General features: G+C 33.1%; 9 protein-coding genes across 27 annotated transcripts in view; 8 read left to right on the forward strand and 1 right to left on the reverse strand.

Annotated features, from left to right (window-relative positions):
* Positions 1 to 9,867, forward strand: part of msk (importin-7 msk) — a 31,055-nt gene extending 21,188 nt beyond the window's left edge. Inside the window, exon 14 of the mRNA XM_077446208.1 lies at positions 8,950 to 9,867. Within this exon, the coding sequence (XP_077302334.1) occupies positions 8,950 to 8,968 (19 nt within the window). The 3' untranslated portion in view covers positions 8,969 to 9,867. The remainder of the gene's footprint in view (positions 1 to 8,949) is intronic.
* LOC143922853 (deformed epidermal autoregulatory factor 1-like) lies at positions 4,971 to 11,235 on the reverse strand. Of its 2 annotated transcripts, none has more exons than XM_077446209.1 (4): positions 10,532 to 11,235; positions 6,526 to 6,765; positions 6,227 to 6,453; positions 4,971 to 6,049 (listed from the first exon to the last, which is right to left on the reverse strand). In XM_077446209.1, the coding sequence occupies exons 1-4, from the start codon at positions 11,154 to 11,156 to the stop codon at positions 5,867 to 5,869; spliced, it is 1,275 nt and encodes a 424-aa protein (XP_077302335.1). In that variant the 5' UTR covers positions 11,157 to 11,235; the 3' UTR covers positions 4,971 to 5,866. The 2 variants fall into 2 exon arrangements, with proteins under 2 accessions (XP_077302335.1, XP_077302336.1); XM_077446210.1 differs by having other exon boundaries at positions 4,977 to 6,049; positions 6,526 to 6,759; positions 10,532 to 11,191.
* A 3,147-nt stretch (positions 11,236 to 14,382) lies between these two features.
* LOC143922854 (asparagine synthetase [glutamine-hydrolyzing]-like) lies at positions 14,383 to 20,650 on the forward strand. Of its 4 annotated transcripts, none has more exons than XM_077446213.1 (12): positions 14,383 to 14,544; positions 15,228 to 15,361; positions 15,439 to 15,564; positions 15,636 to 15,876; positions 16,869 to 17,045; positions 17,130 to 17,302; positions 17,439 to 17,616; positions 17,702 to 17,846; positions 17,924 to 17,986; positions 18,638 to 18,811; positions 19,735 to 19,878; positions 19,961 to 20,649. In XM_077446213.1, exons 2-12 carry the CDS (start codon positions 15,248 to 15,250, stop codon positions 20,082 to 20,084), a joined length of 1,659 nt encoding a protein of 552 aa, XP_077302339.1. In that variant the 5' UTR covers positions 14,383 to 14,544; positions 15,228 to 15,247; the 3' UTR covers positions 20,085 to 20,649. The 4 variants fall into 4 exon arrangements, with proteins under 4 accessions (XP_077302339.1, XP_077302338.1, XP_077302337.1 ...); XM_077446212.1 differs by having other exon boundaries at positions 14,392 to 14,541; positions 15,228 to 15,367; XM_077446211.1 differs by having other exon boundaries at positions 14,404 to 14,544; positions 15,228 to 15,367; positions 19,961 to 20,650.
* Positions 20,651 to 29,611: 8,961 nt separating this feature from the next.
* On the forward strand, positions 29,612 to 37,308 carry LOC143922855 (asparagine synthetase [glutamine-hydrolyzing]-like). 6 transcript variants are annotated; one of them, XM_077446218.1, is made up of 12 exons: positions 29,612 to 29,742; positions 30,981 to 31,114; positions 31,186 to 31,317; positions 31,389 to 31,629; positions 32,784 to 32,960; positions 33,045 to 33,217; positions 33,352 to 33,529; positions 33,613 to 33,757; positions 33,835 to 33,897; positions 35,457 to 35,630; positions 36,539 to 36,682; positions 36,765 to 37,308. In XM_077446218.1, the coding sequence occupies exons 2-12, from the start codon at positions 31,001 to 31,003 to the stop codon at positions 36,886 to 36,888; spliced, it is 1,665 nt and encodes a 554-aa protein (XP_077302344.1). In that variant the 5' UTR covers positions 29,612 to 29,742; positions 30,981 to 31,000; the 3' UTR covers positions 36,889 to 37,308. The 6 variants fall into 6 exon arrangements, with proteins under 6 accessions (XP_077302344.1, XP_077302345.1, XP_077302342.1 ...); XM_077446219.1 differs by having other exon boundaries at positions 29,612 to 29,739; XM_077446216.1 differs by having other exon boundaries at positions 29,613 to 29,742; positions 30,981 to 31,120.
* Positions 37,309 to 46,360: 9,052 nt separating this feature from the next.
* Positions 46,361 to 57,613, forward strand: LOC143922856 (asparagine synthetase [glutamine-hydrolyzing]-like). Of its 2 annotated transcripts, none has more exons than XM_077446222.1 (12): positions 46,361 to 46,604; positions 47,394 to 47,527; positions 47,605 to 47,730; positions 47,802 to 48,042; positions 49,195 to 49,371; positions 49,456 to 49,628; positions 53,534 to 53,711; positions 53,795 to 53,939; positions 54,017 to 54,079; positions 55,534 to 55,707; positions 56,668 to 56,811; positions 56,894 to 57,613. In XM_077446222.1, exons 2-12 carry the CDS (start codon positions 47,414 to 47,416, stop codon positions 57,015 to 57,017), a joined length of 1,659 nt encoding a protein of 552 aa, XP_077302348.1. In that variant the 5' UTR covers positions 46,361 to 46,604; positions 47,394 to 47,413; the 3' UTR covers positions 57,018 to 57,613. The 2 variants fall into 2 exon arrangements, with proteins under 2 accessions (XP_077302348.1, XP_077302349.1); XM_077446223.1 differs by having other exon boundaries at positions 46,396 to 46,604; positions 47,394 to 47,508.
* Positions 57,614 to 62,931: 5,318 nt separating this feature from the next.
* On the forward strand, positions 62,932 to 69,400 carry LOC143922857 (asparagine synthetase [glutamine-hydrolyzing]-like). Of its 4 annotated transcripts, none has more exons than XM_077446225.1 (12): positions 62,932 to 63,058; positions 64,005 to 64,138; positions 64,210 to 64,341; positions 64,413 to 64,653; positions 65,887 to 66,063; positions 66,148 to 66,320; positions 66,457 to 66,634; positions 66,718 to 66,862; positions 66,940 to 67,002; positions 67,653 to 67,826; positions 68,534 to 68,677; positions 68,759 to 69,400. In XM_077446225.1, exons 2-12 carry the CDS (start codon positions 64,025 to 64,027, stop codon positions 68,880 to 68,882), a joined length of 1,665 nt encoding a protein of 554 aa, XP_077302351.1. In that variant the 5' UTR covers positions 62,932 to 63,058; positions 64,005 to 64,024; the 3' UTR covers positions 68,883 to 69,400. The 4 variants fall into 4 exon arrangements, with proteins under 4 accessions (XP_077302351.1, XP_077302352.1, XP_077302354.1 ...); XM_077446226.1 differs by having other exon boundaries at positions 62,932 to 63,055; XM_077446228.1 differs by having other exon boundaries at positions 62,939 to 63,055; positions 64,005 to 64,119.
* A 9,127-nt stretch (positions 69,401 to 78,527) lies between these two features.
* LOC143922727 (asparagine synthetase [glutamine-hydrolyzing]-like) lies at positions 78,528 to 86,339 on the forward strand. 2 transcript variants are annotated; one of them, XM_077446058.1, is made up of 12 exons: positions 78,528 to 78,668; positions 79,998 to 80,131; positions 80,203 to 80,334; positions 80,406 to 80,646; positions 81,805 to 81,981; positions 82,066 to 82,238; positions 82,375 to 82,552; positions 82,636 to 82,780; positions 82,858 to 82,920; positions 84,480 to 84,653; positions 85,562 to 85,705; positions 85,788 to 86,339. In XM_077446058.1, exons 2-12 carry the CDS (start codon positions 80,018 to 80,020, stop codon positions 85,909 to 85,911), a joined length of 1,665 nt encoding a protein of 554 aa, XP_077302184.1. In that variant the 5' UTR covers positions 78,528 to 78,668; positions 79,998 to 80,017; the 3' UTR covers positions 85,912 to 86,339. The 2 variants fall into 2 exon arrangements, with proteins under 2 accessions (XP_077302184.1, XP_077302185.1); XM_077446059.1 differs by having other exon boundaries at positions 78,569 to 78,665; positions 85,788 to 86,332.
* An 11,021-nt stretch (positions 86,340 to 97,360) lies between these two features.
* On the forward strand, positions 97,361 to 108,618 carry LOC143922728 (asparagine synthetase [glutamine-hydrolyzing]-like). 2 transcript variants are annotated; one of them, XM_077446061.1, is made up of 12 exons: positions 97,361 to 97,604; positions 98,394 to 98,527; positions 98,605 to 98,730; positions 98,802 to 99,042; positions 100,201 to 100,377; positions 100,462 to 100,634; positions 104,539 to 104,716; positions 104,800 to 104,944; positions 105,022 to 105,084; positions 106,539 to 106,712; positions 107,673 to 107,816; positions 107,899 to 108,618. In XM_077446061.1, the coding sequence occupies exons 2-12, from the start codon at positions 98,414 to 98,416 to the stop codon at positions 108,020 to 108,022; spliced, it is 1,659 nt and encodes a 552-aa protein (XP_077302187.1). In that variant the 5' UTR covers positions 97,361 to 97,604; positions 98,394 to 98,413; the 3' UTR covers positions 108,023 to 108,618. The 2 variants fall into 2 exon arrangements, with proteins under 2 accessions (XP_077302187.1, XP_077302188.1); XM_077446062.1 differs by having other exon boundaries at positions 97,396 to 97,604; positions 98,394 to 98,508.
* A 5,322-nt stretch (positions 108,619 to 113,940) lies between these two features.
* On the forward strand, positions 113,941 to 120,399 carry LOC143922729 (asparagine synthetase [glutamine-hydrolyzing]-like). 4 transcript variants are annotated; one of them, XM_077446063.1, is made up of 12 exons: positions 113,941 to 114,067; positions 115,014 to 115,147; positions 115,219 to 115,350; positions 115,422 to 115,662; positions 116,886 to 117,062; positions 117,147 to 117,319; positions 117,456 to 117,633; positions 117,717 to 117,861; positions 117,939 to 118,001; positions 118,652 to 118,825; positions 119,533 to 119,676; positions 119,758 to 120,399. In XM_077446063.1, exons 2-12 carry the CDS (start codon positions 115,034 to 115,036, stop codon positions 119,879 to 119,881), a joined length of 1,665 nt encoding a protein of 554 aa, XP_077302189.1. In that variant the 5' UTR covers positions 113,941 to 114,067; positions 115,014 to 115,033; the 3' UTR covers positions 119,882 to 120,399. The 4 variants fall into 4 exon arrangements, with proteins under 4 accessions (XP_077302189.1, XP_077302190.1, XP_077302192.1 ...); XM_077446064.1 differs by having other exon boundaries at positions 113,941 to 114,064; XM_077446066.1 differs by having other exon boundaries at positions 113,948 to 114,064; positions 115,014 to 115,128.
* The last annotated feature ends 1,811 nt before the right edge of the window (positions 120,400 to 122,210 follow it).

Raw genomic sequence — 122,210 nt, forward strand, 5'->3', positions numbered from 1 at the left:
CTCGTATCAATTATGTTTAGATAAAAGCAAAAAAAATCTGCCAACAAACCAACAAAAATCATTGTCATATTCGAATTCAATGGGTCAAAATGCTCAGTGTTATTAGTATATAAATTAAGGTGATCATTCGTATTGGCTTTACCAGTACAGTACTGGTTTGATATCTGTCCTTGGAATGTGCCTGTTAAGCAACATTGAAATCGATTTTTTTTTATTTTCATAAATGTGCATACATGATTTTCTAATATTAATACATTTACGTTCTTAATAATTCACATATTTAGAAAAATGTCCTGGATTTGTCACATAACCTAAATGTAAAATAGTCACCTTAATTTATAGGTAAATTTAAGTTTGATAAACAAATATTTATTATTTCATGAATGAGGCTGGGTGTCCAAATGTGGGCTTATACTTCAGCCCACTGGCAGTAAAGGGTTAAATTAAAATAGGGCTAAATAGAAATAAAGCACACTTCGAACGTAGTCCATTGCTTCCTCGTCATAAACTGAATTTTTTTAATTTAATTGAGGGATATGTATCATTTCGAAGACTAACCCAGCCTCGACACTTGAATATAAGATGGATGCTCACCTACCTCATACTATCCAGAAGTTGATCTGATCGGCCATTCCAACGAATTCTAAAGATTTTACAACATTGATAGTGCTAATGATCCTTAACAAAGTGATACAGTATTTATAGTGCATACCTGAATGATATTACATACAAACATATATATATATATATATATATATACACAAAAAGTGTTTCTGTAGCGTAATGCTATCCCTACACATGTAGTTGCTTTTATTTAGCTAATATGTAAATATTAAAGTGTTCATACTCGAGATATTAATAGTATGGTCATTTCCATCTCACTCTATATAACATATGATACATGTATTATTAATTTGACATTATAACTAGAATACAAATATTTCAAATCACTCTCAATACATATATGTACAGGGGCGGCTCGTGACTTCAAAAACAGGTGGGGTACAAGGAGGGTAGAACACCCCCTACATATTTTTTTTCCAAAAAAAATGAACTTGATATTATTTATAGTAACATTTTATGCAAGGAAAATTACTTTTTTTTTCTTCAAAAAATACATATATCGACTTTTTTCATTGTGTTGTGAAAAATCAAAAATGTTTAATGATAAAATTGACACATTGTGATTGACAATTTAACCCTTTGAATGCTGACCAACGTTGATCGGCGTTTTGTAAACAAGTCCATGAACCTGAAATACGCCGATAGGCGTTGTATTTTGAGTATGTAAAAAATAAACAAGAATACTACCCGCTAAGCCTTTACAGGCAGCATTGAAAAAAAATGCATTGAACATGGGTCGTGTAATCCATGTCAATGTTTATAAAGACCGGTTTACACTGCCATTTCTGAATTTATAACCATAGCAGAATTTCTCGATGGAAATCTCTAACTGCCGAGTATTTTAGATTGTGGCTTGTCATTTAGATTGTGAGCATTACATTTTAACAACAATGAAGAAGATGGAACTAGTTTTGGAAAAATACATTCATTAATAGACTTCTTTTGTTTATTTTATATTGTTGCAAGATATATTAGAGAGTCTAAACACACCTTTACAAATCTCGAAATCTTCGGCGGTAGTTATCTAGAGTTTGTTTGGAATGGCTACAATTTTTATACCGGCTTTCTAAATAATTCTAGTTGGAAATGTCGGCGAAATTTTCAGCGTGGCGGGCTTTCAACAGAAAAGACGTCAGCACTCAAAGGGTTAAGCATACATATATAGTTAAAATATCGAAAAACGTTGACAGTGTCGACTATTTTAAAAATCGTATAGATAATGTAGACGACCATGGCCGACCTATTCTGCCCCAAATAGACCTTTTCGCAGCCAACTAAAAGCGACATTCTGTAAACAGTAAATACGGATTTTTTTTCTCTGCTTTGATTGATTGTCTACACTCTGACATACAGTACCACTCGCAAGTACCAGAGTAGCAGATTATTTGAAGCTGGCGACCACGGGACCACGGCAGATAAACAACCGCCTACGAACCGATTCCGCTGACCGGAAATACTTGAGACACCAACAATATACAAAAATTATTTCCTTGTTTGACTAGAAGAAATGTGTGCAGTGCCCCGGTTGCCGTTAAAGACGAGCCACCACTGCATATGTAGTACATATTAATTACTATTTTTATTCACATTTATACAATAATATTCAGTGCAACGTCGAAACATTTACGTGCTTAAAATTAAATTTAAAAAAAAAACCTCATTATAAAACAAAAGAAAATTATTTTTTGTTGGAAAAAACAAAAATTGTTTTATCTTATGTCAATTGACACGTTCATTCAATCTTACATAATGAAAAACATTACACAACTATTAATAAATAAACTATACAATTTAAATAACATTAATATATATATATATATAAAAAAAATGTATTTACATACAATTTTAAATAATCAGTATTAATGACTATATATATTCCACAAAATACATATTTGAAAAGTATAATTTTAGGAAATAAACTACCCATTACACTCTCAGCCAATCGGAAACAAAATTTTCTCATAATGTATTTATATAAATATATAATTGATAATTCCATTGTCATTTATATTGAATTGCCATAAATAAAATAAATATAATCGGGGCTAGGAGTTCGTTCGAACACATAATCACTGAACGGGTACTTAATGTAAATATAATAAGATATGATAATACACGGTCTATGGACAATATTTGAAATAGTTCACAAAAATTCCAAGTAAACATAGAATCTGCAATCATTGCAGAGACAAAAACGTAAATTACCACGATGACCAATACTGACAATTGAGGGCATCCAACACAGTCTAAGATTAAGTCTTCAATTAGATATATTAATAATAAGCTTGTTAAATACTGAATAAATAATAATAATGTAAATATATCATGGATTATGGAAAATGTAAATAAAAATCATGCTTACTAATCAAATAAATTTCATCAATATTTTGACATTGTGTATTTATTAAACCAGGGCTGTGGAGTCAGTCAGTGCAAAATTTACCGACTCCGACTCTTTATCTTATGATTCGACTTCAACTCCAACTCGAACGATTTCAGTAAGATCGACTTTTCTTGCCAAAATATGAAAATAATGGCTATTTTCAAAAGATAAAAAATTAAAGGAATTAAAAAAAATCACTAAAAATTGACATGTAACCCAATTTATTGATTAATTGGTAATTAAATAATTATAAATAAAAATAATATTCGGTCGCACGGGGCGTCAGCTTTAGAAGGGGCGCCAAAAATCAAAATTTGTCAAAGTATTCTTTGTTCCACAAATTTCAGTACATTGGCCAAAAAATAAATAGTATAATTGATATTATCTGATGGCAAAATTTATATAAAAATAATCTTTTAATCTTCCAAAAAACATCACAGAAACAGGTGTTTTTATTTATGTTTAAAATTGCAACATATTGTATTTACTTCTATTTTTAACACATTTTTAAAATATAATATATGAAGATAATAATTTTACATTTACTAAAAAAGGGATTGCGCTGAAATTTATTGGTATATCTTTATACGAAGCGAAAGATTAAAAAAAAAAAAAATATATATATATATATGGGGGCGCAAATTTAGGTTTTTGCTTGGGGTATAATTAAATAATCTAGGGCCGGCCCTGTTCATAGTGTAGTGTAATTTCATAAACAAACCAATCAATTAAATTTTAAAAAAGTATGCGACAGAAAAAACAATGTTTTGGCCACAAAAACATCAAAATACTTGCAGTTCAATTATTAAATTTCAATTTAATGGTGGATTTACTTAAATAAAATTGGAGACTAGTTGACACATACCGCAATAAAGAAATAAATAGTAAAAAAGAGTTGTTGTCAGTTGATTTTTTACGACTCAGACTCCACAGCTTTAAAAAACAATTTCTATCTATGTATGTAAATACTAAAAAAAACATTTTGTATGTAAATATTAATGATCGATTGATTAAAACATAACAAGTAAAAATCTATCATGTCCCTTATTAAAAATTGCATTCAGCTTTCTTTAAAATATTATTCCTTAGTCTTTTACTTAAAATTATAACAATAAATCTGAAAAGTACTCATTTTTTATGCGGAAAAGGTAACTAAATTGTAAGTACAATACAATAGTAAAATAAATAAACATAATTAAATACTTCGCTCGATTACTTCATATTATATGTACATGTATTTGATGTTTTCATATTAAAATCGTAATAATTTAATTAATCAATAAAACAATTATGCAATATGCTGCAGTCAGTTGACAAATAAAAAACAACAACATTATTTTCCAGTTGTTTGGATGCCCTAGTTGAACTGTACCGAGACTAAGTACACAAATTAAAGCGTGTTCCTATTCATGTTAGAAAGAACCAAGTGGGTTTTAATGGCCACATATCAGTAACTTAAGCCCTCTATAATAATTATCCAAGTGATTATCAAACCTAACATAATCTTAAATTTATCAAAATATACAAATAACAACATCTAAACATCAGAAATAAACACAAATTATACAACACAATTCTCAATCCCGGCAAATGTACACCGACGGACAGCTTCATCTTATGAAATACGTCATAATAATACTCCTTTCCTATGCGTACGAACTAAAACTAATATCTGTCTAAGATTATTGATCTTCTTAATATATATTTAGCAGTATATACTGCTGATTATGCATAATCTTTTCACCCAACTGTTTTCCTTTGTCCTTTCCAGTATAATTAACATATTAATATAATCACAGTGACGTATTATGCTTACCTTTAAGGCGTAATTTAAACAATTAACTATAATAAATTATACACATGATGTAAACAAACCATATGTAGTTACAAGGAATCCTCGACTTTCATATACACATGTATTCTACTCGAATACATTTCGCTGCTTTATGCAAATACTGTTTTTATCGATATTCTAAAATATTACCATCATCAGGTACAAACTAATTGCTGCTATAATCTAAGATGTAAATAATAAAGGGGTCAATTTAAAATGAAGAAGATTTAATTTGAAATGAAAAACGGTCAATTTGACATGAATTAGTGAAGTAAAAATATATATGAGAAATAATGAGAGCCTATAATGCAAATTTTATAAGATATAATGTGAAAAAGATAAAGTTATAGGCGTTTAAACAAATAAAATCTGACAAAACGAGAGGGTGTCGAAAAGTCTAACATATAAGGATACTGACCGCTAAACGTCAAGATGACGAAAACGTTTGCATTTTTAAACGTGTCTATTATTACGATTATTTTTCACCATCGCACTATCAGAATCGATTTAAATTTCAATCGTTGACCAAATCGCGCACAATGGCAAAGTTTCAAAACCGTTAGCGAAGTGAAACATAGAAAAGTCTAGTAATTAATAAAAAAGGGTCAATTTAGAATGAAAAACCTATATACAAAAAATGTAAGAGAATGGAAATCTGTTGATAAACTCATTGTTGAAATAAAAAAAATGAACAAAGTTTTCATGGGATTTGAAAATAAAAGATTAAAAAGACAGTATTCTATAGAAATATATATAAACGTTTTCAAATGGATTTTTTTTTTAAGATTGCTTCACATACTTTGCTACATCATTTCAGGAACCAATTCAATTTGAAAGTCGAGAATTCACTTTGTATCGATTGCGGCATGCACCTGGTTCTTTCTAATATATTCTTAATCATACTGAAACATAATGTAAAAAATTATTGCAGTAAATGTGTATATAGAAAAAAAAAACAAAAAAACACTAAATTTGAGTTAGTTTGAATTTCACGGTTCGACAGAGAATATCTCAAAAATTTCGTTTCACTGCGAACTCTCGACGATCAGCATAATGGACTGATGATTGGAATGATCAGTGACCGCCACTCGTCGTGAGCATTCCATCTGATGGGCTGTCCAATCCTTCTTCTGACAGTACGTCGAGCAGTACGGCGTCTGTCGGCACAAAGAACACTCGGCTGAAGCTTCGCGGTTGCAATTCGCACACTGAAACGCACATACCAATTGTTAAACACTCGAATTCCGACAAAAAAAAATAGCCGATTGTTATACACTACACACCACAAAAGTAAAACTTGCTAAATCTACAGTATATCAGGTAAGAAGCCAGTTAGATATGTGAGATGAAATCAAAAAAATTCAACATTCACATCGATAATGTACCTTTTTGAAGGTGGACATTTCGATGTTTTGAAGATGGTTCGAATCTGAAGTTTCGGCTTGCACTTCGACGCTCCCGGCCAAAATGGCATTGGTCTGTTCGCTCTCCTGCAGTTTGACGACGATGTTGCGCAGTTTGTTCAGGCTCCTCTTGAATTCGCTGTAGAATTTAGTCACATGGTCGTTGAGGTCGTCGAACGACTTCAGCAACGCGTTTGAGTCGGCAAGTACTGCAATTTTGAAACGTCGTTAATACAATGCATTAGAAACATTCGTACCCGTAGACTTTCTAGTGTTTATACCTTGTATGCAAGAGTTGCCTTCACCACCCTCCAGCAGCGGGTATTCGCCGGCTACTTCCAGTCCAGCTGCGATATTTGGCCATGAGTCGTCTTTCATCGATTGATTGGAGGCCGGGTTGTTCAGATTCGAGTCACTGCCTTCGCTGCTGTCATCTTGTCGGGATTTCTTTTTGCTATCGGAATCGTACATGCATTTTCTGTTCCTTTTGTATGGTACAAAGAGACGAACGGGTCCTGTGGCTTTAAGAAATTAAATTTTTGTGAAGATTATAATTTGTAACAATCAACGGAGACAGAGTCCAATAAAATTTCAATGTCGCATTGACGCATATAAATTTATTAAAAAAAAAAATCAACCCACATGATGAACATTCATTCGATTTTGTACAATTTATATACATATATATATACAGAAATTTTGCTCTAGACTGCGATTGTATTTAGTAAGTAATATTGTCCATATACATGAATGATTTTAATTTGATTTAATATTATGAAAAAAATATTCACATGGGTTGGTTTAAGTTTAACCCTTTGATGCTAAGATTTTTTTCAAAATCTTAGCGAGAAATGATATTTAAACATTTATAATTTTTTTTTAACATACAGTAGAACCTCAATTTTCCGGATTGTTAAAAACAAAAACACAAATTTTACGATTTTGCTGCTTTGGAATGCATAACGTAAAATTTCGAAAATAAGATGGAGAAATGAGTCAGTTGTCTTCAAAATTCAATGCTCAAAGGACGTTTGTTTCTTGAAAATTTGATCGCAATTTAAATATTAATCTTTAATATTACCAATATGGAAAAGAAAACGTGTTGTATTATCATTAAAAGACAAATCAGATATAATCAATCCTTTAAAAAGCGGTGTCTTAAGACGTTTTTTGTCAAATAAATATGGTGTTGGAACGTCAACGGTCTCGGATATAAAAAACAAAGTGAAAAAATTATGACTTTACTGATTCTTTAATGTCAGAAGATCACACGACAACTCAGAGCGTAAGGTTATGAAAAAATCAGAAAATGAAGTAGTCGAAGAGTGTATTTTTTTATGTGGTTCGTTCAAATACGATCGTCTGGACAGCTAATATCTGGTCTATTATTGTATGAAAAGTATTCGCGATTAGGCAGCTTCAAAAAGAATATCTAACTTTAAGCAAAAATCCATAATTGTTTTTTTCAATAAAGAATCCTTTAATATTGATCTTCATGATATTATACAGTCCCAAGACAGAATATTACGCCACCCCGATCAAACCGCGTTTGTGCCCATTTGTAACGGTTATCAATAATTCACACTAAGATTTTTTGGGCTAGTTTTTTTTGTAAGCTCATCCTTATTTGATACTCTATTCATCAACAAAAAATAATACAACATTATCTTTCAAAATGTCTTCAAAAATAAATCTGAAATGATAGAAATGAGTTTGTTCCTCAATTACGTAAAGCATATATACGACCGTTTCTGCGAAGATTTTTTATTATTTCGTTAACAACACCGTGATTTTTTTTTTTTGATCTATTTAAGACGCACAAGAAATTTAAAGCATAAATAAAAGTATTTTTTTTTACAAATTAATCACCAACTTACCCTAAAAATATAATAAAGCTGCAACAAAAGAAGAAAACACGGTGTTGTTAACGAAATGCTTTATATATAATGCTTTATGTATATGCTTTACGTAACTCAGGAGCAAACTCATTTCACTTTTATTTTTGAAGACATTTTAAAGGATAATGTTGTATTATTTTTTGTTGGTGAATAGAGTAGCAAATATGGATGAGCTTACAGAACTAGCCCAAAAGATCTTATTGTAATTATTTATAACCGTTACAAATGGGCGCGAAAGCGGTTTGATCGGGGTGGCGTAATATTCTGTATTGGGACTGTATATATAAATATAGACTTTAATTGTGATTTTTTCGATTATTCGGATTTTTTATTATCCGGACCACCTTCATTCCCAATTATTCCGGATAATCGAGGTTCTACTGTACTTCATTGACCGAGCGCGCCATTCTTTACTGTGCATTATATTAATATTTGAAACAATACATTTGAAGCGAGTGTTTGGTGGCTCTCTCTCTCTCTCTCTCTTTCGTGGTTGTAAATGCGAACGGGTGAGTGAGATGCACTAGGGGGTGACAATTTATGATTTTGATATTGTAAAAATTTTGCGTGTATTTAAGTTGCATTTAATTTCACGGTGGCTCTTGACCTCTATAATAGAAAACGATTTTTTATTATTCTTATTATTATATATATATATATATATATATATATATATATATATATATATATATATATATATTTATTATTTTTATTATTATATATTTTATTATATTATTTTTATTATTATATATATATATATATATATATATATATATATATATATATGAAAATTCTATATTATTATAGATACAACATATTGGAATAAAGGTCTAAAGGCACTAGGCGACAGTGCGCTACACCGTTGCAGCGCAGCACATCAGAGTTTGTGCAAAAGCCAACTTGAACGTGCCATTGTACTGGCTCCCAAGTAAGTATTCAAATACGACCATTATGACGTCAAAAACGATCGTTGTTAGCAATTCTCGCCGTTTTTATAAACAAAGATATATAGTTTTTAAGCATTCGAAGGGTTAAAATACACATTATAATCGTTTAGTAGAGTTGTGGAGTCATTAAAAACCTTGTAAAAATGGAAAATTCTTTCCCATTTCGAATATCTCAGTACAATATATAATATAGAGTACTGCATAATGAAGTGATGTAAATCATCAACTTTTAATTATTAATTTTCTGTCATTTTGTAGTAATCATGAACAAAATAGGGTCCTTTGAAATTTGGTATTATAAGCATGATATCTCCTGGAAGGAACATATCAAACTGTCCTCCAACTGCTTCATAGAAAATAGAGAGCTTCTCGGTACCGTACAGCGCTGAAAACTAAAATATGGTGTGAGCCTTCTCTATACATTCCTCTATCGCATGAACTAGAACTATGACAAAATTCCAATTTTTACTATTTTTTAAAAATTCGGAAGTCAAAAAAACTGGTAAAAAAAAGACTTTATTTCAGACAACCGCTATTTTGCGAAAAAAAAATTGTTTGACTTTTCCGTAGTTCATGCCATATCAGCATATGTTTGGATTAAGAATTAATTTGCTTTTTTGATTTTAGATTACTAGGAGGGTTGGAATCGTATCAACCAGGGCGCACCATTTTTTTGAGACCCCTCACATCATCAGCCTGTAACTTTTTGAATTTTGAATTTTTTTTTTTTCTATGTATTCTTCAAACATTAGTAAATATTTGGTAAAGTAATGGTTAGAAAAAATGTTTTTTGTTTTTTTTTTATTGCACCTGAAAAAATACCTAAAATTCATGCCTTTAGACTAGAATACCTTCTTAATAAAAAAACAAATGAATATTTAAATATGATAAAACTATTCAAATAAATTTAATAAAACTGAGCGAAGCCGATTATTATTAGATTGTTTTGCTATGTTTAAGCTGTTTATATTACAAATACTGAGTGAAGCTGGATTTTTAACCACTAATAAGCTATAAATATGTGACTATCGTCACATATTGAAATTAGGTATTAGTGAGTGGATTTTTAGTGGCTTTTGAACCATGAGCAATTATGCTTAGGTCATAAGTCGTCCGATGTGCAATATTGCAATATTGAGGATTATTGCTAGTAAATCCTAAACAACACATCATGTCATGCATATGATACTTATATTCACGGTAGATAAATCTAATATGAAGAAACAATTGAAAATACAATAAAATACGAAACAATAGAACGGTACAAATATAAACAAAAAATCGCAATTTTGTACAAAGTAAGTTTTGTACATTCAGTAATACCAATTGAAAAATCACACGTGACGCTTTCGCGCAAAATTGAATCTGATAACAGTGCAATGAGTAGAAAGATACGCAGATATGATTTTCGCACGCGCAAGTGAAATAGACAAATATATTACCAGTATCGTCATCACAGCACGCGCTACAAGTGCAGCTGGTCGCGTGCGGAGTCAAGATACCGTCGTTGATCAGCGTTTGGATGCTCTGGCCACCGAAGCGTATGGATCTCTTCCAATCCTTGCTGGAGGCACGACCGCAAGCAGCTTCAAACTCGCTGGGCGTGTACCAGTCGAGCCCCATCTTGATGCAGCGGCCTCGCCCCCCGGAGCCGAGTCGTGACTTGTAGAGTTCTGCAGATGTGTTCTTGCATCGAACTGGTAGCACGGCCATCTGAGCAGTCTCGGCCCACGCGCTGGCAGCAGCCGCAGCTGCAGCACTTCCGGTTGCGGGGACTGTGGCCCCCGTTTGACTCTCCGGGGGCGGAGCTTCTGCTGGTTGAAAGACTATCTGAGCTGATTTGATATCGGGAGAGCCGGTCAGGTATCCGTTGTCGACGCACAGCAAGGGTTTAAAATGGGACATATGATCGGCGGTGATCACGTTAAAAGCTGTGGCTGTAGTTGTGCCGGTGACCAAGGAGCCTACGCTCACCGGAAGCGTCAACACGGAGTCACCGGGACGCCGGCGCTCTGCCCCCGCCTCGGTCCCTGCCTCAGCAGCTTCTGAGCCCGCTCTACCCTTCATGGCGCGACGCCCTACACCGAAACAACAGGCGATCGCGACACAACTAATATATATATGACCGCTATTATAACGCGCAGCTCTCCATGCTCAACCTTGCCGATGACAGTCGCAATCTAAATACTTCAAGGCAGCAAACTAAAGGTGGCGTTTTATAACAATGAGCATAGATTGCCATATTAAAAATATATTTCAAAAGAATATTCGAGATTTCAGTCTCATTTTCCAAGTTTTAATAGTTGTCCCACTTATGAGTAAATACATAGGAAACAGTGCAGTAATTGGTTATGTAGAAATCGTTGGCTCTTTGATTTTAAAGCTAAATAAACAAACGCTGGATAAACGTCAAGCACTTTTTCGTGGGAGCGTTTTCAAACGCGTCTTACACGATATTTTTGCACCATCGTAATGGCGGAAGATCCATTTACTTATATTGCGGTCTCCGTGACGAGCCAGAGACCGTATTAATGTGCGCGCGCAGAATACAGGAGCAAAAGCCTGTTCCTTTTGTTCCTGTTGTACCCTGCTCGCGCAAATTAAGTGAGTATGTACCGTTTACCATGCACCCTTTTTTTATCTTTTGACTTAGGATCTTTCGATTTTCGATCTTTGCCTAGACCCTTATATTGATGACCAAAATGAGCAATGTGGCAAAGTATGAAAACAATCGGATAAAAGGCAATTTTTTTCCTGAATTGTAAACGTAAAGGAGATTTGTAAAAACATAAACTAGGTAAATTAGTTACATCCCAAAAGTGAATCGCTACCAGGATAACCGCCGCTACGAATATTGCTCGCGCAGGTTTCCTGTCGCACGAAAATTCGTCGCACAGGAAATTTGCTATACAAAAAACTGCCCAAATCTCGTATAAAAAAGCATTTGTTGTGCAATATTGTGCGACAGGAGATCCGAACGAGCGATTTTCGTAGCAGCGGTTATCCTAGTAGCGATTCACATTTGAAATATAATCACCGAACCCGTTACTGAATAGGGTTGCCAACAGGTCTCTTTTTACTAGTCTCTTTTTACTAGCCTCTTCTTATTTGACACAGTTCTTTTGTTCTCCATCTTTTTTATATTTATACCCATGTTGTCCTCTTTTTCAATTTTGACAATAATTTAAAACAGTCTGTACTGAGGCTTTTGCAATATCTAGCCAAAATGCCAATGTAGAAAGAATATTTTCCATGATCAGCGGACAGTGGGCTAAAGAAAGAAATAAGCTGAAAATTTCCACTGTCTGGGATATTTTAAGCGTAGTATATAATTACAATAATATTTCATGGTTAGAATTTTATAAGGAAATAAAAGTAAATTAGAAACGTTTGAAGTGCTTAATTAGCGAAGTGAAATATATAATAGATGAGGCTTGTAAAAAATAAACATTTTTTTGTTATGCGTTCATTTTTTATTTTGTCCATGACACTTGGCAACTCTATTACTAAGTAAAGTCAAGGAGTAGCGATAAGGAAGCCATTTCAGCTTTTTCCAGGGGGGGTATAATCGATGATTCAGTGATAATTCCACACAAGGAAATTTCACACATGTCACTAAAATCTCGATCACGGAACATCCGAAAATTTCATCCATTGAGAGCTGCATTACAGCAACACAGAGTGGCCAAATATTTTTTACATAAAATTGTATGAGATAGAACGTACTATGAGTAGCGCGGTTCGGTGATTATTGGTCACAAAGCGCTCGGCCAAAAGTCACTAAAATCTCTATAACGGAATATCTGGCGGGCGAAAAGTCCATCATACTAACGAGAACTCGATTGCCAAATATTCCGTATTCGCGATTTTCATGACAAAAATTGTCTTTTGGGCGATCGTGATGTAACTAATAATCCAATTACCGAATAGCGCAACAATGCGCGTCAAATTTGCTTTTAGTACCAACTCTAATGTCGCCTAGTGCGGTTAGACCTAAACTTATTATTTTTTTTATTTAAATGATATTGATGTAAGGATTCTATTATAATTTTATTGTAAAGACTGCAAACATTTTGAAAACCGAAAAAAATAGTGGATGTAAATGAGAAAAATAAATATTTTAGTTTGATATACTGTATATTTTCAGAGGAAAACATGAAATATTTGAAAGAAAGAATGTTACTGGCTGAGTTGAGTGTGTATGTACTAAAAATATTTAAAAAAAATCATATTAAACAATTAAATATAAATATTAAATTAAATATATTTAAAAGGTATTTGAAAAAAAATGACCGCGTGGGAATCGAACACATAACCGACGACACATTTCTTTTAATTATTTTTTATTTAATAACTTAATATGCCTACATACATAAGGCCTAGGCAAACTTTTCGAATGAAGGGCCGCACTAGGAATTAAAAATGGGCGTCGGGCCGCAAGTAAAATAGTATTTATAGATTTACATTATTTACTGTCATAAAAAAAATTTCAACATAAAAATTAAGTGATCCTCTAATGGTGCCGTCGACACCTATAATATTACTTACAATATTTTCCATAACCAGTTCCTAAATAGCAACCACAAGTTGGAATATGGGAACTGGATATGGAAAATATTGTAAGTAATAATGTTGGTGTCGACGGCCCCAAAAACCAACAATTTGGCGGGCGGCAGATTGCCCAAACCTGATATATGTATGTATGGTTCGGTGATTACTGGTCACAAATCACTGGTCATAAAGTCACTAAAATCGGTCGCGAGAAAACTAGTTGACCGATTTTAGGGTGTGACCAGTTATCTCGTGACCAGTTTTAGGGTGTGACCAGTTATCTCGTGACCAGTTTTAGGGTGTAACCAGTTTTCTCGTGACCAGTTTTAGTGTGACGGGTGATCACGTGTGATCGATCTAGAGCGACCGGTTGTCCTGTGACCGGTTCACATTTGACTAGTAATCACCGAATCCACTAAAATCTCTATAACGGAACATCTGGCAGCCGAAAAGTCATTCATAATAACGATAACTATCATACTAACGAGAACTTGAGTGCCAAATATTGCGTATTCGCGATTTTAATGGCAAAAATTGTCTTTGTGGCCACCGCAATGTGACTAATAATTCAATTACCGTATGTATATGACACGAATCGTTCCGTTCGCAACGTTGAATTTCACGAGTACCAACCCCACCGGATCTTGATATGTATAAAGATACAAATGGGAATTATTTTAATGATGATCGTTTTACAGAAAATGGTTTTATGGTAAATAATTGTTATCTAAGGTTGGTCAGCGAATTTGCCAATTTATCGAGCGTGTGCAAACAGTTCACGGATTGCGTCAGCCTTGCGCAGTTCAATAAAAACGTTTGCGCACCACATACAGTCAGTTTGCTGGCGGCTGGTGGCGTTCGGTCTACTCGCCTTTTGGAAACACGTGCCCTCTTCTGCAACGTGGTAATCAATTATTCAAATGTTATGTTATAATTTATAAAAATTGATCAAGTGGTGCAATACGCGTGGATTTATAACTTATAAATCCACGCGTATTGCACCATTCGATCAATTTTATGGGATTTTTGCTACACGCTACAAATACGCATGCTCGAATTTAAACAGGGAACATCCATATGCAATCAATGAATAAGAATAATTCATTATTTTAAATCTGCCTATTATATATGTATGTATATATATAAATAATTGTATGCGATTTTTGCCTTTATTCATTTGATATATTATTATTATAAATCAACAAATGTATGGATAAGTATTAGTACATATGTATTCAGATAGCGATGATAGATTTTGAGAATTTTAATTAAACTAGACTTAAGTCTAGTCTAGACTAAACATGCCTATACATATGTAATAACAAGCTTCGCATAATATAATTGATATATATTATTGTTTTGTGTTGCTGTGCAAATTTACATACATTGTACAATATATATATACTTTATCGTGAAATGAATTTGCGTTTGCGATTAATATTTACTTATGAAATAATCTCTTTGTTGCAATAGCGATTACATTTTTTAAAATGACTGCAATTTTATTTACATATGTTTACATAATCATTTCTAATCAATCCTTACTTACTTTGCAATCGTTTTATGCGACTTGTTGTTTCTTTCCAGATACATAATATCGAATCGGGATGTGTGGAATTTGGGCTTTATTCGGAATGGCTTGTCCGTCCTGCTACATCGCCGATTTTAATAACATTGAGCACAGAGGTCCCGACGCTTCGAGGTTGGAAACCGACAAGCGTGTAAAGGTCAAGCGTTTTAAACAGAATATCTGCTATAATGAATCCAAATAACTATCAATTTCTTGTTTCATTTACAGAACGGATGCTTGGGATTTCACCGATTGGCAATCGTCGATGATTTGCATGGCATGCAACCAATGAAAATTCACCAAAATCCGAAGATGACGGTCATCTGCAACGGTGAAATTTATAACTATAAAACGGTAAATATAAATATAAATACTTGTCATGAGATTGAAAATATTAATACGTAATAGTCGTAATAAATTTGCAGTTGGGACAACATTTCGGCTTCAAATACGAGACCGAGTGCGATGTAGAATGTATTCTTCATCTTTATGTGAAATTTGGCTTTGAAAAGGCTATTCAATTTTTGGATGGCGTTTATGCAGTCTGTCTAGTAGACATGGAAAAGAAAAAGATAATGATAGCGAGAGATCCTTACGGCATTCGACCGCTTTTCAGATTTTACAGTGACGTGGATAAAATAATGGGAATTTGTTCTGAAGCGAAAGGTTTGTCAGATTGAATTCAAATATATGGTCCACAAACAACGGTACAGTTTACATATTTCATAGAACCACCGAGTTAAAATTAAAACCCAACTACACTGTATAATATGCCATTAAGTAATTTTGTGACTTAATATTATGATATGTGTAGTAGGTTCAGGTTTTCTTGATATCTACTAGATTTCACTTGAGTAATATTATCTTCAAAAAATGACTGATACATAATAATGTTGATTTTGAAATGCTTTTTATTGTTACTAAATTATGTTCACAATCTTATATCTATTTTAATAGCTACTGATCTACAGATCATTTTCTATTTTACAATTTTATTTTATTTTTGTTAGAAATTAAAGTATTATATAGGTATTATTCAAATGTTAATGTACAGCATAATAGGAAAAAGAGCTCAAAAACCTATTTACAATTCATATAAATGCTCATCATACATCTTATACATACATAATGTTAACTAAAGACTCTCTAAAGTCGACGATCGAAAGCAGATTGTATTTAGGTACTCTGTGTTTATACCTGAAGGGTATAGATCAGGGACGTTATTTGAGGGGCTGGGGTGGGCAGTCGCCCCCCCTAGATTTGAACGGGACTATCCACGTTGCTTAATGTATTATTATGAATTTTAATTAAAATACTGAACCAAAAAAAATAGAAATTTAAATTGTTTAGAACACTGTCAGAAATAAACATGTCGATTATTCCCAGAAAAAAATGGGGTCATGCTTTGAAAGATATTTTTAAACTCGTTTATCATTTAAAATTATTTTACTATTAATTTTATTGATAAAAGTATATAGTAAATAAAAAAATGATTAAAAGAAAGATTTAAAATTCATATATGTACTTTTTTTTTTTTTCAAGATATCAGTTTTTTAGTTGTTTCTGTACAAATATAGGATTTTTTGTTCGATCCAACAGTTATTGATGAAATTTATTGATTTTAGTTGTATTGAAATATATATAATTGTTTCTTTTAGGAATTACAAATATTGCTAAAAAGGTGAACGTGGCTGAAAAATTGGATCAATTTAAACCTGGTACTTATGAAGAATATTCATTCTCCGACGATGGGTCTATTGAGTTTATCAAAAAATCGGAATATTTCTCGACCAGAGAAGACGTCAAATTTTGGAAAATGGTGCCCCATTCACAAGGTTATATTTGACTGGAAGTCGATTGTGTTTATTTTATATCGTTTTAAATATTCAACAGTCACCCAAGATGCTTTAACTCAACAGATTTTAAGGGTCCGGCTGATGGGATTGTCTCTCTATTAACGGAAGCATGTCGTAAAAGGCTGATGTCGGATCGTCGTATTGGTTGTCTGTTGTCTGGTGGGTTGGACTCTTCTTTGGTAGCCGCTCTCATCGTAAAACTAGCCAAGGAGGCAGGCATACCATACAAGATACAAGTACGACGACAGTCACATTTTATTTTGTATTTTTCTATTGAATTGAAACTGCTATACATTATGCGAAGTGTATAAAAAATTGCTTATCTTTTAAAAGTGTGTGGTGCCAAATTAAAATAAGATTTTTTGGTTTTAGACATTCTCAATCGGCATGATAGGATCGCCCGATTTGGTCGCTGCTAAGAAAGTAGCTAAACACATTGGCTCCGAGCATCACGAGGTACTGCTCACAGAAGGCGCTATTGCTTTAGCTCTCACTCGGGTGATATATCATTTGGAGTCATTCGATATCACAACGGTACGAGCTGGCGTTGGTTTGTTACTTGCATTTTTTTTTCTTTTAAATGTAAAATTTTAAGATTGACATTTTTTTTATTAGTTTTTTCTTTATCTCTGCAGGTATGTTTTTGTTGTGTGAGTATATCAAAGATAATACAAACACAGCGGTAATATTCAGTGGAGAAGGTGCCGATGAATTGGCCCAAGGCTACATTTATTTCCGAGACGCTCCTGACACTGATGCAGCACATGCCGAGAGTGAAAGGTTTCTTTCTTTTATATTCCTTTGATTTTATATTTTCCATCATTTAATTTTATATTTGAATTGTTGTACATTTTTAGGTTGCTGTCCGACATATATCTTTATGATGGCTTAAGAGCAGATCGTATGACGGCTGCATTTGGGTAAAATCTTATTTATTATTATAATCTACTAGTGGTTTTACGCCGGCTTGGTTTGTTGTTTGTAATAAAACCAGAGAAATGTTATAATGATAGAAGCGCCCTTTGGAATACATTTATTGTTTCAATACACTCGTACCGTTTCCATAACTACGCAATATTGTATTGCTAGCTGTCACCGAGACCCTTTCATGAAAAGAGACCTTTTCATATAGGATATTAATTGAATAATATGTTACTTAAATGATCAATTTACTTATAAAAATGTATCCCATGTTGTTTATTGTGTGTTTTTGAATGCATTGTGCAATTTTTAACGATGCACTTGCCCATTTCCCTTGCCTAGAGAAGTTTTTATCGGACATACGTCGACCACCAAGCATCAAATATTCGATGATCCCAACAAATCTTTAAAGCTTACATACATAGGTAAAAAGTCTCTTTCGAAATTGCGATAGCATGTAAATTTTACGTAAGTCTCATGCTAGATTGTTTCGAATATAATACATATTATTGAGAAATGATACATGATTTAGTAATAATATTTTAAATCAAATCCAGCTGATAAACTGACGCTACTTGTGTACAGTATAGTTATTACATATGTATACTGATCATGAATAAACCACATAATAATGAGATTTATTGTTACAGCTTGGAAGTACGTTGTCCATTCCTCGATATTGACTTTACTCGTTACTATCTGAGCTTGGATAAAGATTCCAGGAGGCCAAAAGGTGATGTAGAAAAGTATTTACTTAGAGATGCCTTTGAGGGACAAAATCTTCTACCAGCCAGCATTTTATGGAGACCCAAAGAAGCGTTTAGGTAATTCATAAATTTATCCAAACATCCCAACACAATCAGTTCGGCGTTACTTTAGTATGCGGTCTCACTGTCTCAGTTCTCGCGTGACACTGAGATTGAATAATATCGACCCTAACAACCCAATCTTAAATGTATAGGGCCAACTTTAACTATCCTGACCCTTAAATATTGGCTGCTAATATATGTATATATTTTTTTAAGTTTTATTTCATTAATATTTTCATTAAAAAAACATATCTTAGCAGCCAACACCTATTTATTTAAGGGTCAGGATAGGTTAGGTTAAGTTAAGGTTGGCCCTATTCATTTAAGATTTGGTTAAGAGATTTGTATCTACTGACGATATTTTGATAGAAATAATTCGACAACATTATGGGGCGGCAGGAAAAAACAAATATTGTAATAAACATTTCGTTGCTACGATACAAATAAAAAAAAATAGTGGAAGAAAAATCGAACGAGAGTAAACGGCCACTTCCGGTTGACGGATGCTTATCAAATTATATACATAACTTGGTATTATGCTTAAACTTCTAGATATGAAATTTCAGTTGAATAAACCCAACGGTTTCTGAGAAAAACATAAAAAACCTCGATTCTCTACACTAAAAGTACTACTTCCGGTTCAGATAAAAATATTTAAAAAATATAAAGTTATAAAAATTATTATTTCTATCACATGTAAATAAATTTCAGTCCGATTTAGTTAACGGTTTGGGAGATAATTGAATTCAAAAACTTAAAAAAAAGAGGACACCTATAAGAGGAGGTACCATTTCCAGTCAACTTAAAAATTTGAAAAAAATTTACGTCATGTCGATAAGAATTTCAGTAACTGATACTAAGTTTCAGTTCGATAGGACTAACGGTGTTCAAAAAATCCCAGGTTGCACCATCAATTCTATGTCACATTATATTTTCAGCGACGGAGTTGCAAACAAAGAGAGATCACTTTTCAAAGTCATCCAAGATTTGACTGAGGGTAGAGTTTCAGACGAGGAGTTCAATTCCTGCGCACCGAAATTTACACACTGTAAACCACTGTCAAAGGAGTCTTACTTTTATAGGTATATTTAAAAAAAAAATTGAAATAATGTTTATAATTTTTTTTTTATTTTTTAGCGATTTATTTATTCTCTTTAATTTTAGAAAATGTTTTGAAAAATATTATTCCGCGTTCGAGCATCTCATACCTTATTTTTGGATGCCAAAATGGAACGATGATGTGACAGATCCATCAGCAAGATACATCAAACATTACAAAAGTCATTAGACATCAACCATTTAACCATTTTACATTGAAATTATTATATTCACTATGTGTTGTAATCATTATATTAAAAAAAAGAAGTGTTTTCATAAGATGAAATATAATACATATTTACATTGAAATTATTATATTCAATGTGTTGTAATCATTATATTAAAAAAAAAATATGTTTTCATAAGATGAAATATTATACATATTTACATTGAAATTATTATATTATAACAGGTAAACCCCAATGCGCGTTCCTGGCCAATTACAAACAATGCAGCATTTTTATTACATAAGTCACTGAATTACGAGACACTGAAAACTGGAAATTAACGAGACATCTATGAATTTTAACTTTTACATTAATCATACTCAAATAGTAGTGACATATGTATTAGGTAGGAAGGTTTTTAGCCAATTTTTAATTACACCGTTTCAACAATGAAATCAGAAAAATTGGCAAAACAATTTTCAGAGGAAAACATGAAATATTTGAAAGAAAGAGTGTTACTGGCTGAGTTGAGTGTGTACGTACTAAAAATATTTAAAAAAATCATATTGAATAAATAAATCTAAATATTAAATTAAATTTATTTAAAAGGTATTTGAAAAAAAATTGACCGGGTTCGATTCGGTCAAAAATTGACAGAATCGAACACAACCGACGACACATTTCTTTTAATTATTTTTTATTTAATAACTTAATATGCCTACATACATAAGGCCTAGGCAAACTTTTCGAATGAAAGGCCGCACTAGTAATTAAAAATGTGCGTCGGGCCGCAAGTAAAACAATTTTATTAGATTTACATTATTTACTGTCATAAAAAAAATTTCAACATAAAAATTAAGTGATCCTCTAATGGGCCTAAATAGCAACCACAAGTTGGAATATGGGAACTGGATATGGAAAATATTGTAAGTAATATTGTTGGTGTCGACAGCCCCAACAACCAACAATTTGGCGGGCGGCAGTTTGCCCAAACCTGATATATGTATGTATGTATGGGGACTAGTCTAGTTGTGAAGGTTTTCTTCACCACCAGTCCGCCATGTATTATAGACAGGTTCGTCTGTGTTCGGTATTAATACAGCTATATGTTGAATATGGTATTTATTTGGTAGTAAAACGTATACACAAGTATGATTAATTGTTGGCAAAAGTATGTCGTTCAGCGGTCTCTGGATATGGTAGAGTGTCGCTGGCTCGGCATTCGTTTATGTTCAGAAGGTCTCTGGATGCGGCAGTGTGTTGTTGGCTCGTTGTTCGGCTATGTTCGGAAGGTCTCTGGATACGGCAGTGTGTTGCTGGCTCGTTCGGCTGGTTGATCTTCCAAGTCCGCGTGGTGTAGTGGTGGCTGGTCAGGAGCTGTATGTCGACTGGTCTGCTGTTGTGTGTCGACGCTTGCTGCTGTGGGTCGACTGGCGTTGTTTGGGTTGTACCTCCTTTTATAGTGTTTCTGGAGTCACCTGACCGATGGTGGTGGTTTGTTGATGCGTAAGCGAGGAATTTGCTTTTGTCGAGGGGTAGAATTTTCTGGAATGATTGGCGCCGTTCCGCTCGATGTAGTTTAATGGTGGTGTCGTGTTTCGACCGTTTTGGTTCCACTCGACTGGTATGTATGGGGACTAATCTAGTTGTGAAGGTCTTCTTCACCACCAGTCCGCCATGTGTTATAGACAGGTTCGTCTGTGTTCGGTATTAAATACAGCTATATGTTGGATATGGTATTTATTTGGTAGTAACAAGGTATACACAAGTATGATTAATTGTTGGCAAAAGTATGGCGTTCAGCGGTCTCTGGATATGGTAGAGTGTCGCTGGCTCGGCATTCGTTTACGACGTGATCTGAACTACGCAGCCTTCACAGCAGCCCACAGCGCTGTCAACACACACATGTACCCCGCCTACATTGGTGACCCCATCTTTGAACTACGCAGCCTTCACAGCAGTCAACAGCGCAGTCAACACGGCAGCCCACAGCGCAGCCTACACAACAACCAACAGCCGCCACGAAAGCAGCCCACATCGCAGCCTACATAGCAGCCCACATTGCAGCCTACATAGCAGCCCACAGCGCAGCCTACATAGCAGCCCACAGCGCAGCCTACATAGCAGCCTACATAGCAGCCCACAGCGCAGCCTACATAGCAGCCCACATCGCAGCCAGTCGACCCACAGCAGCAAGCGTCGACACACAGCAGCAGACCAGTCGACATCCAGCTCCTGACCTGCCACCACTACACTACGCGGACTTGGAAGATCAACCAGCCGAACGAGCCAGCAACACACTGCCGTATCCAGAGACCTTCCGAACATAGCCGAACAACGAGCCAGCAACACACTGCCGCATCCAGAGACCTTCTGCACATAGCCGAACAACGAGCCAGCAACACACTGCCGCATCCAGAGACCTTCTGAACATAGCTGAATGCCGAGCCAGCGACACTCTACCATATCCAGAGACCGCTGAACGACATACTTTTGCTCAAATATAATACCTTTGTACAACCATAGGCAAACAATAAAACTTTATAAAACAAGCACAACAGTGTTTCGTTAGGCTGGGATACGGTCAACACATACCTACCCCGCCTACAAGGGTGTGACCAGTTTTCTCGTGACTAGTTTTAGTGTGATGGGTAATCACGTGTGACCGAATCTAGAGCGACCGGTTGTCCTGTGACCGGTTCACATTTGACTAGTAATCACCGAACCCACTAAAATCTCTATAACGGAACATCTGGCAGCCGAAAAGTCCATCATAATAACGATAACTATCATACTAACGAGAACTTGAGTGCCAAATATTGCGTATTCGCGATTTTAATGGCAAAAATTGTCTTTGTGACCACCGCAATGTGACTAATAATTCAATACCATAGCTCGTGCAGCGAAAGCTGGCACGTACCAATACAAACACGTATATTGTGTCCGTGAATATATGAATAAGATTTTTTGTATCTGTTTTCTAGGACAATCAGTTGGTCCCTTTCATACGCACCCACTTTCCGAGCATGACAGATACAACAATTAGTTTTGTATTGCTCTAAAGTGTGCACTACAGGATGATTTTTTCCAGTTTCACTGGTCAGTCACCGGTCAACCCCCACAAACTGACGTAACGCGTTCTTATATTGTTTGCTAATTGGTTAATTGGAGTTAGTTCATTCGAATTAGTGGATATATGATAATAAAATGCTTTGTAATAAAATTGGATCTGGGAAAACACTATAGGGGATGAACGAATGAGACGACTGGCATGTTAATGCACGTGTTTATTATATGACAGCTGAAGACAGAGTGAGTAGTAGCTCTCCGAACCCAGCCGGGTTGGTCCCCACTCGCAGGAAGGCAACCAAACTCGACCATGTCGTATAAGCGAGCCGCCACATCACTCCCCCCCCAGCATCAGCGATACCAAAATTACAAAGAAACAAATTTTACAAAAGAAAAAAAATTGTTGTTACACAAAGAGAAAAAATTATTACGTGGGGAGAAAAAAAAATGTTGACGTGGGTCGCGCATGACTCCACATCCAGCTGTCAAGATCGTCGTCTCATTCGCTCCCCCATTTTTTAAAAGCACCTGTCGTCGACGTTGTGGCTGGACGTCGGTAGGTAGGTAGGTAGGTAGCCGTGTCTGCTCGTTTATTGTCACCCGCGGCCCGCGACGCGCTCTGTTGATGGCGATGGGGGCGCGGCGGGTAGCTTCTCCCGCCTGACTCGGCGAGGCAGGGATGAGCGGCATGTTGAAATTGATCGAGGCTGCGTGGCTCGATGTCGGGGGTCACCAGTATGGAGGATGAACGAATGAGACGACTGGCATGTTAATGCACGTGTTTATTATATGACAGCTGAAGACAGAGTGAGTAGTAGCTCTCCGAACCCAGCCGGGTTGGTCCCCACTCGCAGGAAGGCAACCAAACTCGACCATGTCGTATAAGCGAGCCGCCACAACACTAACGGGACAATCTCGCGAAATTATGTATAATGTTTTCAACTATTTCATGCATCGTATAGTGAATAGTGAATGTGACGAAAGAAATAGTTTTATGAAAAATTTATATGCTTCAACTGCGGAAGCAACTGGTGTTTCTAAAAGAAATGTTCAGCGAATTGTTTGTGAAGTACGAAATCAATTTGTGGTGGCTAATAAACCGCCAACATCGCAACCTTCAATATCGGAGCCATCAACGACACAACCTATATCTTCAGAGTCATCAGTTGAGGTAGGATAGTCACAGTGCTTTCCATTGTTCCATTGTTGTAAATCCTTTGTAAAAAAGGTTCGGCAAACCTTTAACAATGCATTTACAACCTTTGAACAATACGCGGCACCTTCTGGGTCCGGTGACTAGTCATCAGATCCAGCAGCATCCACATCTTCATCGACTGTGCGAGTTGTTTTAAGGACACCGGCAAAAATCGTGTAAGGTTATCAAAAATAACTACAGTGGATAGTTTTGATCAAGAGGTCATCAAGCGAACTATCTACGATTTTCATCTAGTTCATAAGACATTTCCGACCCTACAAAAGTTATTAGAAGTTTTGAAAGATAGTTTAAAATATAAAGGTGCAATTTCTTCGTTAAAAGTTATCGTTCGTAGGCTAGGTTTCAAATGGAGAAAGATGAAAAATAATAAACAAATACTTATTGAAAAAAGTGTAATTCGACTGAAGAGATCCATATATCTTTCAAAATTAGAAGAGTATAGATTGCAAGACCGCCTTATAGCAAATAAACAACAAAGTGTAGCGCTTTCTTTGCGAATTTATTTTATTATCTTTGTAACGGTCGGGACTTAAGAGGGCTGAACACCAGCGCCTTGTCCATACAAACGTATTAGACTTCTCCCTTCCTCAATTATAGCACTAGAGAAATTATTTTTTAATGTGCTATGGATATCCACCATTGGAATGCATCTATCGTTTTATTATTTTGAATAGTTATTTTTTATAGGAGCTAGGAGCCGCCAAACATCTATAAAATCGCCTCTTTTTTACACCCACGAAAAGAGTCCAGCGTGCTTATTTAACGGTCGATTTAAAAAAAAATACGCGCATAGTTGCACAGAAAATATCTTTTTCATACCGATGATGATTTTTTTTTTAAATTGGTCCAGTTTTGGAGGAGAAAATAGGAGAATACGAAACCTCGATTTTGTCGATTTAAAATACGTATTATCTGGTCGAAGCGAAACTGTCGCATTCACTCAATATATATATATTGATATATATATATATATATATATATATATATATATATATATATATATATATATATATATATATATTTAGTCGCATTCACTCAATATATACATCGAAGAAAGGAACGGCAACAAAATTAAGGTTTCGGGTGTACAGCCCTCTTAATACTAGCCCTCTTAATAAAATCCGTGTTAAAGTATTTTATAAATTTGATGATACTCTGAAAATATATATGTCGGTTTTTATTTATAAGTTAGATAAGAAAATGTTACCTAGGTATTTCGATAGATATTTTATTAGAGGTATGGGGGAAGGCGAGTGCAACAGTGACGGTGTTGTTTATTCTGACGAAGAGAATGCTTCCCGCAAAACGGTGACTGACCGTGCATCGCATTGGTACTGCCAGAACCCCGGCGGTCACCACAGAGGGTTACATTTACATAAATATAGCATTAGAGGTAGCAATAAATCACAGAATTTAAAATTAAATAAGAGTAGGAAAAACGTGTATGTATGGAAGTGTTGTTACTTATAATAAGCTGCCAGATGAAATTACAAATAAACTTGTAATATTGATAAACTTATGGTAGCTGTAAGGTAACACCTCAAACAGTGTGTATGTATCTATGTACATATGTGAATGTATGTGTATATATTAAAACATTATTATTTGTGTGGCTTGGCTATATCTTAAATAAAAAAATAAAACCTTTATTGTTTCAACACTGTACAATCACACATCCTATTCAAGTCTAAACTGTCAAATATCATTCTGATTGTATAGATACTCCTTTCAAAACTTGTCTACCTAAATCTTGTTTACACAAAACTGCTATTTGGAAAATATAATATAAGCATTTGAGAATAATGGTTATAATTTTTATCATCTCTTCCTCGTCCCTGTAACAAGCTATTCACTCCACAAAATAATTTTATTTCTGAAAAGCTCACCAGCCGCTACACACATATGAATTGTCATCGTAGTATATTCTGCTTACAATCTACTATTTCTGCTTTTTAATTTACATGTTATATTTAAGAAAGAAAATAACTGTATCATAATGCAATTTTATAGAGTTATAATTACTTAAGTATGTTTCGAAATCTTAATTCACTGAAATAAATCCCAATTTATGATTGATCGTGTAAATATAATATGACTCGGAATTCCCAAACATTGGCTATTTTTTTTTTTTTTTTTTGATGCTTGACCATTTCTCGTCCACCTTGATTTTTCGGTTTTAAATTGAAATAAGAGTCAGGTAATTGGGTTTATATATGGGCCACTCAAGCAACAGAATAGCATTTATTCATATAAAAGCATTAAAATATAATTTTAATAACATTTAAAACAATCGTAACAAAAAATATATATTCATTAATGTAAAACACAAAAAAGACACATGAAATAAGTGATTTCAACATTGAATCATTGAAGAATCACCAAATAAAAAAAAATCAGATGTCTCCGTTATTCGGTGAATTCTTTTCATGAGTTTTAAGACACAATATCGATAATGGACTTTTCGCAAGAGAATAGGTAAAAGACAATGATTAGAACTATTAAATTATTTGAATTAAAAGAGATAAACTTTAAATGGTGAGTGATTAGCTGATTAATATTTAAGTCATATATGTAATTATGAGAATAACAGAATTACACATCTTAAGAAAAATTGCTTTTAACAATATAAATAAGTAATAAAGGTAAAACATTATAAACAAACAATATATGTAAAACATTAATTATTTAGAAAAGTTAAAAACATATATACATAATTTAAAAAACATGAAGATACATACATATATACAAAAAAATTTATGTATCAATTTTAAGTTCTGGTAGAACAATGTGAAAACAAGGTTATAATCTAATCGTGATATTTTAGTCAGTTTGGAACTATAAATAAACAATATTTTTATGGAAAACAAAAGTTTAAACCAGTCTAGGTATTTTCTGCATACGTCTGAACTATTAAATATAATAAAGTTTATTTCAGCTTCATGAGATGGGATGAGTTGGAAATAATTATATTTTTAAATAATCTATATAATATCTGTCTATCCACTATTAAAACTCCAATCATAGATCCATCTCCAAATCCTTAACAACATTAGTGAGAGCTAAGCGTTCGGCATGAGAATCGGCAGTCACTATATATTTTGGATTTATGTTCCCCAGAAATCTTTCAAAAGAGCAAATGCTGAAAAATTCTCAAAAGTTGTTAGACTTTAGTAGTGATAACTGCTAATGGAACAGCGCTGGCTATACTTTCTGTCAGAACAAAAGTTATAGTGTGTTGTTGCAAATCACAGGATGACGTTGAGTCAATATATATAATGTTATTATGGTTTGGTCTCTCTTCATAAGCGGAGTTGTGATTATTACAGTAAAGGGATTTTCTATAAATTTAATTTTGGCGCCTCCTATTCTCCCTATACATTGAATGTATATTTTCTGTAAGAAAAGAATTTTAAATTTATTATGTACATATGTAGCTTTATAAAATGTTCATTGTCATAATATTCATTACCTTGATCATACTAGTCATTTTTCCACCTCTTTCATATAAAAATGCAGCATGCTGTTGAACTGCCTCCACCACATCCACTATACTATGAAAATAGCATTGAAATCAGTGGAACCCAATCACGGGAATGTTTATCGACTTGGAAACGATCCACCTTGAATTTGTTAGACCAGCATACAATGAAATCCATCCCGGCAAAAAGCTTTATGGATAAACCGTCATCTGATGTGGAACCCATGGGGTTATTTTTGTATTCTTTAGAAAAGATGGACATGATAGAGGAGGGGCAGTAGATGTTAGATATGCGTTCAGCTATATCAGCGGCTTCGAATAAAGGGGCTGACTGACTGACTGATTAATGGATTATATATGTCGCGGTATCAATGCACACACGTCAAATGTCAAATGTAAAAACGTAAACAAATGTCTGTTAGTTTGTGTGTGAGATATCGACGCGACACCGGTGGCGAGTACTAGTAATAACGTCAATTCGGATGGGAAACTTAGATATGCATTCGGATGGGAAACTTAGATATGCATTCGGATGGGAAACTTAGATATGCATTCGGATGGGAAACTTAGATATGCCACCGGATCTTGATATATATATAGATCAGTGGCGGCTCGTGCCAATTTTTAGTGGAGGGGCTGCACTGAAAAAATTTCATGATTCATGTCATAACAGGACAAGATAAGCATAGTTTTTGGCGTACGACCACTTACATGTGGATTTAAGTATTATTGTAAAAAACTAGCAAAATTCACCACCCATTAAAGGGGTGGTGAAAAATTGAAAAAAGCTGCTATTTAAAATTACATTCCATTATTCGGTCCGGTATTTCCCCAACCATTTCTTTTTCTATGCTAATCATAGAATTTATACACTCTATGCAACTTTTTCGGTATGTTCTAGTCGCGAAAAGTGTACATTTTGTAAATATTTTACTGAATTATTTTGTTCTTCCATTTTTAAAAGAAAAAAATCTTAATATATTTAAATAAAAATTTCGAGAAAATGTTAAACAGGAGTAAACAAATAGGCTTTCAGAAGAATACAAAAGTTTGTTGTTATCAAAATGAAAACGACTCACTGGAGATTTGATGAGGGCTCGTACACAAACAATTAAGAGTAACGAAAACGTATAAAAGAAACGAATAAAGCTGTAATTGTGCGAGCCAACGAATCAACTGAAAGAATAAACGCACAACATCTTAAACAAAGTGACAGTTGAATCGCGACAGTGCTACCGATATGGCTTTTTCCGTGGCCAGGTCTGAAATAAACTCAGCCCAGAGGAAACGAACTGGCAGAATGAGTGAAAGAGAAAGAGCTATCTGCGGTTGCAAATAGCTCTTTCTCTTTCTCGTTCCGAAACTCCGGGCTGCGCGGCGTTCAGGGCGGCGCTGTAACACTTCACAGCCAGTACAGCAACATTTTAATTCATCTGTCACCATACAAGTTAGTGGGGTCTTCGAAACAGTCAACATTACTTACAATATCACCCTTTTGGATACGGGTGATATTGTAAGTAATATTTACTCTGTCGAAGGCCCCCAATAGTTCGTCCATCCAACTAATAAAAAGAATATCATTAATAAATAAAATATTAAATGTATTATTATACATATATTTAAGAATTTTATAAGAGGGCTGCAGCCCGGCAGATACGCAATCTTTATTAAAGATACAAATGGGAATTATTTTGATGATGATCGTTTTACAGAAAATGCATTTATGGTAAATAATTGTTATCTAAGGTTGGTCAGCGAATTTGCCAATTTATCGAGCGTGTGCAAACAGTTCACGGATTGCGTCAGCCTTGCGCATATCAATAAAAACGTTTGCGCACCACATACAGTCAGTTTGCTGGCGGCTGGTGGCGTTCGGTCTACTCGCCTTTTGGAAACACGTGCCCTCTTCTGCAACGTGGTAATCAATTATTCAAATGCTATGTTATAATTTATAAAAATTGTTCAAATGGTGCAATACGCGTGGATTTATAACTTATAAATCAATTTTATGGGATTTTTGCTACACGCTACAAATACGCATGCTCGAATTTAAACAGGGAACATCCATATGCAATCGATGAATAAGAATAATTCATTATTTTAAATCTGCCTATTATATATGTATATATATATATAAATAATTGTATGCGATTTTTGCCTTTATTCATTTGAAATATTAACATTAATACATTTAAATTGAAAAAAGACTGTATACATATTATGTACTATTTGGCGTTGTTTGAGCGTGTATTGTAATAAAAAATCTCTTCCGAGAGCTGAAACACTGAATTTGTGACATTCTTTTTACATATGCATGTCAATGGGATTTTTAATTAAACATGATACCCGACATGACATGAATTCCTTTATATGTAAATAGATGTAGTTTTTTAAATTTGTGTTTGTTCATGATGTACATATGATTTACATTATGAAAGATGTATTTCTGTTACAGTTATGTTTCGTAATAAAAAAATTGTAATGTATAATTATCAATTCACAATATTGGCATCTAATATTTACTGAATAGTAAAGTTGAAAGGAATTTTCAAAAGTTGGCAGCATATATATGTACATTTAAAAATAAACACCATTTTAATTTATGACAGCAATTTCTTATAGATTTTTAAGAATTGATTTAAATTAAATTTTTTTTTGTTTTTTTCTAATTTTGAACATGTTTTGAAATATGTCGTTTTTTGTTTAATTTGTAGTTTTTCAATAGTAAAATGATTTTTTTACATAAAATAGTAATGGGATTTTTTTCTACATAGTATTATATGTACGTATGTAGTTTCAAATAAAAAATGCAATTTAAATTGAATAAGATCCAGACTACAATCGGAATCATTGAATGCTATGCCTATACATATGTAATAACAAGTTTCGCATAATATAATTGATATATATTATTATTGTTTTGTGTTGCTGTGCATTTTTACATACATTGTACAATATATATATACTTTATCGTGAAATGAATTTGCGTTTGCGATTGATATTTACTTATGAAATAATCTCTTTGTTGCTTTGTTGCAATAGCGATTATATTTTTTAAAATTACTGCAATTTTATTTACATATGTTTACATAATCATTTCTAATCAATTCTCACTTACTTTGCAATCGTTTTATGCGACTTGTTGTTTCTTTCCAGATACATAATATCGAATCGGGATGTGTGGAATTTGGGCTTTATTCGGAATGGCTTGTCCAGACTGCTACGTCGCCGATTTTAAAAACATTGAGCACAGAGGTCCCGACGCTTCGAGATTGGATACCGACAAGCGTGTAAAGGTCAAGCGTTTTAAACAGAATATCTGCTATAATGAATCCAAATTACTATCAATTTCTTGTTTCAGTTACAGAACGGATGCTTGGGATTTCACCGATTGGCAATCGTCGATGATTTGCATGGCATGCAACCAATGAAAATTCACCAACATCCGAAGATAACGGTCGTCTGCAACGGTGAAATTTATAACTACAAAACGGTAAATATAAATATAAATACTTGTCATGAGATTGAAAATATTAATACGTAATAGTCGTAATAAATTTGTAGTTGGGACAACAATTCGACTTCAAATACGAGACCAAGTGCGATGTAGAATGTATTATTCATCTTTATGTGAAATTTGGCTTTGAAAAGGCTATTCAATTTTTGGATGGCGTTTATGCAGTCTGTCTAGTAGACATGGAAAAGAAAAAGATAATGATAGCGAGAGATCCTTACGGCATTCGACCGCTTTTCAGATTTTACAGTGACGTGGATAAAATAATGGGAATTTGTTCTGAAGCGAAAGGTTTGTCAGATTGAATTCAAATATATAGTCCACAAACAACGGTACAGTTTACATATTTCATAGAACCACCGAGTTAAAATTAAAACCCAACTACACTGTATAATATGCCACTAAGTAATTTTGTGACTTAATATTATGATATGTGTAGTAGGTTCAGGTTTTCTTGATATCTACTAGATTTTACTTGAGTAATATTATCTTCAAAAAATGACTGATACATAATAATGTTGATTTTGAAATGCTTTTTATTGTTACTAAATTATGTTCACAATCTTATATCTATTTTAATAGCTACTGATCTACAGATCATTTTCTATTTTACAATTTTATTTTATTTTTGTTATAAATTAAAGTATTATATAGGTATTATTCAAATGTTAATGTACAGCATAATAGGAAAAAGAGCTCAAAAACCTATTTAAAATTCATATAAATGCTCATCATACATCTTATACATACATAATGTTAACTAAAGACTCTCTAAAGTCGACGATCTAAAGCAGATTGTGCTTAGGTACTCTGTGTTTATACCTGAAGGGTATAGATCAGGGACGTTATTTGAGGGGGCTGGGGTGGGCAGTTGCCCCCGCTAGATTTGAACGGGACTATCCACGTTGCTTAATGTATTATTATGAATTTTAATTAAAATACTGAACCAAAAAAAATAGAAATTGAAATTGTTTAGAACGCTGTCAGAAATAAACATGTCGATTATTCCCAGAAAAAAATGGGGTCATGCTTTGAAAGATATTTTTAAACTCGTTTATCATTTAAAATTATTTTACTATTAATTTTATTGATAAAAGTATATAGTAAATAAAAAAATGACTAAAAGAAAGAGTTAAAATTCATATATGTACTCATTTTTTAATATAATACATCCCCCCTTAAAAAGGTACTCCTTACTGGTCAAAATTTTTGCCCCCCCCCTGGGAAAAGCTGAAATGACGTCCCTGGTATAGACATAATAATGCGTAGTTTGTATTTGCATAATATTACTTTAATACTTTTTTTTTTTCAAGATATCAGTTTTTTAGTTGTTTCTGTACAAATATAGGATTTTTTGTTCGATCCAACAGTTATTGATGAAATTTATTGATTTTAGTTGTATTGAAATATTATATGATTGAAATATATATAATTGTTTCTTTTAGGAATTACAAATATTGCTAAAAGGGTGAACGTGGCTGAAAAATTGGATCAATTTAAACCTGGTACTTATGAAGAATATTCATTCTCCGACGATGGGTCTATTGAGTTTATCAAAAAATCGGAATATTTCTCGACCAGAGAAGACGTCAAATTTTGGAAAATGGTGCCCCATTCACAAGGTTATATTTGACTGGAAGTCGATTGTGTTTATTTTATATCGTTTTAAATATTCAACAGTCACCCAAGATGCTTTAACTCAACAGATTTTAAGAGTCCGGCTGATGGGATTGTCTCTCTATTAACGGAAGCATGTCGTAAAAGGCTGATGTCGGATCGTCGTATTGGATGTCTGTTGTCTGGTGGGTTGGACTCTTCTTTGGTAGCCGCTCTCATCGTAAAACTAGCCAAGGAGGAAAGCATAACATACCCGATACAAGTACGACGACAGTCACATTTTATTTTGTATTTTTCTATTGAATTGAAACTGCTATACATTATGCGAAGTGTATAAAAAATTGCTTATCTTTTTAGAGTGTGTGGTGCCAAATTAAAATAAGATTTTGGTTTTAGACATTCTCAATCGGCATGATAGGATCGCCCGATTTGGTCGCTGCTAAGAAAGTAGCTAAACACATTGGCTCCGAGCATCACGAGGTACTGCTCACAGAAGACGATATTGCTTTAGCTCTCACTCGAGTGATATATCATTTGGAGTCATTCGATATCACAACGGTACGAGCTGGCGTTGGTTTGTTACTTGCATTTTTTTCTTTTAAATGTAAAATTTTAAGATTGACATTTTTTTTATTAGTTTTTTCTTTATCTCTGCAGGTATGTTTTTGTTGAGTGAGTATATCCAAGATAATACAAACACAGCGGTAATATTCAGTGGAGAAGGTGCCGATGAATTGGCCCAAGGCTACATTTATTTCAGAGACGCTCCTGACACTGATGCAGCACATGCCGAGAGTGAAAGGTTTCTTTCTTTTATATTCCTTTGATTTTATATTTTCCATCATTTAATTTTATATTTGAATTGTTGTACATTTTTAGGTTGCTGTCCGACATATATCTTTATGATGGCTTAAGAGCAGATCGTATGACGGCTGCATTTGGGTAAAATCTTATTTATTATTATTATCTACTAGTGGTTTTACGCCGGCTTGGTTTGTTGTTTGTAATAAAACCAGAGAAATGTTATAATGATAGAAGTGCCCTTTGGAATACATTTATTGTTTCAATACACTCGTACCGTTTCCATAACTACGCAATATTGTATTGCTAGCTGTCACCGAGACCCTTTCATGAAAAGAGACCTTTTCATATAGGATGTTAATTGAATAATATGTTACTTAAATGATCAATTTACTTATAAAAATGTATCCCATTTTGTTTATTGTGTGTTTTTGAATGCATTGTGCAATTTTTAACGATGCACTTGCCCATTTCCCTTGCCTAGAGAAGTTTTTATCTGACATACGTCGACCACCAAGCATCAAATATTCGATGATCCCAACAAATCTTTAAAGCTTACATTCATAGATAAAAAGTCTCTTTCGAAATTATATATTAGATGACTAGTCGATTCGATGTACCGTGAGACTTACGAGAACCAAACATGCTGTCGCATTCGTGCAATGTGTAGTGACATTGAAAGGACGTAAAATAATTTATTTTGAATTATTTCTTATTTAACTATATAATATTATTACAATATAATTCAATGCAAGGTCTTTAATAATACTACTGTAAGCTTTGCAGTCCATAACATGACGTTGACAATTACTTTTATCGTTTAAAAAATATAAATTTCCATTAATATAAAATATATACGTATTCCATTAATAAATTAATCATATCAACAACTTGTGTATTTTATATTAAAATTTATTAATGTAAATATTTCAAAATTCGAAACGCGTACTCAAAACTAACAAAAAATAAAAGTCAAATTCTACCGACCACTATTCGCATGAACGATGTTGTAACCAGCAGAATAGACTATTGGTTAGCATATAATGCTTTGAACAATATAGTCACGGGTTCAAATCCCACTGGTTTTTGTTGGCCAGATCTTGGATTTGTGAATCTAGGTCGATCGTTTCCAATCAGAGTTTGTCAATTTATCTGAATTTCATTGAAGCTGTTCCAACAAATTGGCAACGTTACCCGTTTTCTCACAAATATCGAGTTTTCAGCATTCTAGAATATACAGTGAATTGTATAAAACGCCGCAAATTAACAAATTTGACCGTAGATGTCTCTGTGGATGTTAATTGATATGTATTCACTTTGTATAATAATACTTGTATCTAAATGTACAATGTTTCTGGCCAGGAAGGCGCATTGGGGTTACCTGTTAGGCATTCCCGGTATAAATTAAAAATAATAATAATAATAATCTTGACCAAAATGCAATGCGAAACTGAAACGAAATGTAATTGGCCGTCGCGGGTCGAGTGGGGGGTGAATGCGATAGCATGTAAATTTTACGTAAGTCTCATGCTAGATTGTTTCGAATATAATACATATTATTGAGAAATGATACATGATTTAGTAATAATATTTTAAATCAAATCCAGCTGATAAACTCACGCTAGTTGTGTACAGTATAGTTATTACATATGTATACTGATCATGAATAAACCACATAATAATGAGATTTATTGTTACAGCTTGGAAGTACGTTGTCCATTCCTCGATATTGACTTTACTCGTTACTATCTGAGCTTGGATAAAGATTCCAGGAGGCCAAAAGGTGATGTAGAAAAGTATTTACTTAGAGATGCCTTTGAGGGACAAAATCTTCTACCAGCCAGCATTTTATGGAGACCCAAAGAAGCGTTTAGGTAATTCTTAAATTTATCCAAACATCCCAACACAATCAGTTCGGTGTTACTTTAGTATGCGGTCTCACTGTCTCAGTTCTCGCGTGACACTGAGATTGAATAATGTCGACCCTAACAACCCAATCTTAAATTTATAGGGCCAACTTTAACTATCCTGACCCTTAAATATAGGCTGCTAATATATGTATATATTTTTTTAAGTTTTATTTCATCAATATTTTCATTAAAATAACATATCTTAGCAGCCAACACCTATTTATTTAAGGGTCAGGATAGGTTAGGTTAAGTTAAGGTTGGCCCTATTCATTTAAGATTTGGTTAAGAGATTTGTATCTACTGACGATATTCGACAACATTATGGGGCGGCAGGAAAAAACAAATATTGTAATAAACATTTCGTTGCTACGATACAAATAAAAAAAAATAGTGGAAGAAAAATCGAACGAGAGTAAACGGCCACTTCCGGTTGACGGATGCTTACCAAATTATATACATAACTTGGTATTATGCTTAAACTTCTAGATATGAAATTTCAGTTGAATAAACCCAACGGTTTCTGAGAAAAACATAAAAAACCTCGATTCTCTACACTAAAAGTACTACTTCCGGTTCAGATAAAAATATTTAAAAAATATAAAGTTATAAAAATTATTATTTCTATCACATGTAAATAAATTTCAGTCCGATTTAGTTAACGGTTTGGGAGATAATTGAATTCAAAAACTTAAAAAAAAGAGGACACCTATAAGAGGAGGTACCATTTCCAGTCAACTTAAAAATTTGAAAAAAATTTACGTCATGTCGATAAGAATTTCAGTAACTGATACTAAGTTTCAGTTCGATAGGACTAACGGTGTTCAAAAAATCCCAGGTTGCACCATCAATTCTATGTCACATTATATTTTCAGCGACGGAGTTGCAAACAAAGAGAGATCACTTTTCAAAGTCATCCAAGATTTGACTGAGGGTAGAGTTTCAGACGAGGAGTTCAATTCCTGCGCACCGAAATTTACACACTGTAAACCACTGTCAAAGGAGTCTTACTTTTATAGGTATATTTAAAAAAAAATTTGAAATAATGTTTATAATTTTATTTTTATTTTTTAGCGATTTATTTATTCTTTTTAATTTTAGAAAATGTTTTGAAAAATATTATTCCGCGTTCGAGCATCTCATACCTTACTTTTGGATGCCAAAATGGAACGATGATGTGACAGATCCATCAGCAAGATACATCAAACATTACAAAAGTCATTAGACATCAACCATTTAACCATTTTACATTGAAATTATTATATTCACTATATGTTGTAATCATTATATTAAAAAAAAAAAATGTTTTCATAAGATGAAAAATAATACATATTTACATTGAAATTATTATATTCAATATGTGTTGTAATCATTATATTCAAAAAAAAATATGTTTTCATAAGATGAAATATTATACATATTTACATTGAAATTATTATATTCACTATGTGTTGTAATCATTATATTAAAAAAAAAAAATGTTTTCATAAGATGAAATATAATACATATTTACATCGAAATTATTATATTCAATATGTGTTGTAATCATTATATTAAAAAAAAAAATGTTTTCATAAGATGAAATACATATATAATACATATTATAGCATTTAAGAAATTGACATTAAAGGGAAATATTGTGCATAAAATGATTTTTATTTTCTTATTTATAAAATATCGTCCTATCATACTTTTTTACTTTATCTATGTACGTAGTAACAATGGATGAAGTTTTTTTATTTATTTATTATATACATATATACCAGGAAGGCCTAACAGGTAAACCCCAATGCGCCTTCCTGGGCAATTACATCAAACATTACAAAAGTCATTAGACATCAACCATTTAACCATTTTACATTGAAATTATTATATTCACTATGTGTTGTAATCATTATATTCATAAAAAGAAATGTTTTCATAAGATGAAATATAATACATATTTACATTGAAATTATTATATTCAATATGTGTTGTAATCATTAAATTTAAAAAAAAATATGTTTTCATAAGATGAAATACATATATAATACATATTATAGCATTTAAGAAATTGACATTAAAGGGAAATATTGTGCATAAAATGATTTTTATTTTCTTATTTATAAAATATCGTCCTATCATACTTTTTTACTTTATCTATGTACGTAGTAACAATGGATGAAGTTTTTTTATTTATTTATTATATACATATATACCAGGAAGGCCTAACAGGTAAACCCCAATGCGCCTTCCTGGGCAATTACATCAAACATTACAAAAGTCATTAGACATCAACCATTTAACCATTTTACATTGAAATTATTATATTCACTATGTGTTGTAATCATTATATTCATAAAAAGAAATGTTTTCATAAGATGAAATATAATACATATTTACATTGAAATTATTATATTCAATATGTGTTGTAATCATTAAATTTAAAAAAAAATATGTTTTCATAAGATGAAATATTATACATATTTACATTGAAATTATTATATTCACTATGTGTTGTAATCATTATATTAAAAAAAATATGTTTTCATAAGATGAAATATAATACATATTTACATTGAAATTATTATATTTAATATGTGTTGTAATCATTATATTAAAAAAAATATGTTTTCATAAGATGAAAAATAATACATATTTACATTGAAATTATTGTATTCACTCTGTGTTGTAATCATTATATTAAAAAAAAAAAAAATGTTTTCATAAGATGAAATACATCTATAATACATATTATAGCGTTTAAGAAATTGACATTAAAGGGAAACATTGTGCATAAAATGATTTTTATTTTCTTATTTGAAATATAATACATATTTACATTGAAATTATTATATTCAATATGTGTTGTAATCATTATATTAAAAAAAATATGTTTTCATAAGATGAAAAATAATACATATTTACATTGAAACTATTATATTTACTCTGTGTTGTAATCATTATATTAAAAAAAAAAAAATGTTTTCATAAGATGAAATACATATATAATACATATTATAGCATTTAAGAAATTGACATTAAAGGGAAACATTGTGCATAAAATGTTTTTTATTTTCTTATTTATAAAATATCGTCCTATTATACTTTTTTACTTTATCTATGTACGTAGTAACAATAGATCAAGTTTTTTATTTATTTATTATATACATATATACCAGGAAGGCCTAACAGGTAAACCCCAATGCGCGTTCCTGGCCAATTACAAACAATGCAGCATTTTTATTACATAAGTCACTGAATTACGAGACACTGAAAACTGGAAATTAGCGAGACATCTATGAATTTTAACTTTTACATTAATCATACTCAAATAGTGGTGACATATGTATTAGGTAGGAAGGTTTTTAGCCAATTTTTAACTACGCCGTTTCAACAATGAAATCAGAAAAATTGGCAAAACAATTTTCAGAGGAAAACATGAAATATTTGAAAGAAAGAGTGTTACTGGCTGAGTTGAGTGTGTACGTACTAAAAATATAAAAAAAAATCATATTGAATAAATAAATCTAAATACTAAATTAAATTTATTTAAAAGGTATTTGAAAAAAAATTGACCGCGTTCGATTCGGTCAAAAATTGACCGAATCGAACACATAACCGACGACACATTTCTTTTAATTATTTTTTATTTAATAACTTAATATGCCTACATACATAAGGCCTAAGCCAACTTTTCGAATGAAGGGCCGCACTAGGAATTAAAAATGTGCGTCGGGCCGCAAGTAAAATAATATTTATAGATTTACATTATTTACTGTCATAAAAAAATTTTATGTTGAAATAAAATTTCAACATAAAAATTAAGTGATCCTCTAATGGGTAATTATGTATGCATGTATGGTTCGGTGATTACTGGTCACAAATCACTGGTCATAAAGTCACTCAAATCGGTCACGAGAAAACTGGTTGACCGATTTTAGGGTGTGACCAGTTATCTCGTGACCAGTTTTAGGGTGTGACCAGTTTTCTCGTGACTAGTTTTAGTGTGACGGGTGATCACGTGTGACCGGTCTAGAGCGACCGGTTGTCCTGTGACCGGTTCACATTTGACTAGTAATCACCGAACCCACTAAAATCTCTATAACGGAACATCTGGCAGCCGAAAAGTCCATCATAATAACGATAACTATCATACTAACGAGAACTTGAGTGCCAAATATTGCGTATTCGCGATTTTAATGGCAAAAATTGTCTTTGTGACCACCGCAATGTGACTAATAATCCAATGGTTACACGACAATTGGTGCAAGTCCAAAAGGTTCAACGACAAAATGTACCCGAAAATTAGTGCACTGACAAAATGTACCCGCGACAAAATGTAAACGGAAAAAATGTTCAAGCGACAAAATGTTCAAAAATCCTAAATTATCCTATTTTAATGGCAAAAGTAACTTTTTATTGTATTATATTTATCGATGTATATGGTACTTTTTATCGTATAGATCGCGGATGTTATTAAATTATTATAAATTAAAGGTGTTCTCAACCGTACCAACATATTCTTATTTAAATTGAACAATTACATTTTAAGCGAATGTCATTGTGACTCATTGAATATCATTTTAAGATGTCATTGAATTAGTATAAATGTCAGGGGTTCTCAACCGTATCCAATTTTTTCTTATTTAAATTGAAAAAAAAAGAAGTTTTTATGCGTATTGCAGATGTCAATGAATTAGTTTAAATGTCAGGGGTTCTAAACCGTATCCAATGTTTACTTATTTAAATTGAAAAAATTACTTTTTAAGCGTATGTCATTGAATTAGTTTAACACCCTCACAGAGGTGCGAAGACCTCTGTGAGGGACAGTACATACAAGATAATTATAAATTTTAGAGTTAAGTAATTAAGATGTATTTTTAAAATTAGCTTTATAGCTAAGATAATATATAAATAAATAAACGTTGAACGCCACGTTTTATTTTGATAAAACAGTTCCCAGCCAGCGGTCACGTGTACTTCGAGTTTTAACATTGAATGTGACCTTTACGGCGTCTCTAAATCAAATTCACATAATTTTTTTCCAAAATTTTGTTTAAAAATGCAATTATTTTATTTCTTCTGCAAATAAGTCTTCTAGTGTACATTCGCAAGCTATATGTATAATGAAAATTTTTTTTAAACTTAATATTTCATTATACAATTATAAGGCAAGAATATCAAATATTAATTTAGATAAATTTAATGTATTATTTTACAGTCAAGTCTCGAATTACGACTATTCGGATTTACGATGGAGAGATTTTACTTAGTGTTTAGCAAAAAACAAATGTATGAATCGGACATTGTATTGTAGAAAAAAGGAGGTATGTAAAAAAGGCAGACATTAGAAATTTACAGCTAAAATTATTTTTACATACCTCTTTTATGTTTCACATTAATATTGCATCATTTACAACTAACTATTATGCGTAAGGGTTGCATACAAAATTTAATTTTGACATGTAAAAGACAATTAAAATGTAAATGTAAAAAAAATCACGCGCGTTGAATAGAGATGGCAAAACAATAATATATTTTGAAATTAGTTCTATGATTGACAGATGAATTGTCTACACAAATGGACGAAAATATGTAAAAAGACAAATGGGTTATAAAATTTTACTACCCTCATGTTAGAGGCTATTGAATGCATTTTTTTCATTGCGTAAAACCCTAGGACAATAGGCAAATGGTGGGTTCGAAATCTCTTCAATGTCCTCTTCAACGTCGGTTTGTAGCAATGGAATAATAATTTTTAGCTATTCACAGTTGATAAGCTCGATCACATTTATTATAGAAAAATATACATATATGTATGTAATTAATTTATAATTACTCTGGTATTATAAAGTTCTAATAAGGTTATCAAGTTAACAATCCTTGTTCACCATCCCACCGCAAAATGCCTATGTTGAACGTGTGTTCTCATTAATTACATAAACCTCAGTGGACAGATGAGCGCAATTCGCATTCTATTGACACAGTGAAAAGCGTGTTATAAAAAAGTGTATGTATTATAAAATGTCGTGCATTGAACTATATATAAGAGTCAAGTTTTATTGTTATTGTTAAGAAATATTTTGTTGTTATTGTTTTATTGTTATGGCTAGAAAGTTTAATAATATAACTTTTAAATCAAATCGCCACCCTGGCACTTTGATTGATATAAACATTGTTTTTCGAGTACAATTAAAAAATATTTTGACTAAAATTTCACATAAAATTTTGTATTCCAAATATTGTGAGCAGAATCTCGTTCTAACACTCGAATAGTAATCTGAGCACATTCAAAACTTAAAAGACGTTTAGTGAAATTTATTGGCTTTTTCATCTAAAACCACCCAAAACTTCGAAAGAAAACATTCTTTGAACTATTGACCATACACACTTGAGGATACATAAAATGAGGGAACTCAGCTTAAATGAATAGTGATCTCTAAATTCACATGTTAAAATTTGATAGTTTTTTGACATACATGGATTTAGAATTGCTAAAAGGAAATGTTACTGTTGACACACAAACACGGGTTTTGCAAAATCAAAGATGTTGAAGAGGATTAGGCAAAATCAAAGATGTTGAAGAGATTAGTTCAAGTGAGAATATTTATTATTATTTGATTTTTTTTATAAATATTTGAACTACCAATATTAGGATACAACTTATTACTTTATCTATGTACGTAGTAACAATAGATGAAGTTTTGTGATCATACGAAAATTCGAACTCGAGATTTTGACTGATTCGAACTCAGAATCGATCGCTGATCACGTATTCATGATCTAGAAAAAATGTGTGTGTGTATTTTGGGGATATTTTTAGCACCGTTAGTCCTATCGAAATCAAACTTAGTATCGGTTAATGAAATTCTTATCGACACGTCGTAATTTTTTTTCAAATTTTTAAATTGACCGGAAATGGTACCTCCCCTTATAGGTATCCTCTTTTTTTTAAGTTTTTGAATTCAATTATCTCCCAAACCACTAACTGAATCAGACTGAATTTTTTTTGAATAAGATAGAAATAATAATTTTTATAACCTTATATTTTTTAAATATTTCTATCTGAACCGGAAGTAGTACTTTTACTCTAGAGAATCGAGGTTTTTTATGTTTTTCTCAGAAACCTTTTGGTTTATTGAACTGAAATTTCATATCTAAAAGTTTAAGCTTAATACCAAGTTATATATAAAATTAAGTAAGTATCTGTCAACCAGAAGTGGCAGTTTACTCTTGTTCGATTTTTCTTCCACAATTTTTTTCGACCTCTTAAACGTGTGTTTTCGTCACAAAAAAATTCAAGTATAATTCTTGTAGCAATGTGATGAAAATAAAAAAAAATTATTGAATTTTATAAACCGGAAGTGGGTTTTTTTCTCAGAGAAAGGTTGAAAATGTTGTGCCCACTACTCTGTCCACACCCCTGAACGTATTAAGCTGAAAATTTATATTTCTATCTTTTATGTACTAACTTAGAGCTGGTAGGGTTTTGGTCAGAATTTGTAAACCGGAAGTAGTATTTTTTTTAAAACAATATTTCATTATTTTATTTTGACCCTTAAAATTATTTTTATTTTCTTGATATTTAATGAGTATAATACTGATAGTGATTTTTATTAATAAAAAAAATTTGAACAAAATCTGACAACCGGAAGTAGAACTTATTTTGTTTTGTGCAAGTTTCCATACATTTGCGCTCAATTTGTTGTTTCTAAAAGAAGTGTTCAGCGAATTGTTTGTGAAGTACGAAATCAATTTGTGGTGGCTAATAAACCGCCAACATCGCAACCTTCAATATCGGAGCCATCAACGACACAACCTATATCTTCAGAGTCGTCAGTTGAGGTAGGATAGTCACAGTGCATTCCATTGTTCCATTGTTGTAAATCCTTTGTACAAAAGGTTCGGCAAACCTTTAACAATGCATTTACAACCTTTGAACAATCATCGGTGACTAATCATCAGATCCAGCAGCATCCACATCTTCATCGACTGTGCGAGTTGTTTTAAGGACACCGGACAAAAATCGTGTTAGGTTATCAAAAATAACTACAGTGGATAGTTTTGATCAAGAAGTCATCAGGCGAACTATCTACGATTTTCATCTAGTTCATAAGACATTTCCGACCCTACAAAAACTTATTGAAAAAACTTAGTTCATTCGAATTAGTGGATATATAATAATAAAATGCTTTGTGATAAAATTGGATCTGGGAAAACACTAACGGGACAATCTCGCAAAATTATATATAATGTTTTCAACTATTTCATGCATCGTATAGTGAATAGTGAATGTGACGAAAGAAATAGTTTTATGAAAAATTTATATGCTTCGGTCGGAAAAATGTAACGGTCGGGACTTAAGAGGGCTGGACACCAGCGCCTTGTCCATACAAACGTATTAGACTTCTCCCTTCCTCAATTATGGCACTAGAGAAATTATTTTTTAATGTGCTATGGATATCCACCATTGGAATGCATCTATCGTTTTATTATTTTGAATAGTTATTTTTTATAGGAGCTAGGAGCCGTCAAACATCTATAAAATCGCCTCTTTTTTACACCCACGAAAAGAGTCCAGCGTGCTTATTTAACGGTCGATTTAAAAAAAAATACGCACAGAAAATATCTTTTTCATACCGATGATGATTTTTTTTTTAAATTGGTCCAGTTTTGGAGGAGAAAATAGGAGAATACGAAACCTCGATTTTGTCGATTTAAAATACGTATTATCTGGTCGAAGCGAAACTGTCGCATTCACTCAATATATATATATTGATATTTATAGTCGCATTCACTCAATATATACATCGAAGAAAGGAACGGCAACAAAATTAAGGTTTCGGGTGTACAGCCCTCTTAATACTAGACGACAAAGAAGAATGTCTATACATACTAATGAAAAGGACTGCATTATTATCAAAATTCGAACACTTTAAAAATCACTTATTTCCTGTTTAATATAATTTATATCCTATCTATTTTTCTCATTTTTTAATTCGTATTAATTTTTGCATACGTACGTTTGTTTAACTTGAAATTTAAAAAAAATGCTATTTATCATTTTATTCGTGGCACGTATTCAAATATTAAATAAATATGCCATCCAAATTACCGGATCTTGATATTGTTGCGTAGGGGTGGGTGGAGGATCCAAGTAAAAGGCCAACAGTCGTTTCACAGCATTTATTGATGATTCAGGAGTTACACGCACTGTCACTGCTCCGTCCAGAATGAATTATATCGCCTACGTACCGCCTTATAAAGGGTAGATCTCTCAGGACGCCTAATCTGTAATCTAATTCTGTTGTATAGTCACGTATTCGGATATGTATTTTCAAGACATTGGGTCTTCCCGTATCGATTCTGAGAACTAACTAATAACGGTCATTGTTTAGCCTAAATTGTTGAGTCCAGATATAATCTTTGGAAGTAAGTGCATGCATTTAGTTAACCGATAACAGATATCCGTTGGTCTAAGTACAACTCGCTCAATCCACGGCGTACGTAACATTATGTATAAAGATCAGTGGCGGTTCGTGCCAATTTTTAGTGGAGGGGCTGCACTGAAAAAATTTCATGATTCATGTCATAACAGGACAAGATAAGCATAGTTTTTGGCTTACGACCACTTACATGTGGATTTAAGTATTATTGAAAAAAAACTAGCAAAATTCACCACCCATTAAAGGGGTGGTGAAAATTTGAAAAAAAAGCTTCTATTTAAAATTACATTCCATTATTCGGTCCGGTATTTCCCCAACCATTTCTTTTTCTATGCTAATCATAGAATTTATACACTCTATGCAACTTTTTCGGTAAGTTCTAGTCGCGAAAAGTGTACATTTTGTAAATATTTTACTGAGTTATTTTGTTCTTCCATTTTTAAAAGAAAAAAATCTTAATATATTTAAATAAAAATTACGAGAAAAAGTTAAACAGGAGTAAACAAATAGGCTTTCAGAAGAATACAAAAGTTTGTTGTTATCAAAATGAAAACCACTCACTAAAGATTTGATGAGGGCTCGTACACAAACGATTAAGAGTAACGAAAACGTATAAAAGAAACGAATAAAGCTGTGATTGTGTGAGCCAACGAATCAACTGAAAGAATAAACGCGCAACATCTTAAACAAAGTGATAGTTGAATCGCGACAGTGCTGCCGATATGGCTTTTTCCGTGACCAGGTCTGAAATAAACTCAGCCCAGAGGCAACGAACTGGCAGTGTGAGTGAAAGAGAAAGAGCTATCTGCAGTAGCAAATAGCTCTTTCTCTTTCTAGTTCCGAAACTCCGGGCTGCGCGGCGTTCAGGGCGGCGCTGTAACACTTCACAGCCAGTACAGCAACATTTTAATTCATCTGTCACCATACAAGTTAGTGGGGTCTTCGAAACAGTCAACATTACTTACAATATCACCCTTTTGGATACGGGTGATATTGTAAGTAATATTTACTCTGTCGAAGGCCCTCAATAGTTCGTCCATCCAACTAATAAAAAGAATATCATTAATAAATAAAATATTAAATGTATTATTATAAATATATTTTAGAATTTTATAGGAGGGGCTGCAGCCCGGCAGCCCATTAGGACGAGCCGCCACTGATAAAGATACAAATGGGAATTATTTTGATGATGATCGTTTTACAGAAAATGGTTTTATGGTAAATAATTGTTATGTAAGGTTGGTCAGCGAATTTGCCAATTTATCGAGTGTGTGCAAACAGTTCACGGATTGCGTCAACCTTGCGCAAATCAATAAAAACATTTGCGCATTAGATACAGTCTGCTGGCGGCTGGTGGCGTTCGGTCTACTCGCCTTTTGGAAACACGTGCCCTCTTCTGCAACGTAGTAATCAATTATTCGAATGTTATGTTATAATTTGTAAAAATTGATCAAATGGTGTGCAAATACGCATGCTCGAATTTAAACAGGGAACATCCATATGCAATCAATGAGTAAGAATAATTCATTATTTTAAATCTGCCTATTATATATGTATATATATATATATAAATAATTCTATGCGAGTTTTGCCTTTATTCATTTGATATATTAACATTAATACATTTAAATTGATAAAAGACTGTATACATATTATGTACTATTTGGCGTTGTTTGAGCGTGTATTGTAATAAAAAATCTCTTCCGAGAGCTGAAACACTGAATTTGTGACATTCTTTTTACATATGCATGTCAATGGGATTTTTAATTAAACATGATACCCGACATGACATGAATCCCTTTATATGTAAATAGATGTAGTTTTTTAAATTTGTGTTTTGTTAATGATGTACATATGATTTACATTATGAAAGATGTATTTCTGTTACAGTTAAAATTTGGTATAAAAAAAAATTGTAATGTATAATTATCAATTCACAATATTGGCATCTAATATTTACTGAATAGTAAATAGCGGAATCATTGAATGCCATGCCTATACATTTGTAATAACAAGCTTCGCATAATATAATTGATATATATATATTATTATTGTTTTGTGTTGCTGTGCAAATTTACATACATTGTACAATATATATATATATATATATACTTTATCGTGAAATGAATTTGCGTTTGCGATTGATATTTACTTATGAAATAATCTCTTTGTTGCTTTGTTGCAATAGCGATTACATTTTTTAAAATTACTGCAATTTCATTTACATATGTTTACATAATCATTTCTAATCAATTCTCACTTACTTTGCAATCGTTTTATGCGACTTGTTGTTTCTTTCCAGATACATAATATCGAATCGGGATGTGTGGAATTTGGGCTTTATTCGGAATTGCTTGTCCAGACTGCTACATCGCCGATTTTAAAAGAATTGAGCACAGAGGTCCCGACGCTTCGAGGTTCGAAACCGACAAGCGTGTAATGGTCAAGCGTTTTAAACAGAATATCTGCTATAATGAATCCAAATTACTATCAATTTCTTGTTTCAATTACAGAACGGATGCTTGGGATTTCACCGATTGGCAATCGTCGATGATTTGCATGGCATGCAACCAATGAAAATTCACCAACATCCGAAGATAACGGTCGTCTGCAACGGTGAAATTTATAACTACAAAACGGTAAATATAAATATAAATACTTGTCATGAGATTGAAAATATTAATACGTAATAGTCGTAATAAATTTGTAGTTGGGACAACATTTCGGCTTCAAATACGAGACCGAGTGCGATGTAGAATGTATTATTCATCTTTATGTGAAATTTGGCTTTGAAAAGGCTATTCAATTTTTGGATGGCGTTTATGCAGTCTGTCTAGTAGACATGGAAAAGAAAAAGATAATGATAGCGAGAGATCCTTACGGCATTCGACCGCTTTTCAGATTTTACAGTGACGTGGATAAAATAATGGGAATTTGTTCTGAAGCGAAAGGTTTGTCAGATTGAATTCAAATATATGGTCCACAAACAACGGTACAGTTTACATATTTCATAGAACCACCGAGTTAAAATTAAAACCCAACTACACTGTATAATATGCCACTAAGTAATTTTGTGACTTAATATTATGATATGTGTAGTAGGTTCAGGTTTTCTTGATATCTACTAGATTTCACTTGAGTAATATTATCTTCAAAAAATGACTGATACATAATAATGTTGATTTTGAAATGCTTTTTATTGTTACTAAATTATGTTCGCAATCTTATATCTATTTTAATAGCTACTGATCTACAGATAATTTTCTATTTTACAATTTTATTTTATTTTTGTTAGAAATTAAAGTATTATATAGGTATTATTCAAATGTTAATGTACAGCATAATAGGAAAAAGAGCTCAAAAACCTTTTTACAATTCATATAAATGCTCATCATACATCTTATACATACATAATGTTAACTAAAGACTCTAAAGTCGACGATCTAAAGCAGATTGTGTTTAGGTACTCTGTGTTTATACCTGAAGGGTATAGATCAGGGACGTTATTTGAGGGGGCTGGGGTGGGCAGTTGCCCCCCCTAGATTTGAACGGGACTATCCACGTTGCTTAATGTATTATTATGAATTTTAATTAAAATACTGAACCAAAAAAAATAGAAATTGAAATTGTTTAGAACACTGTCAGATATAAACATGTCGATTTTTCCCAGAAAAAAATGGGGTCTTGCTTTGAAAGATATTTTTAAACTCGTTTATCATTTAAAATTATTTTACTATTAATTTTATTGGTAAAAGTATATAGTAAACAAAAAAATGATTAAAAGAAAGAGTTAAAATTCATATATGTACTCATTTTTTAATATAATACATCCCCCCTTAAAAAGGTACTCCTTACTGGTCAAAATTTTTGCCCCCCCCCTGGGAAAAGCTGAAATGACGTCCCTGGTATAGACATAATAATGCGTAGTTTGTATTTTTATAATATTACTTTAATACTTTTTTTTTTTCAAGATATCAGTTTTTTAGTTGTTTTTGTACAAATATAGGATTTTTTGTTCGATCCAACAGTTATTGATGAAATTTATTGATTTTAGTTGTATTGAAATATTATATGATTGAAATTTATATAATTGTTTTTTTTAGGAATTACAAATATTGCTAAAAAGTTGAACGTGGCTGAAAAATTGGATCAATTTAAACCTGGTACTTATGAAGAATATTCAGTCTCCGACGATGGGTCTATTGAGTTTATCAAAAAATCGGAATATTTCTCGACCAGCGAAGGCGTCAAATTTTGGAAAATGGTGCCCCATTCACAAGGTTATATTTGACTGGAAGTCGATTGTGTTTATTTTATATCGTTTTAAATATTCAACAGTCACCCAAGATGCTTTAACTCAACAGATTTTAAGAGTCCGGCTGATGGGATTGTCTCTCTATTAACGGAAGCATGTCGTAAAAGGCTGATGTCGGATCGTCGTATTGGATGTCTGTTGTCTGGTGGGTTGGACTCTTCTTTGGTAGCCGCTCTCATCGTAAAACTAGCCAAGGAGGAAAGCATAACATACCCGATACAAGTACGACGACAGTCACATTTTATTTTGTATTTTTCTATTGAATTGAAACTGCTATACATTATGCGAAGTGTATAAAAAATTGCTTATCTTTTAACCCTTTGGCTGCTACGAGGTTTTTCAATGTCCAAGCGAAAAATGCTAACATTTGTAATTATGTTGAAAAAAAAAAAAAAATTTTTTTTTACATACTTACTTCGCCGAACGCGCGTAATTTTTGTAATACTTTATGTACATTTTTAAGAAGCAGTTGTGGACTTGCGTTCTCTCTTTCTGTCTTGCTTTTACATGGGTGCGTACGAAAGAGATACCTACATATATACACTAAATAAGTTTTGAAGATTGTTTTCCCGACGCATTATTTTTTTCAATAATCTATTTTTAGACATCGATGTATCTTTACAACATGCGATACATTTGAAACAGGTAGCGGTCTTTTTCTCTTTCTTTCTTGGTTTTAATTGTTTACGTGTGAGCGAGACACACAAGGATGCGAAGTTTCAAATAATCAAATAATTTTTCAACATGTATCATAAACATTTTGTATGCATTTCAGTTGCTTTTGATTGATTGCACGAATTCGTGACGTCTCGTGACCTATATAATTAAAAGCGGATTTCTATTGTTTTTTGTTACTATTCCATTTATTTTAACTCTGCAAAATGATAACGGACAGTGAAAGTGACGAAAGCGAAATAATAGCTCCTCGCCGAGGAACTCGACAAATCAGCAGCTCTACTGATTCTGAAAATGAATTTATCGACAATAATCAATTCCCAAGTAATAACTCCTTATATGACAACGAACCCGAAATTGACATTGATTATGAACCCGAAATTGACTCTGATGATGAACCCGAAATTGAAGAAGCATTTACCGAAGTATTTTTGGATCAAGATTTATCCGATAATCCTCAACTACCACCATTTGTAGAAATCCCGGGCCCGAAATATCCACCACCAACTGATGCGTTGCCAATTTCGTACTTCTAACACTTTGTCTCTTCATTCAAGAGTGAAAAAATGTCATCCGACAACAGTGGGAGAAATGAAAGCTTTTTTTGCTATAATCATGGAAATGGGTCTTACTGTAAGACCAAATATATTATCATACTGGTCCACAAATTCTAGATGCATTCCGTGGTTCGGAAAAATGATGGCAAGGGACAGATTTATACTTTTGCTAAAATTTTTACATTTTACGAATAATGCAAATTTGTATCCTTCAAATAATCAAGAATATGCCCCATGTAGCAAATTTCAGCCTCTATTTGATCATGCGAATACTTTATTTCCCCATCAATATATTTCTATCGATGAATCACTAGTTGGAACGAAAAATCATACACAACTTTTACAATACATGCCAAATAAAAAAACACCATAAATGGGGTATCAAGTTTTGGATGCTCTCTGATTCAGTTTCAAATTATTGTATGGCATTCTTCTGCTATAGGGGAGCAAAAAGTGCTGAAGATCGACAAGCCATAAAAAAGTTGAGACTTGCGCATGTTGCAGTAAAAAAATTACTCGAAATGTGTGGTTGTATCCGAAAAAGCTACCATCTAATCACCGACAATTTTTACTTTATCTATGTACGTAGTAACAATAGATGAAGTTTTGTGATCATGCGAAAATTCGAACTCGAGATTTTGACTGATTCGAACTCGGAATCGATTACTGATCACGTTTTCATGATCTAGAAAAAATGTGTGTGTGTGTCTGTGTGTCTGTGTGTTTTGGGGATTTTTTGAACACCGTTAGTTCTATCGAACCAAAACTTGGTATCGGGTACTAAAATTCTTAGACATGATGAAAATTTTTTTCAAATTTTTAAGTTGACCGGAAATGGCACCTCCTCTTATAGGTATCCTCTTTTTTTAAGTTTTTGAATTCAATTATCTCCCAAGCCGCTGACTGAATCGGATTAAATTTTTTTTACTTGCAATAGAAATAATAATGTCTATAACCTTATATTTTTTAAATATTTTTATCTGAACCGGAAGTAGTAGTTTTACTCTAGAGAATCGAGGTTTTTTATGTTTTTCTCAGAAACCTTTTGGTTAATTGAACTGAAATTTTATATCTAGAAGTTTAAGCGTAATAGAAAGTTATGGATAAAATTTGGTAAGCATATCTCAACCGGAAGTGGCAGTTTACTTTTGTTCGATTTATCATCCACTATTTTTTTCGACCCCTTAAACATGTGTGATCTTCACTAAAAAATTCAAGTATAATTTTTGTATTAATGTGATGAAAATAAAAAAAAATCATTAAATTTGATAAACCGGAAGTGGGTTTTTCTCCTCTTAGAAATGTCAAAAATGTTGTCGCCTGGATCCTGTCCGCCCCCCTGAACGTATTAAGCTGAAAAATTATATTTGTATTCTTTATGTACTAACTTAGATTTGGTAACGTTTTGGTCAGAATTTGTAAACCGGAAGTAGTTTTTTTTTTTAAACAATATTTAATTATTTTTTCACTATTTTATTTTGACCTTTTAAATTATTTTAAGCGTCGTGATATTAATTGTGTATAATAAAGATAGTGATTTTAAGTAAAAATAAAAAATAAAATCACAAAATTTAATGAACCGGAAGTAGAACTTTTGTCTTGTGCAAGGATTTGCATATATTTGCGCTCAATTTGTATCGCTATCATAGTTATTAGTTCAATATCTAATTTTGTTTGGTAACCTTCTTATATTCCTCAAATACATAGATAAAGTCATGGGTTGGTCACACCAGAATTTTTTTACTAGCATTTCACTGGCGCGATATCTTTTCAAATTCGGAACTTACATAACGGGAACATTAAGAAAGAATAGATTGGGGATCCCAGTCGAAGTTAAAAGATTCATGCCTGTGAAGACTGCTAAACATTACAGAAGTAATGAAATTTTAATAACGGGGTATCGTGATAAACCATCTCATAGAAAACCTGTATTATTATTGTCGACATATGAAAAGGCACAAAATACCACAATAACGAAATCCATCCACGGTCAAGTCCAGACTATAACGAAGCCATCTTCAATAATTACTTACAATAAATACATGGGTGGTGTAGACACGTCAGACATGATGAATTGCGTATATATGGATGAGAGAAGGACAGTTAAATTCTAGAATGATTGTAAATTCATATATAATATATAAAAATAATAAAAATGAACCAATTCTGTCAAGATATCTATTCATATCTCAAATCATAGAGACCATTGAAAAAAATTGGATGATTGAAAAACAAAATTCATCTTATACACCTGAGATAAATAGTGGTGGAATTAGAAAACTACCTGAGCGCAAAGAAAAAGTTTGTGTTGTTTGCAGTAGAAAGAATGGTGGTCCCGTTAACAGATCACGCACTATATGTATTATATGTCAAAAAGGACTTCACGGTAGTTGCTTATCAGAACATTAAAAATATTGCAAATGATTATTTTTACTAATTTTATTTTACTTATTACTAAATTTTGGGGCAATTTTGTAAGGCTGGTCGTTATTTACATTTTTGTGGGCTGGCCACCCCTTAAAGTCATCCCCTACCCAACATCGACAGAGAACTCTGCCTCTATTCTGGATCGAACGTGAAGATGTACATGTCATACTTGTTTTTTAATTGTAATTTATTTTAAGTTTTTTATTATTGAGCAGAATTTATAAACCTGTAGACATTTTTATATAATAATTAATTAAAATAAATATAAATACGTATATAAAAAAAATGTTTCGTGCCACTGATGCGCTGGCGGCTCACAGAAAGTATTGAAATACGACAATTAATGACGACAACAACGATCGTCGTCGCAATCTTCGCCGATTTCAAAACAACGATTTATCGTTGTTGTAGCAGTCAAAGGGCTAAGAGTGTGTGGTGCCAAATTAAAATAAGATTTTTTGGTTTTAGACATTCTCAATCGGCATGATAGGATCGCCCGATTTGGTCGCTGCTAAGAAAGTAGCTAAACACATTGGCTCCGAGCATCACGAGGTACTGCTCACAGAAGACGATATTGCTATAGCTCTCACTCGGGTGATATATCATTTGGAGTCATACGATATCACAACGGTACGAGCTGGCGTTGGTTTGTTACTTGCATTTTTTTCTTTTAAATGTAAAATTTTAAGATTGACATTTTTTTTATTAGTTTTTTCTTTATCTCTGCAGGTATGTTTTTGTTGAGTGAGTATATCCAAGATAATACAAACACAGCGGTAATATTCAGTGGAGAAGGTGCCGATGAATTGGCCCAAGGCTACATTTATTTCAGAGACGCTCCTGACACTGATGCAGCACATGCCGAGAGTGAAAGGTTTCTTTCATTTATATTCCTTTGATTTTATATTTTCCATCATTTAATTTTATATATGAATTGTTGTACATTTTTAGGTTGCTGTCCGACATATATCTTTATGATGGCTTAAGAGCAGATCGTATGACGAGTGCATTTGGGTAAAATCTTATTTATTATTATAATCTACTAGTGGTTTTACGCCGGCTTGGTTTGTTGTTTGTAATAAAACCAGAGAAATGTTATAATGATAGAAGCGCCCTTTGGAGTACATTTCTTGTTTCAACACACTCGTACCGTTTCCATAACTACGCAATATTGTATTGCTAGCTGTCACCGAGACCCTTTCATGAAAAGAGACCTTTTCATATAGGATGTTAATTGAATAATATGTTACTTAAATGATCAATTTACTTATAAAAATGTATCCCATGTTGTTTATTGTGTGTTTTTGAATGCATTGTGCAATTTTTAACGAAGCACTTGCTCATTTCCCTTGCCTAGAGAAGTTTTTATCGGACATACGTTGACCACCAAGCATCAAATATGACTGATGCTAAAATTATTTAGGAACGTCTGTGGACAATCGTCACTTGACAACAATATAACGCCTAAAGCCACTTCTATTATCAAAACATTTCTCTGGCTTAAACATGGCAAAACAATCTAATAGTAAACATTCATCTATTTTTTATAAAATTTATTTGAATCGAAAAAATAATTTGACGATATTGATGTCGTCGTCGTCAATACTTTGCTTTGTTTTCGATGATCCCAACAAATCTTTAAAGCTTACATACATAGATAAAAAGTCTCTTTCGAAATTATATATTAGATGACTAGTCGATTCGATTTACCGTGAGACTTACGAGAACCAAACATGCTGTCGCATTCGTGCAATGTGTAGTGACATTGAAAGGACGTAAAATAATTTATTTATTTATTTTAAATTATTTCTTATTTAACTATATAATATTATTACAATATAATTCAATGCAAGGTCTTTAATAATACTACTGTAAGCTTTGCAGTCCATAACATGACGTTGACAATTACTTTTATCGTCTAAAAAATATAAATTTCCATAAATATAAAATATATACGTATTCCATTAATAAATTAATAATATCAACAACTTGTGTATTTTATATTAAAATTTATTAATGTAAATATTTCAAAATTCGAAACGCGTATTCAAAACTAACAAAAAATTAAAGTCAAATTCTACCGACCACTATAATACTTGTATCTAAATGTACAATGTTTCTGGCCAGGAAGGCGCATTGGGGTTACCTGTTAGGCATTCCTGGTATAAATTAAAAATAATAATAATAATAATAATCTTGACCAAAATGCAATGCGAAACTGAAACGAAATGTAATTGGCCGTCGCGGGTCGAGTGGGGGGTGAATGCGATAGCATGTAAATTTTACGTAAGTCTCATGCTAGATTGTTTCGAATATAATACATATTATTGAGAAATGATACATGATTTAGTAATAATATTTTAAATCAAATCCAGCTGATAAACTGACGCTACTTGTGTACAGTATAGTTATTACATATGTATACTGATCATGAATAAACCACATAATAATGAGATTTATTGTTACAGCTTGGAAGTACGTTGTCCATTCCTCGATATTGACTTTACTCGTTACTATCTGAGCTTGGATAAAGATTCCAGGAGGCCAAAAGGTGATGTAGAAAAGTATTTACTTAGAAATGCCTTTGAGGGACAAAATCTTCTACCAGCCAGCATTTTATGGAGACCCAAAGAAGCGTTTAGGTAATTCATAAATTTATCCAAACATCCCAACACAATCAGTTCGGTGTTACTTTAGTATGCGGTCTCACTGTCTCAGTTCTCGCGTGACACTGAGATTGAATAATATCGACCCTAACAACCCAATCTTAAATTTATAGGGCCAACTTTAACTATCCTGACCCTTAAATATTGGCTGCTAATATATGTATATATTTCTTTAAGTTTTATTTCATCAATATTTTCATTAAAAAACATATCTTAGCAGCCAACACCTATTTATTTACTATTTACGAACGAGAGTAAACAGCTACTTCCGGTTGACGGATGCTTACCAAATATACATAACTTGGTATTATACTTAAACTTCTAGATATGAAATTTCAGTTGAATAAACCCAACGGTTTCTGAGAAAAACATAAAAAACCTCGATTCTCTACACTAAAAGTACTACTTCCGGTTCAGATAAAAATATAAAGATATAAAAATTATTATTTCTATCACATGTCAAAAAATTTCAGTCCGATTTAGTTAACGGTTTGGGAGATAATTGAATTCAAAAACTTAAAAAAAAGAGGACACCTATAAGAGGAGGTACCATTTCCAGTCAACTTAAAAATTTGAAAAAAATTTACGTCATGTCGATAAGAATTTCAGTAACTGATACTAAGTTTCAGTTCGATAGGACTAGCGGTGTTCAAAAAATCCCCAAAATACACAGACACACACACACACACACACACACACACACACACACACACATTTTTTCTAGATCATGAAAACGTGATCAGTAATCGATTCTGAGTTCGAATCAGTCAAAATCTCGAGTTCGAATTTTCGCATGATCACAAAACTTCATCTATTGTTACTACGTACATAGATAAAGTAAAAAATAGTCGACTGCGATTCAAAGGTAGATCGCATGCTAAGGTAGACCGCATACTAAAGTAGCACCATCAATTCTATGTCACATTATAATTTCAGCGACGGAGTTGCAAACAAAGAGAGATCACTTTTCAAAGTCATCCAAGATTTGACTGAGGGTAGAGTTTCAGACGAGGAGTTCAATTCCTGCGCACCGAAATTTACACACTGTAAACCACTGTCAAAGGAGTCTTACTTTTATAGGTATATTTTATAAATTTTTGATTTTATATGTTTATGTTTTTTTTTTATTTTTTAGCGATTTATTTATTCTTTTTAATTTTAGAAAATGTTTTGAAAAATATTATTCCGCGTTCGAGCATCTCATACCTTACTTTTGGATGCCAAAATGGAACGATGATGTGACAGATCCATCAGCAAGATACATCAAACATTACAAAAGTCATTAGACATCAACCATTTAACCATTTTACATTGAAATTATTATATTCACTCTGTGTTGTAATCATTATATTAAAAAAAAAATGTTTTCATAAGATGAAAAATAATACATATTTACATTGAAATTATTGTATTCACTCTGTGTTGTAATCATTATATTAAAAAAAAAAAAAATGTTTTCATAAGATGAAATACATCTATAATACATATTATAGCGTTTAAGAAATTGACATTAAAGGGAAACATTGTCCATAAAATGATTTTTATTTTCTTATTTGAAATATAATACATATTTACATTGAAATTATTATATTCAATATGTGTTGTAATCATTATATTAAAAAAAAAAAAATGTTTTCATAAGATGAAATATAATACATATTTACATTGAAATTATTATATTCAATATGTGTTGTAATCATTATATTAAAAAAAATATGTTTTCATAAGATGAAAAATAATACATATTTACATTGAAATTATTATATTCACTCTGTGTTGTAATCATTAAATTAAAAAAAAAAATGTTTTCATAAGATGAAATACATATATAATACATATTATAGCATTTAAGAAATTGACATTAAAGGGAAACATTGTGCATAAAATGATTTTTATTTTCTTATTTATAAAATATCGGCCTATCATACTTTTTTACTTTATCTATGTACGTAGTAACAATAGATGAAGTTTTTTATTTATTTATTATATACATATATACCAGGAAGGCCTAACAGGTAAACCCCAATGCGCCTTCCTGGGCAATTACATCAAACATTACAAAAGTCATTAGACATCAACCATTTAACCATTTTACATTGAAATTATTATATTCACTCTGTGTTGTAATCATTATATTAAAAAAAAAAAATGTTTTCATAAGATGAAATATAATACATATTTACATTGATATTATTATATTCACTATGTGTTGTTATCATTATATTAAAAAAAAATATGTTTTCATAAGATGAAATATATCTATAATACATATTATAGCATTTAAGAAATTGACATTTAAGGGAAACATTGTGCATAAAATTATTTTTATTTTCTTATTTGAAATATAATACATATTTACATTGAAATTATTATATTCAATACGTGTTGTAATCAGTATATTAAAAAACAAAATGTTTTCATAAGATGAAATATAATACATATTTACATTGAAATTATTATATTCAATATGTGTTGTAATCATTATATTAAAAAAAATATGTTTTCATAAGATGAAAAATAATACATATTTACATTGAAATTATTATATTCACTCTGTGTTGTAATCATTATATTAAAAAAAAAAAATGTTTTCATAAGATGAAATACATATATAATACATATTATAGCATTTAAGAAATTGACATTAAAGGGAAACATTGTGCATAAAATGATTTTTATTTTCTTATTTATAAAATATCGTCCTATCATACTTTTTTACTTTATCTATGTATGTAGTAACAATAGATCAAGTTTTTTATTTATTAATTATATACATATATACCAGGAAGGCCTAACAGGTAAACCCCAATGCACGTTCCTGGCCAATTACAAACAATGCAGCATTTTTATTACATAAGTCACTGAATTACGAGACACTGAAAACTGGAAATTAACGAGACATCTATGAATTTTAACTTTTACATTAATCATACTCAAATAGTGGTGACATATGTATTAGGTAGGAAGGTTTTTATTCATTTTTTAATTACACCGTTTCAACAATGAAATCAGAAAAATTGGCAAAACAATTTTCAGAGGAAAACATGAAATATTTAAAAGAAAGGGTGTTACTGGCTGAGTTGAGTGTGTACGTACTAAAAATATTTAAAAAAATCATATTAAATAATTAAATATAAAAATTGACCGCGTGGGAATCGAACACATAACCGACGACACATTTCTTTTAATTATTTTTTATTTAATAACTTAATATGCCTACATACATAAGACCTAGGCAAACTTTTCGAATGAAGGACCGCACTAGGAATTAAAAATGAGCGTCGGGCCGCAAGTAAAATAATATTTATAGATTTAAATTATTTACTGTCATAAAAAAAATTTCAACAGTTATGGGGGATGAACAAATGAGACGACTGGCATGTTGAATGCACGTGTTTTATTTATGACAGCTGAAGGCAGAGTGAGTAGCGGCTCTCCGAAGGCAACCAAACTCGACCATGTCGTATAAGCGAGCCGCCAGATCACTCCCCCCCAGCATCAGCGATACAAAAATTACAAAGAAACAAATTTTACAAGAGAAAAAAAATTATTGTTACACAAAGAAAGAGAAAAAAATTATTGAGTGGGGAGAAAAAAAATTGTTGACGTGGGTCATCCGCCGTGTAGGTGTACCGCCCTGAATGGTCGGTACATTTGAGGGCGGTGACGTCGCGAGCAGGACGGTGGGTCGTCCGATGGTCGCGCCAATGCGATGCTGCGCCGGCGCCGCTCTTCCGAGGCTGATGTCGGTTTGTGGGGCGGCGGGGGCGGCAGGGGCATCGATGTGGTTGATGATACTCCGAGCTGGACCGTGAGTCGTTGTGGCTCGTGGAGGTGTTGTAGCGCTGCCGCCCGTCTCTGCGTGACGACGCTCGTGGGGACGGACGGGGCCTTGATGATGATGATGGTGCTGAGGTGGTGTATATCTTGTGGTGCTGGATGACCGTTCTATGTGTTCTGGATCGCGCATGACTCCACATCCAGCTGTCAAGATCGTCGTCTCATTCGCTCCCACATTTTTTTAAGCACCTGTCATCGACGTTGTGGCTGGACTCCAGTCGGTAGGTAGGTAGGTAGGTAGCCGTGTCTGCTCGTTTATTGTCACTCGCGGGCCGCGATGTGCCGTGTCAATGTCGATGGCGGCGTGGCGGGTAGCTTTTCCGCCTGGTTCGGCGAGGCAGGGATGAGCAGCGGCATGCTGAATTAATCGAGGCTGCGTGGCTCGATGTCGGGGGTCACCAGTTATGGGGGATGAACGAATGAGACGACTGGCATGTTAATGCACGTGTTTTATTTATGACAGCTGAAGGCAGAGTGAGTAGCGGCTCTCCGAACCCAGCCGAGTTGGTCCCCACTCGCAGGAAGGCAACCAAACTCGACCATGTTGTCCGAGCCAAAAACCCTCATGGCCGTTGGTTGTCCTCTTACGGCTTCGGCTTTTGTTTTCTCTCTTTTACACTGACCTTCTGTCAGTAGCTCTAGATTCTCCCGTGGGTCCGACGCCCGGTGATCCCGGCGCGGACCCACAGGATCGCCAGATGCAGCGTCCCTCGTAAAAGCCAGCCTAGAACTAAGGCAGGCTGGCCCCGTGATCCGCCCAAGCGATCACGGCGAGCGCTCATTGGCATCATAGAAGCCCTCCGAGTAGTATGGCTTCTTCCATAGTCGTGCCTCACCGACTATGTCTCCCGACTATGCTCGATCACGTGATCGAACCAAGCTTCGAACACGGCGAGCTCTCAGACGCCCGCCATCCGCTGGCCGAGACGGTCTTGGCGTGGCTGGTCTACCTTGCCTGACCAGCCAGCGTACTTATCCACAGCCCCCGCCATAAAGGGGCACAGGCGAGAGGCGCCGAGAAACTCCCCGGCTCGCCATCTACTCCTTAATAAACGAGGATGTAACCGACTGTAATCACATGTGACCGATGATGTAATCACATGTGACCGATCTAGAGCGACCGGTTGTCCTGTGTCCGGTTCACATTTGACTAGTAATCACCGAACCCACTAAAATCTCTATAACGGAATATCTGGCAGCCGAAAAGTCCATCATAATAACGATAACTATCATACTAACGAGAACTTGAGTGCCAAATATTGCGTATTCGCGATTTTAATGGCAAAAATTGTCTTTGTGACCACCGCAATGTGACTAATAATCCAATACCATAGCTCGTGCAGCGAAAGCTGGCACGTACCAATACAAACACGTATATTGTGTCCGTGAATATATGAATAAGATTTTTTGTATCTGTTTTCTAGGACAATCAGTTGGTCCCTTTCATACGCACCCACTTTCCGAGCATGACAGATACAACAGTTAGTTTTGTATTGCTCTAAAGTGTGCACTACAGGATGATTTTTTCCAGTTTCACTGGTCAGTCACCGATCAACCCCCACAAACTGACGTAACGCGTTCTTATATTGTTTGCTAATTGGTTAATTGGAGTTAGTTCTGTAGGAATCTCGTCGTCGTCATCGTCATCGAAACCTTCGAGAATATTCCGCAACAACAAAATACATCGAGCGGAACAGCGCCAAGCATTCCAGAAAATACTACGCCTCGACGAAAGCAAATTCCCCTTGTACGCATCAACAACTAAATGCTCGTACGACCACTTCCATCAAGCATTCCAGAAAATACTACGCCTTGACGAAAGCAAATTCCCCTTGTACGCATCAACAACTAAATGCTCGTACGACCACTTCCATCAAGCATTCCAGAAAATTCTACGCCTCGACAAAAGTGCATTCCTCTTGTACGCATCAACAACTAAATGCTCGTACGCATCAATAACCACTTCCATCAAGCGTTCCAGAAAATTCTACGCCTCGACAAAAGTGCATTCCTTTCTTACGCATCAACAAACCACCACCATCGGTCAGGCGATTCCAGAAACACTATAAAAGGAGGTACAACCCAAACAACCCCAGTCGACCCACAGCAGCAAGCGTCGACACAAAGCAGCAGACCAGTCGACATCCAGCTCCTGACCAGCCACCACTTCACTACACGGACTTGGAAGATCAACCAGCCGACCGAGCCAGCAACACACTGCCGTATTCAGAGACTTGCTGAACATAGCCGAATGCCGAGCCAGCGACACTCTACCGTATCCAGAGACTAGCCGGACATAGCCGAATGCCGAGCCAGCGACACTCCAGATCCAGAGACCTCTGAACGACATACTTTTACCAACAATTAACCATACTTGTGTATACGTGTTACTACCAAATAAATACCACATTCAACATATAGTTGTATTAATACCGAACACAGACGAATCTGTCTACAATACATGGCGGACTGGTGGTGAAGAAGACCTTCACAATAAGACTAGTTCCCATAGTTCATTCGAATTAGTGGATATATAATAATAAAATGCTTTGTGATAAAATTGGATCTGGGAAAACACTAACGGGACAATCTCCTGGGCCTACTCCTACAAAACGGGCGCTCCTTTTATAGCTGAGAAAGTAGCGGTACTTTCTCCCACTCCCCAGCATCCGAGGGCGGGGGTAGCTTCCCCCCCCCACTCCTTCGGCTGCGGGGGCGTACGTTACAAAACGAATAAAGCTGTGATTGTGCGAGCCAACGAATCAACTGAAAGAATAAACGCGCAAAATCTTAAACCAAGTGACAGTTGAATCACGACAGTGCTGCCGATATGGCTTTTTCCGTGGCCAGGTCTGAAATAAACTCAGCCCAGAGGCAACGAACTGGCAGTGTGAGTGAAAGAGAAAGAGCTATCTGCAGTAGCAAATAGCTCTTTCTCTTTCTAGTTCCGAAACTCCGGGCTGCGCGGCGTTCAGGGCGGCACTGTAACACTTCACAGCCAGTACAGCAACATTTTAATTCATCTGTCACCATACAAGTTAGTGGGGTCTTCGAAACAATCAACATTACTTACAAGATCACCCTTTTGGATACGGGTGATATTGTAAGTAATATTTACTCTGTCGAAGGCCCTCAATAGGCCCTTAATAAATAAAATATTAAATGTATTATTATAAATATATTTTAGAATTTTATAGGAGGGGCTGCAGCCCGGCAGCCCATTAGCCCGGCAGCTCTTTATTAAATATACAAATGGGAATTATTTTGATGATGATCGTTTTACAGAAAATGGTTTTATGGTAAATAATTGTTATCTAAGGTTGGTCAGCGAATTTGCCAATTTATCGAGTGTGTGCAAACAGTTCACGGATTGCGTCAACCTTGCGCAAATCAATAAAAACATTTGCGCATTAGATACAGTCTGCTGGCGGCTGGTGGCGTTCGGTCTACTCGCGTTTTGGAAACACGTGCCCTCTTCTGCAGCGTGGTAATCAATTATTCGAATGTTATGTTATAATTTATAAAAATTGATCAAATGGTGCAATACGCGTGGATTTATAACTTATAAATCAATTTTATGGGATTTTTGCTACACGCTACAAATACGCATGCTCGAATTTAAACAGGGAACATCCATTTGCAATCGATGAATAAGAATAATTCATTATTTTAAATCTGCCTATTATATGTGTATATATATAAATAATTGTATGCGATTTTGGCCTTTATTCATTTGATATATTAACATTAATACATTTAAATTGATAAAATACTGTATACATATTATGTACTATTTGGCGTTGTTTGAGCGTGTATTGTAATAAAAAATCTCTTCCGAGAGCTGAAACACTGAATTTGTGACATTCTTTTTACATATGCATGTCAATGGGATTTTTAATTAAACATGATACCCGACATGACATGAATCCCTTTATATGTAAATAGATGTAGTTTTTTAAATTTGTGTTTTGTTAATGATGTACATATGATTTACATTATGAAAGATGTATTTCTGTTACAGTTAAAATTTGGTATAAAAAAAAATTGTAATGTATAATTATCAATTCACAATATTGGCATCTAATATTTACTGAATAGTAAATAGCGGAATCATTGAATGCCATGCCTATACATTTGTAATAACAAGCTTCGCATAATATAATTGATATATATATATTATTATTGTTTTGTGTTGCTGTGCAAATTTACATACATTGTACAATATATATATATATATATATACTTTATCTTGAAATGAATTTGCGTTTGCGATTGATATTTACTTATGAAATAATCTCTTTGTTGCTTTGTTGCAATAGCGATTACATTTTTTAAAATGACTGCAATTTTATTTACATATGTGTACATAATCATTTCTAATCAATTCTCACTTACTTTGCAATCGTTTTATGCGACTTGTTGTTTCTTTCCAGATACATAATATCGAATCGGGATGTGTGGAATTTGGGCTTTATTCGGAATGGATTGTCCAGACTGCTACATCGCCGATTTTAAAAACATTGAGTACAGAGGCCCCGACGCTTCGAGGTTCGAAACCGACAAGCGTGTAATGGTCAAGCGTTTTAAACAGAATATCTGCTATAATGAATCCAAATTACTATCAATTTCTTGTTTCAGTTACAGAACGGATGCTTGGGATTTCACCGATTGGCAATCGTCGATGATTTGCATGGCATGCAACCAATGAAAATTCACCAACATCCGAAGATAACGGTCGTCTGCAACGGTGAAATTTATAACTACAAAACGGTAAATATAAATATAAATACTTGTCATGAGATTGAAAATATTAATACGTAATAGTCGTAATAAATTTGTAGTTGGGACAACAATTCGGCTTCAAATTCGAGACCAAGTGCGATGTAGAATGTATTATTCATCTTTATGTGAAATTTGGCTTTGAAAAGGCTATTCAATTTTTGGATGGCGATTATGCAGTCTGTCTAGTAGACATGGAAAAGAAAAAGATAATGATAGCGAGAGATCCTTACGGCATTCGACCGCTTTTCAGATTTTACAGTGACGTGGATAAAATAATGGGAATTTGTTCTGAAGCGAAAGGTTTGTCAGATTGAATTCAAATATATAGTCCACAAACAATGGTACAGTTTACATATTTCATAGAACCACCGAGTTAAAATTAAAACCCAACTACACTGTATAATATGCCACTAAGTAATTTTGTGACTTAATATTATGATATGTGTAGTAGGTTCAGGTTTTCTTGATATCTACTAGATTTTACTTGAGTAATATTATCTTCAAAAAATGACTGATACATAATAATGTTGATTTTGAAATGCTTTTTATTGTTACTAAATTATGTTCACAATCTTATATCTATTTTAATAGCTACTGATCTACAGATCATTTTCTATTTTACAATTTTATTTTATTTTTGTTATAAATTAAAGTATTATATAGGTATTATTCAAATGTTAATGTACAGCATAATAGGAAAAAGAGCTCAAAAACCTATTTAAAATTCATATAAATGCTCATCATACATCTTATACATACATAATGTTAACTAAAGACTCTCTAAAGTCGACGATCTAAAGCAGATTGTGCTTAGGTACTCTGTGTTTATACCTGAAGGGTATAGATCAGGGACGTTATTTGAGGGGGCTGGGGTGGGCAGTTGCCCACGCTAGATTTGAACGGGACTATCCACGTTGCTTAATGTATTATTATGAATTTTAATTAAAATACTGAACCAAAAAAAATAGAAATTGAAATTGTTTAGAACGCTGTCAGAAATAAACATGTCGATTATTCCCAGAAAAAAATGGGGTCATGCTTTGAAAGATATTTTTAAACTCGTTTATCATTTAAAATTATTTTACTATTAATTTTATTGATAAAAGTATATAGTAAATAAAAAAATGATTAAAAGAAAGAGTTAAAATTCATATATGTACTCAATTTTTAATATAATACATCCCCCCTTAAAAAGGTACTTCTTACTGGTCAAAATTTTTGCCCCCCCCCCCCTGGGAAAAGCTGAAATGACGTCCCTGGTATAGACATAATAATGCGTAGTGTGTATTTGCATAATATTACTTTAATACTTTTTTTTTCAAGATGTCAGTTTTTTAGTTGTTTCTGTACAAATATAGGATTTTTTGTTCGATCCAACAGTTATTGATGAAATTTATTGATTTTAGTTGTATTGAAATATTATATGATTGAAATATATATATATATATATATATATATATATATATATATATATATATATATATATATATATATATATATATATATATATATATATATAATTGTTTCTTTTAGGAATTATAAATATTGCTCAAAGGCTGAACGTGGCTGAAAAATTGGATCAATTTAAACCTGGTACTTATGAAGAATATTCATTCTCCGACGATGGGTCTATTGAGTTTATCAAAAAATCGGAATATTTCTCGAACAGAGAAGACGTCAAATTTTGGAAAATGGTGCCCCATTCACAAGGTTATATTTGACTGGAAGTCGATTGTGTTTATTTTATATCGTTTTAAATATTCAACAGTCACCCAAGATGCTTTAACTCAACAGATTTTAAGAGTCCGGCTGATGGGATTGTCTCTCTATTAACGGAAGCATGTCGTAAAAGGCTGATGTCGGATCGTCGTATTGGATGTCTGTTGTCTGGTGGGTTGGACTCTTCTTTGGTAGCCGCTCTCATCGTAAAACTAGCCAAGGAGGAAAGCATAACATACCCGATACAAGTACGACGACAGTCACATTTTATTTTGTATTTTTGTATTGAATTGAAACTGCTATACATTATGCGAAGTGTATAAAAAATTGCTTATCTTTTAAGAGTGTGTGGTGCCAAATTAAAATAAGATTTTTTGGTTTTAGACATTCTCAATCGGCATGATAGGATCGCCCGATTTGGTCGCTGCTAAGAAAGTAGCTAAACACATTGGCTCCGAGCATCACGAGGTACTGCTCACAGAAGACCATATTGCTATAGCTCTCACTCGGGTGATATTTCATTTGGAGTCATTCGATATCACAACGGTACGAGCTGGCGTTGGTTTGTTACTTGCATTTTTTTTCTTTTAAATGTAAAATTTTAAGATTGACATTTTTTTATTAGTTTTTTCTTTATCTCTGCAGGTATGTATTTGTTGAGTGAGTATATCCAATATAATACAAACACAGCGGTAATATTCAGTGGAGAAGGTGCCGATGAATTGGCCCAAGGCTACATTTATTTCAGAGACGCTCCTGACACTGATGCAGCACATGCCGAGAGTGAAAGGTTTCTTTCTTTTATATTCCTTTGATTTTATATTTTCCATCATTTAATTTTATATATGAATTGTTGTTCATTTTTAGGTTGCTGTCCGACATATATCTTTATGATGGCTTAAGAGCAGATCGTATGACGGCTGCATTTGGGTAAAATCTTATTTATTATTATAATCTACTAGTGGTTTTACGCCGGCTTGGTTTGTTGTTTGTAATAAAACCAGAGAAATGTTATAATGATAGAAGCGCCCTTTGGAATACATTTCTTGTTTCAATACACTCGTACCGTTTCCAAAACTACGCAATATTGTATTGCTAGCTGTCACCGAGACCCTTTCATGAAAAGAGACCTTTTCATATAGGATATTAATTGAATAATATGTTACTTAAATGATCAATTTACTTATAAAAATGTATCCCATGTTGTTTATTGTGTGTTTTTGAATGCATTGTGCAATTTTCAACGATGCACTTGCCCATTTCCCTTGCCTAGAGAAGTTTTTATCGGACATACGTCGACCATCAAGCATCAAATATTCGATGATCCCAACAAATCTTTAAAGCTTACATACATAGGTAAAAAGTCTCTTTCGAAATTGCGATAGCATGTAAATTTTACGTAAGTCTCATGCTAGATTGTTTCGAATATAATACATATTATTGAGAAATGATACATAATTTAGTAATAATATTTTAAATCAAATCCAGCTGACAACTCAAGCTAGTTGTGTACAGTATAGTTATTACATATGTATACTGATCATGAATAAACCACATAATAATGAGATTTATTGTTACAGTTTGGAAGTACGTTGTCCATTCCTCGATATTGACTTTACTCGTTACTATCTGAGCTTGGATAAAGATTCCAGGAGGCCAAAAGGTGATGTAGAAAAGTATTTACTTAGAAATGCCTTTGAGGGACAAAATCTTCTACCAGCCAGCATTTTATGGAGACCCAAAGAAGCGTTTAGGTAATTCATAAATTTATCCAAACATCCCAACACAATCAGTTCGGTGTTACTTTAGTATGCGGTCTCACTGTCTCAGTTCTCGCGTGACACTGAGATTGAATAATATCGACCCTAACAACCCAATCTTAAATGTATAGGGCCAACTTTAACTATCCTGACCCTTAAATATTGGCTGCTAATTTATGTATATATTTTTTTAAGTTTTATTTCATCAATATTTTCATTAAAAAAACATATCTTAGCAGCCAACACCTATGTATTTATTTACTATTTACGAACGAGAGTAAACGGCTACTTCCGGTTGACGGATGCTTACCAAATTGTATACATAACTTGGTATTATGCTTAAACTTCTAGATATGAAATTTCAGTTGAATAAACCCAACGGTTTCTGAGAAAAACATAAAAAACCTCGATTCTCTGGACTAAAAGCACTAGTTCCGGTTCAGATAAAAATATTTATAAAATATCAAGTTATCAAAACAATTTTTCTAGATCATGAAAACGTGATCAGTGATCGATTTTGAGTTCGAATCAGTCAAAATCTCGAGTTCGAATTTTCGCATGATCACAAAACTTCATCTATTGTTACTACGTACATAGATAAAGTAAAAAATAGTCGACTGCGATTCAAAGGTAGATCGCATGCTAAGGTAGACCGCATACTAAATTAGCACCATCAATTCTATGTCACATTATATTTTCAGCGACGGAGTTGCAAACAAAGAGAGATCACTTTTCAAAGTCATCCAAGATTTGACTGAGCGTAGAGTTTCAGACGAGGAGTTCAATTCCTGCGCACCGAAATTTACACACTGTAAACCACTGTCAAAGGAGTCTTACTTTTATAGGTATATTTTATAAATTTTTGAAATAATGTTTATAATTTATTTTTTATTTTTTAGCGATTTATTTATTCTTTTTAATTTTAGAAAATGTTTTGAAAGATATTATTGCACGTTCGAGCATCTCATACCTTACTTTTGGATGCCAAAATGGAACGATGATGTGACAGATCCATCAGCAAGATACATCAAACATTACAAAAGTCATTAGACATCAACCATTTAACCATTTTACATTGAAATTATTATATTCACTCTGTGTTGTAATCATTATATTCAAAAAAAAATATGTTTTCATAAGATGAAAAATAATACATATTTACATTGAAATTATTATATTCACTATGTGTTGTAATCATTATATTAAAAAAAAATATGTTTGCATAAGATGAAATATAATACATATTTACATTGAAATTATTATATTCAATATGTGTTGTAATCATTATATTAAAAAAAATATGTTTTCATAAGATGAAATACATCTATAATACATATTATAGCATTTAAGAAATTGACATTTAAGGGAAACATTGTGCATAAAATGATTTTTATTTTCTTATTTGAAATATAATACATATTTACATTGAAATTATTATATTCAATATGTGTTGTAATCATTATATTAAAAAAAAAAATGTATTCATAAGATGAAAAATAATACATATTTACATTGATATTATTATATTCACTGTGTTGTAATCAATATATTAAAAAAAAAATGTTTTCATAAGATAAAATATAATACATATTTACATTGAAATTATTATATTCAATATGTGTTGTAATCATTATATTCAAAAAAAATATATGTTTTCATAAGATGAAATATAATACATATTTACATTGAAATTATTATATTCAATATGTGTTGTAATCATTATATTCAAAAAAAATATATGTTTTCATAAGATGAAATATAATACATATTTACATTGAAATTATTATATTCAATATGTGTTGTAATCATTATATTAAAAAAAAAAAATGTTTTCATAAGATGAAAAATAATACATATTTACATTGAAATTATTATATTCACTGTGTTGTAATTATTATATTAAAAAAAAAAAATGTATTCATAAGATGAAAAATAATACATATTTACATTGATATTATTATATTCACTGTGTTGTAATCAATATATTAAAAAAAAAATGTTTTCATAAGATAAAATATAATACATATTTACATTGAAATTATTATATTCAATATGTGTTGTAATCATTATATTCAAAAAAAATATATGTTTTCATAAGATGAAATATAATACATATTTACATTGAAATTATTATATTCAATATGTGTTGTAATCATTATATTAAAAAAAAATATATGTTTTCATAAGATGAAATATAATACATATTTACATTGAAATTATTATATTCAATATGTGTTGTAATCATTATATTAAAAAAAAAAAATGTTTTCATAAGATGAAATATAATACATATTTACATTGAAATTATTATATTCAATATGTGTTGTAATCATTATATTAAAAAAAATATGTTTTCATAAGATGAAATACATATTATAGCATTTAAGAAATTGACATTAAAGGGAAACATTGTGCATAAAATGATTTTTATTTTCTTATTTATAAAATATCGTCCTATCATACTTTTTTACTTTATCTATGTACGTAGTAACAATAGATCAAGTTTTTTATTTATTTATTATATACATATATACCAGGAAGGCCTAACAGGCAAACCCCAATGCGCCTTCCTGGCCAATTACAAACAATGCAGCATTTTTATTACATAAGTCACTGAAAACTAGAAATTAACGAGACATCTATGAATTTTTACTTTTACATTAATCATACTCAAATAGTGGTGACATATGTATTAGGTAGGAAGGTTTTTAGCCAATTTTTAATTACACTGTTTCAACAATGAAATCAGAGAAATTGGCAAAACAATTTTCAGAGGAAAACATGAAATATTTGAAAGAAAGAGTGTTACTGGCTGAGTTGAGTGTGTATGTACTAAAAATATTTAAAAAAAAATCATATGAAACAATTAAATATATTTAAAAGGTATTTGAAAAAAAATGACCGCGTGGGAATCGAACACATAACCGACGACACATTTCTTTTAATTATTTTTTATTTAATAACTTAATATGCCTACATACATAAGGCCTAGGCAAACTTTTCGAATGAAGGGCCGCACTTGGAATTAAAAATGAAGTCGGGCCGCAAGTAAAATAATATTTATAGATTTACATTATTTACTGTCATAAAAAAAATTTCAACATAAAAATTTAATGATCCTCTAATGGGGCCGTCGACACCTATACTATTACTTACAATATTTTCCATAACTAGTTCCTAAATAGCAACCACAACTTGGAATATGGGAACTGGATATGGAAAATATTGTAAGTAATATTGTTGGTGTCGACAGTCCCAACAACCAACAATTTGGCGGGCGGCAGTTTGCCCAAACCTGATATATGTATGTATGGTTCGGTGATTACTGGTCACAAATCACTGGTCATAAAGTCACCAAAATCGGTCACGAGAAAACTGGTTGACCGATTTTAGGGTGTGACCAGTTATCTCGTGACTAGTTTTAGTGTGACGGGTGATCACATGTGACCGATCTAGAGCTACCGGTTGTTCTGTGACCGGTTCACATTTGACTAGTAATCACCGAACCCACTAAAATCTCTATAACGGAACATCTGGCAGCCGAAAAGTCCATCATAATAACGATAACTATCATACTAACGAGAACTTGAGTGCCAAATATTGCGTATTCGCGATTTTAATGGCAAAAATTGTCTTTGTGACAACCGCAATGTGACTAATAATCCAATACCATAGCTCGTGCAGCGAAAGCTGGCACGTTTCAATACAAACACGTATATTGTGTCCGTGAAGATATGAATAAGATTTTTTGTATCTGTTTTCTAGGACAATCAGTTGGTACCTTTCATACGCACCCACTTTCCGAGCATGACAGAAACAACAATTATTTTTGTATTGCTCTAAAGTGTGCACTACAGGATGATTTTTTCCAGTTTCACTGGTCAGTCACCGATCAACCCCCACAAACTGACGTAACGCGTTCTTATATTGTTTGCTAATTGGTTAATTGGAGTTAGTTCATTCGAATTAGTGGATATATAATAATAAAATGCTTTGTGATAAAATTGGATCTGGGAAAACACTAACGGGACAATCTCGCGAAATTATGTATAATGTTTTCAACTATTTCATGCATCGTATAGTGAATAGTGAATGTGACGAAAGAAATAGTTTTATGAAAAATTTATATGCTTCAACTGCGGAAGCGACTGGTGTTTCTAAAAAAAGTGTTCAGCGAATTGTTTGTGAAGTACGAAATCAATTTGTGGTGTCTAATAAACCGCCAACATCGCAACCTTCAATATCGGAGCCATCAACGACACAACCTATATCTTCAGAGTCATCAGTTGAGGTAGGATAGTCACAGTCCTTTCCATTGTTCCATTGTTGTAAATCCTTTCTAAAATAGGTTAGGCAAACCTTTAACAATGCATTTACAACCTTTGAACAATACGCGGCACCTTCTGGGTCCGGTGACTAGTCATCAGATCCAGCAGCATCCACATCTTCATCGACTGTGCGAGTTGTTTTAAGGACACCGGCAAAAATCGTGTAAGGTTATCAAAAATAACTACAGTGGATAGTTTTGATCAAGAGGTCATCAAGCGAACTATCTACGATTTTCATCTAGTTCATAAGACATTTCCGACCCTACAAAAGTTATTAGAAGTTTTGAAAGATAGTTTAAAATATAAAGGTGCAATTTCTTCGTTAAAAGTTATCGTTCGTAGGCTAGGTTTCAAATGGAGAAAGATGAAAAATAATAAACAAATACTTATTGAAAAAAGTGTTATTCGACTGAAGAGATCCATATATCTTTCCAAATTAGATATATGGATCCAAATAAACAACAGAGTGTAGCGCTTTCTTTGCGAATTTATTTTATTATCTTTGTAACGGTCGGGACTTAAGAGCGCTGGACACCAGCGCCTTGTCCATACAAACGTATTAGACTTCTTCCTTCCTCAATTATGGCACAAGAGAAATTATTTTTTAATGTGCTATGGATATCCACCATTGAAATGCATCTATCGTTTTATTATTTTGAATAGTTATTTTTTATAGGAGCTAGGAGCCGCCAAACATCTATAAAATCGCCTCTTTTTTACACCCACGAAAAGAGTCCAGCGTGCTTATTTAACGGTCGATTTAAAAAAAAATACGCACAGAAAATATCTTTTTCATACCGATGATGATTTTTTTTTTAAATTGGTCCAGTTTTGGAGGAGAAAATAGGAGAATACGAAACCTCGATTTTGTCGATTTAAAATACGTATTATCTGGTCGAAGCGAAACTGTCGCATTCACTCAATATATATATTAATATATATAGTCGCTATTTATCATTTTAATCGTGGCACGTATTCAAATATTAAATAAATATGCCATACAAATTATATCATAGATCTTAAAATCATTACACGATCGGTTGAAATAAAATATATAAATATTAGCGTGTTTCTTTCAACAGTCTGTATATGAAAAATGCATTTGTGTGAGTACTGTGTACGCGCCTTCTGTAGCTAATATACCTACATATATATGACACGAATCGTTCCGGTCGCAACGTTGAATTTCACGAGTACCAACCCCACCGGATCTTGATATGTATAAAGATCAGTGGCGGCTCGTGCCAATTTTTAGTGGAGGGGCTGCACTGAAAAAATTTCATGATTCATGTCATAACAGGACAAGATTAGCATAGTTTTTGGCTTACGACCACTTACATGTGGATTTAAGTATTATTGAAAAAAAACTAGCAAAATTCACCACCCATTAAAGGGGTGGTGAAAAATTGAAAAAAAAGCTTCTATTTAAAATTACATTCCATTATTCGGTCCGGTATTTCCCCAACCATTTGTTTTTCTATGCTTATCATAGAATTTATACACTCTATGCGACTTTTTCGGTAAGTTCTAGTCGCGAAAAGTGTTCATTTTGTAAATATTTTACTGAATTATTTTGTTCTTCCATTTTTAAAAGAAAAAAATCTTAATATATTTAAATAAAAATTACGAGAAAATGTTAAACAGGAGTAAACAAATAGGCTTTCAGAAGAATACAAAAGTTTGTTGTTATCAAAATGAAAACGACTCACTGGAGATTTGATGAGGGCTCGTACACAAACAATTAAGAGTAAAGAAAACGTATAAAAGAAACTGCTACGTGGGGGTGAAGTGGGTGGCTTTGACTGAACAGGGAAAGACCAGCAGAGATGGGAGTCCAAAGGAAACGACAGTTCTGAGAGAAAGCTGTGGGCTGACTCGACTCCCGAAGGAAAGGGCGCTCCTTTTATAGCTGAGAAAGTAGCGGTACTTTCTCCCACTCCCCAGCATCCGAGGGCGGGGGTAGCTTCCCCCCCCACTCCTTCGGCTGCGGGGGCGTACGTTACACTGCCCTCTCCTTCAGGATCGGTCGTCTCGAGCGATTTATTAATATACAAAAGTACAAGGCATATACAAACATACACAAATACAAAATAAACAAATGCAAAGAAATACAATACGGATGAAAATACAAGGTGGGTTTTTAATTCTAGATCGGATCCGGTGTTGCGAGGTATCGCGCTAATCTGTCGACGTGTACCATTAGATACCGGGAGTTCCCTGTTTCCCGGCGGATCCGATAGACCACGTCGCTGATCCTCTTAATAATCCGGAACGGACCTTCCCATGGGGGCTGGAGTTTAAGGGTGCGACCGGGCTTCTTGGCTGGGTTGTGCAACCAAACGCGATCGCCCTCTTCGTATCGTGGTTCCCAGATCCTCCCGTCGTAAGCCGCTTTCATTCTTTTGTGCGTCTTCTGGAGGTGTTTCCGGGCGAATTTGTGCGTTTCCGCCATCCCTTCTATGAGATTTTGGACGTATTTGTGGGCTGATTGCTCGGGTATACTGTCCGGGGGTCCGCCGTAGATAAGTTGGGGTGGAAGGCGCATTTCCCTGCCGAACATCATCAGGGCTGGCGACTCTCCTGTCGCGTCGTGTGGGGTTGAGCGGTAAGCCATGAGAAACGGGGACAGCATCGTGTCCCAGTCTCGTTCTGCCTCCTCGTCGTAGTAGGACAGGAATTTCCGGAGGTATCCCAGTAGAGTGCGGTTTAACCTCTCGATCATCCCGTCCGACTGAGGGTGGTAAGGGGTCGTCCGAGTTTTGCAGATGCCCAATTTATCTAGCGTTTCGGCAAAGACTCGGGCTTCAAAATTACGGCCTTGATCGGAGTGCAGTTCTCGGGGTGTGCCCAGTTTGGCGAAGACATGGGTTACTAGGGCTTCCGCTACCGTTTTCGCCTCTTGGTCCGGTAAGGGAATGGCTTCTGGTCACTTTGTGAAGTAATCAGCGGCCACTAGCACGTAACGGTTCCCCCTATTGGTAACCGGTAGCGGTCTCAATATGTCGATCGCCATTCGGTCCATCGGTGCCCCTGACACGTATTGCCGCATGGCCGCCCTGTTCCTCGTATGTGGCCCGTTTTGCGCTGCACACCTGGGGCACTTTTCGCACCATTTTATAACATCGGGGCGGCATGTTGGCCAGTAGTATCGGCGGCGGACATTCTTTAGCGTTTTATTGACGCCGAAGTGTCCGCCAGTCGGGGAACTGTGCATCTCCCATAGGATTTCATTTACGTGGCTCTCGGGAATGACCAATTGCAGGATCTGACGCTCGCCGTTTGGGCTTTCCCATCGCCGGAAGAGCTGACCCTGGTCGACAGTTAGGGCGTCCCACTGGGCCCATAGAATTCGAACTTCGGGTTCTTCTGCCGACACTTCTTCCCACAGTGGTCGTCTTCCAGACTCTTTCCAGGCGATGAAGCGTGAGATTGTGGAGTCGGTGGCCTGGGGACTTTGTGGGTTCCCTATAGTGATGAGTTTGGCTTCGGGTGCTATTTGCTCGCCCTCTATTTTCGCGCATTTCTGGCAGCCTGGATCACATGGACGTCTAGAGAGGGCGTCGGCGTTGCCGTGTTTCTTCCCTGCTCGATGCTGTACGTCCATGTGGTACTGTCCCAGTCGTTGCAACCAGCGGGCCCATTGACCTTCAGGTTTTCTGAAGCTGCGGAGCCACGTCAGTGCGGCGTGATCGGTTCGGAGTGTGAAGGGGCTTCCGTACAGGTAGTGGTTGAAGTGCTCTACTGAGTCGACGATGGCGAGCAGCTCTTTCCGGGTGACGCAGTAGTTCCGTTCCGGTGCCTTCAAGGTGCGACTATAGTACCCGATCACCTTCTCCTCGCCGTCTTGAACTTGGGAGAGCACGCCTCCGATGGCATGTTGACTGGCATCCGCGTCCAGAATATAGATTCCCTCAGGTCGGGGGAATGCCATTGTTTTTGCGTCTGTCAGAGCGTTTTTGAGGGCATTGAAGGCATGCTCGCAGTCTTGGTCCCACGTGAAGATTGTTTTCTCCTCCGTGACACGATGCAGTGGTTTCGCCGTTTGCGCAAACCCTTGCACAAACCTCCGGTAATACTTGCAGAGGCCTAAGAAGCTGCGGAGTTATGCCTTCGATTTGGGGGTGGGCCACTCTCTCACGGCTTTTGTCTTCTCTGGATCCGTGCAGACGCTGTGGGAGCTGATTTTATGGCCCAGGAAGCAGACCTCATTGCTGAACAGCTGGCACTTCCGAGTATTTACTTTGAGTCCGACCGCAAGTAGGCGTTTGAGGACCGTCTGGATGTGTTCCAAGTGGGCCTCCGGGGTCGGACTAAATATGATGATGTCGTCGAGGTATACCAGGGTTGATCCGGTCAGGTCGCCGAGAATGTCTTCCATTAGCCGGGAGAATGTGGCAGGCGCGTTGCAGAGGCCGAAAGGCATGACACGGAATTGGAATAGACCAAATTCAGTGGTAAAGGCGGTTTTTGGTCGGTCTTTCTCTTCGACTGGGACTTGCCAAAAACCACTCTGCAGGTCCAACGTCGAGAAGAATTTGGCACCCGCAAGTGTGTCCAGGACTTCGTCCATTCGTGGCATCGGGAACGAGTCTTTCGTTGTCACGGCGTTTAACCGACGATAGTCAACGCAGAGGCGCAACTCGCCGGTCTTTTTCGTGACCAATACGATCGGGGAGGCCCAGGGACCGGCTGCTGGTTCGATGATTTGTCTTGTCAGCAAGTCGTTGATGAGGGACCATACCTCTGTCTTCTTGTGCAGCGGTATTCTGCGAGGGGCCTGTTTGATGGGGGCGGCATCGCTATTTATTCGATGGCTCCCTTTATGGACTTGGCTTAAGTCCCGTTCGCTTTGGGCGAAGGCTTGTCGGTGCTGGAGGAGGGAGTTGACGATCGTCGACCGTTTTCCAGGTGGTAGGTCGATGATAGCAGCGTCCAGTTGGCGGGGCAGGTCGTCTTGTCGCTTTCCGTTCAGTTCCTGTCGTTGTATTTCCTGACACGAATGGACTGAACTTACTGGTCGGTGGGGCGCAATGTCGTTCCGGAAAGTGACCCTTGTCGTAGTTCCTCCCAGTTCGACGATCGTATTGAGGTGGCGCAGGAGGTCCATCCCCATGATGACCTCTGAGGAGAAATCAGTGACGGCAAATTTCCATGTCACTTGTGTGCCTTTAATTGACAACTTAGTCTCGGCCCATACATAGATCGCTACGTGTCGACCGTCTGCAACTCGTACTCTTTCCCTCTTGTCGTTCACCCTTTTTCTATGTTCGCGGGGAAATTTTGGCGAAAAGTTTGCTGGAGATAACGGAGATGCTTGCCCCGGTATCCAACAGTACCCTACATGGTACTCCTCCAATCTCGCCTTCGGTGTCCAATATGAAAGGTGAGTCGCCGACGCTCCCTAACACTGGGACGGGCTTTTCTTCATCTTCGATGATCAGTCCTGCCCGTGTGGAACTGACCATTATTCTTTTCCCGACTGGGATCGCACCTCTTCCTCGTCGGAGGCGTTCTCGACTGCCCGTACCTTCGGACAGTTCCGCCCGCGACATTGTGGGCTTCCGCAGTTTCGGCAGTTCCTTTGCCCTTGCCAGGGCGGTCTGTTGCTGTTACGGCCCTCCGCTTGCCAGGGAGGTCTGTCACCGTTACGGCCCTCTGCTTGCCAGAGAGGTCTGCTGGCGTTTCGAGCTGCGGTATTGAAGTGAGGCTGGTGGTCTTGGGCTGGTCTGTTGGCCGCCCCCCTCCCTTGACTCCTCAGCCGTTTCGCATCCCTCGCGTGTTTTGCGAGTGACAGTGACAGTTGAATCACGACAGTGCTGCCGATATGGCTTTTTCCGTGGCCAGGTCTGAAATAAACTCAGCCCAGAGGCAACGAACTGGCAGAGTGAGTGAAAGAGAAAGAGCTATCTGCAGTTGCAAATTGCTCTTTCTGTTTCTCGTTCCGAAACTCCGGGCTGCGCGGCAGTCAGGGCGGCGCTGTAACACTTCACAGCCAGTACAGCAACATTTTAATTCATCTGTCACCATACAAGTTAGTGGGGTCTTCGAAACAGTCAACATTACTTACAATATCGCCCTTTTGGATACGGGTGATATTGTAAGTAATATTTACTCTGTCGAAGGCCCCCAATAGTTCGTCCATCCAACTAATAAAAATGATATCATTAATAAATAAAATATTAAATGTATTATTAAACATATATTTTAGAATTTTATAGGAGGGGCTGCAGCCCGGCAGCCCATTAGGACGAGCCGCCACTGATAAAGATACAAATGGGAATTATTTTGATGATGATCGTTTTACAGAAAATGGTTTTATGGTAAATAATTGTTATCTAAGGTTGGTCAGCGAATTTGCCAATTTATCGAGTGTGTGCAAACAGTTCACGGATTGCGTCAACCTTGCGCAAATCAATAAAAACATTTGCGCATTAGATACAGTCTGCTGGCGGCTGGTGGCGTTCGGTCTACTCGCGTTTTGGAAACACGTGCCCTCTTCTGCAACGTGGTAATCAATTATTCGAATGTTATGTTATAATTTATAAAAATTGATCAAATGGTGCAATACGCGTGGATTTATAACTTATAAATCAATTTAATGGGATTTTTGCTACACGCTACAAATACGCATGCTCGAATTTAAACAGGGAACATCCATTTGCAATCGATGAATAAGAATAATTCATTATTTTAAATCTGCCTATTATATGTGTATATATATAAATAATTGTATGCGATTTTGGCCTTTATTCATTTGATATATTAACATTAATACATTTAAATTGATAAAATCCTGTATACATATTATGTACTATTTGGCGTTGTTTGAGCGTGTATTATAATAAAAAATCTCTTCCGAGAGCTGAAACACTGAATTTGTGACATTCTTTTTACATATGCATGTCAATGGGATTTTTAATTAAACATGATACCCGACATGACATGAATTCCTTTATATGTAAATAGATGTAGTTTTTTAAATTTGTGTTTTGTTCATGATGAACATATGATTTATATTATGAAAGATGTATTTCTGTTACAGTTAAGTTTCGTATAAAAAAAAATTGTAATGTATAATTATCAATTCACAATATTGGCATCTAATATTTACTGAATAGTAAAGTTGAAAGGAATTTTCAAAAGTTGGCAGCATATATATGTATATTTAAAAATAAACACGATTTTTATTTATGACAGCATTTTCTTATAGATTTTTAAGAATTAATTTAAATTTAATTTTTTTTTGTTTTTTTCTAATTTTGAACATGTTTTGAAATATGTCGTTTTTTGTTTGATTTGTAGTTTTTCAATAGTAAAATGATTTTCTTACATAAAATAGTAATGGGATTTTTTTCTACATAATATTATATGTACGTATGTAGTTTCAAATAAAAAATGCAATTTAAATTGAATAAGATCCAGACTACAATCGGAATCATTGAATGCCTATACATATGTAATAACAAGTTTCGCATAATATAATTGATATATATTATTATTGTTTTGTGTTGCTGTGCAAATTTACATACATTGTACAATATATATATATATATACATATATATATATATATATATATATATATATATATATATATATATATATATATATATATATATATATATATATATATATATATAAATATATATTTTTTATCGTGAAATGAATTTGCGTTTGCGATTGATATTTACTTATGAAATAATCTCTTTGTTGCTTTGTTGCAATGGCGATTACATTTTTTAAAATGACTGCAATTTTATTTACATATGTTTCATATAATTTCTAATCAATTCTCACTTACTTTGCAATCGTTTTATGCGACTTGTTGTTTCTTTCCAGATACATAATATCGAATCGGGATGTGTGGAATTTGGGCTTTATTCGGAATGGATTGTCCAGACTGCTACATCGCCGATTTTAAAAGAATTGAGCACAGAGGTCCCGACGCTTCGAGGTTCGAAACCGACAAGCGTGTAATGGTCAAGCGTTTTAAACAGAATATCTGCTATAATGAATCCAAATTACTATCAATTTCTTGTTTCAGTTACAGAACGGATGCTTGGGATTTCACCGATTGGCAATCGTCGATGATTTGCATGGCATGCAACCAATGAAAATTCACCAACATCCGAAGATAACGGTCGTCTGCAACGGTGAAATTTATAACTACAAAACGGTAAATATAAATATAAATACTTGTCATGAGATTGAAAATATTAATACGTAATAGTCGTAATAAATTTGTAGTTGGGACAACAATTCGGCTTCAAATACGAGACCAAGTGCGATGTAGAATGTATTCTTCATCTTTATGTGAAATTTGGCTTTGAAAAGGCTATTCAATTTTTGGATGGCGATTATGCAGTCTGTCTAGTAGACATGGAAAAGAAAAAGATAATGATAGCGAGAGATCCTTACGGCATTCGACCGCTTTTCAGATTTTACAGTGACGTGGATAAAATAATGGGAATTTGTTCTGAAGCGAAAGGTTTGTCAGATTGAATTCAAATATATGGTCCACAAACAACGGTACAGTTTACATATTTCATAGAACCACCGAGTTAAAATTAAAACCCAACTACACTGTATAATATGCCACTAAGTAATTTTGTGACTTAATATTATGATATGTGTAGTAGGTTCAGGTTTTCTTGATATCTTCTAGATTTCACTTGAGTAATATTATCTTCAAAAAATGACTGATACATAATAATGTTGATTTTGAAATGCTTTTTATTGTTACTAAATTATGTTCACAATCTTATATCTATTTTAATAGCTACTGATCTACAGATCATTTTCTATTTTACAATTTTATTTTATTTTTGTTAGAAATTAAAGTATTATATAGGTATTATTCAAATGTTTATGTACAGCATAATAGGAAAAAGAGCTCAAAAACCTATTTACAATTCATATAAATGCTCATCATACATCTTATACATACATAATGTTAACTAAAGACTCTCTAAAGTCGACGATCTAAAGCAGATTGTGTTTAGGTACTCTGTGTTTATACCTGAAGGGTATAGATCAGGGACGTTATTTGAGGGGGCTGGGGTGGGCAGTTGCCCCCCTTAGATTTGAACGGGACTATCCACGTTGCTTAATGTATTATTATGAATTTTAATTAAAATACTGAACCAAAAAAAATAGAAATTGAAATTGTTTAGAACGCTGTCAGAAATAAACATGTCGATTATTCCCAGAAAAAAATGGGGTCATGCTTTGAAAGATATTTTTAAACTCGTTTATCATTTAAAATTATTTTACTATTAATTTTATTGGTAAAAGTATATAGTAAATAAAAAAATGATTAAAAGAAAGAGTTAAAATTCATATATGTACTCATTTTTTAATATAATACATCCCCCCTTAAAAAGGTACTCCTAACTGGTCAAAATTTTTGCCCCCCCCCTCCCTGGGAAAAGCTGAAATGACGTCCCTGGTATAGACATAATAATGCGTAGTTTGTATTTGCATAATATTTCTTTAATACTTTTTTTTTTTCAAGATATCAGTTTTTTAGTTGTTTCTGTACAAATATAGGATTTTTTGTTCGATCCAACAGTTATTGATGAAATTTATTGATTTTAGTTGTATTGAAATATTATATGATTGAAATATATATAATTGTTTCTTTTAGGAATTATAAATATTGCTAAAAGGGTGAACGTGGCTGAAAAATTGGATCAATTTAAACCTGGTACTTATGAAGAATATTCATTCTCCGACGATGGGTCTATTGAGTTTATCAAAAAATCGGAATATTTCTCGACCAGAGAAGACGTCAAATTTTGGAAAATGGTGCCCCATTCACAAGGTTATATTTGACTGGAAGTCGATTGTGTTTATTTTATATCGTTTTAAATATTCAACAGTCACCCAAGATGCTTTAACTCAACAGATTTTAAGAGTCCGGCTGATGGGATTGTCTCTCTATTAACGGAAGCATGTCGTAAAAGGCTGATGTCGGATCGTCGTATTGGATGTCTGTTGTCTGGTGGGTTGGACTCTTCTTTGGTAGCCGCTCTCATCGTAAAACTAGCCAAGGAGGAAAGCATAGCATACCCGATACAAGTACGACGACAGTCACATTTTATTTTGTATTTTTCTATTGAATTGAAACTGCTATACATTATGCGAAGTGTATAAAAAATTGCTTATCTTTTAAAAGTGTGTGGTGCCAAATTAAAATAAGATTTTTTGGTTTTAGACATTCTCAATCGGCATGATAGGATCGCCCGATTTGGTCGCTGCTAAGAAAGTAGCTAAACACATTGGCTCCGAGCATCACGAGGTACTGCTCACAGAAGACGATATTGCTTTAGCTCTCACTCGGGTGATATATCATTTGGAGTCATTCGATATCACAACGGTACGAGCTGGCGTTGGTTTGTTACTTGCATTTTTTTCTTTTAAATGTAAAATTTTAAGATTGACATTTTTTTTATTAGTTTTTTCTTTATCTCTGCAGGTATGTTTTTGTTGAGTGAGTATATCCAAGATAATACAAACACAGCGGTAATATTCAGTGGAGAAGGTGCCGATGAATTGGCCCAAGGCTACATTTATTTCAGAGACGCTCCTGACACTGATGCAGCACATGCCGAGAGTGAAAGGTTTCTTTCTTTTATATTCCTTTGATTTTATATTTTCCATCATTTAATTTTATATTTGAATTGTTGTACATTTTTAGGTTGCTGTCCGACATATATCTTTATGATGGCTTAAGAGCAGATCGTATGACGGCTGCATTTGGGTAAAATCTTATTTATTATTATAATCTACTAGTGGTTTTACGCCGGCTTGGTTTGTTGTTTGTAATAAAACCAGAGAAATGTTATAATGATAGAAGTGCCCTTTGGAATACATTTATTGTTTCAATACACTCGTACCGTTTCCATAACTACGCAATATTGTATTGCTAGCTGTCACCGAGACCCTTTCATGAAAAGAGACCTTTTCATATAGGATGTTAATTGAATAATATGTTACTTAAATGATCAATTTACTTATAAAAATGTATCCCATTTTGTTTATTGTGTGTTTTTGAATGCATTGTGCAATTTTTAACGATGCACTTGCCCATTTCCCTTGCCTAGAGAAGTTTTTATCTGACATACGTCGACCACCAAGCATCAAATATTCGATGATCCCAACAAATCTTTAAAGCTTACATTCATAGATAAAAAGTCTCTTTCGAAATTATATATTAGATGACTAGTCGATTCGATGTACCGTGAGACTTACGAGAACCAAACATGCTGTCGCATTCGTGCAATGTGTAGTGACATTGAAAGGACGTAAAATAATTTATTTTGAATTATTTCTTATTTAACTATATAATATTATTACAATATAATTCAATGCAAGGTCTTTAATAATACTACTGTAAGCTTTGCAGTCCATAACATGACGTTGACAATTACTTTTATCGTTTAAAAAATATAAATTTCCATTAATATAAAATATATACGTATTCCATTAATAAATTAATCATATCAACAACTTGTGTATTTTATATTAAAATTTATTAATGTAAATATTTCAAAATTCGAAACGCGTACTCAAAACTAACAAAAAATAAAAGTCAAATTCTACCGACCACTATTCGCATGAACGATGTTGTAACCAGCAGAATAGACTATTGGTTAGCATATAATGCTTTGAACAATATAGTCACGGGTTCAAATCCCACTGGTTTTTGTTGGCCAGATCTTGGATTTGTGAATCTAGGTCGATCGTTTCCAATCAGAGTTTGTCAATTTATCTGAATTTCATTGAAGCTGTTCCAACAAATTGGCAACGTTACCCGTTTTCTCACAAATATCGAGTTTTCAGCATTCTAGAATATACAGTGAATTGTATAAAACGCCGCAAATTAACAAATTTGACCGTAGATGTCTCTGTGGATGTTAATTGATATGTATTCACTTTGTATAATAATACTTGTATCTAAATGTACAATGTTTCTGGCCAGGAAGGCGCATTGGGGTTAGCTGTTAGGCATTCCTGGTATAAATTAAAAATAATAATAATAATAATCTTGACCAAAATGCAATGCGAAACTGAAACGAAATGTAATTGGCCGTCGCGGGTCGAGTGGGGGGTGAATGCGATAGCATGTAAATTTTACGTAAGTCTCATGCTAGATTGTTTCGAATATAATACATATTATTGAGAAATGATACATGATTTAGTAATAATATTTTAAATCAAATCCAGCTGATAAACTCACGCTAGTTGTGTACAGTATAGTTATTACATATGTATACTGATCATGAATAAACCACATAATAATGAGATTTATTGTTACAGCTTGGAAGTACGTTGTCCATTCCTCGATATTGACTTTACTCGTTACTATCTGAGCTTGGATAAAGATTCCAGGAGGCCAAAAGGTGATGTAGAAAAGTATTTACTTAGAGATGCCTTTGAGGGACAAAATCTTCTACCAGCCAGCATTTTATGGAGACCCAAAGAAGCGTTTAGGTAATTCTTAAATTTATCCAAACATCCCAACACAATCAGTTCGGTGTTACTTTAGTATGCGGTCTCACTGTCTCAGTTCTCGCGTGACACTGAGATTGAATAATGTCGACCCTAACAACCCAATCTTAAATTTATAGGGCCAACTTTAACTATCCTGACCCTTAAATATAGGCTGCTAATATATGTATATATTTTTTTAAGTTTTATTTCATCAATATTTTCATTAAAATAACATATCTTAGCAGCCAACACCTATTTATTTAAGGGTCAGGATAGGTTAGGTTAAGTTAAGGTTGGCCCTATTCATTTAAGATTTGGTTAAGAGATTTGTATCTACTGACGATATTCGACAACATTATGGGGCGGCAGGAAAAAACAAATATTGTAATAAACATTTCGTTGCTACGATACAAATAAAAAAAAATAGTGGAAGAAAAATCGAACGAGAGTAAACGGCCACTTCCGGTTGACGGATGCTTACCAAATTATATACATAACTTGGTATTATGCTTAAACTTCTAGATATGAAATTTCATTTGAATAATCCCAACGGTTTCTGAGAAAAACATAAAAAACCTCGATTCTCTACACTAAAAGTACTACTTCCGGTTCAGATAAAAATATTTAAAAAATATAAAGTTATAAAAATTATTATTTCTATCACATGTAAATAAATTTCAGTCCGATTTAGTTAATGGTTTGGGTGATAATTGAATTCAAAAACTTAAAAAAAAGAGGACACCTATAAGACGAGGTACCATTTCCAGTCAAATTAAAAATTAGAAAAAAATTTACGTCATGTCGATAAGAATTTCAGTAACTGATACTAAGTTTCAGTTCGATAGGACTTACGGTGTTCAAAAAATCCCAGGTTGCACCATCAATTCTATGTCACATTATATTTTCAGCGACGGAGTTGCAAACAAAGAGAGATCACTTTTCAAAGTCATCCAAGATTTGACTGAGGGTAGAGTTTCAGACGAGGAGTTCAATTCCTGCGCACCGAAATTTACACACTGTAAACCACTGTCAAAGGAGTCTTACTTTTATAGGTATATTTAAAAAAAAATTTGAAATAATGTTTATAATTTTATTTTTATTTTTTAGCGATTTATTTATTCTTTTTAATTTTAGAAAATGTTTTGAAAAATATTATTCCGCGTTCGAGCATCTCATACCTTACTTTTGGATGCCAAAATGGAACGATGATGTGACAGATCCATCAGCAAGATACATCAAACATTACAAAAGTCATTAGACATCAACCATTTAACCATTTTACATTGAAATTATTATATTCACTATATGTTGTAATCATTATATTAAAAAAAAAAAATGTTTTCATAAGATGAAAAATAATACATATTTACATTGAAATTATTATATTCAATATGTGTTGTAATCATTATATTCAAAAAAAAATATGTTTTCATAAGATGAAATATTATACATATTTACATTGAAATTATTATATTCACTATGTGTTGTAATCATTATATTAAAAAAAAAAAATGTTTTCATAAGATGAAATATAATACATATTTACATCGAAATTATTATATTCAATATGTGTTGTAATCATTATATTAAAAAAAAAAATGTTTTCATAAGATGAAATACATATATAATACATATTATAGCATTTAAGAAATTGACATTAAAGGGAAATATTGTGCATAAAATGATTTTTATTTTCTTATTTATAAAATATCGTCCTATCATACTTTTTTACTTTATCTATGTACGTAGTAACAATGGATGAAGTTTTTTTATTTATTTATTATATACATATATACCAGGAAGGCCTAACAGGTAAACCCCAATGCGCCTTCCTGGGCAATTACATCAAACATTACAAAAGTCATTAGACATCAACCATTTAACCATTTTACATTGAAATTATTATATTCACTATGTGTTGTAATCATTATATTCATAAAAAGAAATGTTTTCATAAGATGAAATATAATACATATTTACATTGAAATTATTATATTCAATATGTGTTGTAATCATTAAATTTAAAAAAAAATATGTTTTCATAAGATGAAATACATATATAATACATATTATAGCATTTAAGAAATTGACATTAAAGGGAAATATTGTGCATAAAATGATTTTTATTTTCTTATTTATAAAATATCGTCCTATCATACTTTTTTACTTTATCTATGTACGTAGTAACAATGGATGAAGTTTTTTTATTTATTTATTATATACATATATACCAGGAAGGCCTAACAGGTAAACCCCAATGCGCCTTCCTGGGCAATTACATCAAACATTACAAAAGTCATTAGACATCAACCATTTAACCATTTTACATTGAAATTATTATATTCACTATGTGTTGTAATCATTATATTCATAAAAAGAAATGTTTTCATAAGATGAAATATAATACATATTTACATTGAAATTATTATATTCAATATGTGTTGTAATCATTAAATTTAAAAAAAAATATGTTTTCATAAGATGAAATACATATATAATACATATTATAGCATTTAAGAAATTGACATTAAAGGGAAATATTGTGCATAAAATGATTTTTATTTTCTTATTTATAAAATATCGTCCTATCATACTTTTTTACTTTATCTATGTACGTAGTAACAATGGATGAAGTTTTTTTATTTATTTATTATATACATATATACCAGGAAGGCCTAACAGGTAAACCCCAATGCGCCTTCCTGGGCAATTACATCAAACATTACAAAAGTCATTAGACATCAACCATTTAACCATTTTACATTGAAATTATTATATTCACTATGTGTTGTAATCATTATATTCATAAAAAGAAATGTTTTCATAAGATGAAATATAATACATATTTACATTGAAATTATTATATTCAATATGTGTTGTAATCATTAAATTTAAAAAAAAATATGTTTTCATAAGATGAAATACATATATAATACATATTATAGCATTTAAGAAATTGACATTAAAGGGAAATATTGTGCATAAAATGATTTTTATTTTCTTATTTATAAAATATCGTCCTATCATACTTTTTTACTTTATCTATGTACGTAGTAACAATGGATGAAGTTTTTTTATTTATTTATTATATACATATATACCAGGAAGGCCTAACAGGTAAACCCCAATGCGCCTTCCTGGGCAATTACATCAAACATTACAAAAGTCATTAGACATCAACCATTTAACCATTTTACATTGAAATTATTATATTCACTATGTGTTGTAATCATTATATTCATAAAAAGAAATGTTTTCATAAGATGAAATATAATACATATTTACATTGAAATTATTATATTCAATATGTGTTGTAATCATTAAATTTAAAAAAAAATATGTTTTCATAAGATGAAATACATATATAATACATATTATAGCATTTAAGAAATTGACATTAAAGGGAAATATTGTGCATAAAATGATTTTTATTTTCTTATTTATAAAATATCGTCCTATCATACTTTTTTACTTTATCTATGTACGTAGTAACAATGGATGAAGTTTTTTTATTTATTTATTATATACATATATACCAGGAAGGCCTTACAGGTAAACCCCAATGCGCCTTCCTGGGCAATTACATCAAACATTACAAAAGTCATTAGACATCAACCATTTAACCATTTTACATTGAAATTATTATATTCACTATGTGTTGTAATCATTATATTCATAAAAAGAAATGTTTTCATAAGATGAAATATAATACATATTTACATTGAAATTATTATATTCAATATGTGTTGTAATCATTAAATTTAAAAAAAAATATGTTTTCATAAGATGAAATACATATATAATACATATTATAGCATTTAAGAAATTGACATTAAAGGGAAATATTGTGCATAAAATGATTTTTATTTTCTTATTTATAAAATATCGTCCTATCATACTTTTTTACTTTATCTATGTACGTAGTAACAATGGATGAAGTTTTTTTATTTATTTATTATATACATATATACCAGGAAGGCCTAACAGGTAAACCCCAATGCGCCTTCCTGGGCAATTACATCAAACATTACAAAAGTCATTAGACATCAACCATTTAACCATTTTACATTGAAATTATTATATTCACTATGTGTTGTAATCATTATATTCATAATAAGAAATGTTTTCATAAGATGAAATATAATACATATTTACATTGAAATTATTATATTCAATATGTGTTGTAATCATTAAATTTAAAAAAAAATATGTTTTCATAAGATGAAATACATATATAATACATATTATAGCATTTAAGAAATTGACATTAAAGGGAAATATTGTGCATAAAATGATTTTTATTTTCTTATTTATAAAATATCGTCCTATCATACTTTTTTACTTTATCTATGTACGTAGTAACAATGGATGAAGTTTTTTTATTTATTTATTATATACATATATACCAGGAAGGCCTAACAGGTAAACCCCAATGCGCCTTCCTGGGCAATTACATCAAACATTACAAAAGTCATTAGACATCAACCATTTAACCATTTTACATTGAAATTATTATATTCACTATGTGTTGTAATCATTATATTCATAAAAAGAAATGTTTTCATAAGATGAAATATAATACATATTTACATTGAAATTATTATATTCAATATGTGTTGTAATCATTATATTAAAAAAAATATGTTTTCATAAGATGAAAAATAATACATATTTACATTGAAATTATTGTATTCACTCTGTGTTGTAATCATTATATTAAAAAAAAAAAAAATGTTTTCATAAGATGAAATACATCTATAATACATATTATAGCGTTTAAGAAATTGACATTAAAGGGAAACATTGTGCATAAAATGATTTTTATTTTCTTATTTGAAATATAATACATATTTACATTGAAATTATTATATTCAATATGTGTTGTAATCATTATATTAAAAAAAATATGTTTTCATAAGATGAAAAATAATACATATTTACATTGAAACTATTATATTCACTCTGTGTTGTAATCATTATATTAAAAAAAAAAAAATGTTTTCATAAGATGAAATACATATATAATACATATTATAGCATTTAAGAAATTGACATTAAAGGGAAACATTGTGCATAAAATGTTTTTTATTTTCTTATTTATAAAATATCGTCCTATTATACTTTTTTACTTTATCTATGTACGTAGTAACAATAGATCAAGTTTTTTATTTATTTATTATATACATATATACCAGGAAGGCCTAACAGGTAAACCCCAATGCGCGTTCCTGGCCAATTACAAACAATGCAGCATTTTTATTACATAAGTCACTGAATTACGAGACACTGAAAACTGGAAATTAGCGAGACATCTATGAATTTTAACTTTTACATTAATCATACTCAAATAGTGGTGACATATGTATTAGGTAGGAAGGTTTTTAGCCAATTTTTAACTACGCCGTTTCAACAATGAAATCAGAAAAATTGGCAAAACAATTTTCAGAGGAAAACATGAAATATTTGAAAGAAAGAGTGTTACTGGCTGAGTTGAGTGTGTACGTACTAAAAATATAAAAAAAAATCATATTGAATAAATAAATCTAAATACTAAATTAAATTTATTTAAAAGGTATTTGAAAAAAAATTGACCGCGTTCGATTCGGTCAAAAATTGACCGAATCGAACACATAACCGACGACACATTTCTTTTAATTATTTTTTATTTAATAACTTAATATGCCTACATACATAAGGCCTAAGCCAACTTTTCGAATGAAGGGCCGCACTAGGAATTAAAAATGTGCGTCGGGCCGCAAGTAAAATAATATTTATAGATTTACATTATTTACTGTCATAAAAAAATTTTATGTTGAAATAAAATTTCAACATAAAAATTAAGTGATCCTCTAATGGGTAATTATGTATGCATGTATGGTTCGGTGATTACTGGTCACAAATCACTGGTCATAAAGTCACTCAAATCGGTCACGAGAAAACTGGTTGACCGATTTTAGGGTGTGACCAGTTATCTCGTGACCAGTTTTAGGGTGTGACCAGTTTTCTCGTGACTAGTTTTAGTGTGACGGGTGATCACGTGTGACCGGTCTAGAGCGACCGGTTGTCCTGTGACCGGTTCACATTTGACTAGTAATCACCGAACCCACTAAAATCTCTATAACGGAACATCTGGCAGCCGAAAAGTCCATCATAATAACGATAACTATCATACTAACGAGAACTTGAGTGCCAAATATTGCGTATTCGCGATTTTAATGGCAAAAATTGTCTTTGTGACCACCGCAATGTGACTAATAATCCAATGGTTACACGACAATTGGTGCAAGTCCAAAAGGTTCAACGACAAAATGTACCCGAAAATTAGTGCACTGACAAAATGTACCCGCGACAAAATGTAAACGGAAAAAATGTTCAAGCGACAAAATGTTCAAAAATCCTAAATTATCCTATTTTAATGGCAAAAGTAACTTTTTATTGTATTATATTTATCGATGTATATGGTACTTTTTATCGTATAGATCGCGGATGTTATTAAATTATTATAAATTAAAGGTGTTCTCAACCGTACCAACATATTCTTATTTAAATTGAACAATTACATTTTAAGCGAATGTCATTGTGACTCATTGAATATCATTTTAAGATGTCATTGAATTAGTATAAATGTCAGGGGTTCTCAACCGTATCCAATTTTTTCTTATTTAAATTGAAAAAAAAAGAAGTTTTTATGCGTATTGCAGATGTCAATGAATTAGTTTAAATGTCAGGGGTTCTAAACCGTATCCAATGTTTACTTATTTAAATTGAAAAAATTACTTTTTAAGCGTATGTCATTGAATTAGTTTAACACCCTCACAGAGGTGCGAAGACCTCTGTGAGGGACAGTACATACAAGATAATTATAAATTTTAGAGTTAAGTAATTAAGATGTATTTTTAAAATTAGCTTTATAGCTAAGATAATATATAAATAAATAAACGTTGAACGCCACGTTTTATTTTGATAAAACAGTTCCCAGCCAGCGGTCACGTGTACTTCGAGTTTTAACATTGAATGTGACCTTTACGGCGTCTCTAAATCAAATTCACATAATTTTTTTCCAAAATTTTGTTTAAAAATGCAATTATTTTATTTCTTCTGCAAATAAGTCTTCTAGTGTACATTCGCAAGCTATATGTATAATTAAAATTTTTTTTAAACTTAATATTTCATTATACAATTATAAGGCAAGAATATCAAATATTAATTTAGATAAATTTAATGTATTATTTTACAGTCAAGTCTCGAATTACGACTATTCGGATTTACGATGGAGAGATTTTACTTAGTGTTTAGCAAAAAACAAATGTATGAATCGGACATTGTATTGTAGAAAAAAGGAGGTATGTAAAAAAGGCAGACATTAGAAATTTACAGCTAAAATTATTTTTACATACCTCTTTTATGTTTCACATTAATATTGCATCATTTACAACTAACTATTATGCGTAAGGGTTGCATACAAAATTTAATTTTGACATGTAAAAGACAATTAAAATGTAAATGTAAAAAAAATCACGCGCGTTGAATAGAGATGGCAAAACAATAATATATTTTGAAATTAGTTCTATGATTGACAGATGAATTGTCTACACAAATGGACGAAAATATGTAAAAAGACAAATGGGTTATAAAATTTTACTACCCTCATGTTAGAGGCTATTGAATGCATTTTTTTCATTGCGTAAAACCCTAGGACAATAGGCAAATGGTGGGTTCGAAATCTCTTCAATGTCCTCTTCAACGTCGGTTTGTAGCAATGGAATAATAATTTTTAGCTATTCACAGTTGATAAGCTCGATCACATTTATTATAGAAAAACATACATATATGTATGTAATTAATTTATAATTACTCTGGTATTATAAAGTTCTAATAAGGTTATCAAGTTAACAATCCTTGTTCACCATCCCACCGCAAAATGCCTATGTTGAACGTGTGTTCTCATTAATTACATAAACCTCAGTGGACAGATGAGCGCAATTCGCATTCTATTGACACAGTGAAAAGCGTGTTATAAAAAAGTGTATGTATTATAAAATGTCGTGCATTGAACTATATATAAGAGTCAAGTTTTATTGTTATTGTTAAGAAATATTTTGTTGTTATTGTTTTATTGTTATGGCTAGAAAGTTTAATAATATAACTTTTAAATCAAATCGCCACCCTGGCACTTTGATTGATATAAACATTGTTTTTCGAGTACAATTAAAAAATATTTTGACTAAAATTTCACATAAAATTTTGTATTCCAAATATTGTGAGCAGAATCTCGTTCTAACACTCGAATAGTAATCTGAGCACATTCAAAACTTAAAAGACGTTTAGTGAAATTTATTGGCTTTTTCATCTAAAACCACCCAAAACTTCGAAAGAAAACATTCTTTGAACTATTGACCATACACACTTGAGGATACATAAAATGAGGGAACTCAGCTTAAATGAATAGTGATCTCTAAATTCACATGTTAAAATTTGATAGTTTTTTGACATACATGGATTTAGAATTGCTAAAAGGAAATGTTACTGTTGACACACAAACACGGGTTTTGCAAAATCAAAGATGTTGAAGAGGATTAGGCAAAATCAAAGATGTTGAAGAGATTAGTTCAAGTGAGAATATTTATTATTATTTGATTTTTTTTATAAATATTTGAACTACCAATATTAGGATACAACTTATTACTTTATCTATGTACGTAGTAACAATAGATGAAGTTTTGTGATCATACGAAAATTCGAACTCGAGATTTTGACTGATTCGAACTCAGAATCGATCGCTGATCACGTATTCATGATCTAGAAAAAATGTGTGTGTGTATTTTGGGGATATTTTTAGCACCGTTAGTCCTATCGAAATCAAACTTAGTATCGGTTAATGAAATTCTTATCGACACGTCGTAATTTTTTTTCAAATTTTTAAATTGACCGGAAATGGTACCTCCCCTTATATTATTTACAATTATCTCCCAAACCACTAACTGAATCAGACTGAATTTTTTTTGAATAAGATAGAAATAATAATTTTTATAACCTTATATTTTTTAAATATTTCTATCTGAACCGGAAGTAGTACTTTTACTCTAGAGAATCGAGGTTTTTTATGTTTTTCTCAGAAACCTTTTGGTTTATTGAACTGAAATTTCATATCTAAAAGTTTAAGCTTAATACCAAGTTATATATAAAATTAAGTAAGTATCTGTCAACCAGAAGTGGCAGTTTACTCTTGTTCGATTTTTCTTCCACAATTTTTTTCGACCTCTTAAACGTGTGTTTTCGTCACAAAAAAATTCAAGTATAATTCTTGTAGCAATGTGATGAAAATAAAAAAAAATTATTGAATTTTATAAACCGGAAGTGGGTTTTTTTCTCAGAGAAAGGTTGAAAATGTTGTGCCCACTACTCTGTCCACACCCCTGAACGTATTAAGCTGAAAATTTATATTTCTATCTTTTATGTACTAACTTAGAGCTGGTAGGGTTTTGGTCAGAATTTGTAAACCGGAAGTAGTATTTTTTTTAAAACAATATTTCATTATTTTATTTTGACCCTTAAAATTATTTTTATTTTCTTGATATTTAATGAGTATAATACTGATAGTGATTTTTATTAATAAAAAAAATTTGAACAAAATCTGACAACCGGAAGTAGAACTTATTTTGTTTTGTGCAAGTTTCCATACATTTGCGCTCAATTTGTTGTTTCTAAAAGAAGTGTTCAGCGAATTGTTTGTGAAGTACGAAATCAATTTGTGGTGGCTAATAAACCGCCAACATCGCAACCTTCAATATCGGAGCCATCAACGACACAACCTATATCTTCAGAGTCGTCAGTTGAGGTAGGATAGTCACAGTGCATTCCATTGTTCCATTGTTGTAAATCCTTTGTACAAAAGGTTCGGCAAACCTTTAACAATGCATTTACAACCTTTGAACAATCATCGGTGACTAATCATCAGATCCAGCAGCATCCACATCTTCATCGACTGTGCGAGTTGTTTTAAGGACACCGGACAAAAATCGTGTTAGGTTATCAAAAATAACTACAGTGGATAGTTTTGATCAAGAAGTCATCAGGCGAACTATCTACGATTTTCATCTAGTTCATAAGACATTTCCGACCCTACAAAAACTTATTGAAAAAACTTAGTTCATTCGAATTAGTGGATATATAATAATAAAATGCTTTGTGATAAAATTGGATCTGGGAAAACACTAACGGGACAATCTCGCAAAATTATATATAATGTTTTCAACTATTTCATGCATCGTATAGTGAATAGTGAATGTGACGAAAGAAATAGTTTTATGAAAAATTTATATGCTTCGGTCGGAAAAATGTAACGGTCGGGACTTAAGAGGGCTGGACACCAGCGCCTTGTCCATACAAACGTATTAGACTTCTCCCTTCCTCAATTATGGCACTAGAGAAATTATTTTTTAATGTGCTATGGATATCCACCATTGGAATGCATCTATCGTTTTATTATTTTGAATAGTTATTTTTTATAGGAGCTAGGAGCCGTCAAACATCTATAAAATCGCCTCTTTTTTACACCCACGAAAAGAGTCCAGCGTGCTTATTTAACGGTCGATTTAAAAAAAAATACGCACAGAAAATATCTTTTTCATACCGATGATGATTTTTTTTTAAATTGGTCCAGTTTTGGAGGAGAAAATAGGAGAATACGAAACCTCGATTTTGTCGATTTAAAATACGTATTATCTGGTCGAAGCGAAACTGTCGCATTCACTCAATATATATATATTGATATTTATAGTCGCATTCACTCAATATATACATCGAAGAAAGGAACGGCAACAAAATTAAGGTTTCGGGTGTACAGCCCTCTTAATACTAGACGACAAAGAAGAATGTCTATACATACTAATGAAAAGGACTGCATTATTATCAAAATTCGAACACTTTAAAAATCACTTATTTCCTGTTTAATATAATTTATATCCTATCTATTTTTCTCATTTTTTAATTCGTATTAATTTTTGCATACGTACGTTTGTTTAACTTGAAATTTAAAAAAAATGCTATTTATCATTTTATTCGTGGCACGTATTCAAATATTAAATAAATATGCCATCCAAATTACCGGATCTTGATATTGTTGCGTAGGGGTGGGTGGAGGATCCAAGTAAAAGGCCAACAGTCGTTTCACAGCATTTATTGATGATTCAGGAGTTACACGCACTGTCACTGCTCCGTCCAGAATGAATTATATCGCCTACGTACCGCCTTATAAAGGGTAGATCTCTCAGGACGCCTAATCTGTAATCTAATTCTGTTGTATAGTCACGTATTCGGATATGTATTTTCAAGACATTGGGTCTTCCCGTATCGATTCTGAGAACTAACTAATAACGGTCATTGTTTAGCCTAAATTGTTGAGTCCAGATATAATCTTTGGAAGTAAGTGCATGCATTTAGTTAACCGATAACAGATATCCGTTGGTCTAAGTACAACTCGCTCAATCCACGGCGTACGTAACATTATGTATAAAGATCAGTGGCGGTTCGTGCCAATTTTTAGTGGAGGGGCTGCACTGAAAAAATTTCATGATTCATGTCATAACAGGACAAGATAAGCATAGTTTTTGGCTTACGACCACTTACATGTGGATTTAAGTATTATTGAAAAAAAACTAGCAAAATTCACCACCCATTAAAGGGGTGGTGAAAATTTGAAAAAAAAGCTTCTATTTAAAATTACATTCCATTATTCGGTCCGGTATTTCCCCAACCATTTCTTTTTCTATGCTAATCATAGAATTTATACACTCTATGCAACTTTTTCGGTAAGTTCTAGTCGCGAAAAGTGTACATTTTGTAAATATTTTACTGAGTTATTTTGTTCTTCCATTTTTAAAAGAAAAAAATCTTAATATATTTAAATAAAAATTACGAGAAAAAGTTAAACAGGAGTAAACAAATAGGCTTTCAGAAGAATACAAAAGTTTGTTGTTATCAAAATGAAAACCACTCACTAAAGATTTGATGAGGGCTCGTACACAAACGATTAAGAGTAACGAAAACGTATAAAAGAAACGAATAAAGCTGTGATTGTGTGAGCCAACGAATCAACTGAAAGAATAAACGCGCAACATCTTAAACAAAGTGATAGTTGAATCGCGACAGTGCTGCCGATATGGCTTTTTCCGTGACCAGGTCTGAAATAAACTCAGCCCAGAGGCAACGAACTGGCAGTGTGAGTGAAAGAGAAAGAGCTATCTGCAGTAGCAAATAGCTCTTTCTCTTTCTAGTTCCGAAACTCCGGGCTGCGCGGCGTTCAGGGCGGCGCTGTAACACTTCACAGCCAGTACAGCAACATTTTAATTCATCTGTCACCATACAAGTTAGTGGGGTCTTCGAAACAGTCAACATTACTTACAATATCACCCTTTTGGATACGGGTGATATTGTAAGTAATATTTACTCTGTCGAAGGCCCTCAATAGTTCGTCCATCCAACTAATAAAAAGAATATCATTAATAAATAAAATATTAAATGTATTATTATAAATATATTTTAGAATTTTATAGGAGGGGCTGCAGCCCGGCAGCCCATTAGGACGAGCCGCCACTGATAAAGATACAAATGGGAATTATTTTGATGATGATCGTTTTACAGAAAATGGTTTTATGGTAAATAATTGTTATGTAAGGTTGGTCAGCGAATTTGCCAATTTATCGAGTGTGTGCAAACAGTTCACGGATTGCGTCAACCTTGCGCAAATCAATAAAAACATTTGCGCATTAGATACAGTCTGCTGGCGGCTGGTGGCGTTCGGTCTACTCGCCTTTTGGAAACACGTGCCCTCTTCTGCAACGTAGTAATCAATTATTCGAATGTTATGTTATAATTTGTAAAAATTGATCAAATGGTGTGCAAATACGCATGCTCGAATTTAAACAGGGAACATCCATATGCAATCAATGAGTAAGAATAATTCATTATTTTAAATCTGCCTATTATATATGTATATATATATATATAAATAATTCTATGCGAGTTTTGCCTTTATTCATTTGATATATTAACATTAATACATTTAAATTGATAAAAGACTGTATACATATTATGTACTATTTGGCGTTGTTTGAGCGTGTATTGTAATAAAAAATCTCTTCCGAGAGCTGAAACACTGAATTTGTGACATTCTTTTTACATATGCATGTCAATGGGATTTTTAATTAAACATGATACCCGACATGACATGAATCCCTTTATATGTAAATAGATGTAGTTTTTTAAATTTGTGTTTTGTTAATGATGTACATATGATTTACATTATGAAAGATGTATTTCTGTTACAGTTAAAATTTGGTATAAAAAAAAATTGTAATGTATAATTATCAATTCACAATATTGGCATCTAATATTTACTGAATAGTAAATAGCGGAATCATTGAATGCCATGCCTATACATTTGTAATAACAAGCTTCGCATAATATAATTGATATATATATATTATTATTGTTTTGTGTTGCTGTGCAAATTTACATACATTGTACAATATATATATATATATATATACTTTATCGTGAAATGAATTTGCGTTTGCGATTGATATTTACTTATGAAATAATCTCTTTGTTGCTTTGTTGCAATAGCGATTACATTTTTTAAAATTACTGCAATTTCATTTACATATGTTTACATAATCATTTCTAATCAATTCTCACTTACTTTGCAATCGTTTTATGCGACTTGTTGTTTCTTTCCAGATACATAATATCGAATCGGGATGTGTGGAATTTGGGCTTTATTCGGAATTGCTTGTCCAGACTGCTACATCGCCGATTTTAAAAGAATTGAGCACAGAGGTCCCGACGCTTCGAGGTTCGAAACCGACAAGCGTGTAATGGTCAAGCGTTTTAAACAGAATATCTGCTATAATGAATCCAAATTACTATCAATTTCTTGTTTCAATTACAGAACGGATGCTTGGGATTTCACCGATTGGCAATCGTCGATGATTTGCATGGCATGCAACCAATGAAAATTCACCAACATCCGAAGATAACGGTCGTCTGCAACGGTGAAATTTATAACTACAAAACGGTAAATATAAATATAAATACTTGTCATGAGATTGAAAATATTAATACGTAATAGTCGTAATAAATTTGTAGTTGGGACAACATTTCGGCTTCAAATACGAGACCGAGTGCGATGTAGAATGTATTATTCATCTTTATGTGAAATTTGGCTTTGAAAAGGCTATTCAATTTTTGGATGGCGTTTATGCAGTCTGTCTAGTAGACATGGAAAAGAAAAAGATAATGATAGCGAGAGATCCTTACGGCATTCGACCGCTTTTCAGATTTTACAGTGACGTGGATAAAATAATGGGAATTTGTTCTGAAGCGAAAGGTTTGTCAGATTGAATTCAAATATATGGTCCACAAACAACGGTACAGTTTACATATTTCATAGAACCACCGAGTTAAAATTAAAACCCAACTACACTGTATAATATGCCACTAAGTAATTTTGTGACTTAATATTATGATATGTGTAGTAGGTTCAGGTTTTCTTGATATCTACTAGATTTCACTTGAGTAATATTATCTTCAAAAAATGACTGATACATAATAATGTTGATTTTGAAATGCTTTTTATTGTTACTAAATTATGTTCACAATCTTATATCTATTTTAATAGCTACTGATCTACAGATAATTTTCTATTTTACAATTTTATTTTATTTTTGTTAGAAATTAAAGTATTATATAGGTATTATTCAAATGTTAATGTACAGCATAATAGGAAAAAGAGCTCAAAAACCTTTTTACAATTCATATAAATGCTCATCATACATCTTATACATACATAATGTTAACTAAAGACTCTAAAGTCGACGATCTAAAGCAGATTGTGTTTAGGTACTCTGTGTTTATACCTGAAGGGTATAGATCAGGGACGTTATTTGATGGGGCTGGGGTGGGCAGTCGCCCCCCCCTAGATTTGAACGGGACTATCCACGTTGCTTAATGTATTATTATGAATTTTAATTAAAATACTGAACCAAAAAAAATAGAAATTGAAATTGTTTAGAACACTGTCAGATATAAACATGTCGATTTTTCCCAGAAAAAAATGGGGTCTTGCTTTGAAAGATATTTTTAAACTCGTTTATCATTTAAAATTATTTTACTATTAATTTTATTGGTAAAAGTATATAGTAAACAAAAAAATGATTAAAAGAAAGAGTTAAAATTCATATATGTACTCATTTTTAAATATAATACATCCCCCCTTAAAAAGGTACTCCTTACTGGTCAAAATTTTTGCCCCCCCCTCCCCCTGGGAAAAGCTGAAATGACGTCCCTGGTATAGCCATAATAATGCGTAGTTTGTATTTTTATAATATTACTTTAATACTTTTTTTTTTTCAAGATATCAGTTTTTTAGTTGTTTTTGTACAAATATAGGATTTTTTGTTCGATCCAACAGTTATTGATGAAATTTATTGATTTTAGTTGTATTGAAATATTATATGATTGAAATTTATATAATTGTTTTTTTTAGGAATTACAAATATTGCTAAAAAGTTGAACGTGGCTGAAAAATTGGATCAATTTAAACCTGGTACTTATGAAGAATATTCAGTCTCCGACGATGGGTCTATTGAGTTTATCAAAAAATCGGAATATTTCTCGACCAGCGAAGGCGTCAAATTTTGGAAAATGGTGCCCCATTCACAAGGTTATATTTGACTGGAAGTCGATTGTGTTTATTTTATATCGTTTTAAATATTCAACAGTCACCCAAGATGCTTTAACTCAACAGATTTTAAGAGTCCGGCTGATGGGATTGTCTCTCTATTAACGGAAGCATGTCGTAAAAGGCTGATGTCGGATCGTCGTATTGGATGTCTGTTGTCTGGTGGGTTGGACTCTTCTTTGGTAGCCGCTCTCATCGTAAAACTAGCCAAGGAGGAAAGCATAACATACCCGATACAAGTACGACGACAGTCACATTTTATTTTGTATTTTTCTATTGAATTGAAACTGCTATACATTATGCGAAGTGTATAAAAAATTGCTTATCTTTTAACCCTTTGGCTGCTACGAGGTTTTTCAATGTCCAAGCGAAAAATGCTAACATTTGTAATTATGTTGAAAAAAAAAAAAAATTTTTTTTTACATACTTACTTCGCCGAACGCGCGTAATTTTTGTAATACTTTATGTACATTTTTAAGAAGCAGTTGTGGACTTGCGTTCTCTCTTTCTGTCTTGCTTTTACATGGGTGCGTACGAAAGAGATACCTACATATATACACTAAATAAGTTTTGAAGATTGTTTTCCCGACGCATTATTTTTTTCAATAATCTATTTTTAGACATCGATGTATCTTTACAACATGCGATACATTTGAAACAGGTAGCGGTCTTTTTCTCTTTCTTTCTTGGTTTTAATTGTTTACGTGTGAGCGAGACACACAAGGATGCGAAGTTTCAAATAATCAAATAATTTTTCAACATGTATCATAAACATTTTGTATGCATTTCAGTTGCTTTTGATTGATTGCACGAATTCGTGACGTCTCGTGACCTATATAATTAAAAGCGGATTTCTATTGTTTTTTGTTACTATTCCATTTATTTTAACTCTGCAAAATGATAACGGACAGTGAAAGTGACGAAAGCGAAATAATAGCTCCTCGCCGAGGAACTCGACAAATCAGCAGCTCTACTGATTCTGAAAATGAATTTATCGACAATAATCAATTCCCAAGTAATAACTCCTTATATGACAACGAACCCGAAATTGACATTGATTATGAACCCGAAATTGACTCTGATGATGAACCCGAAATTGAAGAAGCATTTACCGAAGTATTTTTGGATCAAGATTTATCCGATAATCCTCAACTACCACCATTTGTAGAAATCCCGGGCCCGAAATATCCACCACCAACTGATGCGTTGCCAATTTCGTACTTCTAACACTTTGTCTCTTCATTCAAGAGTGAAAAAATGTCATCCGACAACAGTGGGAGAAATGAAAGCTTTTTTTGCTATAATCATGGAAATGGGTCTTACTGTAAGACCAAATATATTATCATACTGGTCCACAAATTCTAGATGCATTCCGTGGTTCGGAAAAATGATGGCAAGGGACAGATTTATACTTTTGCTAAAATTTTTACATTTTACGAATAATGCAAATTTGTATCCTTCAAATAATCAAGAATATGCCCCATGTAGCAAATTTCAGCCTCTATTTGATCATGCGAATACTTTATTTCCCCATCAATATATTTCTATCGATGAATCACTAGTTGGAACGAAAAATCATACACAACTTTTACAATACATGCCAAATAAAAAAACACCATAAATGGGGTATCAAGTTTTGGATGCTCTCTGATTCAGTTTCAAATTATTGTATGGCATTCTTCTGCTATAGGGGAGCAAAAAGTGCTGAAGATCGACAAGCCATAAAAAAGTTGAGACTTGCGCATGTTGCAGTAAAAAAATTACTCGAAATGTGTGGTTGTATCCGAAAAAGCTACCATCTAATCACCGACAATTTTTACTTTATCTATGTACGTAGTAACAATAGATGAAGTTTTGTGATCATGCGAAAATTCGAACTCGAGATTTTGACTGATTCGAACTCGGAATCGATTACTGATCACGTTTTCATGATCTAGAAAAAATGTGTGTGTGTGTCTGTGTGTCTGTGTGTTTTGGGGATTTTTTGAACACCGTTAGTTCTATCGAACCAAAACTTGGTATCGGGTACTAAAATTCTTAGACATGATGAAAATTTTTTTCAAATTTTTAAGTTGACCGGAAATGGCACCTCCTCTTATAGGTATCCTCTTTTTTTAAGTTTTTGAATTCAATTATCTCCCAAGCCGCTGACTGAATCGGATTAAATTTTTTTTACTTGCAATAGAAATAATAATGTCTATAACCTTATATTTTTTAAATATTTTTATCTGAACCGGAAGTAGTAGTTTTACTCTAGAGAATCGAGGTTTTTTATGTTTTTCTCAGAAACCTTTTGGTTAATTGAACTGAAATTTTATATCTAGAAGTTTAAGCGTAATAGAAAGTTATGGATAAAATTTGGTAAGCATATCTCAACCGGAAGTGGCAGTTTACTTTTGTTCGATTTATCATCCACTATTTTTTTCGACCCCTTAAACATGTGTGATCTTCACTAAAAAATTCAAGTATAATTTTTGTATTAATGTGATGAAAATAAAAAAAAATCATTAAATTTGATAAACCGGAAGTGGGTTTTTCTCCTCTTAGAAATGTCAAAAATGTTGTCGCCTGGATCCTGTCCGCCCCCCTGAACGTATTAAGCTGAAAAATTATATTTGTATTCTTTATGTACTAACTTAGATTTGGTAACGTTTTGGTCAGAATTTGTAAACCGGAAGTAGTTTTTTTTTTTAAACAATATTTAATTATTTTTTCACTATTTTATTTTGACCTTTTAAATTATTTTAAGCGTCGTGATATTAATTGTGTATAATAAAGATAGTGATTTTAAGTAAAAATAAAAAATAAAATCACAAAATTTAATGAACCGGAAGTAGAACTTTTGTCTTGTGCAAGGATTTGCATATATTTGCGCTCAATTTGTATCGCTATCATAGTTATTAGTTCAATATCTAATTTTGTTTGGTAACCTTCTTATATTCCTCAAATACATAGATAAAGTCATGGGTTGGTCACACCAGAATTTTTTTACTAGCATTTCACTGGCGCGATATCTTTTCAAATTCGGAACTTACATAACGGGAACATTAAGAAAGAATAGATTGGGGATCCCAGTCGAAGTTAAAAGATTCATGCCTGTGAAGACTGCTAAACATTACAGAAGTAATGAAATTTTAATAACGGGGTATCGTGATAAACCATCTCATAGAAAACCTGTATTATTATTGTCGACATATGAAAAGGCACAAAATACCACAATAACGAAATCCATCCACGGTCAAGTCCAGACTATAACGAAGCCATCTTCAATAATTACTTACAATAAATACATGGGTGGTGTAGACACGTCAGACATGATGAATTGCGTATATATGGATGAGAGAAGGACAGTTAAATTCTAGAATGATTGTAAATTCATATATAATATATAAAAATAATAAAAATGAACCAATTCTGTCAAGATATCTATTCATATCTCAAATCATAGAGACCATTGAAAAAAATTGGATGATTGAAAAACAAAATTCATCTTATACACCTGAGATAAATAGTGGTGGAATTAGAAAACTACCTGAGCGCAAAGAAAAAGTTTGTGTTGTTTGCAGTAGAAAGAATGGTGGTCCCGTTAACAGATCACGCACTATATGTATTATATGTCAAAAAGGACTTCACGGTAGTTGCTTATCAGAACATTAAAAATATTGCAAATGATTATTTTTACTAATTTTATTTTACTTATTACTAAATTTTGGGGCAATTTTGTAAGGCTGGTCGTTATTTACATTTTTGTGGGCTGGCCACCCCTTAAAGTCATCCCCTACCCAACATCGACAGAGAACTCTGCCTCTATTCTGGATCGAACGTGAAGATGTACATGTCATACTTGTTTTTTAATTGTAATTTATTTTAAGTTTTTTATTATTGAGCAGAATTTATAAACCTGTAGACATTTTTATATAATAATTAATTAAAATAAATATAAATACGTATATAAAAAAAATGTTTCGTGCCACTGATGCGCTGGCGGCTCACAGAAAGTATTGAAATACGACAATTAATGACGACAACAACGATCGTCGTCGCAATCTTCGCCGATTTCAAAACAACGATTTATCGTTGTTGTAGCAGTCAAAGGGCTAAGAGTGTGTGGTGCCAAATTAAAATAAGATTTTTTGGTTTTAGACATTCTCAATCGGCATGATAGGATCGCCCGATTTGGTCGCTGCTAAGAAAGTAGCTAAACACATTGGCTCCGAGCATCACGAGGTACTGCTCACAGAAGACGATATTGCTATAGCTCTCACTCGGGTGATATATCATTTGGAGTCATACGATATCACAACGGTACGAGCTGGCGTTGGTTTGTTACTTGCATTTTTTTCTTTTAAATGTAAAATTTTAAGATTGACATTTTTTTTATTAGTTTTTTCTTTATCTCTGCAGGTATGTTTTTGTTGAGTGAGTATATCCAAGATAATACAAACACAGCGGTAATATTCAGTGGAGAAGGTGCCGATGAATTGGCCCAAGGCTACATTTATTTCAGAGACGCTCCTGACACTGATGCAGCACATGCCGAGAGTGAAAGGTTTCTTTCTTTTATATTCCTTTGATTTTATATTTTCCATCATTTAATTTTATATATGAATTGTTGTACATTTTTAGGTTGCTGTCCGACATATATCTTTATGATGGCTTAAGAGCAGATCGTATGACGAGTGCATTTGGGTAAAATCTTATTTATTATTATAATCTACTAGTGGTTTTACGCCGGCTTGGTTTGTTGTTTGTAATAAAACCAGAGAAATGTTATAATGATAGAAGCGCCCTTTGGAGTACATTTCTTGTTTCAATACACTCGTACCGTTTCCATAACTACGCAATATTGTATTGCTAGCTGTCACCGAGACCCTTTCATGAAAAGAGACCTTTTCATATAGGATGTTAATTGAATAATATGTTACTTAAATGATCAATTTACTTATAAAAATGTATCCCATGTTGTTTATTGTGTGTTTTTGAATGCATTGTGCAATTTTTAACGAAGCACTTGCTCATTTCCCTTGCCTAGAGAAGTTTTTATCGGACATACGTCGACCACCAAGCATCAAATATGACTGATGCTAAAATTATTTAGGAACGTCTGTGGACAATCGTCACTTGACAACAATATAACGCCTAAAGCCACTTCTATTATCAAAACATTTCTCTGGCTTAAACATGGCAAAACAATCTAATAGTAAACATTCATCTATTTTTTATAAAATTTATTTGAATCGAAAAAATAATTTGACGATATTGATGTCGTCGTCGTCAATACTTTGCTTTGTTTTCGATGATCCCAACAAATCTTTAAAGCTTACATACATAGATAAAAAGTCTCTTTCGAAATTATATATTAGATGACTAGTCGATTCGATTTACCGTGAGACTTACGAGAACCAAACATGCTGTCGCATTCGTGCAATGTGTAGTGACATTGAAAGGACGTAAAATAATTTATTTATTTATTTTAAATTATTTCTTATTTAACTATATAATATTATTACAATATAATTCAATGCAAGGTCTTTAATAATACTACTGTAAGCTTTGCAGTCCATAACATGACGTTGACAATTACTTTTATCGTCTAAAAAATATAAATTTCCATTAATATAAAATATATACGTATTCCATTAATAAATTAATAATATCAACAACTTGTGTATTTTATATTAAAATTTATTAATGTAAATATTTCAAAATTCGAAACGCGTATTCAAAACTAACAAAAAATTAAAGTCAAATTCTACCGACCACTATAATACTTGTATCTAAATGTACAATGTTTCTGGCCAGGAAGGCGCATTGGGGTTACCTGTTAGGCATTCCTGGTATAAATTAAAAATAATAATAATAATAATAATCTTGACCAAAATGCAATGCGAAACTGAAACGAAATGTAATTGGCCGTCGCGGGTCGAGTGGGGGGTGAATGCGATAGCATGTAAATTTTACGTAAGTCTCATGCTAGATTGTTTCGAATATAATACATATTATTGAGAAATGATACATGATTTAGTAATAAAATTTTAAATCAAATCCAGCTGATAAACTGACGCTACTTGTGTACAGTATAGTTATTACATATGTATACTGATCATGAATAAACCACATAATAATGAGATTTATTGTTACAGCTTGGAAGTACGTTGTCCATTCCTCGATATTGACTTTACTCGTTACTATCTGAGCTTGGATAAAGATTCCAGGAGGCCAAAAGGTGATGTAGAAAAGTATTTACTTAGAAATGCCTTTGAGGGACAAAATCTTCTACCAGCCAGCATTTTATGGAGACCCAAAGAAGCGTTTAGGTAATTCATAAATTTATCCAAACATCCCAACACAATCAGTTCGGTGTTACTTTAGTATGCGGTCTCACTGTCTCAGTTCTCGCGTGACACTGAGATTGAATAATATCGACCCTAACAACCCAATCTTAAATTTATAGGGCCAACTTTAACTATCCTGACCCTTAAATATTGGCTGCTAATATATGTATATATTTTTTTAAGTTTTATTTCATCAATATTTTCATTAAAAAACATATCTTAGCAGCCAACACCTATTTATTTACTATTTACGAACGAGAGTAAACAGCTACTTCCGGTTGACGGATGCTTACCAAATATACATAACTTGGTATTATACTTAAACTTCTAGATATGAAATTTCAGTTGAATAAACCCAACGGTTTCTGAGAAAAACATAAAAAACCTCGATTCTCTACACTAAAAGTACTACTTCCGGTTCAGATAAAAATATAAAGATATAAAAATTATTATTTCTATCACATGTCAAAAAATTTCAGTCCGATTTAGTTAACGGTTTGGGAGATAATTGAATTCAAAAACTTAAAAAAAAGAGGACACCTATAAGAGGAGGTACCATTTCCAGTCAACTTAAAAATTTGAAAAAAATTTACGTCATGTCGATAAGAATTTCAGTAACTGATACTAAGTTTCAGTTCGATAGGACTAGCGGTGTTCAAAAAATCCCCAAAATACACAGACACACACACACACACACACACACACACACACACACACACATTTTTTCTAGATCATGAAAACGTGATCAGTAATCGATTCTGAGTTCGAATCAGTCAAAATCTCGAGTTCGAATTTTCGCATGATCACAAAACTTCATCTATTGTTACTACGTACATAGATAAAGTAAAAAATAGTCGACTGCGATTCAAAGGTAGATCGCATGCTAAGGTAGACCGCATACTAAAGTAGCACCATCAATTCTATGTCACATTATAATTTCAGCGACGGAGTTGCAAACAAAGAGAGATCACTTTTCAAAGTCATCCAAGATTTGACTGAGGGTAGAGTTTCAGACGAGGAGTTCAATTCCTGCGCACCGAAATTTACACACTGTAAACCACTGTCAAAGGAGTCTTACTTTTATAGGTATATTTTATAAATTTTTGATTTTATATGTTTATGTTTTTTTTTTATTTTTTAGCGATTTATTTATTCTTTTTAATTTTAGAAAATGTTTTGAAAAATATTATTCCGCGTTCGAGCATCTCATACCTTACTTTTGGATGCCAAAATGGAACGATGATGTGACAGATCCATCAGCAAGATACATCAAACATTACAAAAGTCATTAGACATCAACCATTTAACCATTTTACATTGAAATTATTATATTCACTCTGTGTTGTAATCATTATATTAAAAAAAAAATGTTTTCATAAGATGAAAAATAATACATATTTACATTGAAATTATTGTATTCACTCTGTGTTGTAATCATTATATTAAAAAAAAAAAAAATGTTTTCATAAGATGAAATACATCTATAATACATATTATAGCGTTTAAGAAATTGACATTAAAGGGAAACATTGTCCATAAAATGATTTTTATTTTCTTATTTGAAATATAATACATATTTACATTGAAATTATTATATTCAATATGTGTTGTAATCATTATATTAAAAAAAAAAAAATGTTTTCATAAGATGAAATATAATACATATTTACATTGAAATTATTATATTCAATATGTGTTGTAATCATTATATTAAAAAAAATATGTTTTCATAAGATGAAAAATAATACATATTTACATTGAAATTATTATATTCACTCTGTGTTGTAATCATTAAATTAAAAAAAAAAATGTTTTCATAAGATGAAATACATATATAATACATATTATAGCATTTAAGAAATTGACATTAAAGGGAAACATTGTGCATAAAATGATTTTTATTTTCTTATTTATAAAATATCGGCCTATCATACTTTTTTACTTTATCTATGTACGTAGTAACAATAGATGAAGTTTTTTATTTATTTATTATATACATATATACCAGGAAGGCCTAACAGGTAAACCCCAATGCGCCTTCCTGGGCAATTACATCAAACATTACAAAAGTCATTAGACATCAACCATTTAACCATTTTACATTGAAATTATTATATTCACTCTGTGTTGTAATCATTATATTAAAAAAAAAAAATGTTTTCATAAGATGAAATATAATACATATTTACATTGATATTATTATATTCACTATGTGTTGTTATCATTATATTAAAAAAAAATATGTTTTCATAAGATGAAATATATCTATAATACATATTATAGCATTTAAGAAATTGACATTTAAGGGAAACATTGTGCATAAAATTATTTTTATTTTCTTATTTGAAATATAATACATATTTACATTGAAATTATTATATTCAATATGTGTTGTAATCAGTATATTAAAAAAAAAAATGTTTTCATAAGATGAAATATAATACATATTTACATTGAAATTATTATATTCAATATGTGTTGTAATCATTATATTAAAAAAAATATGTTTTCATAAGATGAAAAATAATACATATTTACATTGAAATTATTATATTCACTCTGTGTTGTAATCATTATATTAAAAAAAAAAAATGTTTTCATAAGATGAAATACATATATAATACATATTATAGCATTTAAGAAATTGACATTAAAGGGAAACATTGTGCATAAAATGATTTTTATTTTCTTATTTATAAAATATCGTCCTATCATACTTTTTTACTTTATCTATGTATGTAGTAACAATAGATCAAGTTTTTTATTTATTAATTATATACATATATACCAGGAAGGCCTAACAGGTAAACCCCAATGCACGTTCCTGGCCAATTACAAACAATGCAGCATTTTTATTACATAAGTCACTGAATTACGAGACACTGAAAACTGGAAATTAACGAGACATCTATGAATTTTAACTTTTACATTAATCATACTCAAATAGTGGTGACATATGTATTAGGTAGGAAGGTTTTTATTCATTTTTTAATTACACCGTTTCAACAATGAAATCAGAAAAATTGGCAAAACAATTTTCAGAGGAAAACATGAAATATTTAAAAGAAAGGGTGTTACTGGCTGAGTTGAGTGTGTACGTACTAAAAATATTTAAAAAAATCATATTAAATAATTAAATATAAAAATTGACCGCGTGGGAATCGAACACATAACCGACGACACATTTCTTTTAATTATTTTTTATTTAATAACTTAATATGCCTACATACATAAGACCTAGGCAAACTTTTCGAATGAAGGACCGCACTAGGAATTAAAAATGAGCGTCGGGCCGCAAGTAAAATAATATTTATAGATTTAAATTATTTACTGTCATAAAAAAAATTTCAACAGTTATGGGGGATGAACAAATGAGACGACTGGCATGTTGAATGCACGTGTTTTATTTATGACAGCTGAAGGCAGAGTGAGTAGCGGCTCTCCGAAGGCAACCAAACTCGACCATGTCGTATAAGCGAGCCGCCAGATCACTCCCCCCCCAGCATCAGCGATACAAAAATTACAAAAAAACAAATTTTACAAGAGAAAAAAAATTATTGTTACACAAAGAAAGAGAAAAAAATTATTGAGTGGGGAGAAAAAAAATTGTTGACGTGGGTCATCCGCCGTGTAGGTGTACCGCCCTGAATGGTCGGTACATTTGAGGGCGGTGACGTCGCGAGCAGGACGGTGGGTCGTCCGATGGTCGCGCCAATGCGATGCTGCGCCGGCGCCGCTCTTCCGAGGCTGATGTCGGTTTGTGGGGCGGCGGGGGCGGCAGGGGCATCGATGTGGTTGATGATACTCCGAGCTGGACCGTGAGTCGTTGTGGCTCGTGGAGGTGTTGTAGCGCTGCCGCCCGTCTCGGCGTGACGACGCTCGTGGGGACGGACGGGGCCTTGATGATGATGATGGTGCTGAGGTGGTGTATATCTTGTGGTGCTGGATGACCGTTCTATGTGTTCTGGATCGCGCATGACTCCACATCCAGCTGTCAAGATCGTCGTCTCATTCGCTCCCACATTTTTTTAAGCACCTGTCATCGACGTTGTGGCTGGACTCCAGTCGGTAGGTAGGTAGGTAGGTAGCCGTGTCTGCTCGTTTATTGTCACTCGCGGGCCGCGATGTGCCGTGTCAATGTCGATGGCGGCGTGGCGGGTAGCTTTTCCGCCTGGTTCGGCGAGGCAGGGATGAGCAGCGGCATGCTGAATTAATCGAGGCTGCGTGGCTCGATGTCGGGGGTCACCAGTTATGGGGGATGAACGAATGAGACGACTGGCATGTTAATGCACGTGTTTTATTTATGACAGCTGAAGGCAGAGTGAGTAGCGGCTCTCCGAACCCAGCCGAGTTGGTCCCCACTCGCAGGAAGGCAACCAAACTCGACCATGTTGTCCGAGCCAAAAACCCTCATGGCCGTTGGTTGTCCTCTTACGGCTTCGGCTTTTGTTTTCTCTCTTTTACACTGACCTTCTGTCAGTAGCTCTAGATTCTCCCGTGGGTCCGACGCCCGGTGATCCTGGCGCGGACCCACAGGATCGCCAGATGCAGCGTCCCTCGTAAAAGCCAGCCTAGAACTAAGGCAGGCTGGCCCCGTGATCCGCCCAAGCGATCACGGCGAGCGCTCATTGGCATCATAGAAGCCCTCCGAGTAGTATGGCTTCTTCCATAGTCGTGCCTCACCGACTATGTCTCCCGACTATGCTCGATCACGTGATCGAACCAAGCTTCGAACACGGCGAGCTCTCAGACGCCCGCCATCCGCTGGCCGAGACGGTCTTGGCGTGGCTGGTCTACCTTGCCTGACCAGCCAGCGTACTTATCCACAGCCCCCGCCATAAAGGGGCACAGGCGAGAGGCGCCGAGAAACTCCCCGGCTCGCCATCTACTCCTTAATAAACGAGGATGTAACCGACTGTAATCACATGTGACCGATGATGTAATCACATGTGACCGATCTAGAGCGACCGGTTGTCCTGTGTCCGGTTCACATTTGACTAGTAATCACCGAACCCACTAAAATCTCTATAACGGAATATCTGGCAGCCGAAAAGTCCATCATAATAACGATAACTATCATACTAACGAGAACTTGAGTGCCAAATATTGCGTATTCGCGATTTTAATGGCAAAAATTGTCTTTGTGACCACCGCAATGTGACTAATAATCCAATACCATAGCTCGTGCAGCGAAAGCTGGCACGTACCAATACAAACACGTATATTGTGTCCGTGAATATATGAATAAGATTTTTTGTATCTGTTTTCTAGGACAATCAGTTGGTCCCTTTCATACGCACCCACTTTCCGAGCATGACAGATACAACAGTTAGTTTTGTATTGCTCTAAAGTGTGCACTACAGGATGATTTTTTCCAGTTTCACTGGTCAGTCACCGATCAACCCCCACAAACTGACGTAACGCGTTCTTATATTGTTTGCTAATTGGTTAATTGGAGTTAGTTCTGTAGGAATCTCGTCGTCGTCATCGTCATCGAAACCTTCGAGAATATTCCGCAACAACAAAATACATCGAGCGGAACAGCGCCAAGCATTCCAGAAAATACTACGCCTCGACGAAAGCAAATTCCCCTTGTACGCATCAACAACTAAATGCTCGTACGACCACTTCCATCAAGCATTCCAGAAAATACTACGCCTCGACGAAAGCAAATTCCCCTTGTACGCATCAACAACTAAATGCTCGTACGACCACTTCCATCAAGCATTCCAGAAAATTCTACGCCTCGACAAAAGTGCATTCCTCTTGTACGCATCAACAACTAAATGCTCGTACGCATCAATAACCACTTCCATCAAGCGTTCCAGAAAATTCTACGCCTCGACAAAAGTGCATTCCTTTCTTACGCATCAACAAACCACCACCATCGGTCAGGCGATTCCAGAAACACTATAAAAGGAGGTACAACCCAAACAACCCCAGTCGACCCACAGCAGCAAGCGTCGACACAAAGCAGCAGACCAGTCGACATCCAGCTCCTGACCAGCCACCACTTCACTACACGGACTTGGAAGATCAACCAGCCGACCGAGCCAGCAACACACTGCCGTATTCAGAGACTTGCTGAACATAGCCGTATGCCGAGCCAGCGACACTCTACCGTATCCAGAGACTAGCCGGACATAGCCGAATGCCGAGCCAGCGACACTCTACCACATCCAGAGACCTCTGAACGACATACTTTTACCAACAATTAACCATACTTGTGTATACGTGTTACTACCAAATAAATACCACATTCAACATATAGTTGTATTAATACCGAACACAGACGAATCTGTCTACAATACATGGCGGACTGGTGGTGAAGAAGACCTTCACAATAAGACTAGTTCCCATAGTTCATTCGAATTAGTGGATATATAATAATAAAATGCTTTGTGATAAAATTGGATCTGGGAAAACACTAACGGGACAATCTCCTGGGCCTACTCCTACAAAACGGGCGCTCCTTTTATAGCTGAGAAAGTAGCGGTACTTTCTCCCACTCCCCAGCATCCGAGGGCGGGGGTAGCTTCCCCCCCCCACTCCTTCGGCTGCGGGGGCGTACGTTACAAAACGAATAAAGCTGTGATTGTGCGAGCCAACGAATCAACTGAAAGAATAAACGCGCAAAATCTTAAACCAAGTGACAGTTGAATCACGACAGTGCTGCCGATATGGCTTTTTCCGTGGCCAGGTCTGAAATAAACTCAGCCCAGAGGCAACGAACTGGCAGTGTGAGTGAAAGAGAAAGAGCTATCTGCAGTAGCAAATAGCTCTTTCTCTTTCTAGTTCCGAAACTCCGGGCTGCGCGGCGTTCAGGGCGGCGCTGTAACACTTCACAGCCAGTACAGCAACATTTTAATTCATCTGTCACCATACAAGTTAGTGGGGTCTTCGAAACAATCAACATTACTTACAAGATCACCCTTTTGGATACGGGTGATATTGTAAGTAATATTTACTCTGTCGAAGGCCCTCAATAGGCCCTTAATAAATAAAATATTAAATGTATTATTATAAATATATTTTAGAATTTTATAGGAGGGGCTGCAGCCCGGCAGCCCATTAGCCCGGCAGCTCTTTATTAAAGATACAAATGGGAATTATTTTGATGATGATCGTTTTACAGAAAATGGTTTTATGGTAAATAATTGTTATCTAAGGTTGGTCAGCGAATTTGCCAATTTATCGAGTGTGTGCAAACAGTTCACGGATTGCGTCAACCTTGCGCAAATCAATAAAAACATTTGCGCATTAGATACAGTCTGCTGGCGGCTGGTGGCGTTCGGTCTACTCGCGTTTTGGAAACACGTGCCCTCTTCTGCAGCGTGGTAATCAATTATTCGAATGTTATGTTATAATTTATAAAAATTGATCAAATGGTGCAATACGCGTGGATTTATAACTTATAAATCAATTTTATGGGATTTTTGCTACACGCTACAAATACGCATGCTCGAATTTAAACAGGGAACATCCATTTGCAATCGATGAATAAGAATAATTCATTATTTTAAATCTGCCTATTATATGTGTATATATATAAATAATTGTATGCGATTTTGGCCTTTATTCATTTGATATATTAACATTAATACATTTAAATTGATAAAATACTGTATACATATTATGTACTATTTGGCGTTGTTTGAGCGTGTATTGTAATAAAAAATCTCTTCCGAGAGCTGAAACACTGAATTTGTGACATTCTTTTTACATATGCATGTCAATGGGATTTTTAATTAAACATGATACCCGACATGACATGAATCCCTTTATATGTAAATAGATGTAGTTTTTTAAATTTGTGTTTTGTTAATGATGTACATATGATTTACATTATGAAAGATGTATTTCTGTTACAGTTAAAATTTGGTATAAAAAAAAATTGTAATGTATAATTATCAATTCACAATATTGGCATCTAATATTTACTGAATAGTAAATAGCGGAATCATTGAATGCCATGCCTATACATTTGTAATAACAAGCTTCGCATAATATAATTGATATATATATATTATTATTGTTTTGTGTTGCTGTGCAAATTTACATACATTGTACAATATATATATATATATATATACTTTATCTTGAAATGAATTTGCGTTTGCGATTGATATTTACTTATGAAATAATCTCTTTGTTGCTTTGTTGCAATAGCGATTACATTTTTTAAAATGACTGCAATTTTATTTACATATGTGTACATAATCATTTCTAATCAATTCTCACTTACTTTGCAATCGTTTTATGCGACTTGTTGTTTCTTTCCAGATACATAATATCGAATCGGGATGTGTGGAATTTGGGCTTTATTCGGAATGGATTGTCCAGACTGCTACATCGCCGATTTTAAAAACATTGAGTACAGAGGCCCCGACGCTTCGAGGTTCGAAACCGACAAGCGTGTAATGGTCAAGCGTTTTAAACAGAATATCTGCTATAATGAATCCAAATTACTATCAATTTCTTGTTTCAGTTACAGAACGGATGCTTGGGATTTCACCGATTGGCAATCGTCGATGATTTGCATGGCATGCAACCAATGAAAATTCACCAACATCCGAAGATAACGGTCGTCTGCAACGGTGAAATTTATAACTACAAAACGGTAAATATAAATATAAATACTTGTCATGAGATTGAAAATATTAATACGTAATAGTCGTAATAAATTTGTAGTTGGGACAACAATTCGGCTTCAAATTCGAGACCAAGTGCGATGTAGAATGTATTATTCATCTTTATGTGAAATTTGGCTTTGAAAAGGCTATTCAATTTTTGGATGGCGATTATGCAGTCTGTCTAGTAGACATGGAAAAGAAAAAGATAATGATAGCGAGAGATCCTTACGGCATTCGACCGCTTTTCAGATTTTACAGTGACGTGGATAAAATAATGGGAATTTGTTCTGAAGCGAAAGGTTTGTCAGATTGAATTCAAATATATAGTCCACAAACAATGGTACAGTTTACATATTTCATAGAACCACCGAGTTAAAATTAAAACCCAACTACACTGTATAATATGCCACTAAGTAATTTTGTGACTTAATATTATGATATGTGTAGTAGGTTCAGGTTTTCTTGATATCTACTAGATTTTACTTGAGTAATATTATCTTCAAAAAATGACTGATACATAATAATGTTGATTTTGAAATGCTTTTTATTGTTACTAAATTATGTTCACAATCTTATATCTATTTTAATAGCTACTGATCTACAGATCATTTTCTATTTTACAATTTTATTTTATTTTTGTTATAAATTAAAGTATTATATAGGTATTATTCAAATGTTAATGTACAGCATAATAGGAAAAAGAGCTCAAAAACCTATTTAAAATTCATATAAATGCTCATCATACATCTTATACATACATAATGTTAACTAAAGACTCTCTAAAGTCGACGATCTAAAGCAGATTGTGCTTAGGTACTCTGTGTTTATACCTGAAGGGTATAGATCAGGGACGTTATTTGAGGGGGCTGGGGTGGGCAGTTGCCCACGCTAGATTTGAACGGGACTATCCACGTTGCTTAATGTATTATTATGAATTTTAATTAAAATACTGAACCAAAAAAAATAGAAATTGAAATTGTTTAGAACGCTGTCAGAAATAAACATGTCGATTATTCCCAGAAAAAAATGGGGTCATGCTTTGAAAGATATTTTTAAACTCGTTTATCATTTAAAATTATTTTACTATTAATTTTATTGATAAAAGTATATAGTAAATAAAAAAATGATTAAAAGAAAGAGTTAAAATTCATATATGTACTCAATTTTTAATATAATACATCCCCCCTTAAAAAGGTACTTCTTACTGGTCAAAATTTTTGCCCCCCCCCCCCTGGGAAAAGCTGAAATGACGTCCCTGGTATAGACATAATAATGCGTAGTGTGTATTTGCATAATATTACTTTAATACTTTTTTTTTCAAGATGTCAGTTTTTTAGTTGTTTCTGTACAAATATAGGATTTTTTGTTCGATCCAACAGTTATTGATGAAATTTATTGATTTTAGTTGTATTGAAATATTATATGATTGAAATATATATATATATATATATATATATATATATATATATATATATATATATATATATATATATATATATATATATATAATTGTTTCTTTTAGGAATTATAAATATTGCTCAAAGGCTGAACGTGGCTGAAAAATTGGATCAATTTAAACCTGGTACTTATGAAGAATATTCATTCTCCGACGATGGGTCTATTGAGTTTATCAAAAAATCGGAATATTTCTCGAACAGAGAAGACGTCAAATTTTGGAAAATGGTGCCCCATTCACAAGGTTATATTTGACTGGAAGTCGATTGTGTTTATTTTATATCGTTTTAAATATTCAACAGTCACCCAAGATGCTTTAACTCAACAGATTTTAAGAGTCCGGCTGATGGGATTGTCTCTCTATTAACGGAAGCATGTCGTAAAAGGCTGATGTCGGATCGTCGTATTGGATGTCTGTTGTCTGGTGGGTTGGACTCTTCTTTGGTAGCCGCTCTCATCGTAAAACTAGCCAAGGAGGAAAGCATAACATACCCGATACAAGTACGACGACAGTCACATTTTATTTTGTATTTTTGTATTGAATTGAAACTGCTATACATTATGCGAAGTGTATAAAAAATTGCTTATCTTTTAAGAGTGTGTGGTGCCAAATTAAAATAAGATTTTTTGGTTTTAGACATTCTCAATCGGCATGATAGGATCGCCCGATTTGGTCGCTGCTAAGAAAGTAGCTAAACACATTGGCTCCGAGCATCACGAGGTACTGCTCACAGAAGACCATATTGCTATAGCTCTCACTCGGGTGATATTTCATTTGGAGTCATTCGATATCACAACGGTACGAGCTGGCGTTGGTTTGTTACTTGCATTTTTTTTCTTTTAAATGTAAAATTTTAAGATTGACATTTTTTTATTAGTTTTTTCTTTATCTCTGCAGGTATGTATTTGTTGAGTGAGTATATCCAATATAATACAAACACAGCGGTAATATTCAGTGGAGAAGGTGCCGATGAATTGGCCCAAGGCTACATTTATTTCAGAGACGCTCCTGACACTGATGCAGCACATGCCGAGAGTGAAAGGTTTCTTTCTTTTATATTCCTTTGATTTTATATTTTCCATCATTTAATTTTATATATGAATTGTTGTTCATTTTTAGGTTGCTGTCCGACATATATCTTTATGATGGCTTAAGAGCAGATCGTATGACGGCTGCATTTGGGTAAAATCTTATTTATTATTATAATCTACTAGTGGTTTTACGCCGGCTTGGTTTGTTGTTTGTAATAAAACCAGAGAAATGTTATAATGATAGAAGCGCCCTTTGGAATACATTTCTTGTTTCAATACACTCGTACCGTTTCCAAAACTACGCAATATTGTATTGCTAGCTGTCACCGAGACCCTTTCATGAAAAGAGACCTTTTCATATAGGATATTAATTGAATAATATGTTACTTAAATGATCAATTTACTTATAAAAATGTATCCCATGTTGTTTATTGTGTGTTTTTGAATGCATTGTGCAATTTTCAACGATGCACTTGCCCATTTCCCTTGCCTAGAGAAGTTTTTATCGGACATACGTCGACCATCAAGCATCAAATATTCGATGATCCCAACAAATCTTTAAAGCTTACATACATAGGTAAAAAGTCTCTTTCGAAATTGCGATAGCATGTAAATTTTACGTAAGTCTCATGCTAGATTGTTTCGAATATAATACATATTATTGAGAAATGATACATAATTTAGTAATAATATTTTAAATCAAATCCAGCTGACAACTCAAGCTAGTTGTGTACAGTATAGTTATTACATATGTATACTGATCATGAATAAACCACATAATAATGAGATTTATTGTTACAGTTTGGAAGTACGTTGTCCATTCCTCGATATTGACTTTACTCGTTACTATCTGAGCTTGGATAAAGATTCCAGGAGGCCAAAAGGTGATGTAGAAAAGTATTTACTTAGAAATGCCTTTGAGGGACAAAATCTTCTACCAGCCAGCATTTTATGGAGACCCAAAGAAGCGTTTAGGTAATTCATAAATTTATCCAAACATCCCAACACAATCAGTTCGGTGTTACTTTAGTATGCGGTCTCACTGTCTCAGTTCTCGCGTGACACTGAGATTGAATAATATCGACCCTAACAACCCAATCTTAAATGTATAGGGCCAACTTTAACTATCCTGACCCTTAAATATTGGCTGCTAATTTATGTATATATTTTTTTAAGTTTTATTTCATCAATATTTTCATTAAAAAAACATATCTTAGCAGCCAACACCTATGTATTTATTTACTATTTACGAACGAGAGTAAACGGCTACTTCCGGTTGACGGATGCTTACCAAATTGTATACATAACTTGGTATTATGCTTAAACTTCTAGATATGAAATTTCAGTTGAATAAACCCAACGGTTTCTGAGAAAAACATAAAAAACCTCGATTCTCTGGACTAAAAGCACTAGTTCCGGTTCAGATAAAAATATTTATAAAATATCAAGTTATCAAAACAATTTTTCTAGATCATGAAAACGTGATCAGTGATCGATTTTGAGTTCGAATCAGTCAAAATCTCGAGTTCGAATTTTCGCATGATCACAAAACTTCATCTATTGTTACTACGTACATAGATAAAGTAAAAAATAGTCGACTGCGATTCAAAGGTAGATCGCATGCTAAGGTAGACCGCATACTAAATTAGCACCATCAATTCTATGTCACATTATATTTTCAGCGACGGAGTTGCAAACAAAGAGAGATCACTTTTCAAAGTCATCCAAGATTTGACTGAGCGTAGAGTTTCAGACGAGGAGTTCAATTCCTGCGCACCGAAATTTACACACTGTAAACCACTGTCAAAGGAGTCTTACTTTTATAGGTATATTTTATAAATTTTTGAAATAATGTTTATAATTTATTTTTTATTTTTTAGCGATTTATTTATTCTTTTTAATTTTAGAAAATGTTTTGAAAGATATTATTGCACGTTCGAGCATCTCATACCTTACTTTTGGATGCCAAAATGGAACGATGATGTGACAGATCCATCAGCAAGATACATCAAACATTACAAAAGTCATTAGACATCAACCATTTAACCATTTTACATTGAAATTATTATATTCACTCTGTGTTGTAATCATTATATTCAAAAAAAAATATGTTTTCATAAGATGAAAAATAATACATATTTACATTGAAATTATTATATTCACTATGTGTTGTAATCATTATATTAAAAAAAAATATGTTTGCATAAGATGAAATATAATACATATTTACATTGAAATTATTATATTCAATATGTGTTGTAATCATTATATTAAAAAAAATATGTTTTCATAAGATGAAATACATCTATAATACATATTATAGCATTTAAGAAATTGACATTTAAGGGAAACATTGTGCATAAAATGATTTTTATTTTCTTATTTGAAATATAATACATATTTACATTGAAATTATTATATTCAATATGTGTTGTAATCATTATATTAAAAAAAAAAATGTATTCATAAGATGAAAAATAATACATATTTACATTGATATTATTATATTCACTGTGTTGTAATCAATATATTAAAAAAAAAATGTTTTCATAAGATAAAATATAATACATATTTACATTGAAATTATTATATTCAATATGTGTTGTAATCATTATATTCAAAAAAAATATATGTTTTCATAAGATGAAATATAATACATATTTACATTGAAATTATTATATTCAATATGTGTTGTAATCATTATATTCAAAAAAAATATATGTTTTCATAAGATGAAATATAATACATATTTACATTGAAATTATTATATTCAATATGTGTTGTAATCATTATATTCAAAAAAAAAAATGTTTTCATAAGATGAAAAATAATACATATTTACATTGAAATTATTATATTCACTGTGTTGTAATTATTATATTAAAAAAAAAAAATGTATTCATAAGATGAAAAATAATACATATTTACATTGATATTATTATATTCACTGTGTTGTAATCAATATATTAAAAAAAAAATGTTTTCATAAGATAAAATATAATACATATTTACATTGAAATTATTATATTCAATATGTGTTGTAATCATTATATTCAAAAAAAATATATGTTTTCATAAGATGAAATATAATACATATTTACATTGAAATTATTATATTCAATATGTGTTGTAATCATTATATTAAAAAAAAATATATGTTTTCATAAGATGAAATATAATACATATTTACATTGAAATTATTATATTCAATATGTGTTGTAATCATTATATTAAAAAAAAAAAATGTTTTCATAAGATGAAATATAATACATATTTACATTGAAATTATTATATTCAATATGTGTTGTAATCATTATATTAAAAAAAATATGTTTTCATAAGATGAAATACATATTATAGCATTTAAGAAATTGACATTAAAGGGAAACATTGTGCATAAAATGATTTTTATTTTCTTATTTATAAAATATCGTCCTATCATACTTTTTTACTTTATCTATGTACGTAGTAACAATAGATCAAGTTTTTTATTTATTTATTATATACATATATACCAGGAAGGCCTAACAGGCAAACCCCAATGCGCCTTCCTGGCCAATTACAAACAATGCAGCATTTTTATTACATAAGTCACTGAAAACTAGAAATTAACGAGACATCTATGAATTTTTACTTTTACATTAATCATACTCAAATAGTGGTGACATATGTATTAGGTAGGAAGGTTTTTAGCCAATTTTTAATTACACTGTTTCAACAATGAAATCAGAGAAATTGGCAAAACAATTTTCAGAGGAAAACATGAAATATTTGAAAGAAAGAGTGTTACTGGCTGAGTTGAGTGTGTATGTACTAAAAATATTTAAAAAAAAATCATATGAAACAATTAAATATATTTAAAAGGTATTTGAAAAAAAATGACCGCGTGGGAATCGAACACATAACCGACGACACATTTCTTTTAATTATTTTTTATTTAATAACTTAATATGCCTACATACATAAGGCCTAGGCAAACTTTTCGAATGAAGGGCCGCACTTGGAATTAAAAATGAAGTCGGGCCGCAAGTAAAATAATATTTATAGATTTACATTATTTACTGTCATAAAAAAAATTTCAACATAAAAATTTAATGATCCTCTAATGGGGCCGTCGACACCTATACTATTACTTACAATATTTTCCATAACTAGTTCCTAAATAGCAACCACAACTTGGAATATGGGAACTGGATATGGAAAATATTGTAAGTAATATTGTTGGTGTCGACAGTCCCAACAACCAACAATTTGGCGGGCGGCAGTTTGCCCAAACCTGATATATGTATGTATGGTTCGGTGATTACTGGTCACAAATCACTGGTCATAAAGTCACCAAAATCGGTCACGAGAAAACTGG

Source organism: Arctopsyche grandis, chromosome 2, assembly GCF_051622035.1.
Source record: "Arctopsyche grandis isolate Sample6627 chromosome 2, ASM5162203v2, whole genome shotgun sequence".
NCBI classification, from domain to species: Eukaryota; Metazoa; Arthropoda; class Insecta; order Trichoptera; family Hydropsychidae; genus Arctopsyche; species Arctopsyche grandis.

Bases quoted from the DNA above. Each gene is read 5' to 3' on its own strand.
- LOC143922853 (XM_077446209.1), bottom strand. From the start codon at position 11,156: ATGAAGGGTAGAGCGGGCTCAGAAGCTGCTGAGGCAGGGACCGAGGCG. The intron at 6,766-10,531 runs GTAATATATTTG...AATTTCTTAAAG, and splicing joins GTGCTGTGATGACGATACTG to CCACAGGACCCGTTCGTCTC. The intron at 6,454-6,525 runs GTATAAACACTA...TCAAAATTGCAG, and splicing joins AGGCAACTCTTGCATACAAG to TACTTGCCGACTCAAACGCG.
- LOC143922854 (XM_077446212.1), top strand. From the start codon at position 15,248: ATGTGTGGAATTTGGGCTTTATTCGGAATGGCTTGTCCGTCCTGCTAC. The intron at 17,847-17,923 runs GTTTCTTTCTTT...GTACATTTTTAG, and splicing joins GCACATGCCGAGAGTGAAAG to GTTGCTGTCCGACATATATC. The intron at 18,812-19,734 runs GTAATTCATAAA...TTATATTTTCAG, and splicing joins AGACCCAAAGAAGCGTTTAG to CGACGGAGTTGCAAACAAAG.
- LOC143922855 (XM_077446216.1), top strand. From the start codon at position 31,001: ATGTGTGGAATTTGGGCTTTATTCGGAATGGCTTGTCCAGACTGCTAC. The intron at 31,121-31,185 runs GTCAAGCGTTTT...TTCTTGTTTCAG, and splicing joins ATACCGACAAGCGTGTAAAG to TTACAGAACGGATGCTTGGG. The intron at 33,218-33,351 runs GTACGACGACAG...TTTTGGTTTTAG, and splicing joins GCATAACATACCCGATACAA to ACATTCTCAATCGGCATGAT.
- LOC143922856 (XM_077446222.1), top strand. From the start codon at position 47,414: ATGTGTGGAATTTGGGCTTTATTCGGAATTGCTTGTCCAGACTGCTAC. The intron at 49,372-49,455 runs GTTATATTTGAC...TTAACTCAACAG, and splicing joins AATGGTGCCCCATTCACAAG to ATTTTAAGAGTCCGGCTGAT. The intron at 53,940-54,016 runs GTTTCTTTCATT...GTACATTTTTAG, and splicing joins GCACATGCCGAGAGTGAAAG to GTTGCTGTCCGACATATATC.
- LOC143922857 (XM_077446225.1), top strand. From the start codon at position 64,025: ATGTGTGGAATTTGGGCTTTATTCGGAATGGATTGTCCAGACTGCTAC. The intron at 66,064-66,147 runs GTTATATTTGAC...TTAACTCAACAG, and splicing joins AATGGTGCCCCATTCACAAG to ATTTTAAGAGTCCGGCTGAT. The intron at 66,321-66,456 runs GTACGACGACAG...TTTTGGTTTTAG, and splicing joins GCATAACATACCCGATACAA to ACATTCTCAATCGGCATGAT.
- LOC143922727 (XM_077446058.1), top strand. From the start codon at position 80,018: ATGTGTGGAATTTGGGCTTTATTCGGAATGGATTGTCCAGACTGCTAC. The intron at 80,132-80,202 runs GTAATGGTCAAG...TTCTTGTTTCAG, and splicing joins GGTTCGAAACCGACAAGCGT to TTACAGAACGGATGCTTGGG. The intron at 82,921-84,479 runs GTAAAATCTTAT...TTATTGTTACAG, and splicing joins CGTATGACGGCTGCATTTGG to CTTGGAAGTACGTTGTCCAT.
- LOC143922728 (XM_077446061.1), top strand. From the start codon at position 98,414: ATGTGTGGAATTTGGGCTTTATTCGGAATTGCTTGTCCAGACTGCTAC. The intron at 105,085-106,538 runs GTAAAATCTTAT...TTATTGTTACAG, and splicing joins CGTATGACGAGTGCATTTGG to CTTGGAAGTACGTTGTCCAT. The intron at 106,713-107,672 runs GTAATTCATAAA...TTATAATTTCAG, and splicing joins AGACCCAAAGAAGCGTTTAG to CGACGGAGTTGCAAACAAAG.
- LOC143922729 (XM_077446063.1), top strand. From the start codon at position 115,034: ATGTGTGGAATTTGGGCTTTATTCGGAATGGATTGTCCAGACTGCTAC. The intron at 115,663-116,885 runs GTTTGTCAGATT...TGTTTCTTTTAG, and splicing joins AATTTGTTCTGAAGCGAAAG to GAATTATAAATATTGCTCAA. The intron at 117,063-117,146 runs GTTATATTTGAC...TTAACTCAACAG, and splicing joins AATGGTGCCCCATTCACAAG to ATTTTAAGAGTCCGGCTGAT.